The following is a 123,438-nucleotide window of genomic DNA, read 5'->3' as shown; positions in this document are numbered from 1 at the left end:
GCGGCGATGTGCATGGCAGTGGGGAACGTGTCGTTGGAGCTCTGCAAAGAGCAGCCACACCAACACCACCAGCTCAGGAAACGCTCTCATTCGTTAGAAACGCTCTCTGTTCCGCATACAGGCACAAGCTCGCTGTGAGCCACCAAAACATCCGGGATATGACACCCATTAAAGTTGCGAAATCGTCACTCAAACAGAATCCAGAATTTAGAGGGAGAGACTGCAAAACTATTCAAATAAGCCATCCAAAGGCTCTCACATGAGGGCTGTGGTGCTCTGTGTTCAAGGGTTAAGAGAAGTGCAAACCTGGCTTTTATTGACGTGGTCATTGGGATGCACAGGGTCCTTGCTCCCCAGCTTCCCTCCCAGTATCTCGATCGCTCGGTTGCTGATGACTTCATTCACATTCATGTTGGTCTGGGTCCCAGAGCCTGTCTGCCACACCACCAGAGGAAAGTGCTCATCCAGCTTCCCAGCAGTGACCTTCGAAACATTCGTTCAAACAGAGTACTGTAGGTACAGCAGGGCCTCAACATTCACAAGGGTTCGGTGCAGAGAACCGAAGCAATCAGCCAAACTTTCATTTTAACCAAGTCTCTCCCTTGTGAGTGAGAGGCTCACTCACTCGCTAGACGCGTCTCACTGTCCCGGTCTGTTGCAGCCAACTGGAAAGCTGCGCTTGACAACTCTCTGCTCAGTTCCACCCCGCTATGATTTTCTTTCATCCGAGATGCCATCGGCCAAAACAAATTGCGAATAAGCAAATTCGTAAATGTTTAAATTTGCAGATGTCAAAATTCTATTTTATTTCAAGAACATGAAAAAAAACAACAACAAAAGGGATATTCATTGCCCCGCAACAACAGCCAAAAGCATACATCTATAAAACAACACTGGATGTAACCATGCAACGAGTTGCACCAATGGCGAAGGAATGACTCTTAAAAGTGAGTTAAGAGAAACAGTCAATGAGATTTCTGTCAGGTACCTCATCGGCCGCCTTGACGATTGCACCGGCAATCTTGGGGTCCAAGCCATAGTCCTTGTTCACTTCTGCAGCAGCTCTCTTCAGGATGCCGAAGGCCTTGATGACCTGAATCTGAAACGCAACGGTTTAATCAATTTCTGTACTACGCTTGTTCAGAAAGGCTGCTGCGGATGAGACTATATATACATAATAAGAGCTGAGATACACACTGAAGCTTTTCAAAGAGACACCTTTTCTCATCTTCCTTCCTGTATATCCATTTTATGAAGAAATATAACCTACTGCAACCTTACCATAGTGTTTGTTTTAACTTTGCTAAAGTTCTAGATGTTCAGATATATTCATGTTGAGCAACTAACACAAAAAGTGACATAATGACCTGGAAGATTTAAGTTTTTAATACATAAACTACACACAAACTTCAACACACATAAGATGCATACTGCGATAATCACAATCATATCACATTTAAAAGATTACTGGTTTTGTAAATAAAACATTTTTCTCATTAAAAGGGATACATTGTGTGTCAGAAAGTACCATGCATTACTGAGAAAAATATAAAATGAAGATTTTCATCATTATGCCAGCCAGTCTGCTCAAAAACTAAAATGTTAAATTGTAATAGAGCATTCCACTGTCCAAAGACATACTGATAGGTTAACTGGCTTCTGGGAAAATTGGCCATGGTGTGAGTGTGTGTGTGACTGAGTCTGTGTCTTTGTGTGCCCTGCAATGGACTGCCATCCCATCCAGTGTGTACCCTGCCTTGTGCTCATTGCTCGTCACAACTCTGAATTGGAAGACAATGGGTTGAAATCTCCAGGAGAGCAGAAACTTCTGAAAGGATCTGTCAGTGGAATCATTTTATACTGCGTTTATACTTACTGGCATTCGCTCTGTCACTCCGCCAATCTTGAAGTTCATAGTAGACCTGACAGTCTGAGCTCCATAGTATTTGTCACTTGGCACTTTCAGCTCTCCAAAAGTGTCTCGCTCAATTCGGTAGGACTCAGAACTTGCCTAGGAAAAATAAAATAATCTTATTCACTTAAATACCATGTTTCATCATTTTACTGACCCAGCTGTGAAGTTTATAGAAGTTTCCTTCATCTTTGAACGTCTGAGAACTGTTTCAAATGGAGCCATCCAAATCGAATTTAATTGGGGGCACCTTACCTTAATTGTGTTACATATGTATGCAATATAACAAATGTATACAGACCTTAAATTAACGGCACAGTGTACAGTATATACAGTACTAAGGTGTGGTCCTGATCTACTTTTTGGCATTGCAGTAACTAGATACTACAAAGAATCGAAGCTGTAAATTGAAAATGGTAACATCTGTATAAACCAAATCTTTTTTGTTTATAACAAAGATTTACAAATGATAAAGGTACAGTAATTGTGTGCACATTTTTCAAATCATATATTAGATGGATCTAATATATCATTTGAAAAATGTGCATCTAATATATGATGACTGCATATAATTAACTATATGACGTTTAAACAGTTTAGTTTAGATTGACATGCGACACTTCAACGTTTTCCTGATTAATCTATAAATTTACAGTACTGTACATACTGTAGTATTTCATTTGACAGTGTACTGCTATTATTCATCTTAATAATTGATATCTCAGAAAAACACCTGCATATTTCCGTGCAACAGCTATAATTAGGTCGGTGGGAACGTACTGTAATTGATCATTGCAGAGTCTGTTTTACATTTAAGACGAATGTTGCATTCAACTCGACTTTGACCTTGCTGTTCAGCTAATACATACTGTGGAACCCCGAAAGTGTAACTACAACAATCTCCTCGCATTTTGTAACACGCAAACCAAAGTCTGTTTGACCATTAAACACAACTTCCTTCTGCATTTCACCATAGAAAGTGTAGATTCGATAAAACCAGCAATCCTCGCCAGCGATAAGTCTTACCGAATTTATTAATACACAGAAAAGGTCATTCCCAGGCCTGCAATGCGACTATAATGGTACAAGAGTAAATCTCCTCGACGTTAAAGGAAGAAAGCTTACCATTCTTGACGAAGCGAGGATTGTGCGGGCAGTAGGACAGTAAGATTTGTTAAATACGTTCCTGTGCAATGCTGAGAGGTTGCTACTTAATCGCTGAACGTTTCTCAGAGAGCGATACATGGCGCTGTTCAGGCTGTCACAGACTAAATAGAAGGGGAGGAGGTCGAAGGCGGAACCTTAGAAAATCCAACCACGGGCCCCCTTGAGTGGGAGGAAATATACAGCCGGAACACCAGGAAGAGAGCGGCAATAATGGGTTGTTCTGAGTTATGGGTTAGATTTTTTTTAATCACGGTCTTCCTAATAAAAAGTATTTTTAACTTTCGTTAAAATACAATATGCTTTTGTTATTTTAAATCTACCACCTTACCTGTGAAATCGCCATCGCATCTCATTCCCTTCTCATGTTTAGAAATATAATTATATAAATATATCGCTAGAAACTAAAGAAAACTGGAGGGGTATCCGTTTACTGTTGCTAACATCTTGTGTACAGTATATATTGTTTAATGGATTTAACCGTGTCTTGTGTGCGACCAGATCTTTCTCCGAAAGCAATCGGAATACAATGTTTGTGTTGATCTGCAGTTGATTCCAAGGAATTGCAATGAAGAATCTGTGTGCAGTATACTGTAGTGGGTCTAAATACTAATACAGTACTGACATTATCCTACGACGTGATTTTATTGTTTCTAATGTAGTTTTGTTATTAGTTATATGATGGTGGTCAGAATCTCCGCTATATAGTTTCCATTGATCAGCTGTTTGTTCAGATTCTAGCTTCAGCAATAAGACCTGCATTGTGCAGTGCTATAGATTACTTGCCTATGGTTTTGTTTTCTTAGACTTTATTTATCCAATATAAATATATTACTGTGTTGTCATATGTCACGAATCCGTTACTGGTGGTTCAGGTTGATCGTGGTGTACACACAGCTAATGTAAATGAATGGAGAAATAAAATAAATGTTCTCTGTTTTTTAATAGAGCAGTTTGTCTTTTTGCATCTCGACAGCAAAAATAGTGGCACCTTGGTTTGCACAGGAACCCCTTTTTAACATATTTTGATCGTGTTGGCACTGCTACTGCATCCATCAAGTCTGGAGTAAGACGCCTGCATCCATGGATCGTCAACAACATCTACAGGTGTGGTGGAGAGCATACTGACCAGCTGCATCACTGTCTGGTACGGCAACTGCACCGCATCCGACCGTAAAGCACTGCAGCAGGTGGTCAAAAGTGCACAACACATCATCGGCAGCGCCTTACCATCCATCCAGGAAATCTACAACACCAGGTGTGACCCCACTCACAACTTGTTTGTCCGCCTACAATCTGGTAGAAGGTTCCAGACGTTCGAGTCGCACATAACAAGACTCTGAAATAGCTTCTTCCCCAGAGCTGTCAAGCTGGTGACCTCCCCACTCCCACCCACCGTCACAAGGAGCACAGTTTAGAGACAACATGTAATCTAGTCACTGTGTCATTAGATGGTAGAGGGAAACCAATGTACCCAGCAAGAATCCAGATACTAACCCGTCAATCTGGAATTGGCAATAGGGCCCAGGTGAGAGGCAGCAGTGATAATAACCTCGTCTCAAGCACAACGGTCCATCCATTTTCAAACCACTTTACCCAATACAAGGTCGCAGTGGAGCTGGAGTCCTGGCAAGCAAGCAACGGGCTCAAAGCAGGATACACCTTAGACCAGATGCCAGTTCATCACAAGGTACACATAGGCCCAGGCACGAACACACTACCCACCAGTACATCTTCGGGTGGAGCACCCAGAGGAAAGAACATACAGACTCCACATAGATAATTGAACCAGAGTTGAACCCAGAGCCCCAGGGCTGTGAAGCAGCAATGCTAGCCACGCCAACACCATCTCAGACATGTACTGTATCATTTTAAAAGAGGTTCGGCCTCCTGCAACATTGCCATGGTGAGGACACTAGAGGTCAGTACAAACTAAAATACAGTAATATTGCTAGTTAATTAAGTCAGTCAGTAGAGAATATTGATAATTAAAATACAGTACACAATATTTTACAAATTTGGTCTGAACTGTTACTCTCCTTTTTCCGTACAATTATTAGTTAAATGTCAATAGTACCTAATGTTGAAAGGAGTACTTTGTTCTTTTTTGGTAATGATGTGTACGTCGACATGGGTGAAACGATATTATAAATGCCCACATTTTCATTACTTCATTCTGAATTATTACACAGACAAACTTTTTTTGTATTGGTGGCCAGTGTGACATGGTATACTTTATGTGAATTACTGAGATATTTTTAGAAAAGCTCCAGAGCAGAAATAAATCTTAAAAGTATTATACAATGAGCTCAGACTCTTGCCAACTTTATCTCATATTCATCTTGAATTTAAACTATATGGCACTAAAATGTTATGTACTCACTGTACAGCATTTTAACATTTGCCAGCTGGTGTAATAAGCATTGAATGTAACTAAGGGCAACTTCAAGCTATTCTTAAGCAGTCGAGCTCCCTATAACTCCCTATAACTCCACCTCGCAACCTCCGCTCTTCAAATTCTGCCCTCCTTACTGTCCCCCAAGCCCGTCTACATTGTATGGGCGACAGGGCCTTCTCCTGCTATGCCCCCAAGCTCTGGAACTCTTTGCCCAAGGATATTAGAGAGTCACCTTCTCTAAACTCCTTCAAATCCAGACTCAAAACCTTCTTCTTCAGAAAAGCCTTTACTTAACTGGTTCCATTCTTCACCCCTCTGCTCTTCTTAATACCATCTTCCACGGTCTCCTCTATTTTTATTGTTGTATTGTTGTAATTATAATTGTGTCCTGTCTTGTGAAATTTTCTTATTTATTGTTGTAGTCTTCTTATTTATTGTTATTGTCATCCTGTAAAGCGCTTTGAGAAGCCACCTTTAAAGGCGCTATATAAAATAAAGTTTATTATTATTATTATTATTATAACTACTGTATATGTTGTTGATACTCCTCAAAGATACGTCATAAAATACAGATCTTTTTTAGACACAGGATAAGAATAATCTGTTTATGCTCAGCTAAAGCACAATTTTACTCTTTCCCTCTCACCAGATATTTCGACTTTAAGCTACTGTCAGTCACCAGTAAATTCTGCAAACTGACAGCGTCCACTTGTCTGTCATCTTTGAAAATCCCAGTCAGGTTTAAATAAAAAAGTAGTCTGAATATATTGCGTCTCTGAAGAAATGCAGAAATAAAGTATTAATCAGAATATTATTTCCATTGTATTAAAAAGTTTGGCCTCCTTTTAATATCAATGCTTGCAATACAGAAGGCAACATTCATTTTTTTTTCTAGTGACAATAAATTTCCACATGAGCAGTTAAATTAATGAACAATGACTGAAGTATCCAGAAAATAATCTAAACGAACCACATATATTGTTTTAACCTTCTTTTATATTGTATTTATTTGATTTGATACACAATATTAAATCTGATTATAATTCCACAGCACCCATACTTAATTTCATTCATACTTTTCTGATCATCCTGCTGAGGGCAGGTTCATTTAATTCAGGAACATGAGGAGCAGAGCTGTGAAAAGGATATAAGCATACGTTTCCTTGCAGAAGTATTCACTCCCAAGGATACTCCATTTTGTTGAATTACCAGTGATGTACAGTACAGTACATACATTTTTGAAGTGAGTGTTTTTAATCAAAACTTGGATGCTCAAGCTGAACATTTTAATGGATGAAAGAAGTTAAATGGCAGTGAAAACTCCAAAGAAAAATAAAACTAAAACACAAACTGAAATATGTGCAGTAATTTTACACATTGGTGGAAATCCATTTATATGAAGCTCCAATGGTACAATCAAAGTGGAGCTTTAGCTGGTACAGGGCATGGTAGTAGCAGTACTGCCTCAGATCCCAGTTATCCTGGGTTCAATTACAGCTCGGAGTGCTTGTCTGTGGAGTTTGCATCTCCCTATATTTGCATGCATTTTTGCTTGTTTGCTTCAGTTCATTTTCATTTTCCTAAAATATGAAAATCAAGATAGACTGGCTACACTAAAACACCCAGTTTTGTGGGGGGTCTGGAAGGCCTCCTCTCTTTCATGACTCATAATGCTCATGTTAAAATTGCTCTTTCTTAAGTTCTCAACCTCTTTACATCATATAGTCAAGTTATTATAGATCATATTTAAAGCATGCACTATTCTTAAATATAAAGACTGCAAGAAGGAGGGAGACAAACAATCCAGGCAGAGATCATAACAGGCAAGAAGACCCAGACTTTGCACAGCTGCTCTAATGTAAGTGGCACTTCTACTGTATATACAGTAGGTTTACCTCATATTAATCACACAAATCACATAATGTTCCCACAAAATACAAAAACCCTCAGGTTTGATCAGTTCCAGGTGCCATGGCAGAAATAAAACATGCATGTATGCAAATAAAGGCTCTGGGATGTTGTGAAACTTTAAACAGATAAAGGATAAAGTAGCTTTCTAATACTGTATTGAAATAAATATGTAAAATTACTTAGATAGAGACAGTAGCATCTTTGAAACTGGAGAGGGAGCCAGCTACCTAAAAACAGCAATAATAAAAAATACATCCAGACATAATATGCAGTACTACATAAATGAGACTTTTACACTTATAACTCTAGGTTAATTAACCTGAAGGCATTCTTATAGATTAGGCATTTCAAGATTAGCACTGCTCTGCGACCGTGAAACTACTGATCTTTTCCTACTAAGATTAGCATTTATCTCACAGATATTTAAAAAAACATGTACCTAGCAGGAATTTAACCCGAAGTTTTGTCCTCAAGTAATTGTTTAGCTAAGACCTATTGACTGGAAGAACAGCAAAACCACGGTGTGTGGGACAATGTTTACAAGTGACTTTCAAAATAGTTCATACTGAAGTTCCTATATTTCATTTGTATGAACTGTGGGAAAACAAGAACTGATTCCAGGTCAGATAACGAAGCCACCCTACACGGTTTACTCCTCCCCCAGATGATCTGTAACTTTCAACCGTGCCTCTGGGGAAGCACTGGTGCAATAATTGGGAAATCATCAGCACAAGCAAGCTGCGGAGCTCTTCCTGACCTCATAAACTAAAGGCCTAACCAAGTACAAGTGTTGCACACCCTGCAATGGATCACTCAGATGGCAAGAACAAAGTTAAAGTTGCAGTGGTGGGAGGAGGTTTGGTAAGAAATAAATTAAAACTCTATACTGTATCGTGCTGTACTGAATATGCTAGGGGCAGAGTCAGTTATAAATTGTGACATCTAAAGTACATTCATAAGACACTCAATTGGAAATATAAGACTTGGAAGTGTGAATCTTATTGTATCAAGTCACCATTCTGCTTTGTGCCTTATTTGTGGTGACTTCTTTTCATTGCATCATGCCTGGTTATTATTGAAATGCAGCAATGGTCTATAGTATATCAATATGTCACTATTCATTGACAAATGCAGCCACTATTATGTTAAATCAAAATTTTTGTCTCCTATGATATGAAATGGTATATGTATGGTTTTTGAAAATGAAACCCCTGGAACCCTTTCTATTTGGTTTTTGTGTGAGACTCCTACTGCATTTAATCAGATGTGATGGGGGATATCCTAACAGGGGATATATGACTTTCAGAATTATCAGTTTTCTGTAGCAGCTCCAAAGAATGTCATCAAGGAGATAATATTGGGGCTTAAAAATAATTTGTCAGGGATGTGGAGCCTATTATCCATCATGCAGGTGGATGCTACACACTGGTGGTGGTGGAGGGGAGTTCTCATTACCTGTAAAGCGCTTTGAGTGGAGTGTCCATAAAAGCGCTATATAAGTGTAAGCAATTATTAATTATTCTTATCAGAAAAATACCAATCTGATATGTAACCCAGTGGGTTATGATGGAGGGCTAATGTCACAATCAGGCTTTGAGCTTTCCAGATTGTTTGAATGTACCCATAAAATATAAGTAAATCTATGGATGGAGTCAAGTCATGATGAGAGATAGATGAACTGCTTACATGTATTTTTAAATATTTGGAATAATGTTTCCAGTGGGTGGCTTGGTGGTTTGATGGTTAGCACAGTTTCCTCACAGCTCTTGGGTAATGAGTTCCATTTCAGCCTCTGTCTGCAGTTTGCTTGTTGTCTGTCCTGCAATGGACTGGTGTCCTGTCCACGGCGTACCTTGACATGCGCCTATTGCTTGCTGGGATAGTCTCCCGCACCCATGAATCCGTTGAAGTGGTTAAGAAAATGGATGGATGGATTTGCTAATGTGTAATGTGCATGAAAATGTATTTCAAAATTTGTACTTGTTTAATTTTGTAGTTGACATCACTTACTTGTTGTTTTGCTCTACCTTGTTTTATGAAGCTGATGGATTTAAAAATTATGTTTGTGAAAGATGTGAGTCCCATCTATGTTTGGAATTTTCTTATAAATTCCTGAGAAAAAAGCACAGTATTACAAATGTCCTACTTGCTTCCTCTAAAACAAATCTCTTGGGGTGGCATAAAGTTGTAGTCACGTTATGTATTTGGAAAATGAATTAACACAATAACAGACAAAGGTGTGATGTAAAGTAAATGTGACTTTTTTCAACATACATGGATATATTCTTGAAAAAAACAGTAAATTAGGTCATTTAGAAATTAGTAATCCCTATTTATCATTTGCAGGAAAACTAATATTTCCCTTTAAAACAACATCTTACCTGACAGACTTTGCTTTTTGAAACCCAGGAAACCCATCTGTAGTATCCTAACAGGCTTTGATTTTTCCAGTGGGTATGAATTCTGATGTTATGTTGATAGCCTGATGTGCCTGGAAAAATATGGAAGTGATTCCAAATCAGTATTCCAGTTCCTCATGTTACATCTACCTCTTGTACAGTAGATAATATAAACATGCTATTCTAATTGTTCTGTAAAAGAGTCAAGAAGGACTTCATAGAATTGGCAGACATTCTTTAGTACAGTATGTGATGCCTCATGTGTTTGTAAAACAGAGCATCACACCCACTTCACACAAAACCATGAGTCTGGGAGTTAAGAAACCCTTCAAGATCATTACTTAAATATTACTTGCAGGTGGGACCCACAGACTGGCTTTAAAAGTCGTGCTGTATTGATTTGGCCAGCTATCTTTTCATTTGCTGTAATTAAATTATACAAGTCTGTGAAGCCGTTAAAGAGACACATTGGATATTATTCTTTTTTCTTAGGTTGGCGCTTTAAATGCCTGCTTCTTTGCCAAAAGAGGTTTTCAAGTTGAGCTTTATGAATCTAGAGAAGGTAAGTCTTTTATAGCTGTTTTTTTTTAGCTGTTGCTGGCAAATTATTTCCTGCTATTTCATTCACAAAAGCCAAATAATGAACATTACGGATTGCCTTAATGTCTCTCAGAGTACAGAGATTTCTCTCTATGACATGTCACTCTCCGTGACAAAGTGAGAAATGTGGCTATTCAGAAGATCTTTGGAGTAGAATCACTACTGCTCCAGATCAAGAGGAGACAGTTGAGCTAGTCCAGCTACTGTACCTGGTAATGATGCCCCACAGGAGGCCTCTGCTTAAGGTCTTCCAGGCCTTATTTCCCTGGCCCAGTGTATGCTGGAGGGTTTGTATATTTTGTCTTGTCTGGAAATACTCCTAAATCACCTAGGAGGTCTTGAATCTGTTGAGGTGGAAAAAGAGGTGTGGTCTTCCCTGCTTGCTTTCTCCCTGGTTTTCTCTGGAATAAGAGGACAGAAAATGGGTGCATGACTTTTCTTGTTTGATTTAATGAGCTAATTTCAAGTTTCATACAAAAGCACATACATATCCTGCCTTCAAATATTGCCTGTGCATTTACCAGGCTGGGACTGTACAATTGATCATGTCCCCACATATCATTTGTTTCATATGATTTCCCCTAGATATTCGAAGAGCCAAAGTGGTCAAAGGGAGAAGTATTAACCTGGCTCTTTCTCACAGAGGTCGAGAAGCTTTGGAAGCTGTCGGAATGGAAGATAAGGTAGAGTTCTAAACCCCATGTGGCGTTCTTACTGTAGAAGTTAATGTTAGATTTTAATCATTTTAATTTTAATTACTGACCCGTGGACAGACCCACGGGTATCAACAGCGTAGCAGCGAAAATGAGGGTATGTCAAATACAATTTTAATGAGAAACAAGTGCCCCAGGGCAGGTGATTGCCATTTAGATCATCATGGTAAATCTTTTACTGATTGCTCCAGGTTCAATTCTGGAGGTCAGATTTCTGTCCTCACCATGGGCCCTTATTAAATCCAGTCAGTTTTTATACAGTCACAGCTGTTTTACAGTGAGCATTTAGGGTGACTCATTCTCACTTCTTCTCTGAGAGGTCTTTGAAGGACACTGACAGGAAAACGTCCATCTTAAATCTTTGCAAAGAGTCATCTGAAAGTATGCTCATAAGATTGAGTTTTTTTGTAATCATTTAACTTTATATTATGATAAAAAGTGGCACGTTAAAATGCCTGCTGCTTGAACTTTTGGTTTTAGGTGGTGTCAAAAGGGATCCCCATGCATGGAAGAATGATACACTCTCCGAGTGGGAAAAGATCACCAATCTTCTACGGCAAGAAAGGACAGGTATTTCAGTCTTTGAAATGCTATGTGGATAACATTTGTAACCTCTTCAAAATCAACATGCTCATTAAACATGTCTGTTAATGATTGCTGCTGTCTCATCAGGCTGAAATAATTGCATAATGTGGGAATACATTGGAACAGGATACAGTGTAAACTAATTGTTTTCAGCACATTTTATACTGTAAAATGTTTTCATCCCTGCTAACCTGTTGTAGAAAGTTTTTATGCTGTCGCCCCCCCCCCCCGCCAGAAATAGAGAACAAACCTAAAAAGTTTTTTAACACCAGCTGAATGTTTGAACAAGATTAGAATGACTTCTTATTCTCTTACATGTTCAGCTTGGAAGTTACTCATATTAAAATAATATCAGTATATTTCAGTTTTACACTGCAGGATTATATTCTGGATTTGAGTTTGACTCCTACATTAATCACAGCTAAAGATAGAGCAGTGTTCAGATAAGAAATGTCTTACTGAAGCTTATGATAAAAAATAAAATGTATTATTCTGCTATTTGTGCAACACAGATCTAGGAAAAATGTATCCATATACATTTCTGTGATTATTATGATTAATTGAGCAGTGGATTGAACAGCAGGGTCTTTGACTCTCAGAGTAGAAAAGCTACATACAGTGGTAATGACGTCACAGGAGATTAGTGAAGCAAGGAAATCACTGCACAGAGCAAGTGAATAATCACTATACAGAGAAAGATGGGATTTTGGCAGCGTTCCACAGGGTAACAAACAATTAACTTCTGTAGACCCTAAGGTATAAGATAAAAACAGCTGTTTTGATGGATGTGCGAAAATTGAAGTGAAGGCAGTTGCCTCAGGTAATGTCATGAGGTCTTAGCAGAAGTTATTTGGGAAGAATATAAATGTGATCAGCATTGGCAATACCAATTAGAAAGGCAATTGCCTGATCCAGGCATCATGGATTACATCCCTAGTCATTTCACTGGTTGACTGTGACGAGGGATCTCATAGAGTTGGCTGAGGGCTGGGAGGGGTAGCCAGGGCTCTTCTGTGTGCACGTGACAATGTGACCCTTGTAGCCTCTCAGGCACTTGCAGGTATGCGGTGCTGTGGGTGACAATGGGACATGCCTCTCTTCCATTGGATAAGAAACTACAGTGTTCCGGAGTGTTTGGTGGACCGGTTGCTTCTAATTTGTAATATTTCTGTTGAGCTTTTCAGTCAAGGGAATTGATAGGCAACGAGAGGCATTTGCTTTTAAAGAGCAGGCAAGTTCTCTCAGATGCTCAGAAAGATTGGACTAACTTAAATCACACTTGACTGCATTAATTTGCAGGAATTGTACAGTACATTTCAAAATGAAGTACAGCTAGATTACAATTTGCTGGTAAAAAACATGTGACATTGTGGTCAGACACTTTTTCTCATCCTCTGAATTGATTTATTCCCCTATATTGCAGTACATCCTGTCTGTGGACAGAGCCAACCTCAATAAGGAACTCTTGTCTGGTAAGTAATAAATCACATTTGTTGTGATTTATTCTATAATATACTGGCTAACCAGTTTGTAAAAATGAATAACATCATACTATATCAGTGGCTAATGTGCAATAGCTCCATTCACAGTGTAGGTAAAAAAAACATTTAGCTTGGAGGTACAATTCACCCCAAACCAATCAAATTCTTAGACTCTTAGTATCTACATGTTAGTGTTTATTATTTCTCATTGATGGTACTGGGGGAGTACAATTGATAAATGAAATCCTTTATCTAACCACAGAGCCTGTGAAGCACACACTTGATATAGTTGTGGATTAAATCACATTTAACCAATACAAACTATGTGAGAACAGGTGAGAAGGAACAACCCCTTCCTTTTAGTGGCAACACTTGTATCAAAGGACAATTTGGCCTTTATGCTAATGTCATTCTCGGTCTTTTAACGAGAGGTAATTCAATTAATTTTCTACCTGTGCCTCTGGAGGTGCGATTCTCGAAAAGGTTGTTAAATTAATTAGCTAGATCGCTTAGTCTCTATTTGGTAAAGGTGGAAAAGGGAATACATCCATTTGCAGCTGTTTTCAAAACACAACTTTCTTCACATTCAATACCCAGGCTTAGCTTTATCTCAGTCATCAGGGCTTTTCATAGCAAGTATCAGGAATATAATTTGGTTCTAAGATGTAATGTGATCTACAGTACTTAGAAAATATTTTCTACTCTGCAATAACGCAACTTTACAGGAACAGTATACAGTGTGTAAAAAATGATTTTCAGATTTTTTTAAAACAAAAAATGTCATTTTGTGAATTCCATATGCTTTAAACTGCTCATTCAGGTGCTTTAAAGGAAGATAACATTAACATTTTCTCTACTTTTTTTTTTTAAGCGGCTGAGGGTTATCCTAACACTAAGATGAACTTTGGACACAAGCTACTGGATTGGAATTTGGAATCTGGGGCAATGACATTTCTTAGGTAAACAATAAGAACACACACTTTTATACTTGTGCCTCCTGCTGAGAAAAAAAAATAGTACTAGAAATTAGAATTAGAAATAATAGAATAATAGAAGAATTTTTTTCTTCAGTATCTGGTAATAAAAGCTTGTCCCCTTGTAGGTGGCTACTGTATTCTTGACCATTAAGGGTTATTTTTTACTGAATAATGATGAATTGATCTGAAGTGAAAAGACAAGGATATTGATGTGCAATAATTCTTTATTCATTCTTTCCACATATACTGTAGACTCAGATTTATGGTTTGTGCTTTTGCAAACAGTTTACAAGGAGAAAATAAAGCTTCTTTAATGATGTCTACTTATTGAAAATCAGGAGGTTTCTTGGGTCAGCTTGACAAATACAGCTGCTGAGAAAGAACGAATTGCTGCTTTGACATTTTCACCTTTTGTGACATCCCAGCAATTTTCTTTTCTTCTGAACAATAATGTCAACTTCATACCTGTTTTTTTATTATTATTTCTGTGACTTTGATGCTTAAGAGAACATAATGCTGTGCCTGTACTGTGTCTTTGTGTGGATGCAGGTCAGATGGCTCAAAAGAAGAAATGGTGTGTGACCTCATTGTGGGTTGTGATGGGGCCTTTTCAGCCATCAGAAAGCAGTTCATGCGTCAAAGCCGGTTTAATTACAGCCAGACGTACATTCCACATGGTTATATGGAACTCACAATACCTCCAAAAAATGGCGATGTAAGAAACTCTTTAGTGTGCATGTGTTTAAAATAATCAGGGTAGATGAAAGTACAGCGATGGGTACAGCTTTAAAATAAAAGTTTTTCTTAAAATTCAGAAAACAGGAAGCCTGAAAGGTCTTTTCCGTGAAATATTTGTATCTATCTGCTCTTATATTTAAAAGAACGCTATAAAAGACAACTCTTGACAGGGTTTTCAAAATAAAACTGTCTAAAATCTTAAGGACACAGGCCACATTTCTTTGAGGTTTTCTTGGAGAGAGGTTGTTAATTTGTGGGCTCGTGATCCAAAACTTAAGTATTGTTTGTTTTTCCAGGGCGGGGTTTGGATTGTTTATGCAACGATCAATTGATGGATCCATTTCATGACAATCAATGCAAGCTTTCTGCTGCCCTGGCTGTTGTTTAAGCCTCCACTTACTTCCTTTGTTGATGTTTCTTACAGTTTGCCATGGAACCAAACTACCTCCACATCTGGCCAAGGAACACCTTCATGATGATAGCTCTACCAAACTTAGTAAGTGCTGTTTGAGTAACAGAAAGAAAATGTTGTTACTCAATGCAGAATCTGCTTCATTTTCTCATATTCAAATAAAATTAGTGAAGACACAAAAATAATGTTTAAGTGATAAAATATTATATTCCTGGGATTCTCTTTGTCTTGATTCTTATTGCATCTTATTACAGAGTTACACCTTTAAACATTTCTTTTATTAAATTGGAACAAAATGTATGCTACTGTATATAAGTTCACCGCTGTACCATGAAATACTGTACTGTATAATAGGTTTCATTGGAGTGACCAATTCTGTCCCAAGAATGTAGTGGGTAAATGATCCCCAAGGAGTTTACAGTAGTAGATTATTTATGAGACAGTGACAGGATTAGAGGAGTGTTTGGTGAGAATAGATTTGGAAATGTAATTTTGAGCTAGACTGTTCAGAGCCTTGAATATTAGGACCATGATATTTAATTTGACTTTGAATTCAGCTCAATGCTAAAACTGTTATACTGTATGTTCATGAGATTTCATTCATCTTAACTTCAGGCTGCTGAATTATAAACATACTGTATTACAGCCTTTTTAAGGAGTCAGTGGGAAGTACATCAGTTTAGTCAGTATAAGAAAATACATTAAGCATGAACGTTTCTGCATCTATTTCAGAACATTTCAAGCTACAGTGAATGTTTAGCACCTGTAAAAAGAAATCATATTAAAAGTGATATTAGAAGTCTGCTCCTCAAAGGACAGGATTGGATTAAAGATAACACCAAGATTTTATACATTTGCGCAAGGTTGAATCTCATCTCTGTCGATGAATGAGTTGAATTTTTCATATTTTCAGAGCTGATCTTATTAGAATTTTGCTGCAAGGGATTCTGGGACCTAAACACTTACAGCCTTTCCAATCATTTCACCAAGGCTGTATGATCAATAGTCAGAAACAACACAAAGATCTAATAAGAGTAGAGACAAAACCAGAATCAGCATTTATCAATAACGTATTGACAATCCAGCTCATAGATCTGAAACCAGACTAAAAGAGTTCAGTGGGACTGCTAACAGATAAACTAGAAACACAATAGTCAGTGGACATCTATCTTAGTAGATATACATCTACAAACTAGATGACACTGTGGTTGATATACAATAGTACACTCAGAGACCTTTACCAAAAATAGTAGATGAGAAGCAGGGTTTCAATGATAAAGGCAATCTAGGATGTTAACAATGGTTTAATTTCAACCAAAAGCTAAATCCTCATGACTGCATAGCTCAGAACCATTTTCTTTTCTGACTGTGTTGTGCAATGGAAAATGGAAAGTGTAACTGACCTCATGATTGCAAGTTCACGTGACTCCAGTGCTGCAAATTAAAATCACCCCATTTCTGTGGAATCATTGTTGATTCCTTTCTTCACAGGACATGACTTTTACCTGCACCCTTTTCATGCCTTTCGAAGAGTTCGAGAAAATCACTACTCCAGAACAAGCCATGGAATTTTTTGAGAGATACTTCCCAGATGCTATTCCTCTCATTGGAATGTAAGGGGCATTTGTGTGTACAGCAGCCTCATGGCTAAATGTGGTCAACCATTTACATGAATGGATAAAAGGTGACCTGTTTTTGAAACCAAGAGCTTGTAAGTGGTAACTAATCATGGAGACTTTCAAGAAGGAAATACACATGCCAGAATACAACAGAAAAACATTGTAGAAGTATTTTAAGACTTCTGTATGGTGTGGTTACAGAACTTGTGTCACATGAAAGGTTGAAATTTTGTCATTTAAATGACACATTTGTAAATGTAGAATCCACACTGGAAGAACAGAAATCTTTGTCAGCCTAGCCTTATCACGTACAGTATCACTTCTAAAACCAATATTTCACCCTGTTCTTTTTCTCTGAACACAAGCTGGCCCTTGTGATCTCTCTTCATGACAGTTTAGCGCTCGCGGTAAGCTTGGATGTCTATTCCTCCCCATCAGGGCGGCCCTGAGAAAGGATTTTTTCCGCCTGCCACCGCAGGCCATGGTGTCAGTGAAGTGCTCCTCGTATCACATTGGAACCAAGTGTGTGCTAATGGGAGATGCAGCCCATGCTGTGGTGCCCTTTTATGGGCAGGGCATGAATGCGGTAAATTATAAAAGAGATCGGCCTTGCCATTTTTATATTGTAATCTGTCCATTTTTTTAATTTAACCATCAGATCAAGTCTTTTATTATGTATATTTTAAAAATATTGTTATTTTACACATTACATGACTAAAGTACTAAAAATGAGCTTGTCCTAGTTACTGTCCTGAATTTTAAATGGCTGATTAGCTGAGTTATGCAATATGAATTACATTTTCCTATTCTTAACAGTTGTGAATGGGTAATCTCATTAAACGTAAATCAAAGGCTTATTAAAATAAGCACTGGGAAATGTTGAATTCATTGTGACTGTATTGTCAAAGGTTGGTGGAATTCAGTTATCAAATTTCTTTTGCAGACTATCATTGCAACTGTGTTTTCCCCTCCTTTATAGGGCTTTGAAGATTGTCTTGTTTTCAATGATTTAATGGATCAATATAACAACGATTTCAGTGAGTACATTTTGGAAACTTCTTGTCACAAAAATTGTTTTCATTTCAGTATGAAAAGGAAGTAAACATATAAACCTATGAAGAAAATAAATACCAAATACAGTGCATTTTTTAACAAATTTACCCTTACTTTCTTTTAGGTAGAGTTCTTCCAGAATTTTCGAGACTTCGAGTGCCTGACGACCATGCTATAGCAGACCTCGCTATGTACAACTATATTGAGGTAATAAAATAACTTTCGGTGCAACACATACATTAAAGTGGATAAATAGTAACACAATAACAGAGACTTTTTCCTCTGTTATTTTTTAAACTGTTTTGAGTGACAAATTGTTACATGTTAACACAGTCTGAGAGAGACAACAGTGTAGTTCATTCTTCATTCTAACTCCAAGGTTCTCTAATATGCATTAATAATATTCACTAATTGCTTTTCTGAAAACAAAACTCCTTCACCTTTTTATAATGCACATTTAATGAGAGGGCTGTTCTCTGTCTGAAACACATCAGTATCAAGCACGTTTCTTATTGTATCTAAGATTTATTCTTTCTAGAACGCTACTATGAAATATACTGTGGTAGGCTCATTTACAAAGATAAAAGAAATATATTTGCAATTTTAAAAGCAAACCTGTTTTTTTCAGATGCGTGCACATGTTAATTCCAAGTGGTTCCTGTTCCGAAAATATCTTGATATGGTTCTTCATTTCCTTATGCCTAATACCATAATCCCTCTATACACTATGGTGAGTCAAAACTACTCCAAAAAGGTTTTCATTCTGTGCAAGTTTTAGCCAGAACAGGGATTAAGATTCTATATTGGTATACAAAAGAATATATATGAATATACTGTATGCTGTTCCTTCTTTTTTCAATATTATAGTAGAATGTCACAAATCTGATCACAGTGGGACCAGAGTGTTAGTAGATTTGTAACATGTATATGGTACATGTAGATAATCACATACACGGTCACTACTGTATTTTAAAAACAGCAAAGGAGGAGAGGAGATGCTATTGACATTAAAGTGTCTTCATTAATGTAGTGCAGTGAAAAAAAATAATTCACATCTGTTAAAAACTCTTTTATTACTACTATTTTCACCCAAGGCCTTCTACTGTACATCAGTCCTACACACAGCCTCTTGTCTTGATTGAGGCACATAATCATTGGCAAACTATTACAATAATGATCACATTATTTCTATCATTGACCATTATTAGGCAGGCAATGGTCAGAGAAAATACACAAGGGATGGATAAGAGGCAGAACTGTGCAAGTAAATGAAAAATGACAGAATAGAAGATCCCATCTGCAGGTTTTGAATTGCTGGATACTGTAAGCGGATTGCTTTTCAAACAACCAGCCAACAGAATGGATTCAAAAGAGGTTTTATAGACTCTGTTATTCTTAATTTTTCAAAGCCTTGACAGGAAACGATTAATCTTTAATTGTAATGTTTTGCACAGTAGCCTTCATACTGCAAACAGAGCGTCTTTGCACTTGGGTCACCCCATCTTTGACTTGCCTTGTACCCACAGGTTACATTCACCAGAATCAGGTACCATGAAGCAGTAAATCGATGGCAATGGCAGAACAAGGTAAGGGGGCTTTTTGCTGACCTGTCATTCACTGAACTGTACAATGGCGACGGGGGTTTCTTAAAAGCATTACATTACTGTACGTGCTCACGTCAAAGTGGAAAACTGCCTTTCAGTTTTTTGGTTCGATCCCAGTAGGCATGAAACAGAGAGACACCAGAGTGTATTTGGTGTAGCTAGCCTGGCTGCCCAGACCCCCCACACACCCTCTGCATCATGAGGGCAGAGCCGGGGGGTTGCTGCAGGAGTGTATATGGACAGAAAGTCCCGGGTTCAAGGCTTATAATACATCAACCGGCAGCAGTGTGAGAGATTAGGATCTTCCAAATCTTCCTTTGAGTCTTCCTTTGAAGATCTTTGGATCTTCATTCCAAATCTCTGTTATATCTTTGTTCCATAATTCCATAAAGTACCGCGCCTATTCAACATCATATTAATCAAATCGCTTTTTTGATATTTTAAGATCCTTTTTTCTAACTGAGCTTTGAGTTTTAAATCAATTTTAATTTTACATTTTCATTTACAGAGATCATTTAGCAATAAGAAACTTTCATGTAAAGAGACCATGTTGATGCTTTTCTTTAAAAAAAACACTGCTCTGTTTCCATTCAGGTGATCAACCGAGGCCTCGTATTGTGTGCTGTGGCATCAGTAACAGGTGGAGCATACATGCTTGTCAAGTACTGTCCCCGTGTTCCTAGTGTTCAGCTGCATCAGCTGTGGAGCAGGGCTCAGAGCCTGAAGCTTTTCTAGCATCGCCACCAAGGTGATCCTCAGATATCAGTGCCTCAGGGCAGATGAATTTAAATCACTGTAACCATGAAGGGCATCGAAACAAGTATGCCAAACAATTTCACAGGCTGTTTGGGTGAGATACAGAACTATTGCCATTGGTTTTCTAATTTAAGAATGTAGTGCTTTGAATAATTTAAAATGTCACAATTTGCTGTTTTATAAAAAGAAAATATAATGTGGCCCTGGGTGCAGTGATTTTTGTCATATAGTGTACAGTCACTTATACACAGTTACTGTAAATTGCGCACACAAACAGTAGGGCAAGGAGATGCCTGGTTGTGTAGTAGAATTTCAGAATTCTCTGAAAGAGATCAGATATGAAATACTGTACTTGATAAACCTTGACAATATTGTCCTCATTGCTTTGTTATTCTCACAGCAAATTTGATTTAAAGTGAAATTAGGACCTTTGTTTGTAAACAAAACACTAATAAAACCGTCAGAATGCAGAAATTTAAATCTGTATTAATCTAATAAACACCAGAAAAAGCGCAATAAAAGGGTTAAATACTGTAGTCTGCATCGATTTCACCCCTTTCACTTTTGACATCTTGTTAGATGAGCAGAACAGGACATGCACTATGGATTTTACAACATAATTGCAAGGCAAAAAAAGCTCACTGTGTTAGTCAAAACACAATGGAAAATAATGGTCACACCTGGACCAATCAAACGTACTTCTGTTCCATATACTGTATGTGGTGAACACACGAAAACCTTTAAATCCTTTCAAATGGACAGAGTTTAATATTTATGAATGCTGCCCCTTTTCCAACAATAATTAAGTATATGAGTGTGAAGGAAAATAGATTATTTTATATTAAATAGATAGTTTAATGGCTATTGTAATATTTCTGTAATAAATTATTGAATACCTGTTTGTTTGAGAATTATGTTGAAAAAAGGTAGACTGGGAGTAAAAATAAAAAGCAGCACTAATCTAGAAAAGGCTTTATGGAAAAATAATTTACCAGGTAATCCTTACAGATTATCACTATATACAGAACGAAAGAGTGGAGTATGCAGAAGATGGATGTTTGATGGGAACCTTCACTCATTTATCAAAAGGTCAATGCACAGGGCAGATAACCTGTTAATGAATGAGTTCCATTAATTTATACAGAGGATAACACCACCTTCTGTCACCTGATCTACAAGCTACTGTAAAACACTTTTTTTATTAACATACAGCAAGACAAAGCCACACGTACAGTATATACACAGGAGTTGCCAGTTCCACTCCTCGGGGTTGTGAATCCAGAAGGTTTTTTAGGTCTCCTTAAGTTATTTGCAGCACTTCGCCTGGAAGAAGTGTTATTTTATCAAAGTTACTTCGATCACTATCATTCCTTCACAATGTCTAGTTGAAGGGACAAGTGTGTTAGGCTCCAGGCCAGAAGACCAGAGATGGAGATTGTCATTATATCCAAAGCCACCTCATGTAAGTATTCAGATACACAGTATACCATGTGACATGCCAGTATGCTGAGCAAGATAATCGCATCCCTGCCAGTGCATCACCTTGATTTTGTGTATTTTGAGTGCCTGTTCATTCAATCTCACAGACAGAACCACTGCAGGGTCCTATGTCTTTCACTGCCCCCCCCTGGGAAAGTATGCACATTCCTCTTTTGGTCTTCTCTCTTGGTTTCACTCACTGAAACTATTAAATGAACAATATGGGCTAAATGAGTTCCTGTCATTTGTACCCTTAACTTTAAAATCCAGGAAATCTATGTGGGGTATTTGTGCACCATGCTCATCAATGACCTGTTTGTGGCAAAATGTTTACTATGCTATAATTTTCATTTGGTCAAACTTCACGTTTTATGTGTAGATTGTGTAGGCTTCCAGTACATACAAATATTTTTTGAACTCGGAACACATTTTGGTTTATTTTAATATTCATTGACTCTGAATGTAATAAACTACGATACTTAATCATACATCATACAGTATGTTGTACAGAATGTGTATAGGAAAATTAACATAGAAAAAAGTTTATTCAAAATAGACTTTATTTATTTTGCTATACAGTACAAGGACAATTATTTTCAGAGCTATTGTACAGGGTAGGCAATCCTTAGGTTTCTTAAAGGTTTTCTGCCCATTTCAGGAGAGGCTGCAAATTCTTTCACACTATTTCTAGACGAAAGGATATAACGCAACAAATGACTATTGATTTAGTATTAAAAATATGTTCTTTTAATTCAATTGGATCTTGTGACTCCATTTCTCATTACAGGAATGGTGATCTGACAAAGCAACCATTTGTTGCTTTCAATTAGGCATCCAGTTCCTTTGCAGAAAGCAAGAAACTGCTGTATCTTTGTTCCTGATCATGGCAAACAGAAGCCTTTCTGGAGACACCTGGATGGGACACCAGTCCATCACAGGGCACACACCCTCAAGCACACAGGGAAAATTAAGAGATGTCAGTCAACCTAGCAAGCATAACTTCAATCATCTCAGCAAACATAACTTTTAAAGGGAGGAAGAAACCAAAGTACCCTGGCAAAAACCCCCTTAAACATGGGGAGAACATACAGTATGAACTCCATGTAGAAGGCATCCGAGCGAGGAACTACTGTAATCCAAGACCTGGTTGCACCTTCACAGACAGCTGTGTTTCTTTGTTCTGCATTTGTCAGCTGCCCAGCTTCTATGCTGCCCTATTAAACGTTATAAATACAAATAGAAATAATCTATTTGTCTGCACATAGTTATCAAAAACTGCTAGTTTATTTAACCATCATTAATGGATTATCTTCTGCAGAAGAGCTGTCCATGAGAACCTCACAGTAGAAACGTCTTTGAAACTAAGAATCCATTCATCTCACATTGTGCCCTTATAGAGGCCGGACTTTAATGACATTCACCTCCGACAAAGAGTTTTTAGAGGGAATGTCCAGGTAGTTGGTGTCATTACTTGTTATTATGAAGACTATTGATGAAGAGTTGAAAGTCACTTTCTTCTTCGGCCTTTCCCCTACTTTCTGGGACACGACGATAGGCCTGATCGGCTTCTCCACTCGGGCAATTGGCCTGTCCTTGATTGACCTCCGGATACTCACCAGACGAGCACACAGGAGCCGTAAAAGGCACCGTCGGAACTACAGGACAAAGCAGGATAATGAGAGTTTGCAAAGTTTCTGTTGCAGAGTTGCATTTCACCCCCCTTCTAGCATGTCGGCTGATGGAATCGGTGACAAGTAAGGAAACTGATAACATGGAAAAGGTATCCCTGGTAGTCTTTACTCAACTCAGACATACCCAGCAATGTTTTTTAGTCAGACAACTAGTTTGCTAATTGTATTGGTTTTGTTTACACAATACCTGATTTACATACAGTATCAGGCTCTGGATTCTTATTTTGTGTTATGTACTACAGATTGTATGTATTCTTCTTTGTATAGGATATCAATGACCACATTTCTAATCAGCCACAGACTTTTCATACTTAAGTACTTGTTCTGCTGCAACAATTTACAAACAGGTAACAGATAAAGTATTAGAGCAACACTTGCAATGCATCTAATTTATCCCTTAATGAATGACACACTACAGTACAGTATGATTGCTAACAAAGAAATGTGAATGTAATGTTGTTTTAACTGATACATTTGCTATTTGTCGCAAACACATCCAATTATCTAGCATATGCTGAGTTGCAAAAAACAACTTACCTTCCTGCTCATGAAAATATAGATTACTGGGTTGTACGCTGTACTAGATTTGGCAAAAAAGGAAGGGATGATAGCTACTGTTGGTGTGACAATGTCTTTTTTACCAAAGGCTACTAACATAGACACCACAGCATAAGGGGTCCAGCAGATGAGAAAGGTAGAGATCATTAGCAGGAACATCTTTGCCACTTTTTTCTCATAGCGGAGGATTTTGATGATCTGAACTGTTTGAAGGTCTTGGATGGATCGGAGCTGCAAAAGAAAACATCTCCATTTTTAAAAGATGGACTGACATTTGAATAAAGGCATCTTCTTCCATATTTTTAGAAAGGAAAATAAAACATCATAGAAAGAAACTAACAAGATTGAATACCAAAAATAATCATAATGTATGAAAATCAATGTCAATATGCCACTTCAACAATGTAAATTCAGTTTATATTTTAATCCCTCACTGACAAGGATTATTATTATAGAAAAAATGATTATTCTCTATAATTCTAACTATAGAATAAATTGTATTCTCAATTATTATAGAGAACATACTATTTTCATTATTATTATTGAAAGCTATGATGGTACTATGTATATTTTGAATATCAAAATGCTGTGGAACACAATCTTATTTTATTTATAATTACTGTATATGTAATTAATGTTATATGAGAACTTAAATTAGTTGTATTTTTAAGATGTTGCCTGCGACTAGCATTAACCATTTCATTCAGAGCCATGGATGAAGTGGGACTGGACTTTGATTTATGAAAGGAAAACGTTTTTTTTTGCTCAAGATTATACTGTACGTAACAAATTCATAGAAGTTGAATCACTCCTAAAATCAATGTGACAAAGATAACACTAATGAGGATTAAGGATAGAGGATATTGTTATTTTTCAGGGATTACTGCTTTGCCTGGTGACTAAACCTCAAGCAAATAAAAGAATTTCTGATACTAAATCAATCTATGCATTAAGGAATCGATTTGATTCCAAATTAATAAAATACTTCACTAGACTCACTGTTCACTTCAGTATCAATAACTATCTTTAGAAAGCAACTCTAGTGTACTGTAAGTCAAAATCATTGCGAGTCTGTTTCCGTTTCCTATGAAGAAATCATATCTTGCACAAAATCACTGTTAAAGTATATGACACTATGCAGTACAATATATACTTTTGTTCATTGACAACTGAATTGTTTAGAATAAAAGTGAAAGTGTTTTGAGTGGAAGTTATGTATTTACGAGCACAAATATGATCTCTCTAAAATAATGTACAACTTTAAATGACTTATTTTAACTTATATTTAAAGAAAATGAATGTATAAGTTTAACTGTGAGTCAATTTTTCAACACTGTGTTAAATGGACAAGCCAGGCTCCTTACCATTCGCACTGTGTATAAAATGTGTCCATAACAATATGCCATAATCCCAACAGGCACGAAGAGACAGCTCAGGAAGAAAAAGAGAATGAAGGAGGCGTCGTTGGGGTCCTTGGAACCCCAGTCCACAGAGCAGCCCAGTCTGTGCCTCTCCAGAGTGTACCTGTTCCATCCTATCAGAGGCGCCCCCGTCCAGGCCAGCGAGTAGAGCCAGATGTAAGCGATGGCTTTCCAGGACCATGTGAAGTCAATGACCTTGGCGTGGACAACTCTGATGTAGCGCTCATACGCAAGAACAGTCAGTGTCATAATGGATACGATTCCTGTGAGGAAAAACAAAGCTTAGCAAGAAGCCGTACACAAGGATCGCCAAGATATGTTTATATTTGGTTAAACAGCACTGAAACAGAAAAGCACTGCTTCATTATATTGGCGCTGAAGAAAGTCGATCTGACAGTATCCGCAATCTGAATCTTTAATCTTCACAGCAAACCTACAGAGTAAAACCCCTTTTGAAGTATAAATATTTCATGTGCTGAAGAAGAAAAAACCCAAATCGAGACTTGGGCATTTTTATTCTTTCATTTTACCCAAATAAGATTGCAAACATGGAATATAAAATGGATCATAATTTGCACTGTAGTATTAGGTATTAAAAATAAATTGTGCCTGCAACTTGCCTTGACTTTCTAAATAGGATATAATTGTTACTTTTGAAACCAAAAGCAGACATTGCAGATATTGGTTTTCCTCTCCTTTGATTAAAAGCATAAAAGCATGAGAAATATGTGGTTTGTTATCAGCCCCATGAATCAGACCTACAGATGTATCTATTCATTATCACCAAACTTATACCTTGTAAGGGATGTGGCAACCTGACATCTATCCCAGAAGCATATGACTACACCTTGAAGGGGATGTCACACACAAAGGAACAACTTAACAGCTCCCTTTGAGTGGTATCCCATACAGTATGTAAGAAAAGCCATACATACAGTACGTAAGCCATAGCTGTACAGTATGTGTACATGCCACATGTAAGAAGAGCCAACAGCAATTGTTCTTCCTATGAAAATTCTGTTCTTCTAATGTGTGTACTACAACCAAGCCATAATTCAGTAGAACTTTCACTGAATCTGACCTAACATCCACTAAGCTCACTGAGTTAGGTAACCATAATAGACACAATAAAAACAGACTGAGCAGGACTGTCAAGGTAACCAGCAAAATTATTGGTGCACAACAGGATAATCATTCACTGTCATGAACACCCCTTCCACAGTGAATTTGACCTCCTTCAATCTGGTTGTCGATTTCGACTGCCTGGATTCAAGTGCAATAGAACAAAGCCATCTTTTATTCCCAGAGCTATTAACATGCCTTTTTTGCAATTGGCTGTATATTTTGCTTTATTTATATATGTGAACAATATTGTGAACAAGGTAAATGTGTTTCAAGGTTTTATGCTGTGGTATGTCACAGTGATAGAGCAATTATTGTTTTTTCACAATCTAACGTAGAAGATTGTACAGATGATGAATAAAGGAATTAAATTACCTTTACAGTTTTGGTCAATATAAAAGATCTCAACCAAAAGCAATAGTATAGACAGAATACACATTCAAATTATATGTGTTCTGGACATAGACAATGTACAATATGTTCAAAATATATACGGTACAAGGAACATCTTAGAGTTTTGAATTTCAATAACGTTTCCTTTTACTAATAAAATGTTACATGATGTAACACAGATCAATGATATGTATTCACACCAGGAAAATATGACCTTTTTTAGGCCTCAGTAAAAAGGAGTAATGAAGAATTCCAGTTGCATTAAGCACAATACGTGTTAAGCATCACCAGTGAACTCTTCACGGTACACCTTTGCACATAACACTAACGAGTGTTGAGCATTTTACTATATTAACAGAAAATCTTTATACTGTATGTTTAATATTGGTCCTCCCATCACTAAAATATCTTGTTCCTTCTTGTAAAACTTGTGTTTTATTGTCCCATTGTTGCAAAAGACTATTTCATATGCATGAGTGAATGTACTGTATCAAGTGTCATCACCTTTCATAGCTTTCAGTGCAGAAACACTTGTAGTTTGTCAGCTTAACACAATGAAGAAAACGAAATGCATTCTATGATTTCAGTTTTATTGTTAAGTGATAGGACAGTTTTTGTCAGAATGCAAAGTAAATTCATGGATATACAGTCCCTGTGCAGGATGATCCTCAGACATTACTCAGACCTTATTTGGTGCCAGACATTAGAAACAATCTCTACCACAGAAAGCATGTTAATGTCTAATTGCCAGACTTGCAGAATTATTTCTTTCTTGGAAATGTAAGAGCCTTTATCCTTCGCCACTTCCAGAGGAGTTTAAATGTGCCTGACAACTGGGATCTTGGAATTTCATCTATTAAGGTCACCATCAGACAGTGGTGTCTACAGAAAGCTTACTGAGCTCCTAAACAGTGATCTAAACAACAGAACCTTTACTCTCATCTGGTTATCCATGACGAATCGAGGGTTCACAGGTGAGAAACATGCACTAAGACCACATTAATGCACTTGACAAAACTTCACCTTTCATTGAAGGAACATCAGCCAGTATCATGACTGGCATGCTTATGGAATTCAGATAGAGTAATGGTACTCAGTTAGACACTGGTCTATATCATGCATACTTACTGGCCTCATTAACAGCATTAAATGCTGATACATGATGTTCTAATCCTGCATGACAACCTACCAGTTCACAAGGTCAGGGCTACATGCACTACTGTTCACCAACGGTTTGGACAGTTGAATCGTCTGCCTGCAATCATGACTCAGCCTTGAGCCATTAATGCCTTAATATTTGAAGCCTACACTCCATGGTGCAGCAATATGGTTTCAAGATGATAATTACTTGGAAGTGTGCCATTGAGCAGTGGCTAAAAGGAGCACACAGAAGAGTTCTATTACTGTAAAATTATGAGCTTGAAGGACAAAAAGAGCTAAGTGTTTTGAGATGAAAGGTGATTACATGAAGCTGAGAAATTATCTTGTTTCTATACCCTGCGAAGCAACACTTCTTGAAAACCCCTTGTAAATCCATCATCTGAACACTGCACACAATGATCTGAATCCCCATGACCAACACATGGAAGAACATCTTGATAAAAAATCAAGTTCTGGAAGACCGGGAAATCTGACTTTCTTTAATGAAAGCATTCCTCTTACTGTTTTTCAGTCAGGATTGGTCACAAAGGTACACATCTTTGGGGGTGGCAATGCTAATTACAATACTACATTTTCTTCCTGCCATAATCAGAGATCGGCTGATTGCAGGTGAAGAACATGGTGACCTGGGGGCTTCACTGGAAACATAGGGAACAAGCCTATGGGATTAAACTCTGAACACGAAGCAAACCCATTGCACAAACAGGGATAAATTATTCAAGGTCAAATCTGGTACTGTTTTGGTAAAATAATTAATTGTAGCACCTGGAGTGCTTTAAAATGAAAGGCAGATTATATATACCGTATACAGTATTGGTACACGTGGAAAAGATTAATATAAAATGCGGCATGTAATGCATACAAAGAGGAAATATTTATGAAATCTGCCTACATACAGTAGTACAGGTCCTTCTAAGTGTAAGGTTATTCACTATGCATATCAATTCAGATAGTGTTGCTTAAATTTAGTAATAATTGGACGTTTTAAACAACGTAGCTAAACAAGCAGTGATTAATTCCACTGTGAAGAGTAAAAAGAAGCTTAGCTATTACTCCTTGTCGCTTTAATTGATAATATATACACAGTACAGTATGATTTGACTGCGAATTGCGCGTCGTTTTGCAAATGCGATGTATTACGTTTGCTCCAGTAATACAGTTTGACATACTGTACTGTAGTTACAGCCAGTATTTACTGAAAAAGAATACTAAAAGATTATACTTTGTAGTAGATATAGTCATAAGATTCGTTTTAATACCTTATTTTTTCTTTTGCACGGTGTAATGCACATAATTCTTTGCCATTGCAGATATCTGTCGTGTTTTATCTTCTTTAGCGCTGCTATTCAAATTGTCTTAAATATTTTTGTTCACCATACTCAATTGTTTAAGCAGCCGTTTACCAATAGTATTTTTTAGGTGTTTGCTACCTGTGGTGATTATTAAATGAACTTTAAGAAGACATTATCACAGCCGTATACTTTATTTTCCCCGCGTTAGGTTGCTGAACCTCTGCCCTCTTCTTTGTTGAAACATCATAATCTGCTAATCTGTTACATCAGTTTTCATAAACCTGCTGTAAAACTGCTTAGCTATGAGGTCAACCATCAATTTAGCCAGTAGCGGTGATTAATTGTCACCGGTTAAATCAATTAACCGCAAAGGCTCAATTGTTTTTAGAACGACGTCAACGTGAAACATAACATTAGCGAATTGTAATAAAGTCTACTGACCGAATAAACTGTTGCTGAACCCGTCCCACACGCACGTTGCCGAATCCCATATCCAGTGTCCCTTAACGCAGGACACAAATGTAAAGTTCACTCCGAAAAGTGAAACCAGTAAGTCGCTTACGCTTATATTAAGCAAGAACAGGTTGGTAGGCGTTCGTAGTCTCTTAAATCTGTAGTAGAGCACTAAAACAATTATATTGTTGCAGAATCCCAGAACAGCAATAGTTCCAACCGTGAATGCGAGAAGTTTGTAGGTACCATTGCTAAACAGGTATTCTTCCACCGTGCCTGTATCGGTCACGGTTTCATTTGCAGGATTCATTGCTTGAAAAACTCCAGGTTTAACGTCTTTTTGTTAAAGTAAAACATCTCTCCTCTTGCGGGTAAGCGTGGCCGTGATTTTCGGACCGGTCCTTCAATACCTTCTCTCCTTAATCCGATTAAACCTTGCGTCTTCTGCATGAAGAAATTAGCACAGTTTTACAGAGAAGGGGTGAGGGGTTTAGTATGTCATCCCTTTCAAATTCTTCACGTAGCTGTCACGTGTCACATGAAGTAAATGACAGTCTCAGGGGTAGCGGGTTACTGATGTACAGGATTTTCACTCACAGTAGCCTAGAATTAACGCATATTAATAGGCTAACATTTAAAATGTTGTCTGGTTTCGGTTATGCCTTGAACGATTTTGCTATTTGTCTAGCAAAGTAGTATGAAAACATGAATAAATGTGATATCTATACTTTGGTATTTTTACAACACCCTAACGAAATAGTAAAGAATGATCATTCTTATTAAAATTTCTGTAAAGAAACTAGACTTCCCACAAAATTCTTGGTGAACTTTTCTTAATGGCATACAGTAGGTTAAACTAACTGCCGACAGTCACAGACTAGGTCTTAGACTGAAAATAACGCACTTTTTCAAATACAGTTCTTTATGAAGCGCTACGTACAGTAAATTTTTTCTTTGCACTGACACGTTGCTTTGCGAATCCGGTTTAGTCAAGACCCTTCTCTATATTTTTAGAAGGGAACTGATTGTTTTGAAAAGTATATGTACCAATACATACAGTACACGATATATTTAATTTTAAATTACTGAAGGCACAAGACTTTTCTAAAGACTTTTTACATCCCAGGAAATAGTAGTTTTACACTAAAAGAAGACATATTTCCTGGAGTCACATTTTATATCAGTCTTCAAAGGAAAGTACTCAGTACCTTCAGGTACTTGTTCTGTTTCGGTCTCTCTTTTTGTAACTACTTCTAAGCTACTTAAGACGTTTACTAGCTGTATAGATTTCAAAAAATACTGAAAAATGACAATGCTGAGAATGCTTAGCTGCAGTATCTATGGTGTTTCTAAAATCAATCACATTTGTTTTGTTTGTTTTTTTGTCAATCTGTGATTGCCAACAATCCAGTATAGTTTCAAAAATCAGGGCTAATACTCAATTTACAAAGTAATTTCAATACACTGACTCTTAAGTGAATAATTGTCTTTGTTATTGATGAATGCTGAAAATAAGTTTATGGTTCTCAGATGTTTGGTTTTGTATGCAATCTGAAAAGCCCTATCAATAACCTTTCGATTATTATTGTTATTGAGGATATTTACTGATCACAGTGAACTCACACTTTGTATAGAACATATTAAAGTGTTTCTGCTCACATATGGCCGTGATAGCTCCAATTTTTCATATGGTGAGATTCTTCCAGATCCAGGCTGTACAGTCTACATACTCCACATAGCAGAAACAAAACCTCATCCATTTTAATGTTCAGCTCATGGCGCCTTCAGTGTGCGTATATATATGACAGGAGTGATTCACTGTAAATGGAGAAAGGTCACTTTCATTACAATGTGCAAATAACTGTCAATTTGCAAATGCTGTCAGTCCTGAAACTCACGAAGGTTTCTGATTAGGCATTTAGAAGGTTTCTTGTTTTGCAGGGCTAGTGTATGGTAAAAAAAAAAATATCACCATTGATTCTTATATTCGTGCTATGTAAAAAGAAAGGAATGAAGAATTATGTCCTTGTTCTGTACCACACACAGCTCTTCAGAGCTCATTGTGACTAAACCAATGAGATTCAAAACAGTAAGGATGGGCCCAAAAACCTTTAGTTCCACTTCCATTGTTTGCCTTCAGACAGTGTTGTTTATTCACATATTCTGAGCAAAAACGTGACGCTTGACCTAAATTTGCAATGACTCCCCTGGCAAGTTGAAAACTGCCACACGCTGAAATTACGCCTACCTTTAAAACAGGAAATAATATTTTATTACTGTACTTAATGCTGTAATTCACACATGTCATTAATTACATATCTCCCTGAAAACTGTTGATCCTTCAAATTAGATATCTAAGATAGGGAATTAAATTAGATGATGAAAATAAAATGGTAGTCTCTCAGTTGTTTACACTTTCATGAAAAACCATGGTGAAGTCAATGCCATCATAATCAGACAATTACTTTCATTTTCTCTACAATATAATTTAAAAAGACTAGAGCAAATAACGATTAGATTAATTTTTATTAATGTCAACATTACATTATCAGTTAAATAATGTAGTTATACTGTCTAGTAGTGTTATAAAGCCTAGGGATTAAATTACTGAATGTTTCAGGGATTCACATGATTTAGAATGTAGTTCAGGTGGGCAGCTGCGTCAGCATGCGTAGGCTGCAAAGGAACAAGTAAAGGTTTATTCCCTGCTGAGAAGAGAAGAAAGGAAACACAATGTTTCGGGTGACAACACACCTGAAGAAGGCTCCACAGCCGAAACGTTGTGTTTCCATTCCTGATTTAGACTGTACCTATTTCTACTGCTGTGTCACTGGATTGAAACTGTGATCAACAGCCATTAGTTCTAATAGGCTGTAACAGGAGCCAGTCCTGGCTCCCGCGAAGCATAGTTCAGCACCCTGTGCAGACGGTATAATCCGGAAGGAAGTGGAGAAGGACTTCAGGGGAAGGTACAGCACGATTGGACGGGTAGACTGACAGGGGGGCGTGATGACTGTGCTCTGGGGCCTGGCAAGGGCAAACAGTTTCAGACAGTCCATCTCCCAATGCTGAGCCAGTAATAGTGGGAGCGCCAGCCTTAAATAAAGACGGACAAACAGGGGGCAGGTGCACGTAATCAACTTAAATGCGAAAGGGTCAGAGCACCCATAAGAGGATGGATTACAATCGTGACACCTCCTGGATGTGAAGGCTCTCGAAGGAGTTTCTCTTCTTCCATCTTGGCCATGGCATTTGCACAACAGGAGGACAGAAGAAGTTTTTCAATATATCAGTACAGGTAAACATGAAGAAATGCAATATTGATATCCGCTCCTTGGAAATTGCGACCCTTGACAGAAACAAGAAGAGGAAGAAACCTGGAAAGGAGCCCAGCACATGTCAGAACGAGGAAAGAGGAAGCGAAACTAAAGGGCCTTCTTAAAAGCAAGGAATGTCTGAAAAACATGTTTCAAGCTGCCTCTGCAACATTTCCCTTTTATGTCTATGAATAACAAGGATCAGGGGCACAGAGCATGTTACAGAACTGGTTATTACCCAAACCCCCGAATCCTAGACAATGTTTCCTGATGTAGCGGAGTTTCCTGCTGTCTAGGAAGTGGAGCAATATGTACTCAGAGCCCATGAGGGATCCTGACTGAATCAACACACAGTATATCACTGGATAAGTTTGTAGGTAAAGCCGGATGAGACCAAAAAGGGCAAGTTAAGGATCTGGTTTCGATTTTTTCTTCTTGCTCTTTATTCTCTTAATAGTTCTAATGTCCTTTGTTCATCGAAGACACTGTTTTCTCTTCGCCATTGCTTTTGGCCTGTGATAGGAATGACTAATGATCCTATTTTGCTATCTGTTTAGATGTGTTGCATCTTATTGTGACGGTCTAAAAGAAGGAACATTCAAACTTGAACAGACAAGACTTCATAATACCATCATGGGAAGGAAACATTGTGTAATGGGTAAAACAGAGCTTGACAGGCAAAAATATATACTGAATTCTAATAATATGTATATGATTTATATTTGGTAGAAAAAAGGAAGTTCTGTGGTTGAGAGATTAAACACACATCCAATATCTACTACATCAGATTAAGAAATAAAATGTTTAAGCACTGTAGATACCAGAAACTGGATGTTCTTTTTTTATTTCGATCTGTTGAGTGCAGTATAAGTTTAATAACAACATTCATATCTGTAAACAAACATTTTTACCTGAAATATACATTTTCAAATATTACATACTGTGATTGATTTCGCTTGATTTGCAGTGTGAGTTTCATATGATATCCATGCTTCTACATCTTCAAACCTACATAAGACATTTAAACAGAATATATTCTGAATAATTAAATCCTTTCCTCCTTATAATGAAAATTCAGATAGTCACAGAAAGTGGGCTTGTGCTTATGGATGTTGCAGTCATTGCCTAAAGAAGTAGGTCAATACAAATAAATAAGATTTTTTTAGATTTAGTCTTTAACATTCTGCTCATATTTACATGGGTTGAATCAAATAAATAATTTCTTCTCCTGCATTAAAGCTTTTATAAAACTATACAGTGAAAACTAACTAGAACTGTCTTATATGTAAAGGTAATTTGGAACAAAGTATCAATACTTTAAAAACTAATTATAATCCAGTTTTAGGTTTCTATTCAACAGGCTGTGTTGTGCTCTCTTCAAATCTTCCTTTCACTTGCATACAGCTACAATGAAATCCTGTATGACACCAGTGCTAAGTAACTAAATCTATTTCTTAATCAAGTGAGTAATTGATCAAGGTACTGTAATTGCCTGAAATAATGAAGGTTGAGGTTTGTCTTCATTACAGCACTTTGCTCTGCAAAGTGAAAGAACTCTACATTCTGTAATGCTTGTCAAAGATGAATCCAAATAATACAGTACATGCTTATTTTAAATCAATAAGATACATTAATGTTTAGTTACTGAATATTAGTAAACAGCAAAAGATGTGACTATATTCACATACAGTGTTTGAAACATCCAGTTTATATTATCTGTGGGTCATCCATCCATTTTCTAACTCCTTTATCTAATACAGTGTCGTGGGGGAGATAGTGTCTTCACTGGTGAGCTATGGGCGCAAGGCAGGGTACACCCAGGACAGGAAGACAGTCCATCACAGGGCATACAAAGACACAGACACACACTCACATCAGAGACAATTTTTCCAAAAACCAAATCAGTATGTCTTGTTTATGACTATGGGAGAAGCCAGAGAAAATCTCTGGGTCGTGGAATAAGTGAAAATTTATCATTGCCAAAGGAATCCCAATTATAAATTATTTACATTTATAGTTACAACTGTTGTTTAGTTTAATCTTGTGTGAAAGTTTATGTTATAGAACCTTGATTTGGCTTTGGACTCCAATCCATTCATTCTAATTTTCAGATAAAATGAAAACCTTAACTTCTACATACTAAACCCTGTTAAAACCAGGGCTATAAATTATGCATAGGTAGCCTTATCTTGGTACAGCAGTTTGTTCTGTCAAAGACACAACTAATTCACACAGTGGGTAGACCTCATGATGAGTAAAATGGAAAACATTCCCTTTCATCTTTTTTAACTCTTCTTGCTTTTTAATGTGCTTACTGTATGTTATGATTTCAAAAAGAGAAAACATATCAGTCTTGTTTTCTGCATACCTATCTACCTACAGTATAGTATCAATAGTATCCCAAACAGGGGAGTTTGATTGAAGACAGCTATTGTGAAGCATTCAATTGTGTTGTTAATTGATGGCTTGGCTATATTCCTTTCATTCAAATGCGTAGAAGAAAAATTACATTAGTAGTGAAAAATTATACTCCACTGGTTTTTCATCTAAGAATACCTGTATATTCCATACTCAAACCAACAGGGTTATCACCCCATGTCCCTCAGTCTTAAGATGGCTGAAAGTAAGTGACTTCCCCCTAGAATTTTTTGTGATGACAATCACAGGTTTACCCCTGCAATGCTTGCGCCCATATATACAGCTTGGTACATTGGGGCACTTGGGATGAAGCACCTTACTCTAGGGTTCAATAGCTGCATCTACAATCAACTCACATTCCCGTGAGGATTTAGAGCCCTAGCCATTACTTTATGATCTGTGAAGGTATATAAAAGTTATATAAAACTCCCAGTTAGTGGGAATATGTAACAAGCTAGTCAACTATATTGTTAAAGGTTATACCCTGAATTGTTCAAGAAGCAGCTGGATATGATTATTTTACTGCTATCTACCATCTTAGCTGAATATTATAATAATATTAGCTGAATGGCCTCTCTAACTGTTTCAGTATTTTTTATTGTCCTACAGACAAGCCACAGTTTTCTCATTCACTGTGTTCTCATTTTTAGAGAATGCCAAACACATGCATGTATTTGAAAACGAAAACCTCCTCATTTTTATGAGGGATTATTCACTTTAACACCTATCATGCTTATTTAACGTTTTCCTGTTGTTTTCCTGGCACTGTACTGACCCACTTTCCTATATTCTAAATCTCCGCAATGCCTTGATCTGCCTCTGAAATGCTCATTAAATTCTGAGTGAATCATTCTTCAAAGACTATGTCTCAGTCCCAGCCAGAATACTTTTCAAGTAATTCTGAGTTGACTGGCATCGTAGTCTTGCAGTTTCCAAAGCTGCAATTCCTTTAAGGCACAATCTCCAGAGGGTAGCACTTCCTATCCTAATGCCTGGAGTTGTAGCATCTTACATAAAGCAGTATTGTATTGTATGGCAGCTAGGTTTATCAATGAAACCAACACATTTACCACATCAAAGAGCTTGAATGGACTCCTATGGTTCACTTGTTATTTTCTTATTTTTTATTTTTTGCTACATTTGTTCCTGTTTTAAATAATTATACCCTTTGTCTCTCACAAGCAGTGAAAAACAAATGAATAACTGGGGACCGAAATGCCAAGTATGTCTAAAGTGTTTCCTATTATTTAATGTTGCCTTCCCATGCAGTCTCCTGTAGTAATGCATGAATTCAGACTTTTATTTTCTCACACACTTTGCAAAGTTTAAAGTCACCTGTGGTGTGGGCACATGGTGCATTCAGACCTCTGAAAGGAAACAATAACTGGTGTGTCTTTTATGATTCTGTCATGAATCATAGAGTCATACTCCCTGGTATCTAGAGTATTGAGAAATTGTATTTATGATTTTAGGGTAGTAGATGTATGAATAGCGTCTTCAGCCAAAGAATGGTCTTTTTTTCAGTCAGATATAAATTATTCTTCAGAATTACCTAGGACTTCAGGATGGAGCGATGAATCAATAGTGGGGCAATGAGAGAAGCACTAGCAGACAAAGACTGGGCTCCCAGCTGAAGAGGTTGTGGCAGTGGCTGGGAAAGAGCACTCTGGCTGTAACAGGAGAAACAGCTGCAGCTGAAAGTGGAGATCATGAGCCCAGCAGGAGTTTGTTGAGAAGCTCCAAAGCATTGCTGATATGGCACACCATGCCACCTCCAGTACTTTACTGCATAGCTCAATACTGCAGCAGTTCCAGTAGGCAGAGCACCAGCTAGAAGATGCTGCCCAGGTCGAGTGCTGAATTGTCTTCGCTGAAATCTGGTGTGAGGCTGCCTGGAACCACTGCCTAGGTGTAAAAACCGAGGACTTGGTAAAAAAGAAGATTGTAAAACAGACTCAGCTGCACGGTCAGGAGTGAATATGACAGAGCTTGTGCCAGCAGGTACCCTGGCACCCCAGCCTAAGACAATGCATGAAAAACGTGGGCAATGCAGGGGCCAGGGTGGAGCAGGACGGGTGGTTGTAGTGAAGAACCTAGACAGAAGTTAGATTATAAATCTGTCTACCTGATTAATAAAAAAAAAGTTATGGTTGCTGTAATGTACCGGGGCCCTGCTACACAGCTTGAAAATTAGTCAATCTTTAATTACCACTGTAAATTTAACCTCCCAGTGATTAATTATACATTTTGTTTATCAGAAGATTGTTGTCCAAATTAAATTCAAGTAATCCATTCTTTGGTAAATCTTCCAAAAAAGGTAATTATTTTAGTTATCGCAGCTGCTGTTTTCTTTGTAGGTTTTCTATGGTGGCAAGCTGGTATTTTTCTAGGCATTTTGTCGCACATAGCACATTTCATGTTTTTGCAAAAAAGCTCAGGAGCATTCTGCTGAATAATTTATGATGCTAATGATACAAAACTAATTGGAAAGTCAAGACAGAGTAAGGTAGGTCCCTATTGTCATCTGTGACCTAAATGGGACTATACAATACAGACCGTAGTGTGTGAGCATGGTCCTGCAGTCGGGCAGGACAAGAGGGATGTGTTTTAATTCTCTAGGGGAGTGTGCAGCAGACCAAAAAACAAATCAATAGGAGAGAAGAAAGTGTTTGCTGAGGTTAAGAGGGATTTCACCATACTGTCAGAAAGATCAGGCTTAGCGAGAGTGGAAGACTGCTAGCATACATGTTGATGCAGATTAGAGCTGCGGCACACAGATTTCATTTAGATTAGATGTTTCAGTAACACCAGTGACATCTGTGCAATTGACACAATCATTTAAAATCCGAAGGACATCCAATGGGTTTGGCATTACTGACTTTCATCATATTTAAATTTGAACTTAAATTTAATATTTCATTTTCTATTGGAGGCTTCTGTGTGAAAGGTACTATATAATAAGGTATATATAATACCCTATCTTATTTAATTAGATGGTGAGGGTTATGATTATTTCAGCTGCTACATATTTTTGAAATATTCAGTCTGATGTCTGAGTGTAATAGTAACACAAATTCTCGGATGTGTTGATTTTGACAGAGGTTTTGTGTGCACAGAAAATCTCAAATTACTGAACAAAGCTCTACTGTGACACTGTGAGGGGCTCTTGGGCTATGCGAACTGTTTAAACAGGCAGGGTCAAGGGGAAACAGTGCTCACAGAAGTACAACTTATTTTCCATGCCTGGCACAACTCTGTATTTCATGTATAAAAGTCTTTATCATAGAAATCAGACCCTCAATCTATCTTCTCTGACAGCATACGTACCAAATCCACAAGCTGTTTTATTTTGTTATAATTTGTTTCTGGTTCCCATCAGCTGTTAATAATAACAGTCTATAGAACCATCAATCATCAGGCTCTTGCTCCAGTTTTAGGTTTGCTGTCATTCATGGGCCATCAGGGGATTAGCCTTTAAAAAAGGCATGCACGTAAATGACCAACATTCTCTATTAGAATCAGGTATTATTAAATTTCTCCACTACTGCAAATGGTCCAAGGCCTATTACTCACATTTACACATTCTGTATCCCCCACATTAATATTTTGATTACACAAACCTTAAATTTGAGAAGCACAAGTGTTGCTGTTAAATGTGTTTCTACTGTGATGTGAGATACTGTACATACCCAGATTTTACAAGTTAATTCATATCAATTATTAATAATTAATTTAAAAAATAAAAATATATTAATAATTTATTGTCGTAAGTATATTATATACTGTACATATTCTAAAACAAATAATCACAGATTGTTCTGGAATGAGGCAAACGTCCAACAAGACTATGGCTCAAGTTGTTCTGAATTTTCTTATAATATAATTGACAAAACTGCAATTAAACTGATGCATGTGTGTTGGCTGACAAAGCAAGATGCGAACATTACCTCTGACTTCTGAAGCTCTGACACATTTTCTCCATTCATCCCCCTTTGAGGTATTGAACTTAAAATAAATACATTTAAGGGCCTGTGTTATATGATCAAGAGCAGTCAAGATTTTAAGCTCTGTTTCAAACACAGGCAGTGGATTTAGATCATGTGTGCCCCAAGCCCTGTGTCCTGCAGTCAAGCAGGATTCCATTACTGACAACGGAAGGCCAGGGAATAGACCTTAACTGGACCAAAAAGGCAAATATTTGCTCCAATTAAATAATTGAGAATTAAGAACATCAAGTGAAAAATGAGACGGAAACCTCAAAGTTTTACACATTCGATTTACAGACTACAATAAAAAGAGAAACTGAGGACTGGATTTGTGTAAGTCTCGTCCTGACCAATAAACATACAATCTTCCTCATTCCTGGTTAGATGAAGCTTCTGGGAGTTGGTACATATCATGATGTCCAGAAATCCGTATTTACTTTCTGAGCAATAAGGAACACAGAGGGAAAGCCTGACTTTGTCTAACGACACCATAATATGTCTTATTAATACTGTATATCTTATTAATACTGTATGTCTTAAAGCTTTCGGTTACAAAGTACCCCTTTCGGACTCGCATGTGTTGAATGCTGTGCTCTACATTTGACTTCAAAGTCACTTACATAACTACATAACAGTACCTTTGGGTTTCCTGTTTATGGTTTCATTAACCCTATTATTATTTCTGACTGCAGTCCTGCTGATTCGAAAATGAAACGAGGACAGTGGAATGCAGAAAACTAATGTTTAATTCATAAGCAGCATCAGTAGCTGAAATCTAAGATTTTGAATTCTACTAACCTCATTAGGTGCCAGTAAGATAATTAGAGGGAGGTTATAGGATTCTGATCCACTGATCCATATATTGAAGTACAAAAACTATTCTGACTTTGATGTGGACCTGCTTCCTTGCCAGTTTCATGACTGACTATTTTTTTTTCTTCTCTGGAAAAGATTTCCTGAAGGATGTGTCTATTACTAAACCCTATCTCAGAGAATCATTCTACTTGCTTTTAAACATACAGGATCTATTGTTTGCATCACGATGTATTAGAGTGTTTGGGGGTGATTTATGATTTTACTTATTAGATGTCACAGTGCCCCACAATGATGCAGTAATGCTGCCAACATTACATCCCACATAGTTCATTAAACTTCCATTTGTTGGAAGTCCATAATTCAAGGACCATAGTAATATAAACCATTTTTATTGATGACCTTGATTTATAGATAACAGTGACAGTATATACCAGCTAATAAGTCAAAACATAAATCACATTCTCCAACCAAAGATATTTCCAACAATACCAAACTGAAATGACAGAAAAACGCATATGTGGCTAAGTGTATATACTGTCCTGAAAACTTTCCTGCTTGGAATGCAAAGTGCTATATTGTTGAGGTATACAGTAAGATGTGAAGCAAAACCATTCAATCTATACTGGCTGAATCAATCCTTAAACAATGCATGCACCTCAATAATCCAAACAATCAATTTCTGCATCTTAATCCTGGTACTGTATAAATGCTTGATAATTGTCATTGCAAGTGGATGTTGCGTGCATTCCCTCTCACTGATGTTATAATTGACAATGAAACATCTCAAAAGAGCTCAAATGGTGTTTCTGTTACATCTGATCTACAAAGCTTGTTGGCACATTTCAGCTGAAAGCATGTCAAACACTTGATTATGCTTAATATTGGAAAGTCAGGGACACAGACTTTATTGTTTTGAATTTATAGTTGCTTGATATGGTATCTTATATAATGAACAGGTATTGCACATGTACAGTGAATAAATTCAGTCAACACTCTGGACATGCAATTCAAGAAATCTGTGGCAGGTTATGCTTGGATGCTTAGTTTTGGAACTAGTTTTATATAAACATATATATTGAATTGAATTACATTGTCAAAACAATTAAAATGGCAATATCATGTATTATTTCATTTTTGTAAGGTATAGTTAGGACAATATTTACTGTAATCAGGTTTTATATATCATGAAGCTTCACAAGTTTAATAAAACTGAGACATGCCATCAGAATGAAAACAATGGATTAAAGATAGGAGATCTAATGTTTTCTAGTATTTATTGAGTTACCACATGATTATATTTCCACCACTCCAGTGTCTGGCTTTGGTTGGGACAATGGCGATAGCCAGCATAACATAATCTGTTAAGACCCATGTTGTTTTTCATCAGTTCTGTCAAGGGCAAAACAATATTGATCGGTGAATAAAACATTAGAGCATTCTCTTTGTCACTTACAAAAGACTACGATTTTAACCAGCATGAGGTTTCTGCTGAATGTGAATGAGCACACAAACTGTCTTCATGCAGGTCTCCAGCTGTGGTCATTCTGCTTCCACGGCAGCAGACAGATTTATTATATATCAAAGTGAGCCTTTCACTTGGTACTGTATCTCTGAACCAACCTACTGTCTATTAAAGCCGACCATCTCATTCTGTAAGCGCACAGAAGGACCACCCTCATTCGTTATAACAATAACTAATCCCATCTCTACTGTTCCAACAAGGCATTATTGTATCGTCCCATCCTCTTTTCAGTGAGAAAACACAATTTTATGGGTTTTAATTAATTAATTGATGAATTGCTTACACTTATATAGCGCTTTTCTGGACGCTCCACTCAAAGCGCTTTACAGGTAATGGGGACTCCCCCCCACCACCACCAATGTGCAGCCCCACCTGGATGATGCCACGGCAGCCATAGTGCAATCAGCAATATATACAGTACACACATCAACAATCATGCTGCTAACCACAATATTTGCAATGCGTGTGAGTTCATCATAAACAAAAAAGATAATAATGCACAATACTTAACCAAAGCACTCATTATCACTGGCATTAAACTTCTTCAAACTTCTTTATACACTGTAAGCAATTTCCATGGCTGTCTATGAGTTTACCCCATCAGGCTCCGGACATGGGCAGCTTACTGGGTACAGGCGCTGTTCCAACACACAGCAGTCACATAAGGTCCTTTAATAACCACTTTTAATGATGCCCAATTATCAAACCCATTTTGTGGTATGTTAACATTGTAACAAGTAAAAAGAGAAATGTACTAAACAGTGCAACCTTAGAAAGGAAGACCTGTGGCTGAATGTTTGTTATACAGTATGTGCATCATCACAGTGAGCTGTATAACCTTGATGCTATTTTTTCATTTCACTGGAGCACTTAAAACAAGACTGAAGGAAGGCCAAGACATTCTCAATTCTGCAATGAATTCAACACCATTCATGCTTCTAGGACATCTTTATAACGATACTTCAATACCCTCTAGAGATTATGCCCTTCGCAGCAAAGATAAAGGCTGGCCCTAAGAAAAGGCTGTAGAGTGGGTCAGAGATGTATTTGAAAACTGGATTGTTGTGGAACAGGAATCTTTTAATTCTTCCTTGATGTAGAGTAAACAAAAAGGAAATTGGTTTATTTCAAAAGCCCGAATCTTTCAAAAAGAGTTAACTTATAGTACTTCGTAGTCTTTGGAATAGCAGAGGAAGGCAGAAAACTGCTGATGTTCATACACTGCAATTGCATTGTTCATGAACAAATCTAACAAAGTAAACTAATAACTGAATGCATCATAGAGAGATTACATTTTCAATTTTATTTTTTCAATTAGTTTTATTAGCTTGGGTGATGTTGTTTCCTTTCTTTAAACAACCAAGACACTCCTAATCATCAGTTGTTCCAGCCTAGGGGTAGCACCTTTAGTTGTATTTCCATGAGTGTGGTGGTCTAAAGCACAGTAGTATCCAGAGGCTAATCAGGTATATGTATATTATTAACTGCAATACAAATGTGTTTAATGTTTTGCGGTAAACTTGCGAAGTCTGCTATAGCAAACAAATTAATGCATTTCAAACAAGCAAATAAGCAATTAAATGATACTACAGTTGCATTAATGCTCAGGGAGTCAATCTGGCAGTGCATCACATATCATATTGGATACTGGGGTTTTCTCCATATTTTCTGTTAGTTTTGTTTGTAATAGTTTATAATCCATATTTAAAATAAGTGAATACATCTGTTAGACCTGAGTATTGCATTATTTTTTGTAGCTCACTTTTTTCCTTTAATAATAAAGTGGATAAAAATAGAACAGATTAAATACAGTATACAGTATAGAACAATATATATCTTCAAAGGAACAAGTAATAGGTTTATTCCATGCTGAAAAAAAGAAGAAAGAAAACACAATGTTTCACCTGAACATGAAACCATGTTTAAAAATTACTTCACATATAGTTAAAAGTACAGAATTCAAAGGGGTGTAAAATGTAAAATGCACTAGTAAGACTTCAGTTTGAATTTTATCTAGTTTTGGATAAACTAATTAATCATAATATATTTGACCATATATTATATATATTATGTTTATTTGTGTATAATAATATACAGTAAATAATGTAATTGTATATATAATATATACAGTAATATGCTGTAGAAGTATACAACAATATCTAAATAAAACTTTAGGTTGTTAAATAATGTCATTTTAATTTTCACTTGATGTGTTTGTTTTTTTAAATCTATTGTTGTTATCTGAGACTGTATTTTGATAACTAATATTTTACATCCTTGTATGTATTTGTTAGCATGACCTGCTGGGACTTTCCATATCCCTGGGTCTTTATGAAAATACTTCTAAGCTGTTCTAATACCAGGTATCTGTGGGCAAATCACTACCCCGGATTAGCTACAATATTTAAATTATGTTTCTCACTTTTAGATAGTCAGTTGGCTTGCTTTTATCTTTCTTCTCATTAAAAACTGGTTTTGTTTCATTTGGGATTTACAGCCAAGGAAGAATGATTAGGGATTTAAAGTCCATCCCGGAACATCCACAGCTAGAGACATCATGAAAATCTTTGTTTAGAGTTAATGAAAGGACTTCCAGGGGTGTCATGTGAATCTTGAAAAAAATAAACATTTCACTGGTTTTCTTCTCTGTAATTTTGAAGATAATAGATATTCTATTACTACTTTCATTCAGTTAAAAGGAGAAAAAGAATGCATGCAAAAAATACTATGTACAGTAGGTGCTTTCCTGTAAAGCATTGATGAAAATACTCAAATCAGCCTCTTTGAAGAAAATAGGGGCTTCATTTCATATGGAATAGCAGTGATTACAGAACTTGTTGATATATGATCTCTGTCAACCCAAATATTTTTGTCCTGGAGGTTTGTTTTTACAGAAACATTGACAAATGTCAATACATAAATCATTTTGTAATAAATAGCACATGCACCTGGTTGATGTTACAAAATCAGTTGGGCCCAATATTCAATACTTTTTTTTATTTCATACCTATATCTGTATCTAATATCTATTCGGGTACATCATATTGATAATATACACTGTGAATTCAAAACCCTGACGCCGAAGACAGGTTTGTTACAGAAGCATTTTAAATGTCTTGCCTCCTAAGTGATAATATCCCACTGCCTGGGTTGTCATGTGCATGAATAAAGGCAGAGAAGTGTTAAAGTTTATCTCACAAGTTCCTGCTATCAAAATCAAGCCTTGCTTCCAGCTTTCACAAATGTGCAATCATGGTGCTCTAAAAGCAATCTCTGGGTTAGAGAAAATTTTCAGGTTTTCAGACACACAAATCCAGAAAACTATTTGCATATGTAACATCTGTTAATGACTTTAGGATTAGGATTTTTGATGAAGGTGCACATAAATTATGGATTTTGATAACAGACCCCCCAAAAAGTACATTATGGCTTAATAAAGGATGTGAATCTAAATAAAGATTAATGGTAATGAAAGATAGCCATGGAAACATCAGTGCCATTACTGCGCTTGCTCAATAAATCCAGACAAGCAAACTCATTTATACCTATGAAAATAAGAATGAAGTACAGTAATACATAGAACAAGTAAATAGTGAAAAAATGCTGTAATTATCCTAGTCGGCGTGCATGAATATAAAAATTAAATAGAAGTGCAAAGTGTACTGCTGAGGAATTCTGGTGTGACTATGAAATGAATCTGATTCTCAAGACTGTGTTTTCTTTCCCCTAGTTTGAGTGTGCTGTCCAGTTATTTAATCAATCATGCTACTAGATCTAGTGTTTCCACTGGTACAACAACGTGTTCTATTCCAGTAAGCAATGGGCGCGAGGCAGGCTACCCTTTGGATGGGACAACAGTCCATTGCAAGACAGACATAAACACTCACCCCACACTTTGGGTGAGTTTACCTAGAAGACAATTGACCTACAGTACCATTATGTTTTTGCACTGTAGAAGGAAACCAAAGCACCCAGAGGAAACTCATGAAAACACAGGCTGTACATACTGTACAGAGGGAGAACTCCACACAGATAGGACCCCAGGGCCCCAACACTGTGAGGCAGCAATGCCAACCACTGTGCCACAGTGCCAGCCCTGCAGCTACATTTCCATTTTAAATCAACCTGAATTTCAACATAATCCAATAAGAACAGAACATGCTGAGAGCAACTCAGATGGTGTGTACATGTAATCAGCTACAGTACCATAAAGAGAGGGGCATTGCCATTCATGTTTTAAGTGCTTGACGCTGTGGCATTGCACTTAGCTTCAAGGTTTATCATCATTTAAAAGCCTTACGAAAGTGTGGCTTTAGGGGTGCGGTGTTTTCCGTCCAAAGGTTACCGTAATGCAATAACATCTTCTGAGACTGTTTTATCACACAGCCATGCTCTGAAAATGGCACGTGTGATCTACAGGGATTCTCTGATGCAATTATGGAAGCAGAGCAAAAGTGTGAATTAAGCTGTGCTACATTTCAGAACCATTATGATCTGAGTTCATACTTACAGAGTTGCTTAAGCCAGCTGGGTTTCCTCAAAGCACAAAATACTATTTATTTTCCTCTTTTGGATGATTAAAGAACTCACATATAGTTATTAAAAGCACAAAAACCAAATGCTGTGTAAAAGCAAATGAGTTAAAGCACCCTTTTCGTTCATACATTTTTCAAGAGCTACTGTATATTAAAAATTCTCTTTACAGGGGTTTGAAAGAATCTTCATAATATTTTCACAGCTTCAGCTTGGTGCTCTCCATGAAGTAAAGTTTGCTAGATGAGCTACTGTAGATGGGTTGAACGGCCTTCTCTTGTTTGTGATTCTTATCAATAATAACTCACTCCTGACTCAAAGATCTAAGATGCTGATTCTTTAGGTGAAACTTTCTTATTTTGTTGATGAGGTAGAGTCAAGGCAGGAGCCAATCTCAGTACAACCAATATAGCGTCTCTCTCTACATTCTGCAAAAAAATGAGTAATGTTAAACGTATGTTAGGCCGTAATTCACTTCATACTTTCTCACCACAATATCAGTACTCTTATCCAACAGATCTTTACTTTCCCGAGCTGTTTTCTCCCTTAGCTACTTTCCGCTCCAGTAAATGAAAAAAAAAACACACATAAAGAATAGGAAAGCTGAAGAATTACAGAGAAGTTCCATTATAGAATGCCAGAGAAATTGAAGTAATTAATCTTTTGAACTTGTGTTAGCTTTTCATTTTAATAAGAGTTCCTTTGGTCTGCGTTACAAAGACCTAAAGACTCCTTGCTCACAGTTGACTTGAGAAATTGCATTGCCATGTAGACAGAAAAAGATAGGTTTATCTGTAGCTGTCTCTCCAGCCTCTCCCTGCCTGCTATGTACTTTTTTGTGTTGTGTTGATATTGCAATTGTAATCTAATTATCTAAAGCACTTCCTAAGGGACTACAGTATCTATGTAAAAATCACAAGTGCTTGTGCAATTTTTCCTTTCTTTTGCTTCTATAAAATCACTTATCTTTTTTATTGTGAGAAAATGAAACAATTTGCTTTCATTTTTAGGATTTATAAAGATAAGCACATTATAGATTTTGCAGATGCTCAGTTCTTGCATTAAAATCTACTTTTTGAAGAACAAAGATGTGCAAACAACATTTTTAAATGTTATCCAACATCAGCGGATTAACACTATCTGAGGATTCCAGGTGTTACATTTACCAAATTGTACATTGAGACAAATGTATTAAAATGATGTGCACTATTTGTGTACATCCTCAAGTTCATCTACTTTATATTCTTTGTTGGTCATCAATGGGACCTATTAATGCACTTATCCCCTTTGTAGTAAAGTTTTATAGAGGCTTTGTCATTACCTTATCCAGTACCTCTGTTTTGGCAGCATGGTTAATGTCTTTGGATTATTTATATCATGCAAAACCAATTCAATGTAATAAAGAAAGCTATAGAATTGAGCAATTGTTTTTTTTTTTTGCAACAGACTTGTAATTAGTAAAACTCTCTCAACTCCTGATCTGTGTGTTTTGATACAGTAATTAAAATTCCAACAAAGATATAATTTGCATGCAAAGTAGCATACTGTATCCAAGACAAATCTACATCATGTCAGGTTAGATTTTAAAATTAGGTACCTTCCATGATATATGTTGGGTTTATTCTCTGTAATTAGCCATAATTTACCTTTAATTATATGAGACATACAGTATATCAGCTGTTTATTATCTCTATCACTGCTCTCCAGGAGTTTGCCAGGGTGAGATTCAAGCTGCATTATGTAATCAAAGATGGATCTTTACCTCCATTGTCTTGTACATTGATATGACTTACTGTGTCCACACTTTGTTTTGCATTGAGCCTATCTATAGCTGGTGGTTTATCATTTATGACTTTAAACTTTCTATCACACAAAATTCAATGATCAATGATGACATAAGAAGGTCAGTGCCAACATGTGGATACATATCTCTTCCCAAGAAGAACAAAAAAGAAAAGAAAATTTAGACACTGTCACATTTCTGAAAAAGGATAATTCCTTTTATGACATAAAGTGTGTTTCTTGGTTCTCTAAACACCTTTACAGATAATAGTTATTGATATGTTGTGTTGTAAGGTCTGAACTGCAGAATGCAATTCTGAATTGTATTTGTAAAGAAGCTTTGCTTTTCATTCTTTTTGGAAAAAGTCAAATGAAAGTTGTTAAAATAATCCAGTCACGTCACTTCTCAATTAAATGCTGCAATGTTTAAAGGGATAATGCAGATCTGCTCAAATATTGTTTTTAAATAATTATTGTATCCTTTTGTACTCTAAAAAGGCCAACAAAAGTACTGTTATTTTCATTATGACTGTGTTCTGTACAACTGAACTATTCTTCCTAAATAAAAAGAATTATTCCAATGTTGCAAGTCCAAATTGCAGTATATTTCTCTCTTTTAATTACCTGTGACAGCAACATTAACCATGTAAATTAGATTCTTTTTTTGCCAAATCATGTGGCTTGCCAGAGGACACACCAAGGGCAAATAAATGAACACAGCTGAACTGAAGCTACTCTTTCAGTGGTGAAGGATTATTGAGTCAGGCATGTTGTCACAGTGGTTACTCGACAGACAGACACAGCTCCACAGTGAGAAATGATTTTAACATTAAAAAGCCAGAGCCCCCTAAGAATTTAATGCATTTCAAGCCGTTTGAGCTAAAAGGGGGAAGCCAGCATGTGTCAGGTTGTCTATCTGTCTGATTGGGTTGCTTGGCCCACTGAGCTCCGTGTTGGCTTCAAGGACAGCCTGTCTCCAGAAAGATAACACAAAAAACAAGGAAATGAAGAGGAAAAGCCTGAGGGCTCACACCTGAAGAAGATAGGTATATTGGCTGGGGTAGTATGGTGATGCAGTGGTTGGCTCTGCTGTCTCATTGCTTGCATGTTCTCCCTTGTTTAACCCCAACCCCATCCCCTGCTGGGCTTCCTCTGGGTGCTCAGTTTCTTCATACTGTTTGTATCCTCTTCAGTCTCAGTGTTTCCTCCTTTGTTTTCTTAGTAACATTATTACTACCTGCAACAGTATCCTTGGTGTTTGCCTAGTCTTGAGTGTGTGATGATTTGCTGTCATCTACACACCTCACTAGTTTACTAAATACACCAAAATCAAGATCACTGATATAAATTAAGAAGAGCAGCTGTCCTAGCCCAGATCCCTGTAGTACTCTACTAATTATATAATCCCTTATTTGTATCCTCTGTTTTCTATTTGATAAACAATTTTTCAAACACTCACATTTCCCTGAATGCCTATCACCTGCAATTTAAGAACTAATCTTTATGGGGCACTTTATCAAAAGCCTTATGAAAATTTAGACACTACTGTTACCATTAACAGACCATTACTGTGGTTGTTTGTTAAAAAAAAAACTCTATCACATTGGTTCGGCAAGACCTACTGTACTTTTTCTAAATAAATGCTAACCAATTCATAGGATATTATTTCTACAGTACAATAGGAATGGGCTTGGTTATGAAGCTAAATAAACATTTATCCAAAATCTTTTAAGGTATAAATAAATCTGGAGTGAAAAGTAAAAGCCTTAGCCAAAAGTAAGTCATACCATTTTTATATTGCTTACATTTCCTTAACTACTGTGTCTGTTATGCATAATGACAAATTATTCTGACATTGATACAGAGCACTTTGAATTGGATCCTATGACAGACAGAAATCTTCTATACCTGTAAGCAGGGCCATTTCTATTGTCATGTCAGTCCATCATAGATTCTTGTCAAAATATGCCTCCTTTCATAATATAGTTAAGAAGAATTTTTATGAGGGCATTTTCAGTATCAAAAATGACATATCATTTTCCAAAGATGCTGAATTTTCGTTTTTTTTTTTCAAACTACAGTAGTACATTTTATTTTAATACAAACCTGGGGCTATATTTCAGCAAGTTTTTTTTCTCTTGACCCTATAACTCTATCTCATAGAAAATGACAGTAGAGATGAAAATGAAGAACAAATTTCAGTAGCTGAGACTGCAGAGAACAAGAATCTGTCAACATAACGTTCTTTCTCTTTAATTACTCCCACTGGCAAAGGCAAAAGCTTACACTGATCAGACACCAAATGCTGCATCTCTATGAATACCACCATAATAACTTCAAAGTTTATTCTTTCTGTAATCCCAGAACTTGACTCATGTAATCATACAGTATTTCCCTTTAGGTTAAGGAAACATTGGGAAAACCTTATTGAAAAGAAAAATAATTCTGAATTAATACAATGTGTTCAAAAGTGTTTACACAACTCATGAAATATCCAGTCTTGAATAATAATGTTTTGACAAGTATTTTATAATTTTATGGGGAATGGATGAGATAAAGAAACACTTAAATTATAGAACAGCATCCTCGTCGCTGAAAACAGTGGGGTCAGACAATGCTTCATGTCTTCAGCTGCAGGAGTGAATGAGCTCTCAGTTTAACTATCAGTATGGTCACATCACTTGACTTGATACATTACAACCAGTAATTTGCTTTTCAATAAAATTGGACATATGTTAATTTAATTAATTTAGAAATGAAAGTTTTGTTTTGTCCTATAAATATTAAATGCAATCAAGAGCACATACACAGTACCTCTTACCTTTTGAGACGTGTCATGATCGGGATGCCTCCTCTTAAGGGCGCTCCGACCCTTTCGTATTTTAGTTGATTACGTGCACCTGCCCCCTGTTTTGTTTCTCATTATTTAAGCCTGGCGCTCTCACTATTCCTGGCTCAGCATTGGGAGATGGATGCCTGGAAGCCTGCCTACCAGCGGGTCCAGGAGAGACCCGATGTCATAGGCTTCATCACAGCGTCCTGACCATCATCAGCGAGCGCCTGGCCTCGTTACCTTCGTTTTATTCCCTGTCCCTGTTCAGGATCACATTCTTGATTTTAACTGTTTGTCACGTCTTGGATAGATCCCCCAGTTTTGGACTTTGGACTGCACCCCGGATTCCCCCTTTTGGACTGTCTGGATCTGTTTGCCCTTGTCACGCCCCCCTGTCTGTCTAACCGTCCAATCCTGCTATCCTTCCCCGGATGTTCTTCACCGCTGACTTCCGATTATACCGTCTGCAATGGGTCCTGAACTACGCTTACAAGACCAGGCTGAAATAACAGTTATTAAGAATTTAAAAATGCAGAAGGGCTGGGAGTTTCAGTCCTCCCCTTGGTTGATCACTGTGTCTTCTGGTGTTTGGTGCAGTTAGTTGTTTTGATAACATTAAGATGCTTATAAACGATTGGTTCCCTCGAAATGGTTGAGCAGCTCTAACATGTTGCTGTATGCACTGTATCTGTGCCAAATAATGATTCATAGGTACAGGGCCACTGCCAAAATAAGCATTCTTAATTGTATGTGGAATTAATTAATATTCCTAACACATAATAAACAATTAAAACAGTGTTCATGAGGGGTGCTCTGTAACCCAGAACCTGCTGCATAATTTATGATCATTTTAAACTCACAAATTACCTCTTGAAAAACTGTTTTGTTTGAAAGGGTCTTTTCAAATAAATCCTTCAGCTAAGGGGTTTGATCACATTTGCGTCCAGGACTTGGGAGAACTGTGCTAGGATAAAAGTTCTTCTTGCATCCCAGATCATGTGCAGACATGTTAAATGCAATGCACCAGTGGTGGGCAGTTTCTAAAATTCTGACTATTATGAATCATAGTGAACATGATTCCTTAAATTTGCTATTAACTCTTGGTAATACATTTGTACCTCGCCTATTATTGAAAACGTCTGTCCTCACATATCTGAAATTGTCACTTAATCGAAAATGTTTTACAAATGAGAAGAATGCCTGATGAAGTGCATTCTCCAAAATGGAAGCTTAAACATTTAACCACAACGTGGATATCGGTGCTCTCTAAAGTTAGACCTTTTATTCATCTGCCTTCTTCTGTCCTTCTTCTTACCCCTCCTTATCTCTGTAATTGACTCTCTTCTTATTTTGCAATATGCCTCCGAGCCAAACAGCCCTTGTGGATATAATACAGTGCATGCATTAAATTGCCTCTAAATTACATAGGTTTAGTATAAAATCCATTATTCATACAGGAGCTCTCATTTCCTTAGAATTAGCATGGAATCCATTTCATTCATATTCTGTGCTGTTTCTTACTCCCTACTAAAACACATAATGGAAGCATAATTGTTACAATTTTTGTCCACAGGGGAAGGATGATATTTAGACATTACAGTGAATTGGTATATTTCATAACTAATTTTAGTGGAAGGCACCAGATGTCAACTGACATTTTCCTTCCTGAAAAAAAAATAGTTTTAAGCGATACTTAAAACATTTTGTACTACATTTCCATGTACTGTAATTTGACAGTGTCACCACAGATTTAGAAAGGTTTTCACTAGTATCTCCCATTGTCCATTGTAGGTCTGTTTCAAACATACAAACATAAAAAAAAAACATTTTCGTCTCATATCCAGGTGTCTCAAAACTAAATTATTGTTATTTTAATAATAAATTATATAATGAATTATAATACTTAAATAATAATGAATATGTACGTTTTCTCAGTATTCGTGTGGAACTCCTCCAGGTGCTCTGGTTTTCTCCTACAATCCTACAGACATGCTGGTAGGTCAATTGGCTTCTGGGAAAATTGTGTGAGGGTGTGCGTGTTTGTTTGTGTGTGTGTGTCCGTCCTGTGATGGACTGGAATTCTGTATCCTGCCTTGCGCTGGGTACTTGCTGGAATAGGCTCCAGCTCCCCTGCAGTTAGAAAAGAGATGGATGGGATTTCTTACAGTACTTACACATACTCTATGTAGGGTTTTTGTAATGATTTTTCACAGTTCATTGCTCAAAACATTCACTTTCATTCACTTCATTAATGGTATGTTTACCTATAAAACACCATGAAACCTTACAGTTTTCTATAAAAAATAGTTTGACCAACTACGTAACTTAGAGGTTGGTTGTGATGAAACTACTTGGTCTTCCAAGAATTGAGAATGTGACCCCTAATTTATGGATTATAACAACTTTTGAATATTCATGTGGAGCTTTTTCATGCCTTTGCATTGAAAAAGAAACTATTGAAAACTATTGAAAAATGAAAAAATAGAATTATGTCAGCTTTCAGGTAATTCTCATGAGGTGTAAAAAATACTACCCCATACATATTACATATGCAAATGTGTAGAAAATTTATAATTTCCATATGCACATAAGGCTCAATCTGATTGCAGCTTAAGAGAGGAAGGAATAGCAGCCAAGCTAAGGCCACATTAACTAAAGCTGCTGGAGGAATCACAATCCTATCAAATTGTATTTTCAAGTGTTCACATCTGAAGCAATTAATTAAACCCCTGACCCTGCCTTTTTGTCAAAGAAAACAAATGTGAAGACAGTGAAATACGTGTGAGAATACGAATTTAGGGTGATTACACAAGAGACACGTATTCTGCAGATTTCATTTTTCAGTGATCCATATTCTTTGCTTACGTGTCCTGAGTTTTAATGAAAGCAATCTATAAAGTAACAGAATAATCAATAGATCCTTTGCCGTAAGCATACATAATTAAGTGTTTTGTGTTTTACAAGTTCGAGTTGGAAGAAATGTACAGTACAACATGAACACAATAATCTCATCACACTGTCACCTTGTCAGACAGATTAAACTGTGAAAAAGATTTTGTACTGAAAAGAAAGAAATAACGGCAGACATGGGTACAGTATGTAATTGCCACGGAGAATTACTGAGGTGCATTTATCCGAATCAGACAATTCTGAAATCATAATGAATACTGAAACCCCTTCTGCCACTGTCATTTGCACTTCTTATGGTAACTCTTATGGTTTACCTCCATCCTTCCCAATCGTTGGTCATCATTTCCTGTTTCAATTGGTTTCAATTCTGGCTTAACCCCCAGGTAGTAAACTGAACCTGTAAGAGAACTAATAACAAGCTTAAATCGACATGTTTCGCTATTTTCTTCACTTAACATGGTGCAGATTTCAAGTGGCATATAAAATTGTATAGGTTATTATAGAATCGCCCCAGAAGGAATCAAATTATTACTTCTATTAAGCCTTCATGTAAGTAACTGAGCCACATGTGTCACAAGACCGAATTTGACTGTTCTGTCTGCTTGCAATCTATCCTCGTATATTACTGTGCAGCAGAAGATTCACTTTTACTGTTCAGGAATAAGAAATAATAACACAATATTTTAGTTTGCACTACAAAATATTAATATTAGATAGATACTTTATTGATCCCATGAGGGAAATTGCAGAAACACAATAGGTGGATGAAAACAAAACTCTTCTTATGGGGAATCTTTCATGTTTATTAACACTTGTGTTAGACTACAAAGACACTTCATTTTGGTATAAGACAGAATATCACATTGGCAGGAGCTAACCAAAAAGTGAATTTTATATTTGAATGACGCTGTTTGAATTCCAACACAATAGGTGCATGAAAACAAAACTCTTCTTATGGGGAATCTTTCATCTTTATACAGTACCAACTGCAGTAAGACCTCATATGTACTGTATATGATCTACTTTTTTTTCTGATTTTCACACTGGCACTAAAGCTGTCTCTTTCCTCATATCTTTTCAGGCACTTTAAGTGCTTTGAAAGTTATAACTTTTTCAGCTGTTTGATTTTTCCTTGTATTTTTCCCTGTTGTCAAATTGCAGTAGTTTTCTTTTTTATACATGGGGGCGTTATTTCACTAACATGGAGAGCTCCTGATACTTTTTGTTTGCCTGTAGAGAGAAAGAAAGTAGTACAGCCTGTTGATATACTAGTTCTGTTCCTGTGTGATGATGGAAAATGGGAATTCAATTTAAACTGCTAAGGAACAGGAATATACTTAAAGGCGGACAAGGTGGTGTGATTTGCACTACAAAGGTAAAAAGAATCACTTACCACTTCACCTTGTCATGCATGACATTGAGTCAGATTTCAGTAGAGCCTGAAGCAATTTAAAATGTACAGTTCCACATAATTTTTCAAGTTGGTTGATTATTTAAAAATCACTACTTTTTAAAGTACTTAGTGCAGTGTTTTATTACAAAGTTAAATGCCTTCTCTGTGTTTTTCATTGTTGCCAGAATAATGGGCCTTGAAAAAGCTTGAACTGCTCAATCTACTGTACTGTATCTCTGCCACCTCTGTCGCTACTGATTTAATATCACATTAAGTCTTTGATATTTATTCAACTTGATCTTGGTGTAGGTCTGTGAATTTGTTTAATGTAAAAACAACAGAAGCAGAGGAAACGTCAATAGGTTAACACCTAACACTTGATTTTTTTAGTTTAAATAAAATGCATGACATTGTGGTAGGGAAGCTCTTCTCTTACTTGGCTGCCTGGAAGTTAAAACAACTCGGTTCAACTATCCTAATTGATTGTTCATTATCTTGAATATATAAAACTGGAAATTCAGTATAAATATAAATATAAAAAAGGTAATGTTCTAAATACCAGAATATTTCATTAGTGGACAGTGCTGATGGGATGATAAGTATGCTGTAAACTTAAAAAAGGAGATCTACAGTAGATGCAATAAAACCTACATAACAATTGGCAGTCCTTGTGAAAATCAGCAGAGAGTAAGTGCTCCTATGAACATTTGAGCACAATGATAAAGATGAATAAGTTATCGACCAGTTAACAGATAGTACGAATTCATTAGTACTGCCTGAACCACTGACTGGTGGGAGAACAAAAGTGGGGACTCACTAATGGAAAAACACTTTTCTCTTTAACCAATTTATCCTAACTGTGGGATATGAGGCTGTTGCAGCCTGAAACTAACGCATTTTATTAACTTCTGACTTCCTGCTCTTGAATGGAGTACTTTGACAACTCCTTGCAGCCAAGGATAGTTGAAATCCCATGAGTGTGTTATTTGTGCGTCTGAAGGTGATTGATGAGGCTGATCCAAAATCAACAGACTCCTACAGTATATTATTTTATGAAATTCTTCTTGATAATAGGCACACCATACTCAAAATCCAATAATCATGTATTGTATTCTAATTTGTTATGTTTTGTAAATACAGACCTTATTTTCAATAGTTAATGACAAACTTTTTATGTACTGTACATGGTTACTGTACATTGAGGACACAGGTAAGGAGTTCGCCTCATTTCATACAGTACGCTTCATATGCTTCACAGGAAAAAGTATTGTACTATAAAGAAATCCATTACTTTAAATTTCCAGTAACATTAATTGAAGAATTGCTTTATGAGAACTGTCCCAGTTTTATAGCATTGAAGGAGAGGATCTACAAACCCAGATCAGATAATTATTCACAATCCATGGTTTATTTGTCCTACAGGTTCTGCCCCTGGGTGTGCAAATCGTTTTAACATTCCTGCTGCATTTTCTTTCATGGCTTTACACTCCAAAGAGGATTATGGCCCATGGCTTGAATTCATTATGATAGTGCTGTCATAATTGGAAATTAAGTGGGTTGAAGGGAATAAAGAAAAGGTGTTCAAATAGCTGGGAAAAATCTCATCTTGACATAGATGTCAATTCAGTCTGTAAGCCTTTGTTAGTCTCTAAGCTAGTGTAGTGTATTTTTAAAATTATTGCATAGCAGTTAAAGACTGAATGGTATGTGAAATATGTTTGACAAAGGCAATGATATAAAGGCAAAAGAAAAATATCAGAATTTCAGTTTTCATCAGATACAGTAAATAGTTTATTAAAAAAATCTTAATTTTCTTATTATGACACATTTGGAATGAAAATATTTCCCACGATGTTTTGTCTGCTTCTCTGTGCAGTGTGTATTCAGCAATGTGTTGTTAATTATGTCATATACTGAAGATATTGTCTGTAGCATTTGGAAACAATTACTAAAACCTATAATTTGCTAGTAAAGAGTGTGTGCAAAAAATGTGACTGATTATGAAGCATAGTTCAACAATTAACTTGGAGTGAACTAAATAAAGATAACTGAAAACATTCAAATTATTGCTGCCAGCACTTGTCTGTGGCTATAATTTAAATCTAACTAGAGAACTATTATTTAGGAATTCAGGATGAGAATGTGTTTGCTGGTGTTTGATGCATTTCAGTGAGAGATACAGCACATAACACACAGAAGCTGCAGACTGCCAGCAGGGATTCATGATAAATAAGCTTAGTTTCTCACTTGATTTAAAAATAATAAATATGAAGGGTTCTGAAGATTAAAGTACAGTTCTGAAGTACATTTTATGAAGATTATTTTTAATATTTTATTAATTTTAAGTTCAGAACAGCATTCATTGAAACACAATGACTGGTACTACCTGATTGTATTGTTGTTAGGTTTAATAGGAACTGGTACATAATAAAGGAGCAGGTGCAATCATATATTTGACCTTCCAAAGAGTCCAAATGGAAAACTTGGTTTCTATGAGTAATGAATAAAAATACAAAAGTTATCTTTACAATTAACATCTATGATACTATAATTACTCATCAGTATGCACGTTCTTTGGTTCATTAATATTAAATTCAGTGGTTTGGTCAATTTCTGTCTAAATGAACTGACAAATATTAAGGGATAGTGTATTTAACCTGCCTGGCTGAGGAAATGACAACCCTGATCAGCACTGTAATATTCTCCCAGGGGCCAGGGGAAAATGTTGCCATGGTGATGTTGGGGTGGAGGAGGGAGGGGAGTGTTAGAAAAGATGCACATAGTGTCGCGTTTAGCAAGGGAGCATTTATATGTAGGGGATCGAATGTGAGATATTAGAATTCGACTTATTGAACTTCTGTTTAAATAAACACCGTTTTACTAGTAATAAGGACAAAAGTGATACAAAATACGAAAAGGATAGTGTGTTTAATACTTTGGCCTTAATTCTCTTGAGCTGAGGAAATGACAATGCTGGTCAGAGATTTGCGTTGTCATGTCCCCACAAAAAATATCTCCAAAACACAGATGCAGATTTTGAACACTTTCGAGTTAAGAGTGAATTGATTTGACAGCAGTGTTGCAGGAACCAAGCAGAATGTGTGAGTAGCTTTGAATTAATGAGAAGTGCATATAATACATGCTTGAGCTTGTTTTAGTGAGTAGATTTGTATATGCAGTGCTTTAGAGTAACACTGGCAGTGAATGAAATGAATAAGAAGCACATGTGATGTGGGTGATGGAACACAATTCAGCAAACAGGTGGCAGCACTAGCAGGACCTTGAGATTGGCATTGGTGAGCAGCATAAGAGGCTGCAGCATTTCAGAAGAGTAAACTGAAGTGGAAATAGGAAGAGAGGTACAGTACCATTTGCAGTAATTTTCTAAATGGTATAGAGGAGAATGGAACCCCCAAAGAAAGAAGAAATATCAGCTACAATCAATGAAAGCTCTGGGAGGGGGAAGAGTCGAGGGCCAATACTGCAACAGCTGGACACCAACTGAGGGAGTGGGTAAAGGAGAAGGGAGGGGAGAAACCTCGCATATATATGCAGATGTATATATATGCAGAAAGAATGTGTTAACATTATACATTTATATATTTTCTTTCTCTTTGATGATGGTAGCTAGCAGAGATTTATCATTTTATAAATTATAATTGCATTTGGATTAAGTGTGCCTATATACCCAGAAGCAAAATGAATAGAATGAATCTAGACTAAGAAATCATATGCTGGAATTTCTTTGATCCTACTTGAAATAACCATGGAGACTAAGAAACCTTAAATAACTGTCAAAAAGGATGAGTCTGAAATGCTTTCAGGTATTGTTTCCCCAACCATGACAGTAAATGGTTTAAAAAAACAGTGCGTAAATACAGTCCTATTTTCAAATTGAAATTACACATATTGAAACTCCCAGATTTTTTTCTAACAATAAGTACACCAATCTCTGTTTCAACACTGCTAGCTGAATATCAAAGATGTACATCCAAATTATTCATCCATATCCTGCACTGTCTCCCAGATTTTTAGAAAAGATCTCTGACTGAGCAGTTTTCTCCTTATCTGGATTGGCCTGTAATGAATTCAGAAGGTGAAGAGCATTGCTGAAGGCCTCCTCTGAAAAATAAATCTTTGGTCTTTTCTGTTAGCAGCACCAGTATCATGAATTTTGAGTACATCTGCTTCTGATTGCTGCCATGGAAAAAGAACGAGAATGTACGGTTACCTGGAAAAATAATTGACTTTCCAAAAATGAAATTAAAATACAGTTACAGGACATTCTAAGCCACAAAAAGCAAAAAATATAAACCATATATTTTGCTTCTGTTGTATTATGATCAAATGATGTGAATTTTATCAATATCAAAGTGCTTTTATCTAGATTCTTATATAGTCTGCAAACTTGTCAAGTTCACAGATGATAATAAAAGAGAAGACCCAGGAAATACTGCAGCTAAATAATTTAGAAAATGTAATCAGCAATCATATTAAATCTTTTTTACTGGCCCAGGTCTGGTTATACCATGCTGGTGAAACTGCAGACTATGATTGTTTAATTTGACAAAACTATAGGAATATCATAATTAGAGAGGTTTTTTTACAAGGGTCTTCTTTTAATCGTTGTGACAGTGAGCTATTTATATATAAGAATAGTGTTGTTTATACTTGAATATTCCACCTTTCTGTTATAATGTAATGTATTAATAAAGGAATTTAATCTTACTGTAGGTCAGTGCAATCAGCTTATATTAAACAACAGCACTGGTCTGTGAAAATCAACAAGATAAAATCAACTAAAATTATAATGCACAAAGATGCATTATTTAAATCGTAAAGCCATGAAATGTGCAAGGTAATAAAAAAAAACGGGAAATGCGGTACACGCAAACAATTTTTATTATCCAGCATTACTTCATGCTAAAATTCGAATGAGTGCTGTACAGTGTCTGCATTTACAATTTGGAATTAAAAAATGTATTCTGCATCGCTTAAACTGCAAGCAAAGAGCAGTAAGTTCACGTGTATTATTACATTGCATCAAGCTGTCTTTTCGTTCATACACGTCGAACGTTGAGAACTGCTTCGCCCGGTCTTAGAGGTCTTAAAAACATACTATATAATAATGTAACGCCGCAGTAAACGTATTAGACTGTACATACTGTAGTGAAAATATCTTAAATAGGGTGAAAGTCGGTTAAATTTGTAGGGTGACGACTCCAAGCAAAGGAATGCGTAGTAATAGTAAAATCTTATTTTCAAAGCTCAGTACATGTAGAAATGGTCATATTTAAAGAGGCTTGATAAACCAATACCATTAAATACTACAGCTTAGAGCTGCAATACTACATAGTGTTACTGCCAAGATTTCTTCAGGGTGCTGTTGTAACAGGGATTTCCGGGTTAAACCTTATACTATAAGTTATAGTATTGTGAAAGAGCATTAGGTTTTCCCGTACTGACAAGGAGGAGTGTCCGGTCATTTGAGTCATGAAAAGTATCAACTACTTACTGTAAAGCAATGTATCCAAAACCGGAAGACGTTGCATAAAACCTTTACAGTATTAATGTTTAAAACGGTATCAGTCTTCAGCATCGAAGATGTTAACAAAGCAGTAAACTGCTCATGGCAAGTAAGTTATTTTTAGAAAACCTAAATGAAAATGTTCTCTGTTAATTTCTTTTTTTGCATTTCCGGGTCTAGGGTTTGTTAACACTTGGACACAGGGATTAAACAAGTCTAGTGTCTGTTTGTAGATTTTGCGTTGCTGCTAGTACTCATGCTTTACGTACTGTACGGTAGAAAGGTTTGTAGCAGTACCTCTCTACAAAATGGACAAAAAAAGTTATAGAATCAAAACTATGATTGAAAGACATTTGTTTTGCTTTTGAAAGAGATGGGTAGAAAAGAGAAGTAGTGCTTTTGGGTTTATATATAACGTTTCACAAACTAAAAATAGTAGAAACTGAAATTTTACCACGAATTAAATTTATATCTATTTTACCATTTAACTTAATTTATGTTTTACGCCGTGATTTATGAAAACCTCATAGTTTGGTTTAGTGGGTTATCGTGAATGGATGCTGTGACTGTTTTAAAGATTCGGATGGGGGGTAAACCTCTCCCTAGTGATACTGTAGCCTTTTAAAAGGGCTGGTGTACTGTACTGTAGGTCCATAGGATACTTTATACTGAGATACGAAATAGGTTATTATGGTATTTCTACAATACATTATAGCCCCACCTTGTGGTAGATGATTTTTTATTTTTTTAATTTAACATTTGTTAAGTTAAAAATATTTATATTTTTTATATCATTTTCTCGGGTGTTCATTTAACAGTGAAATCTTATATACTCATCAATTTCCCTACGGGATTAATAAAGTATTATCTATCTATCTCTCTATCTATCTATATACTTTGACTTCGGCCGAACAGGCAGTTCAATGATCTCGATTAGCCTGATTGAAGCCAGTTTTATTTCGTCTTTTCTGGAAGGGGGGGTAAGATCGATAATATCGCCCCCACTTCAAAGGAGGATTGTTTTATTTAGATACAGTCCATGTGCAATATTCAATTTTGTGTCTTTAAACCTGACTGATTAAAAAGGTAGTTCAGTGGGTAGCTGCGTCAGCATGCGTAGGCTGCAAAGGAACAAGTAATAGGTTTATTCCATGCTGAAAAGAGAAGAAAGGAAACACAGCGTTCCAGCTCCTGATTAAAAAGATATCTATTCTAAAGTAAGAATCTCTCAGAGTTGGCAGCATTCTTCCGTCACAGCTACTGCTACAATCTTGCAATGCTACACTTATCATGCAACCTTTCAATATTAGACCTTTGCTTAGATCTATACTTAATTAGGAATCTCTGGATTTTTCTGATTCTTGTCTCCAATTCTCTGTTCACTGTATTGACAATGTAACACTTCTGCTGTGAGACCCTCCAAACCTGTCATCAGCATACAGTATGTCTCTTTATGTGTTCATGGTAATCGTTCAAACCAATCCTGAGAGCAATTTCTATCCCATTTCTTCAGTCTCTGCCGTCACAAAACAGGTGATACAGGGAATGTGTTTAGCATACAAATGATCCAATATAAATTGCAAAGTTGGAAAAGTTAATGAAGTGTCTGGACAGACATGCTGACCCAGGATGTAAAAAATTACAGTAAGGGAAAGGTCTGGAGTAGATGTAGCTGTTTTAGAATTTCAAGTCTGCCTTGGAATTCCTAAGGAATAGCAATTATAAGGTCTTTTATGCAGAGGTTCAGGGCAGAAAGAGGCTACAACTAGACTCAAAGCCACTGTCTTTACACAGAGAACAAAGCAAAATGTTTGTTTTGGGCCTCTTAACACTACATGCTAGTAAATGATATTTTCTTGCTATTGCTGCTCTTTGTAATACATTTGCTCTTCATCTCTGTGTGTGTTTCAGATCTGATCCACCTCCTTAAATAGCGGAAGAACAGGGGTACAGTCAATGACATGTTTAAAGGTTAACAATTACAAATCATGCATTTTATAACTTGGCAAGTAACTGCGTTGGAATTATAACTTGTTTTTCATTTTATAGATTTAAGAAAAACTTCCTGACAGGTTAAGCAAGATACATATACACAAGTAAGTAAAAGATATTGCATAAAAGTATTTAACGAACTGCCGAATGGATGGTCTTTCTTCTTGTGACTTTTACATTATGTTTTATTGTGGTGTGCCATGCCATGACCTAGGTTATGATTTTGTGCTTTATTTATGCCTATAGCCTTGGTGGCTGTGAATATTGTGTGTTCAGCTGTAGGCTTTGTCAACCCATATTGGCAGTTCTCTGCCCTACTCTGTCTTTGTTTAATGAGCAGAATTGTAGGGGTCAGTGCATGAGTTTTAAATTTTAGCCTTTCCTTCTTTATGCATTAATTTAATGAAAAATATTATATAAGCTAATACAATAGACATTTCACTGATATTTTGATCATTAAGAACTTTATAGTGCAATTTAAAATGTACTGTAATTACATTTTGACATTAATAAAAAAAATCAAATTAATGTTCACCTACACATAGCCCCATCTAAGCAATTTATACATTTTTCTCACTCAAACCCACTCAATCTTGAACCTCATTATTAGTGTTGTCCCTCCTATTTCTATGGAGACTAACAGGTTACTCCAGTCTAGCTTTTATTAAATCTGGAATACCTCAAGGCAGCTCTTAAAAGGACAGAACAATTTCACCTTGGCACCAAAGAGATGCAATAATTCACCACACAGTTCTGCATAGTTTTAAAATAGGTTAATAATGAAAAGTCATGGAGAGAAATTGTCTTATCAAACATATCCCTGAAGCACACACATTTCTCAGCCCCTTTTTAGACATTAACTACAGCCAGTGTCCAACTGTTTGTGTAATTATACTGTATAAAGAATTTAATTGCTGTTTAGCCCCTGTTTTAACCTCATTTTGCTTACACAGTCACCAAGACTGTGCTTACAATTTTGCAATCAGAATTTCTTACCTGAGTTTGTATGTTCTCCTTGGGGGTGGTGGGTTCCATACAGGTGCTCTGATTTTACACGAATAGGTGTGCTATTGCATAACACTTGCTTTCCACCTCTTGCTTTCGTTGGTCATGTTCTTTTCATTACAGGCTAATTAAATTTTCTAAATTGGTAGAGGCACTTTTTCAAGCTTTTGTTACTAAGGAAGCTCTAAAAAGAGACATCTTCGGTTTCATACAGAGTCACATATTCTATATTGTCTATACAGAGTCACAGAGTCTATATTGATTATTGTTCTCGTGTGCAGGTACATCCCAGGAACATATTCTATGTTTAGACATTGAGATATAATTAAGCTTGATCCTAACTATAATGTTTGCCCTTTTTCAGTGGATTTCATCAGGAAAAACTATGTGGAACTTATCGAGAGGATGGGAATAACGATAACCCATCAGATTGCAGATCATATCTATAGCAAAAGTGTCATTGATCTGGAGGAGAAAGATGAGATTTACTGTGAGAAAACTGGTCCCAAAGCGGCTCGCAAAATCATTGATTTGATTCAGCAGAAAGGGGAAAAGGCTTGCAGACTTTTTGTTGACTGCCTCAGAGTTAAAGATGTCTTCTTGTTTGAAGACTTGCTTGGGAGATGTAAGTCATACTTACAGATATTTAATTAAAACACTTCATTCAAATGTGTTTTTTGCAGTAATTGATTAATCCTTTTTTGTACCATACTGTAGCTTTGCCTGAAGTACCAACGAAACAGAACATAGACATGATGGCAGAAGATTTAAAACACTTGTATAAATCAGCATATTTCCAAAAGTTTCACCCTTTGGGGGAGGACATAGACATTATTTTTGATTTGGAAACAACATTCACTGATGCACAGTTTTGGAAAAAGGACATATGGAATCAGAGAAAAGGCACTATGACTCTTTCGCATTTTTTGGGTGAGTTCAAGAACCCAACTGTCATTGAAGGAGGAGCTGGCAAAGGCAAGACCACTCTCCTGAAGAGAATTGCAGCACTTTGGGCTTCGGGAGAAACCTCAGTGCTGAATAAGTACAGGCTGGTCTTTTTCATAAGCTTGAGTGCTGCAGAAAGAGAAATATATGAAACAGTTTGTGAGCAGCTGCTCAGAGTGCCCTATGAAATTGACAAGGAGACCTTTCAGAATTCTTTACGGTTCTTGAAAGAAGAGGTTCTGTTCCTTTTGGATGGATATGATGAATTTAAACCAGCAAACTGCCCGGAGATAGAGGACATGATCAAACATAACTTTCGGTTCAAGAATACGGTAATTGTGACAACACGCACTGAATCAGTCAGTAACGTGAGGCCCATTGCTGAAATCATTGCAGAGATTGGGGATCTCAGTGAGGAGAACAGTAAGGTCATTATTAGAAATATCTTGGGTCCTGAACTCTCTAAAGGCCTTCTGCAGCAACTCGAAAACTCAAGCACCATGCAAGAATTGATGAAGACACCGCTATTTGTGGTCATAGCTTGTGCCATCCGGTTGGGTGACACCAGCATCATTCCTAAAACACAGACTGTACTTTTCCGTACCCTTTATGATCTGATGATCTCAAAGAACCAGTACAAAATTTCATTTATGACTTCGGAAACAGTTCAGGAGAGCATCAACGTATGTGGGGATCTAGCACTTCGGGGAATTTTCGAGCACTGCTTTGAGTTCTATTTAAGAAAAGAGCTGCACAGTGAACAAGAGGATGTGCTACTGAAATCTGGACTTCTGAACAAGTACACCGCTCAAAGGATGGAGCCTGTCTATCGTTTTTTTCATAAGTCATTTCAGGAGTACATAGCAGGAAGAAGACTGCATGGACTATTAACTTCAGCCAAAGAGTCAGAGATGAAGATGGGGTACCAGTACCTGAATCAGATTGATAATATTTCAGATATTTCTAATAAATACTACAATTTACTGATGTACACGTGTGGGTCTTCCACACAAGCTGCTAGCATTGTCATTCAGCACATGACAAATGTTAAAAAACATGGAAGACTGTTGGGCACCCCATTAGAAACTGACAGGCCGCATGTTCCTTCAGACAATAACCAGGAACAGATCTCACAGAATATGGAAGAACTTCACAAGCTGCAGGAAGTTAGCATGGAGAGTTTTGTAAACTGCGCTCTTAACTTCTTTGCAGAAAGTCTTTCAAAAAATGAGCTAAGTGCAGAGTTTGAATTTTTCTTTCAGAAAAAAAAGCTGCACATCAGCAGCCAGAGCATTCCAACCTGTTTGAGTGACTTCTTTCAATATTTGCCAAAATGTTTGGCTGCTCTAGAACTCATCGAGTTGGAACTGTTTGGCAATTTGCACTGTAGTGAAATCCCGAATCAGAGCAAAAAGACATACATTCCAGAGAAGGCAGTGTCCTTGTTTTTCGATTGGAGTCACAGCCTTAATAGTATTGAAGTATCTTTGAATGATTTTCAGAGGTTATCTAAAAAAGATATAACATATCTAGGAAAGATATGCTGTTCAGCCAAAAGCCTTAGGCTTCTCCTAACAAGAAGCAAAGGTATAAGTGGAAAACTTCCTGATGTCCTCAAAATGTGTGAATACAACCTGAAGGATCTAGTTATTGAAGAAACTCCTTTGACATTAACAGATGAACAGCACATTGTTCTTATGAAACAGCTTAAGACTTTGTATATAAGTGATCTGCAGACTGAAAGACTGCCAGGTTAGTATGTGTTATCTTTTATTTAAATGTTAAAGACATTTTAATAGGTGTGTATAAAAGTTTCTTACATGGAGAACATGTTTATTATATTTTTGTGAATTCATTTAAATTAAATTTGTTTCATTTATCTGAGATTTTCTGCTTATTACAGGGGGATTATTGGAGGGAATCCAAAACCTTCAGAACCTTGAGAAATTAAATTTAATTAATATAAAGATGGCTGAAGATGATGCAAAACAGCTAGGTAAATTTTAATCATTTTGTAGGAATTCAATTAAATCAAGGAATTTGAAAGACTAGGAATATGAATAGGTAAAGTACAGTAGGACATTTGACACTGACGTTTTGTAAGCAAAGAGCTGGAATGGCAGCGATGACTAATAATTAGTAATTAGGTGGATGATACACTCTGCAATACAGATCACGACCATAAAATGTAGGTGTCTACTGTCCTATTAAATTAGAAGGTTTCATTAATCCAATCTTGTTTATCTAGTTGGTGTTATTTAATCAATACTGCATCCTCAGTTCAATGGGTACAATAAAAGTAGCATATAACTGATGAATCCATTATACTGGATTTCTTACTTTTTCCTTATCTGAGGCAAGAATCAACCGAAATGACCTTTGTTTTTTAACAGCTGAAGGAGTGAAGCATTTGCAACGTCTCCAGGAGCTGCACTTGGCCAAGCTGGAAGGCATAGGAAATGGGCTCAGGTTTATAATTGACGCAGCCACCAGTAGAGACTGCTGTCTGAAAAAAATGGTGCTTGTCAACTGTTGCTTGACAAAGGAGGCAGTCATAATTCTTGGTCTGTAGTTTTCTTTTTAATAAATATTTCTCAGGTTTCAGCAGTCAGTTTTGGCTACTGTATATATTAGTAGGAATGAAATATGTGTCTATTTCTATTATAAATGAATATATACACAATATATACTGCAGTAATGAAGGAAGCATTGACATCTGGTTTCAAGCAGATTTCCTCATACAAGTAATGGAGTTAAAAGGAAGTGTGTGGTACAGATCTATTTCACACTTCACATTATGTACTGTACATCTACAGTACAGTACTTGTCTCCGATACTCCTCATATTGGATTTCCAACTTTGCACTAAAAGATTAAATGGTTACACTACATTAGGCACCAGGAGTAAAAGTAGTTTTAAAAGGGAGCAGTAAGAGAAGTGGGGAGTCTAGACCTTATGCTAATATAATTATATAAAACTTATATATAAAAGATACTGCACAATGTGTGTTCTCAGACGGTAGGAGTAATGGTTTATAGACTTATCAGAAAGTTTATTTTTTCTTTTAGCTGAAAATTTGAGGAATGCCAATAAGCTTGAGTCACTTGATCTGTTTGAAAACCAGCTGGAGGAAGACGCAAGTGGCTGTGTGGAAAAATTGAGTAGGTGATAAAGCAAAGTTGTAATGCACAGAAACAGCTACTAATGAAGTGAAGAATGCAGCAATGATCTTTTCTTTTATTGTACATCTTTAGTTGACAAGTTGAGGGCCCTGCCTAGCCTACAGACTCTCATGCTTCCATGGGGACAGAATGTGAAAGACAGCCTGTCCAAGCTTCTGGACTTCCTGAAGAACCTGCCTGGACTGCAGAAACTGGGACTGCAGAGCTGGCACCTCACTGATAAAGACCTAGAGCTCCTGAGTAAGTATAATTCACACTGCTTGGGTTTGGCGTGAAAACTATAAACTCAACAGTGGATCTTCTCTTTTAATTGGGAACACAATTTGTATTCAGTTTAGTCTCATTAAAAGCTTATACAGTATGTTGTAATTAATATTATGCATTTGAGAACATCTAAAGGAGTCTTCACAGTGTGCAGACAGTTAATATATGTTTATACAGTATGTGTATCACTGCTATTACTAAGCTTAAAGCTCTTGATCACTCTTCAATCCAATTTTAAATCATTGCAAACAGCTTAATAGCCTGCAGAAAGTTCAGGGAAAAAATAAGCTAAATACAAATAAAAAAACAAATTTGAAAAAAAAATATTAAACTCTTTCTATTTTTTATGCAGATGCTTTGAAAATACTTCAATTAGTGAATTAATTATCAAAATCTGATGCTACTGTTCACTTGCATCTGTTGTAAACAGCTGTTGTATGAACATGAATTCAGTTCATTCAATGGGCTGAATAAGAAATTAATGTTCTGGTTATATATGACCTGCTGATAGTCTTTAGTTTCAATGAAAACCTGGTAAACAACAAAAGCCTGGTTGTTGAATGTAAAACCGGAGTGGTAATTGGAAAAAAGATGGGAAATGGGAAGAATATTGATCTTCATGACATCTTGTTTTTTACCACGTTGTCTATTTTGGTCACAATGTAGCATAACAATTGAAAAATAAACTATGATTGAGAATTACCTGAGAGAGTCATGTTACTATTCAGTCGTACACAAAAGAGGAATGAAACTAAACTGTTAACAAGCTTTAATTGGCTTGGTATTCATTCAGTTTGCAATTTTAATTATACACATGAGATTTGTCATCTAATTGTTTCTTTATGCTAAGAGAATATAAATGCTAAACAAAATTCTTTCCATCTCACGCTCATGCTTAGACATGTAGTTTTGGGGAAACTGCAATGAAGATATACATAGCAGCTGCCCTTAGAAAAATACCAGGAGTGTACTATTTACGTTCATTTAGACGAATGGCCATTGTTGCCATACCATTATTAGAGGAACATATGAAACTCCTTAAGTAGGAAGATCGTTCCTATTATTACTCTTATTGCTCTATTATTGTTTATTTTAATGCCTTTTCTAATGCTTTTTATGGTAATATGGGAGTATTAGGCAAAGTGTAAGGCACATTGTAACATGTTGTGGAATAACAACTATGTATGTTCCTGAAACTTTTAATATTTGCCCTTAGGCTCATCAATCCAGAATGGTCATTTAAGGGACCTTCAGCATTTGGACCTGTCTGAGAACTGTGTGAGCAGCCAGGGTTGGCACAGGTTCCTCGGGGCACTGGGCATGTTGAAGAAACTGAGGGTTATGGACCTGAGCTCCAAAGAGGGCATGCAGCCCGAACCAAGACTGATCAATGACCTTGGCAAGCTCATATTCGAGCTCTCAGCACTGCGGAGAGTGGGACTGCAGAGGTGGCACCTGGATAAGGAGTACCTGAAATGCCTTAACAAAGGAAATGTAGTCTTTGGTCGTGAGTTTCAACTCCTAGTCAGCTCAGACTACATAGAGGAAGATGAGACAGATGAGGAAAGCCATATGTAGACGTCAGTAAATATTTGGATCATAGCGTGAGTTGTTTGCCACTGCCTGTTGGCATGCTGATTTTAAATGTTTGTTTATTCCCAGTACCAATTTGCACACACTCTAATTTGGTTTTGGATTATACAGTTGTATGAATCTGGCTTCAAATACAATATGGGCATTTTAGAATGTACTGTACTTTTAGATACAGTAGGTGATGAATACCAAAGACTAGAAAAGGGCTTGGAAAAGTTCTAGGCTCACAATCCGAGATCTAGAATTAGACTTTTTATCATCAGTGTTTCCGTTTTGTTAATGAACTGATATCTGTGATGTTGTTCTGCAAGGTAAAGTATTCTCATGCAACATTTCTTGTATGTTTCATACATTTACAGTACATTGAATGTTATATGCAGTTTATACCAGATATATAATTCTGCATTACTTCAAATTTGTATTTATTCTTAAATGTGTAACAACATTTTATTATTGTTATATAAAATCTGAAGATGGCAGCTAAAAGTCTAAAATTTAACAAGGAAGCCTCTTATTGCCGTTTTGAACTTCACAAGTCTGAGTCTCTGTGTTCGACCTCACTGAACCCGAATTCATTACAATACACAATGTGGTAATTACTGTAGAGTACAGTAGGTGGTATCGTCCCCATTCCAGCTGTGTGGTACAATAGAATTATCTGTTTAGTTAATAAAAAACAAAATCGGTGACGTGCTGTTGTTTGTAAAAATTCTCAGCAATATACTGTACTGTAACTTTTTAACAAATCACAGCTTCATTCTTTGATATAGTTCAAGCTTGATAAAAATCAAAGCCTGTTTTGTGCTTGTACCGACATTACTTGGATATCGTACTTCAGGTGGGGAGCTGCGTCAGCATGCGTAGGCTGCAAAGGAACAAGTAAAGGTTTATTCCATGCTGAAAAAAAGAAGAAAGAGAACACAACATTTCGGCTGTGGAGCCTTCTTGAAGAAGTGACTTGGATATGCCTGGTATTGATTTTCTCTGATGGTTTTCTCTCTGCATCCAAAGTGCTCCCTTACCATCACCACCATCACACACTCTTTTAGATTAAAAAAAAACATACCTTAAAGGTTTTCTCTCCCTCAACAACGGAAGATTTAAGACTGATTATGAAGAGCTGAACCTTGTCTAATGTCTGACTAACAGGTTGGTCAGTAGATCTCGGTGTGCTACAGGGAACTCCCGTTTGTGTCCCCTACAGTACAGATGACAAAAGTGAAGGCAGTGTTGTCATCCAGTCCTACTAATAGCATAGTAAGTGATGTGGAAGAAATAATCATTTCCCCCATTGCTTCATCCGTCTTTTGAACCATTCAACTGTGTTGTTATACACCAGAATATCTACTGTATAGATTCGTTCATTTTTTTCTTTGGACTCTGGTTTGAATGTTTAATGAAGTGCTTAGGTAGTTTCCTAACCTAGTTGGGAATCTGTGTTTTATGATAACAGTTGCATCCACCTTCATTTTGTGCACTTGGACGGACTGTGAACATTCATACAATTTAAACCTGGTGGACTGTTGGACTAAAACAAGATACTTTAGTGATTGAAAAATATAAGTATATTTCAATAGGATCATTTTTATTCACAAAGCACTAATTATTGAAAATCCCTTTTAAATCTTTTAGGAACCGTGATGTGACACATATCACTACAATACACGGGATTTTTTAAGATGATCCTCAACTTGTTTTTTTTTTTGCATTGGTACCATTAGGTGGCACTGTAAGACTGTGTAGGAGTGTCCACCTATTTTCAGTCAGTTTGCTAATTTCCCCCAAGAGGAAATTTCCCCTTTATTTTTATTTCCTCTAAGGGAATTTGTCTTGCATGTCAAGAGCTCATAAGCATACTGTATAGCATTATAAACAATGATACGATACAACAACAGCACAATGCCATGATACAAAACAACGTTTAACACCATCTCTCAATCAGTACTCAATCCAGTACCATAGGATTATAGACAATTAACTGGTAAAGTCTCTGAAACAAGAACAATAATTAGATCCCTACTTGCAAACAATCATATTATTGTTAAAAAATTGAATGCTTTTAGGTATAACTGAAGTAAATGCTCCGATAGTCTTTTACGGGTATGTGGTACCTCTTCCCAGAGAGTAGGAGAGTATATTATAAAGGGTCACATTTGAATATTTAGACTAGATAAGAGTCACTTAATAAGAACAGAGAAATTAAAATACAGTTCTGGACTGAGATGAGATTGTTCACTCACATAACCTCAACATGACATTGAACAATCAAATACAACTATAAAGTAAACAAGTGATGAATTGAAAGTTAACAAAAGAAAATAATAGCACCATCCTGTTCTATAAGTTACTACATAAGGCTTTCTGAACTCTTTCTTGTATCAGTGTTAGTGCTGCAGCAATGCAATTTGGCTCTGTGGTTAAGGATCTGCACCTGTGGCTGGAAAGTCGCTAGTTCAAATCCTGTGGCTTGTAGAGGAATCCTGAGCAAGACCCTTAACCCCAGCTGCTCCAGGGGTGCTGTACAATGGCTGACCCTGTGCTCTGACCCCCAGCTTCTCTCCCTGTCTGTGTGTCTGATGGAGAGCAAGTTGGGGTATGTGAAAAGACAACATTCCTAATGCAATAAATTGTATAGGGCCAATAAAGTGCTCTTAAATTTAAATGAGAAAATCACTCAAGTGAGTCTAGCTGTGATATTTGCATAAAGGCCATAGAAAGCCCTTTATTGCCAGTAAGCCACTCAAACTAGTGTAAGAAATGTATTTCAACCTGCTTAAGAATGTTCTACCTAGCTGTTGTAGTATTAGTTACTTTCCAAAGACACTGAACTCAGACTCAAGAAACGGCCTACAGAATAAAAAGATAGGGTGTGCCCAAGCTGCTTTGGTATGCGCAAAAGTGAAATGTTCTCTTTTGCTTAGGAGTCTTGCCAACTCATAATAAAACTTTCAGTGCACATTAGAAATAGCAGGTTCTTTCTAATTAGTAGGAATGCCTGTTTATAATAGGTATACATGTTCCTTGGAATTATTGTATGTAGCTACTTATATAAAAATTGCCAGAACCTACCTGGCACAGATATATCATTTCAATCTTATGAGTCAATTGCACATAACAGAGATTTAAAAATATTGGAACATTATGTACGATTTCTCTTGTAATCCTGCAAATGTCATTATAGTTTATCCTGCTCATAAAACAGACGTTTGGTCTTATTTCAGAGGATGAAAAGAATGGCTTGAAAACATTTTGACTGTAATGTTTGAAAGTAAATTCCCACAATGTTAGGACACATATAATACAATCTATTGTCTCTGTACTATTCATGCTAACCAGATACTAACAGAGGCATACAATACTACTGTATTTAGCCAGGTTGAATAGTAAGAACACAGTACTAATGTTGCTGGAGCAGAAGACTGTGATATACAGATTTTTTCATAGTTTCATGAAACAAAGTGCAGATAGTTACAGCACAGAAAGTTAGGAAATTAAGATGAGGAAGGGGAAATTTACACAGGGCTGGCAACATTGCAATGGGTTAATGAACAGAAAGGTTACTCAGTACATCAAAGGAAGCAATTTGACTTTTCTAGATTGTTAGGTTACTTGTAACTAACTGATCCAAAGATTTCATCCAGCCGTTCATAAAAGAAGCCTCGTTATCAGACAACGTGTCTGAGCAGCCTATTCCAGACTCCTAGTCTTATGAAGAAAGCACTCTCTTTAGATGAATTAAATCAGAAAAGGAAAAAAATGTTCCTGAAGTTGTAACAGAATGAAACTTGAAGGAGAATATGACTCATAAAGATCTTCAGCAATCATTTGGAACAACCGTATACTATACTGTATATAAGTTCTTAAAAAGCAATCCAAGGGTTGTATTATAATTGTTATTTATGTCATTATAGAGTAATAAAAGTCATAAGATTGTCTGAAGAATGGCTCGTACCCAGCAGCCATTATTGTGACTGTCTTTCTTTGCTGGTCTTAAACTGGTTTAAGGAGGTTTATAAGTCTTAGGTAGGCTGTATTAAATGGGATCAGTCTGGCTTAGGGGGATCAGTTAGCATGCAAGGAATAAGCTGTTCTTATTCTTTCCCATATAATACAATATTATATCATGTAGACCTGCCATTAAAAAGAAGTATTTAGCAACATTGAAATTCCTATTGCATGGGAACTAAACATATATTACTGAATGATATGGTGAGCGAAGTACTACTGTAAGTACTGAACTATTTCTTAATTTGAAATAACATGCTTTGTTAAAAGTGGGTTACAAAAACTAAGCAGTGTTATGAGAACGTATCTAAAAAGCCACATTATAGTAGATTTATTGATATTCTTACAAAATTTGCACAATGTTTTGGAAAGTTTGATTTTTGCAGGGATTATTCACAAAATTAGTTAATAAGCTACATATAACTATTCTGTGACTTTACTGTGTGCATCTTATGCTTTGCTGAAAGCTACATATACACTTACTGTGCATAACACATTTCAAACATTCCTGCAAGATAGATATCTCCTTCAGCTTTGTAAGTTCACCTTAAGGGAGTGTGACTCAAGGAGTTGCTGGAGCTCTTAAACACTGATTCATTGCAGTTCGCATACTGTCCAGCTTTTGGTTTCTGATGATCAGACCAGGGTTCACCAATCAGACCCCAGGACAAAGTTTTAGACCATGACCTCAGCTGCCATTACATGCTCCACAAAAGACTGAAATCACTGGTAAGTATTAAGTTACTGTAGCTTTTGAAGCCATGCTGTGGAAAGCCATCAGGAATAAACTGCAGGGGATGCTAGCACATGGTGTCCTGCTACTGTATAACAATAATCCAGTCCACCAGGTATGGGTTACATAGGGGTTTATACAGTACATACAGGTATGGCTTTGAGTAGTTACTATCTGTTTCCTTGACTACAGTGCACAAACCACAGGTGATGGTACTTCAGATTCTGGGCATGATTATCTTGCATAGCAGAGAATCTCTGAATTATATGTACTGCATGTTAATTGTAAGGCTGGGTTTTAAAAATCAAACAAATATAATCAAACACAAAAGAATTCACCCTCTTGACAAAATGAAGTGGAGGAAGTGAATGATTCAATTTATTGCAGGCAACTACCAGCTCGAAAGGGCTGGTGTAAATGGACCACTCACCTTGTCCATTGCATTTTGGCTCAATGATTTGCTGTTAAGTGTTTGAATTGAGTCCACAAGTGATACTGGCAGTTGTATAGAACAGAGGGGTAAACTGGTATGTCAGGCCTAATCAACTGGAGATTGCACAATATACAAATTAAAAGATTTTCAGTATTAAAAAACTATTGTTGGCATCGGAATTACAATTGTGCAAAGCAATGCTTCATACAGCAGATACTGACTTTTTTACATGAAACACAAATGTTCTTCCCAACAGGTTCCCCGATTTCCAAGGCAAGGGATAGGTTTGGCACCCCACATTATCTGGATTGTTATGTTAGAGTTTGTACTGTATATGATTATCCCTGAATTATTGTACTGAATTTCATATAATTTCACAAAGTAATAATTTATTTTTACTGTCACAATAAATCAGATGCCTTTTTTGTAGTTTCTTCAAGAGAGTGGATTTTTTTTCTACTGACTATGGTATTTTCACAATAAAAATATTATCTTAGGATCTTACACCATTTGTTTAAGACCCTTTATTCTGTAGGACACATAAGCGGCTTTCATGCATTTCATTTGACTTGGACTACTTCCCATAGGTGGCATAAATGTGTTTGTAATTCCTCCTTAAATCTACATAATCAGATTACAAGAGAATGACTGTTACATATACAAATATCCACTCCTCTATGCTCTCTTTTCTTTGAATAGCAGCTGTGCACCAGTAATCCCAAACAGTAGCACTTGTGAACTTTCAGCTGCTTAGGTTTATCTTGTTTGCTCATTGCTAATTAAAATTCTTCTACAAGGAGCTTGGCTCAAAGAGAGGTTAGACTGGACTCATTTGATGAACTGCAGTGGCAATCTCCTTGAATTAGGGTAACCCAAGCATGTGACAGATATATGACCAGCTGGCACGCAATAGGACTGTGAACCTGCTCTCTGCATTAGCTGTGTTGCATGCAAAGGCCCTGGGCCTAGGCCAAATAAGCAAGTGATAAGGGCATTTTCCCTTTCTCAGCATTTGTTCGTTTCAGTCCACAGAACACAGCTTCGATGTTCACTTTGGTAAAACGATAACTTTTGAGAGATTGGCAGAGCTATAGTATAAGTCATGACCGAATGGTACAGTATAGCAACAAACCATTGTCATTTCTGCAAGGGAACCATTTACTATTATGGCAACATGCCCTATACAAGAAGCTTAGAAGATAACATTAAGATAGCTTTGAATGAATTGGATTTGTAGGCCAACTTTAGTTTTGATGTTTTAATTCTGAGCATGTACAGTATTGGAGTATGTTGTCAGTAAGTAGAAGAAAGTATCACATCACAAATTTAGCACATCTAACACTGGAGCTATTACAGAAACCACAGTCTGAAACTTGATGTACTGTATAAATGATAAATTTTGCATTTACAGTACGTTTTGTTACAAGTGATCTTTATGAATGCAATAGATTTTGTTATTTTGTTTCAATATTAATATTTTAAATACAGGTATGTCAATTTTGAAAACTAAATGTCCTTAGTCACCTTCCTCAATTGCCACAAAAAGGATTTAATTTACTAAATTAATAAAATTACATAATCCTAGATTCTGTGACCCAGCATCACTTCTAAAAAATATTTAGAAGAAGTGCCTGGGGACATCCTTAGAATATTTCAAGAGTTTTTCACCAGCTGTCTTCTTGAAGTTGTAAGGCTGCAATAAAAGTTCGTACTTGTCAGAAAATGTGCTGTTGTTCCTTCAAAATATTATTTTTGCCTGATGGCTACCTTTTTGTCTCCTGATTCAGCATCGGCCTTTGATTCATAATTGCAGAGCTTAATAGTCATCACTTAAGATTTGCTGGAAGGTCTTCCAAGTGACTCACAGCAAGTCTCGAGGAAGATCAATTTAAACAGATCTGTGTAGAGGAGTGTGAAATACAAATCTTATTTTCCTAAAGGCATAATTCAGATTTAAAAAGTGAACCAAGGTGTATAACAATAAGAGATACTGTAAATCATTTGCTCCTGTTTTGATTTTGACTTGCTTTAAATTCCCATTGCTCAGAAATGCGGGAGTAATTCTCTTGCCTTGTTGATACCATTTGCCAGTGTATTACAATTTTTTATGCACATAAGCTTTGAGAAAGCATAAAGCACACAAAATTTAGGATATTGATTAAATATGTTTGGATACATTGATTGATTATTTGCATTTCTGACCATGATACATACTGTATACACTCAAGTGACATTGGCTGTTACATCAGCACTAAACCACCTCATTAGAGAGTGGGTTGATCGACAATATGCGATGAGGTGATTTAAGCGGCTGAGTATCAGGGCTAATAGGAATCAAGAAAGAAAAACCCGAAAAAGAACGAATCTGCTCATTAAGAGAACACATTTGTGTATTGGTGCGTACTGTGACATTTGCAGTTTCTAACTTGACAAGGCAATGTTCTGTCAGGGATTGAGAAAGATATGAGAGCCCACAGGTCACAACATCTTGCTAGGGTTGATGGGGGGGTTAGAGTGTGATGGTCTGGACGGGAGTGTCTAATCGCTACAGAACTCCACTTACAGTGATTGATGGCAACCTGACTGCACAGTGCTGCTTTGATCAGGAGCTGGGACCTCCCTTGCTGCCTTTCCTGAGGGCTTATCCTGACATGACAACATTACAGCAGGGCAAAACATATCCCCAAGCTGCTCATATACAGTACAAATGGCTCTCTTTTAAGATGAGAGTGTAACAGTTTTGCTGTGGCTCTCTTGCTGTGAATGTGCAGCATATGGGACTCGGTGACCAATGTCCAGGTACGTTTGTCCATATGCTCTGTGAAAGCAATGTAAAAGCGTCCCACGAGACAACATCTGGAACCACCCCAACAGTGGTCACACATATTGCTGTCCTGCAAAATAATTACATTGAGTTTACCTATGCTCTAATTAAATTATTATATGATACACTGTTTCATGAATGACAAAGAATAATGCTAAAACTAAAATAATTTTGTTTCTTTGGCCTTTATGAATAATTGTGTATGTGTTAGTATACACAAACTCTTAACATTAATGTTACTGCTTTCCATTTATATGCACTGAAGTCCTCCACATCAGCAATTAATCTTTTCTCAGTGGCAGCATATAAACACTTTTTCATGTAACTGTTAATCTTGCTTAATTTAATTTATAAATAAATGCTAGGAGCTTAATTTGATTATATCAATTGGTCCTTTGTGTGTTCTGCTGCATTGGTAAAACATGTTTGCTGTAGGGTATCATAAAATTGGCAGGGAGTTTGGTTTGCATTTATTATTTATCTTAACTGCAGTATATGTGCCAGATAATTCCCAAAGTCTGGGCTTCATGCATACTTAAGGCATTGTGGTTTACAAATAATGAAATGATTGTAAATGAAATTTTAGCTAGTAGAAACAGACTTTATCTGAATGTATAGCCTATTAAACTTCAGACTAGAGGCAATATGATTCAAAGTTATATTTATGAGTAAGGAGAGAAATTGATTTTATTTATTACTTAAGGAAACCGAATACTGAAATCTCCATGCCCTATGAACAAAATGCCCTTTTTTAGCCAATAGATGGTGCAATGCTATCAGAAAGTCTTTATGAACATTGCCCTGTTGGTATTCTAAGTTTAAAAATATGTTTTTTCTTAGAAGTTTGTTTCCATAGTATCGTGGGTTATCCACCCAAGTTGTTACCACAGCAACCAAATAATGTTGTCCTGTCCGTCCTCTAGGGATCTATTGAATCCTACTCCACATCATTCATTTTCTGTTACCTGTAGGCACTCCTGAGTCACTTTCGGGTGATGAGTGAAATCTCATGAACAGCATTTACATGTATTTCTCCATGTTATGTTTAGGAACATGAATGTCCTGTAGGCTTCTGGATCATTTCCATGTCTGAGCAAGTGGTGGATTTGAAATGTGCCACAGGCCAGAGGCCATATTTCCTCTGTGCTTCAATGATTTAACAATCAGAATGAAATAAAGAATATACCAAAAGAATCAGACTTGGAGAAACATTCTATAACCAGAACAATGTCACATCCCAATGAGGATATTGCACTACTGCTACTGACTGCTGTTCTCTGAGGAATCTCAATTTAAGATGTACAGGACTCAAAGTTTTATCCATTGTCCATAATGATTACCCACCTTCTTCTTTGGGAATGTGTTTGGTTCATCCCAACTCAACGATAAACTTTTCCATGAAGGGAATGTGACTCCCAGACGACACATGAAAAGGCAGTGATTACACTGTTCTCTGTGGTTCATCTCTTGTGATGTAATTCAGTGGAAATTCACTACAGAACTTTACTGTATATCAACGTTTCATTTTGATGGAACATTGGGAGGAAATTTGAAACACATTTTTAAGGTTTCTTTATCTGGTGGTCAGTGGATAGAATCATTAAAATTCACAAATACGTATCCAAACAACTGTTTATTCTTTAAGTATGCATGCGTTACCTGTATGTTTTTGGCAAAGCCCTTCAGAATGTCCAGCAAGAACTGATTTCCTATGTAAAGAATGAGGAGTTCTGGAAATTTATGTTCACTGAAAATGTTTGGAATGTTCCTTGTCTGACCAGTCCAAAATCCTGAAATCCACATTAAACCAATTTGCTGGGTAGTACACTTTTTCAGAGGCACATTTGGCTTCCAGATGGTTCAGAAGAGGAAAGTATATTTTTGTATTTTATGTATATTTTTAAATTTAATCCTTAATTTATCCTGATAAATTCAACTGAGAAAAAAAAGTATAATTTACAATGATAACCGGAATAGGTTTCTTATGTGCAGCAGAGAATTTACAGTACTGCAGGAGTTTGAACAATATACCTTTCTGGTAAAACAGTATCAACTGTTGAGCAAATGCAAAATTCACAAAGTAGTGCTTCAGGATAAAGCCTTACTTTTTGCTTTCTGGACCTTTCTAAATTATTTTTAGAAAAATTTTAACGAAAGCCCCAAAAGTGGAAAGAGTCACAAAAAGCTAAGCGTATGGTCACTTGAAAAGAAAACAAATTGTTGTAGGTTGGAAAAACATGTGTCCTAAATGTTAACTTCATTGTTTTCTTTCTTGAATTAATAGATATAACCACTCTTGACTTATTGAAGGGCTTAGCTCTAGAAAATTTGTGTATATTTTCAAGAAACACCAAGCGAATATAATTAAAATGGATAGCTCACTGTTTGAATACACATACAGTAACTCAAATACTGATTCATAATCGTGATACACAGCTGGAGAAATAAGAATATACTAAATTGTCTTATTTTCCGGTTATGTTAAGCAAAACACCCTATCAAACATTTTCTTTAATTTTCAATTGATGCATAGGCATTAGCTAGCTTTTAAATTTTCTGTGAGTCATGTAGTTCTTGCAATGCAAGTCTGACTTTGTAAGTGAACATGCCGGGCTATAAAAAAAAGGTTTTGTTGTCAGTGTCTTAAGAGTATACTGTGAATTACAAGAAGCTGGGTGATACTGTACCAGCACAGCTCCGTTTAGTTACAAAACAATTATGAATACCATTTGTACAGAGTCCAGTCAAAAGAGGGCGCTGTTTCTATAGTCTTCTCCAGTGAGCTGCATGTTTGTTGAATGTAACTCGGTGTATAAGAGAAAAGGGAACAAGAAAGGTTTCAATTTCAGAGACACTTGTCTTGGGGAAATTGGCACAGCACCTTCAAAGCAAAATGTCAAAATATCATGAGAAAAACTAAGTAAAAAATATAATATGCCTACTGTCCACAATACTGAAATATTCTGAAATAGTTGCAATGCATTCTTGTCCCATTCTTCAAGTGCGATTGCTTTCAGTTGAAGTTGTGATAGAGTTAATGTTGTCTTAAAATTAAATTATACAGTACCTTTCACTACTTCTGTCATTTTCTAAACAATAGAGATCTGGGAATTTTCTGGTGAAGGAATGTGTTTGTTTCATGCTGCCTCATGTTGTTTCATGTGTTCATGTGACTGGGAAGTTACTAATGTTTTAGCCAGCTAATGGAGAATCTAGATAACTAACTTCTTGAAAACACATGGTACAGTGAATGCAGAATTAAATACATGTGGTATGCAGTACATTACAATTTGAAAGAACATTAGCTTCACATGTATTCATGTTGACATAATTAGTCTGTAGTGGCTGTTCATGTAAACATTTATTAAAGGTACAAAAAATATTCTGTAAAGTGCCATGGAACAATATTTTAAAAAATCGACTCAGTATTGATGGGTTAACCCATTATGTGTAAGCTGAGAGGATGTGTTACTAAAATACCAATAAAGGTTTGAAATAATGGACCTGTTTCCCAAAGCATTGATATAATTAACTTTTCTAAAGCACTATTGTGTCATGAATACCACATCAGTCTTAATAATTTGGAAAATTAAGATAATCAGGAGTTATCAACATCAAGAACTGACTTATATACAAATATGTGGCTACATAACCTGATTTATGTCTTATTTTTTCCGATATCCACTGTCTGTTGCAATTGCCACAGCTTTTGACTATTTGACAACGCAGTAATGAACCTTTACCTTAGTCACTACAGTTTTTAATACTTTCTGTCAGAGCCCTACCGTGACAGGAATGTTCTGGAGTAGAAACTATAGATTCCGAAGGGGAATGGGTATGTGCTTTTCACAGCAGTTCTCCTCTGCTCATCAGGTAATCCCTTAAAGGAGGCACAACAATACCCCGATCACTGCTCTTTGCTCTAACATGGAGCTCATTTTTAGCATTCCTTCCTTCCTAATTGTGCTCTTGGAATGACCAGCCCTCCCTGTGAAGTTCATCACTTCTAACAGGGTGTATCAGTGATTAGCAGCTTACCCACAGGACAGCGAGACATTAACACACTCCAGACACTGCTACAGTCCCCATTTGCTAAACCAGCGTGAATTCGATTTCTCAGTTCATCAGGATGACTACAAATGGGTTCTGCATTTGAGTATTTTTAATAAGAGTGAATGGAATGCTCAGATCTATTATTAGTATTTAGTGTTTAATTGCTATTTTCATCCCACCCCTATTGAGTGGAAGTTCTAGTTAAAAGTATTCAAAAAAATGTTTTTGTTCCAAGTGATAAGTGCAGTACTTTGTTCTTTTCTTTACCATAAATGGCAGCAACAGTTAAGAGCGATTCTTAGCTGTGTTTACTAATAGCTGTCTAAATAGTTTTCTGCAGTTGAGCCCATTATAAAATACACATTTCATACACATACAATATCTTATTTTACAGAGGATTGTGCTTTCAGAGCATCTTCAATAGTATGAAATTGCCAGTTCAAAGCTGAATTTCTTTTTTAAAGATCCTAGATGTATTACAGTATGCACATCAAATCATGGAGTACAGTATAACATAGAAGGTGTCCATAAAAGTTAAATATCCTATGGATATACCATGTTGATATAGCACTATTTGTACGTGTACCAGATTCTGTCTCCACAGTGTAGTTTACACTGTATTCACATTAGTATATTTCTGAATAGGTTAATTTCCTAAACAGTGAGTAAATTATATAATATACTGTAAATAATACATAATATATTTCACTATATATGTACTTATCACAAACTATTTTTCTTTATTGATATTTTTTCTTTATTGATACTCAATAGGACTGGGAATGGATCACACAAGGGATGCATTTCTTGCAAAAATCAAAGATGGACTATTTAATCTGTCATTATTATTCCCTCTATAGCACAATCACACAGCTGATGACTCCTATGCCCAGTGTGATATTTTTTCATGCTGTTTCATGGAGAGGCATTGTTAATTATGAGGATTAATTATGTTTAGAATGGAGCAGACACTTTTTGAAAATCTTTTCCAGTTTTACTAGTGTAGAAATTCAAACGTTGCTCTCCAAGTATTGTTGATTTATGTGTTTCCAACAAACATAAAAGTATTGCAGTAAAGTAAAGCTGCCTTCAACCACAGTGTAACGTTAATTGATTTACACAAATGAAAATGCCACCTTCTGAGTTGGTCTTTCCCAGGGTTATCTCTATGGAATTTCCCAACTTTGTTGTATTTTATATTTGTTTACTTTTAAGCACGCCAGATTGATTTAATTACAAATGTGTATTTGCACTTGCAAGACTGAGTCACATTTCCCCTCGCAGAAAGAATTTGCGTCAAGTCATGGTTCTCTATATTGTTTGACTTTATCTGTTACAAAGAGCACCTAACATTTATTAAAGCATACATTTTCCTTTGCCCAAAGTGTTAAACAAATGGCCAACAGCTGTTACATCCTATGATTCAGTTAACAGTCAAAAGAAATTTGTTTGAAATTTCTTGCAGATGTGATTGTGCAACACGATGACAGCTTATAAAAGAAGTGAGGGACATGAAGAGCCTTGTGGAGTTTGGGAAGAGGAAGGCCTACAGTACCTTAAAAGGCTGGAACAAAAGACAGTTTTACCATAATTGCAAAAATGCACTTGGCTCAATTGTGCACCGACTACAGAGGTAGAAATAAGAAAGGGACAAGTCAGAAATGATTTACTGTTCTCAGGAAAAGTCTGTCAGCAGACAAAATCATTAAAGGAGGCAGAAGACAGCGAGACTGAAAGTAATGCTTGTTTTACAGAAGGGAGCAGGAGAGGCAGAGCCCTGCAGACTGCTCAGCTGAAAAGCACTCCCAGAGCTCCCAGAGCTTCACAGCATTTATACGGCTGCCGAAATGATCCTGGAGCACATCGGAAACCCCAGTAAAAGCTTTTAAAGGTTTATTTTTAGGCTTCTTTTTTCTCATTTGAAAACTGGTGTTAATTTTAAGGTCCATGTGGTTGTGAACAGTATGGTCTCCATTAGTTTCGAGTTTTTTATGTTTTTTACATCGAATGTTTTTTATCGAATACTTTATCTAAATTATCTCCCATTACACATGCATTAGGAATGAGCAAGTAAGTAGCAAGTATTTACTGAATCCTGGATAGCTTCTATATAAAACTTTGCTTCTCCACAATTTTGGAACACACTTTTTACCTATTCTAAGTAAAAAACATACAAGTCTAGATGTAGATATAGATAAGATAAATGAGGGGATGCTGTTCAGCACATCTAGAGTTTTTGGTGGTTAGTTGGTAATTGATCCAAAAATGTCACCTGGCTGTTTTAAGCTAGGGTACTGACTTCAACAACCGCTGAATGGGCAGCCTAAGATATAGACATAGAGAAAATATTTGTACTTTCTTCTTTACTGCAGTCTTTACTCCATCTCTTTAGGTAATGCACCTGTAAGACTCCCCCTCTGCAGGAGAGATTCATACACGTTTCTAACAGGAGCATCAGCCATTCAAACAACAGCTCAGCTTATCCTGGTTGTCTTTAATCCTCTTTCCGTTGTACTTTCCCTGCTTCAGGAAGTATCCGAATCCACATTCCACAACACCCCCTCCACACACATACTGTACACACACAACAGAACCAAGTGATACACAGTTTGGACCTCAAGCTTACATACAACGTCCTTGCCTATGTGTGTGAATGTTCAGAAGATAATGTATTTTTAATTTCTAAATTCATAATTCATTAAATGACCTCTTTGCTATATAAGAGCATGGTTAAACATCAGAAATATGTCGGTTTTTAACGATAGCACAGTTCTTGCGAGGAGTTACAAAAAGTTTCTAAAACAGGAAAGTGAACTATGTATTTAAAAAATTGTCAATTCCCTGGTTATGGCAATATACTATTTGATTTATGACAGATCAGTAACACAAGGCTCAGAAACAAGTGTTGCAATAGCTATTCACGAAACGTTCAAATACATTTCATCCCTTTTTCTTACTGAAATAAGTAAGCTTGTGTTGACTTCTTATATTTTTCCTCATCCATCTTTGCTTATGGCAGCTATGGAATTTGAGGAAGGACACATCTAGGTCAGAAATGTCACCCATACTTTGTTTGGCTCATGTATTTCTGTAGATATGTATTCTATTGTGTGGTCAGTGAACCTCAACTCATTTTTCCATAGTTAGAATTCAATCTCGGGCTTTGCCAGAGGGCAGGACATTAATAAATCATTGACCAATATCATCACACAAAAAGAATACCTTAGAAAAGGATCACAATACTAAAAGTAAAGTGGCAAATATTATTTACACCTGAAGAAGGCTCCACGGCCGAAACGTTGTGTTCTCTTTCTTCTTTTTTTCAGCATGGAATAAACCTATTACTTGTTCACTTTCCTGCATTATTTATTTATCTCCTTCTATTTTAAGCTTTTTAAATTACAGGCAGAAAAGCCCACTTGACATATTTTAAATTTGAGAACACTACTTTTAGTTTATATTTTAAAGTGACCTTTAGTTTATATTTGAGATGCCCTGTGTTTATAATATTTCTGTACCCTCAGTAAAAATAAGAATGTTTAGCTACAAAGGTAAGGTTTTTGATTCATAATAATTACATTGTTCCAGAAACGTTTTTTGAATGATTGATTACCACTAGGGCTTGATATGATAAGAAATTCATTCTTTCTAAAATGGAAAAATGAAGCCTTTCATCACAAGAACATTACATTAAAACATTTTAATAATTGGGGCCCAAAACCTGCAGCCAATCATCATTTATTTTTTAAACTTTACATGGTTCACGAAGCAGACCCACAGCCAGATTTGTAATCAAATAATTACATGGTGCACTGTTGCTTTCCAGATATAGTTGTAGTCTCTATGGCAACAAAAGTCAATAGCAATCAACAGATCTGTCTCAGGTATGCGCTGTAGCCAGCCAACCCACCACTCTGCTTATTGTCTTACACTGTCCTCCCAGTGATAAAGTCAGAAGCTTGCTATTAATAAATGTTTCCTTATGACACCAAATTGTACAAATACTTAGTCAGCATGTATATCAACACTGGACATGGAGACGCTTACACTATACATTAAAATAGCACTAATAATAGCATACATTTACACTTCTAATCAGTGAGACAATTTTAAACATCCGTATTGTAGAGTCTAAGATTTGGCAGTGCATCGAAGCTACAGTATGTTAGTTTAAAGGTAACACAAGCTATTTCTCCAAAGGTTCTGTATTTTATACAGTCAGTTGATTTATTTTAGTACTTTCAACAGAAATCATAAACAACAGCTCTTTAAAAAAAGTGGCCAAAGTGCATATCTTACATGAAGGGTCAAATGTACTGTAGCAGTTGGTAGTACGCAGCCAAACAAAACAAGAAAAATGGGAAATTAGTTGATTAACAAAAGCCTATATTCATCTAATCATTTTTGTTTGAATATATAATTTGTAGTCAACATACAGATACAGAATTCATGTTATGTGCAAAACTATTTACAGTATATGTCAATACTGGTAGTGTCTGATGAATGCAAGAACTGAACATTTTTGTACTGTATCCTACCAAATTAAACCCTCTTGGTTTACTGTGTGTATTTAATATATATCAGTATGTGAATTAGGCACGCTTAATCTCATTAGTCTTCTTTCATTTTGGGAATAATACTATTCATGTAACAAAAGCTATCCGTTCCATATGATTTCCTTCTCACATACAGAAGAATGTTTTCACTCAGCCCTGTAAAGGACAGCGAATGGTTTGAGTTGCACCTTCAGGAGGTACACAACAAAAGAAACTTTTATCTTCTGAAAGATGTTTGCATGCCTTTTCGTCGGCCAGCCACAAAGTAGAAACAGAGGTACATGAAAATATTTGATTAATTTTACTGGTTCTAACATAACCTTATACAAACTATGAACTGCGAGTTTAGTATGTTATACCTTAAGCGCAAGACACAGTTTTTATTATTCTTCACCTTTTTTGAGCCCTGGTGGAAAAATTCCACAGTGTGAGTTGTGCTTTCTTTGGCACTAAAGACCTTTTAGGCTGTGCTTATTCATCAAAAACCTGACAGTTTTGCGTTATCCCAGGAAACAGAATCATAGTTCCTTTTACTTTACTGTCCCCATTAGAAACTTTGGGATCCTACGTACTGTAGCAGACACCAGATACAAAGCACACATGACAAGAACTAATTTTTGTACTTTAACAAATCCTTCATAAAATCAATACAGTAAATAGTCTTAGAAGAGATCAAAATAGAGCTGTCACCCTCTGATGCCCACAGTCTTTTCGGTAGTCCAAGAAAATCTAGGATATCTTTATAATGTTAAAAATATTACATATATAAAATAATTCTGTTTTCAAATTATCATCATAGAAGAACAGTGTGTTTCATGTCTGACTCATTATATGATTTCAGATGTACAGTATGCGTGTATTTTAATGGTCATTTTCTTCTTGTAGATCTGATTTGAACAAGGACAATATGTCTGCATTCAGTGGGAGACAATAGTACTGTATTTTTTCTTTCCTGATCCTTAATCATTAGAACCCTGGTTTCTTGCATGAAAAGGAAATACCAGCAATGTTTTACTTTGCCATCTGTTGGTTACATATGTTACACAGATGACAGACACTGCAATTACACATCAGTCTAAATTGAAAAGTTATACATTAAGTTATCATTTTTAGCAAATGAAATGTTAATAGAAAATAAAATAAAATCATAGCCAAAGAGCAACCAATTGATATTTTTCATGGGGGGCAAAGTGACCTTTAAGATGTTTTTTTAAAAATAATATGATAATATGTGATATGTGATATCTCACAGCACATTTCACCAGTATAATTGTGTCTTTTGAGTCGCAGTAAGAGTGCTGCACTGGTTGGCATGGCTGCCCAGCAGTGCCGGGACCCTGGGTTCAGTTCTGGACCCAGAGCACTGTCTGCATGGAGTTTGTATGTTCTCCCATGTTCCTATGGGTCTCCTCCGGCAGTTCTGGTTCTGGCCCCAGTGTGAGTGTGGATGTGTGGCGGTGTCTGGGAGCGCCCAGTGATGGACTGGCTTGCCGGCCGGGATGTACAGTAGCCTGCCTTGCGCCTGTTGGTTGCTAGGATAAGGCTCCAGCTCCCCCTCGACCCAGACCTGGAGACAGTGGTTGGGATACGGATGGATGAAATAATAGAGTGATTTGTGTTTACATTGTGAAGTCCTTCAATTCTTCTAACTATTAAATAGTGGAAAATGTTCATCCACTAAAAAAGCTCCAGTAGACTGAACATTAGCACTGTCCCTGTTCTGTCAACTGAAAGAAATTATGATAATTGATGTTACAGCTATTTAGTGAGTCTGGAAAATTGCAGAACCCATGGCAGTAACTGACGCCAATTGCAATGCTGAACATGTATTATTTATCAGGCTTAATCTCACAGGACCTTTTCACTCTAATTTTGACATATAACTGCTTTCTTAACCAGCTAAGAAATATGTTGAAAGGAGAGAGTAGCCCAGTCTTCTGTTACATTAGAAAAAGCATTTAGAATATAGGCTTTAAAAATCTTTATTTCTGTTATTATTTTTATTGTTATTACTACCATTACTACTAATATTATATGTTTTTGGCAAAGACATTGCAGATATTGAATAATACGCTGACCCCAAAATTTGTCCTTGACAAATATGGTGAATTCATAAAATGTTTAATCAATTAAACTGTGATTCATTGACTTCATGTAATACAACTAAATGTCTCCTTCTCACAAAAAACTGGTAACAAAGGAAAGCATTCGAGACATATCAGCTCCTTCAATTGCATTTTTTTTCTTTTTACAACATGTGAAATCTGCAGAATTTAACAAGAAATGGTGACCATTAATTAAGAAAGTTTATGTCCCATACAGAGAAATACCTAACAAGTTGTTGCAAACAGCTGTGACAGAAATATCTACAGCATCTGAGATCATAGATTGTCAAATGTAGTGTAAAAGGCTGAGCCTGTACAGGACATCCGTTGGCAGTAACACATGCACGACACAATCAGGTCCACACACCTCTGTGCCTTCAGAAGACAACTGCAGGAACATAGGCTACCATTTAAAATCTCTCCAAGACAGATTTATGTAGAACCTGAAGCCAAAGATTATTTTGTATACAACGGTTTAGAAATGTTTTATATCATTCATCATACATTAAGTTATTTTGGTGTACATCTTATACCTCAACACACTACTTTGCCATTCCATGCAATTTTGTGTGTTATAGGAATAGACCCTAACTTTATGAATAAAAGATTTATCTTTCTGCTCCATCTATAGATATTTTACAAGGTGTAGCCTTCAGGGTTACAGTGGCTTTTAAGACTCATGTGCTCACTGTATACATACGGTACTGTACTGTATATGGTATTTTAGTATTACACATAAACACATAAAATATACACAAACTCTACACATAAAGACATAGGTATATATGTGTCTGGTTAATAAGTGGCTATATCATGCTGAGCCATAATAAGGGAGAAACAGCTGTCTGTGGCTGCTGACAGTATATAAGCAATGGGTGGAATTAGCAACGGTAAGATTGTAATGACAATGAAACACTGTGATATGGCAAGAGTTGATTAAGATCCGTAGCTGTAAATGACAGAGAGAGCAATATGGAAGTACACTGTTTTAAACGTGGGTACATTTGTTTGTTTTTTCCCAATGAGGTGCTATAGATAAGATCACTTTATTAACCATACACAGTTTCTTGCATTAGGAATTCATCTTTTCACATACCCCAGCTTGCTCTCCATGAGACACAGACACACAGACAGGGAGAGAAGCCTGGGCTCAGAGCACAGTGTCAGCCATTGTACAGCACCCCTGGAGCAGTGGGGGTTAAGGGCCTTACTCAAGGGCCCAACGAAGTAGGATTCCTCTGCCAGCTGCAGAATTTGAACTGGCAACCTTCCAGCCACAACTGCAGATCCTGAGCCACAGAGCCACCGCTCCGCCCCATATCAAATAGATATTATACGATATGATAGCTGAAATTGTAGTGTCAGTTGACCTTATTGTTTATGCACAAATGCGTTGCTTGATGTGTTTTATGCTCAAAGTATAATTGTGCTATTTTAAGTGTTCTCATCTGGGTATGGGGCATGGAAGCCGAAACATCTTGAGCTGAGGTTGCTCCAGGTCGAAAGGCCAGCCTGTTCCCTGCAAGGATCGTAAAATAAAAGTGTTATTTTCTACAGAGCTATTAAAAGAACTGCTAAAGAAGTTCTTTTTCTTCCTCCAGGCATCTGGGATGAGTCTGTTAGTTTAAACAACATCAACAAAACCTGTAATTATCGGCATTGCAGTCAGAAATGACCATCTCAAATATTTTTTTTAAGCTTTCGATGCTGGAAATATGGCTAAATAACTGAAAAGGGGTCTGGTTGAATTTTTTTTCATGATTTGTTTATCTTAAGAATTTAAAGTTAATTTAACAAAACTGGGAAGAATCTAATTCCCCTGTTCTGTGTCTTATAGTTTGTTTTTATATCCCCATGTACAGTGTTGTATGTGTTGTGAAACATTCCTTCTTATTAACTAAATATGGTATGAATGTTTTCTAAACACTATAATTGATTTATTGTTTTAGTTTAAAAAGTCAGTTCTAATGCATTCCATCAGCAGTTTAATCCTATTTACATAAACTATTAAATCATGAGGCAATTAGATTCCCATATGGCAGCATTTTGCCTCTGATGCTCTTACCAACTGTGAAATAGTTTATTTATTGCTTCATTGACTGCTGAATTTAGAAATCCATCCCATCTGTTCATTATCAATGTTTCAGACATCTTCCTTTTTTGCACTGACAATTGATTTTAACAGAATCGGTCAGAGAAAATATTTCAATGTGTTTTTACTACAAAAAACTTTCCGTTCTTTTTCTTAACATAAGGCAGCCTTTTGTTAAACTTTCAGTTAATTATCGAACAGGAAAGTTAAGGCTTTGACATTCTTGTTTCAGAAGAGAAAAATAATTCTTGAAAATGAGACTTGAGTTGATAACATTTATTGCACTTACACAGACTTCCACATACAGTATTTGGCTAAGTCCACTGTTGAGTCTTTCACCGTGCTGTTGAAACCTGCATTTGTCTGTTTTTGAAAGCCTACAACAAAAGCACAGACCTTCAAATCCACCAGATACACAAGTTCTTGTTTTCTTCAATACTTTCGTTGCTTTTCAAAAAGGAGTCATATAAAATGCTGTCGCCTCTCTCTCACAAAAACTTTCATAAAAGAAATTTTCTTTTTAATGAATATCACTTCTAGTGAAGTTTGAAATTTTAAACCAGCAAATGGAAGGTTTACATCTTGATTAACAATGTTTTGTGTTCTCAAAGTTGAGAAAGTGACTGTTAACTGTATACTGCTATTTTTAGGTGTTATTTTTCAATAACACCCAAAGTTAACATCTAAGGTGGCTTGCATGTATAACATTCATCACTGTCACCATCACCCACGACTTTAATTCAAGGTAAAGGATCCAAAGAAAGCAAAGCAAGTGCATCCAGTGAAAGTGACTTGTGGAATGTAACTTTCAGGCTACCTGCCAAAAAACATACTGAGTTCCACAGTAAACACTAAGGGAAATAAAAAGAAGATACATACTGTACATGTACCTATCCAAGAAACCAAACATGGGCAGAAGGTAAATTATGTGCTTTGTCGTTTTCATCTGTTATGCCAACAAGCATAATCTAGAAAAAGCTGGTTAACCAGACAGTTAACGTCCGCTTCAATAAAATTGAAAAGATAATCCTGAGGAACTATCCTTAAATGCTCCAGGCGAAGGAGATTATAGGGCAGTATCTGACGAAAGTCCACTTGGATCCAATGAACCACAAAACTTGAGTCCACACCCTAATTGTAACACCCTGCTCCCACACTGCATGTTCACATTTTTTTAACCCTTAAAAAAGCCCGTTTCTGTGTTCAGCCACTTCATTCTCATCCTGAGGCTTCTCAGGCTGATAGGCACTGCTGCTGGAAATACATCATGCTATACATCAATCAAAACATTTAGGAATATAGAACATTTAGATCTACGAACAGCTGTACAGTACTATTAACAATGAAAAAATCCATATTCTTAACTGAAATCAGGGTGAAATCCACTTTTTCATGCCAGCTTTCTTAATACTGTACATCTGTATTGTATAAATAGAATGCGATCTTTTGACAAACAATAATTTATTAATTATAAAATAATAAAATATGAATAAATATTAAAAATCTATAATTTTGCAAAAATAGAATATAAGCAGCCAAAACTGTCTGAAAAAAAATTGAAGATAGGAGCAAATTACCACTTGTCCTAAAGTCACATGGGCCCCACAATCCAAGAGGATTTTTCCACCTCTATATAGATAAAACTGCATACTGTTAACTATTGTTAACTACAGTATTAGTCGGCATTAATCGTAGATTTCCTGATTTCAGCTGGAAGACAGACATATATAGTATATGGGCATATATATAAGACATACATGATGTCTTAAAATTGAGTGGTGGCTCTGTGGCTAAGGATCTGTGCCTGTGGTCGGAAGGTTGCTGGTTCAAATCCCACAGCTGCTAGAGGAATCCTACTCTGCTGGGCTCCTGAGCAAGGCCCTTAACCCCAACTGCTCCAGGGGTGTTGTACAATGGCTGACCTTGTGCTCTGACCCCAGGCTTCTCTCTCTCCCTGTCTGTGTATCTCATGGAGAGCAAGCTGGGGTATGTAAAAAAATGAATTCCTAATGCAAGAAATTGTAGAGGGTTAATAAAGTGGTTGTTATGTGGAATGCATATGCACATACTGTACAAAACCATTATTAATTGGATTATTATATTATAATAATTATACATACATATTGAACACATAACTAGTATATGAGCAATGAGATGGGAACTTCTTCAACCTCCTGCCCTACCTACAACATGCCCCAGCCCTTCAGCTGATTTATGACCTTACCACTTGAATTTCAAACCCGTCATGTGGGGAAATTGAAGGGCTTCTCCAGTAGGTCTCATGTCAGTGCTACAGGCAAACAAACAGTGACCTGCCTGTTTGAAATAGAAGCTGCATCCCAAACAAGTTCCTGCTGTTGACAGCTGCAGACGGGAATGCAAAGAATGCTGAAGGAGGGAAAAACAGTCTCTGAAAGCAAAGGAATTTGCCCTGTCTTCAGAATCCTTACAGAGAGCAAGGATGCCTTGGTCTTTTTTGTTCATTACTTAGCCATTCTCCAGCTTTTGAAACAGAATCTGGTATTTAATTTTTCTTTGTAGTTATAATTTTCTCAGTGTTACTAGAAGATGACTATAAACTATATAAAAACATCAGATATAATAATATTCAATATCTATATTATAATATATACACAGTATGTCAATATTTTTTCTGCTCAGGATGATGTTTTGTTTATTAATAGATTAAATACAATTTTGAAATGTTGTGTAAAAACCTAAAAAAAATTAAGAATGTAGTAGGCAGGACAGTCAACACCCCAGGCCCGCAATGTATTTGACCAATACTTTGGAAAGAAAAAGTTTCTACCTGTCCTCACCTGTTTCTGTGGTACAGTACAGTAGATCACAGTACAGTAGATCACTAAATGAGAACACATTTAGTAAGCATACATTTATACGGTATACACTGTACGGCAATATTATACATGTACAGTATATGCAGTAGATTAACATTTGTTTGGTTTTGCTGATGTATCTGCAATACTGTGTACCTTAAATATCTCTGGATATGAACATTATTTCATTGATTCATACTTGCTTGAGGTTTATTGTTTCACTTTTACATCCTCTTAAACCATTTTGCAAATGAAACAACATTCTGAAAGGGTCAACACTTAACAATCAAACTTAAAGCAGTTAATCAAAGCTGACGGCATACCTCTTGTGCTGTTGATATATGGCTATTGTCAGAAATAGCCCACACCAAATACATGACTTTTTCACCAATAATGTCTCAGATATAGCACATATTTTGAATTTCCAGTGGTAATGACACTGTCCTGATAAATAGAAACATGTGTGAGAGTGCTTATTGTAACACATTTTATTTTAAGGGAGAGACAAAAGTAAATAGTCCCTTATTAAAACAATTATTGAGGAGAAAAGTGAATGAGGCTGAAGAACAATCATTACAAAACAACAGTACAACAACAGAGTGGAAGCTAACAGTATGCCCAACTTCAGCACAAAGTGTAGTACAATAGTACAGCAATAGTACAGCATTAGATATACATCTATCACTGGCATAGGCATTGGCACAGGCAATTACACAGAAAACGGAAATGGATAATTTCACCTGCTGAAAATAAAAGGCACTTGTCAAACTGAAAGAAAAAAGTCCACATTATAGTTTTTTTGTAAAACGTTTTTGTCAGTTTTTTCAGAATTGGGTGAGGGTGTTGAAAAGCATTTTTTTTTTGCAAGCTACGCAAAAAAAGGTACAAAAGACAGACAATAAGGTAAATGTAAAAAAATGTAAATAAATAGTCTTGCCACTCCTGTATTTTTCCAGTCCACATCTCAAGCATGTGGTGATATGCCTAAGTCTTTGTGCCCATTGCTTTGTTTGTTTTCCTATACTGCAATTAAATCACTGATTGCCTGTCGTCTTTGTTTTATCCATAACATTAAGAACTTCATCCAAAATTGAAGGTCCCAAATCCAGTTCAAGTGACAGGAGGGAGCCAGTGATCTTTGAAATGGAGTCTCCTGAACCACTTTTCCCTTTTGTTAGTTTAAACTCAGAGTCGCACAGGCGACTGTCCTCTGCAGTACTGTCTTTCAACCAATCGGCGTAATATCCAGAAATATCTGAAGAATGAAGAATTGCGCCATTGCCATTAGTGTAACTGCGTGCAGTGTTTTTAAATCCATTATCTCTCAGATGTAATTTATCATTTTCAAGTGGATTTGTTTTTTCCTTTGGCATGTAGGATGAAAGGTTTGGTTTCGGTGCCTTTTCCATCAAGAGAGTTTGGGTTGAATTAAGAACTTCCATGGAAAGGCGGAGCTCGTTCTCTTCTAATTTCCCCAGTTCTGTTTTGGCTTCGGCCGTGACTGGGAGTCTCTGTACTGGGTCTAAGTGTTCGGGGGTTGAGGTGAATGCCACTGTGGAGAGCAAGGGCAGAGTAAGAGCTTGTGAACCACCAATCGCGGGAAGGGAAATGGCATTTTTTAATACAGGAGAAGGAGTCTCTGCCAATGTGGCATCAGAGGTGCTGTTTGCTCTGAAGAACTCACTGCATGCAACATGCTGTTGAGCAACCGGCTCTTCTTTACCTGGGAGAAGGTCATATTTCCCTTGAAGAAAAGACATGTCTCCAAAGGCGTCCTGCTCCCCTCCTTTCCCAATGTGAATGGTGTGTCGGAAGTCTCCGAGTGGAGGACTAATCATATCAGGAGACAAGATATCCCTCAACCTGTATTTCTTTCCCTTCTTGCTGTTGGCTGCCTTGAGATAAATGGGCGTCTTGGCCGGCATCCTTAATATGAAGACGTTTTTAATAAGAAACAAGTTTGAAATCTTCCCGTGACAGTGCCCTGTGGGTAGATCCTCACATGAAGGTCCTAACTGGCAGCCGTGTTGTCACATTCTTATCACACAAGGCCTCTAAAGTCTTGTCAAACCTTTTTATTCTAGCCAGTTAATCACTCGCTTAAGGGAATTCAGTGCTACGAATAGCCACTCCTTCCTGGTTCAGTCCCATCTGGCATGGAGCTCAAACACATAGGGCAGGCTGCTAGGAAAAGATAGAAATGTTTCATTAATCACCTTTTGTGATTTTTGTAATCATGCTCAAAAAGAAATGAAACAAAGGGGGCATGGTATTGACAGCTCTATGTTTAGGTTTGAGAAGTTCGTCATTTGTCTACACCATTATACCCTCCAGGCTCTAGAAAACTTTCCAACGCATTAAACCTTAAGCAAAACCTAAACTTTCCTTTTACATCAATACTTTCAATGGGGTGTAGCAAGAGCCATAAATCATAAGCAGCCTAGTGTCTTTTATGTGTTTGCATGTCATGACTTTCATTACAAGACTTTTGTCAAAAAAAGAGTACTGGTGGTTAGTAAGGAAAGTTAGCAAAAAGTTAAACACTAAGCTCTTCAATGTATCCTAACGTAGAAAAAGCCGCTCTACAGACTGAACTACATTTTTTCAAAGGCTGGGCAAGAATCCTGTAAATGTCCTGTTTGAGCAAGAGCATGACCACGAGTTGGAGCAAGACTCCCTCTATTCCTCTATACTACACATTCAGAATAATATTGCATTAACTTAATAAACACGAAGGACCCAACGTTACCAAGTCTTGACTTTCAGCTCCCATTATGGTAAAGGTAAACGTGTTACAGAATTGTTTATTACTGATTTATAACAACCAATTAGAAACTCAAATTTAGTCAATTAAGTTGGTATTGGTTTTCAACATTAATGCACTGTCTTTATGATATGATACTTCTATATACAGTATATAATGAAAATTGCATATATGCTTTTTGGGTTCACATCTAAAAGATAGCAGATTGTGACCTGTTTTATCACTATGGTGCTTCTAATCTCTTTTCGTATATTGCATCAGCTGTGTTATGAAAACTGCACTTCAGTAAACATACAGGGCTAAAACATCCCCATGCTGTTCTCTGATTGCCATGTTTGTGCTCACTTATAGTTGTGTAAAAATGGCTTCTGATTTAAAACTAAATGTTTTATAATTTCTCATCAAACTTGTTCAATATATTGGTGTGAGTTTTAAAGACCGCTATCATGTTTATGACATAAAATAGAACTATGTTTACAGCACTAGCATCTAGAAACCTCAGCTGCTCTTCAGGGCTTTATTGGAGAAAGTCTATAAATTGTCTATGAAGCTCAAACTGCTGTTTTATAAGTTATAATACAAAACAGCTGAATTTAAGATTGGTTAGACCTGGGTGTGTGGCTTATTTGGATAAGTACAATTTCCATGAAATAGGCTGCTGCTCACATCCCAGACACAGAGAAAAGTGGAAGGAGTGCATTGCCCTTATATAGGCATATTTACTTTCAAAGGTCTGTAACCAGTGACCCACAGAGATGAAGCATTGCGCTTTCTGAGGTGACCTGGTGCGGAAATGTATGTGAGGCTAACTCTACCAAATATGTATGACTGTGAAAACATTAACATTCTTTTATTGCTAGGCGAAGAAAATCTGAGGTCTCTGTGTTCACCGTGACAGTCTGAAGTAGTTCAAACTCCACAGCTCTCCCTGAAGAATTCAGCTGGGTTTTGAATGTGCTGGATCATGTTGTAAGGATTATATGTTTCTGGGTTTCATTAACAAGGTTGAACTGGACCTTACAATGAGTAGAAAGTTTCATACTTAGGACACAATGTATTGTAGAAAACAAATGTCTCAAGAAAATGTATTTAGTTTTGAAATGTATATAAAAAGTGTAATTACAATGTTGTGGTCAATGTGGTCAAGAATATGGATTGCAACACTCCTACTAGACTGGGTGTTTTCAGGTCAAATGGAGGCAACTGAGATTAAATACTGAGGTTTGAAGACATTTTTTTTTAAGAAAAGCACCAATGAATAAAATGCAAACATGGATCAGAAACCACTTTTCCCAGTGGAAAAAAGCTATGGAATTCATAAACATCTGACCTTACTTTCACTGTATCCAGTTTATGCAAATGAAAATAGGTGCATATGTGCTGAATTAAATTTGCCTTGAGAAATCATATATATTTATAACAGAGTACATACTTGCAGCTGTAAAAATCTTTCAAAATGCACTAATTTAATTGCCTTGATAAGCCCTTTATAAGCCCTAGGGAAAGTGCAACTACAAGTGAAATAATAGTCTTGACTGGAATGCTGTCAGAGTTATACCCTAGATCAGAACACACTCTAAAAACAATGCCAGAAAGCACATATGAACATGCGAATGTCCTGAGCTGCTGCTTATAAGAGGTAAATGCAATGTGTTCTTTTAATTTCTTTTTTACCAGTGCTGCAAATATTAATGTGCTTCTTGTCTCATTAATATAAATGGTACAATAAATATAAAAAATCGCAGAACTACAGTATATTTCACATTATCCATGATACATTTGCAATCCATTTGTGTAATTCAGTAAACCCCTATGCTCTGTGTTGTTAGAAAGCAAACTGTGGAACAAAGAGAAAATGCTTTTTACAACATCTTTTGTTTTGTGTTTCAAAATATATATTTTTTTACTTTTTAATCTGCGGAGTAAAGTTCAGCACTGAAAAGGGCTTCATTTTAGACTCCCTGTTCAAATATAACAGCACTCCCACACAATTTGTCTGGGTACCAAGCAACTTGTTTCATCACAATTGTAAAATATTGAGGTCTAGCCATGCAGTTTTCAAGGCTCCAGGGAAGGTTTATTATCTGAACAGACATCAGTGAACTAAAGGCTACAAGGCATCAAAAACTCCCTCAACCAAGAAAGAGGGAGAAACAGCATTTGCTGAGAGATACACTCTAGTAAGTTCAGAGACTTTCTTAGACCTTTTTATTGAATTGGACATCTATTTTTGAAGAGGTTAAAAGAAAAAGAAAGCAGCCTATTTAAAAAAATATCCTTACACCTAGAACATCCTTTTATTTATTTAAATTTTATTTTTCACAGATGATGCACATTATTATTATCTTTTTTAAATGTGGTTGAGCTACACTCACTATAATAAAGCTGAGAAGTGATGAACCACTTCTGTGTAACATTTTAATTTCTTTTCTCTCCTTTTCTTTGATATTATGGCAGCACATTTCAGACAATGGGTGGTAGGTGGTGTTCAAACAGAACACACTCAAAATAAAACATTTTCTCAATTTTGTATGTTTGCCTTTAAAATTATATTTCATTGCAATAGTGCTGTATTAATAAAATACAGTATTTATATTCCTGCAGGACATACTATATGAGTGCAATACATTCTATGTTAAATTTTCTATTAGTTCTATCCTTGTGTGCTCCTTGATTTCAAGGGTGTGGTATCTAGCATCTTAGCATATTTAAGTCAGCACCTCAGTGTTGAATACACATATTAAATACTTAATTTGTTTAATCCTTAAACAGATTTAAACAATTGGCCACAAAAGGGTCCTTTTGTTTTGAATGATGATATGGAAAACAGAACAGAAAACAGGCTCTGGAGATGTAAAACGAGCACCCTGAGACGTCAGTTATAAATAATCATCATCATCTCCATCATAGAAACTCGGGTTTGAATCTGAGCATTGGGTAGAGAGACCTTAGAGCCACTGTTAAAGAGGATGATTAACGAGCTGGGCTGCCCCGAGGTTATGCCAGGTAGCTGTGCTTTTGCAGATCATAGGTCCCCCTTTCTGCTTTTCATTTCCTTTCTCATTTATTTTTTAATGTGGCAGCTGTGATCACCTTGATGTTCCTCAAGCAGAGGAACCTTACTGGATGTGTATATATGACACCGAAGGTGCTGTTTGTCTGCCAGCAGAGACATGTGCTGTGGTTTCTGGTGACTGTGATTTTAAAACAGAAACACAATTCCATATCATCATGCCATCCATTCCATGCATTTTTGCTTTCTTTAATTTTAGCTCAAAAGACGATGCTTAGTGTAAAGAGACGATGCAGTGGAATATTCAGATATGATTACTTTTATGATTCTTTTCATGTTCAGTCCAGGGTAGTCTTTGAAGTACAGCTGCGATATGCAGATGCCAGATAAGCAGAATTGATCAGGCATTGAGCAGGGAAACAAGAGAAAAACATGATAGTTGCATACCTTGGAGGCTAAAGTCCAGAACTTAAGTTTTCCTCATCATTACTCACCATCAGAGACATTATCCTGCATGACTGCTACACAGCTTCACTTTCTGAGGGCTTTAGATTCAGTTTTCCCCAGGAACTTAGTGATATTGAAGACTTGTTTTTCTTAGGTGATGGTAGCACATAACAGTATAAATTGTGTATGTCTTTAATTTATGTACCTTAAGTTTTTGAATTACAGTCGTTGGAATGTTCTGGAATATGCACTCATTATATGGGGATACTTTAATACTTAATATGATTTTTAAACCAGTGCTGGATTCCTTCAACCTCAAACCTATTTCAAGCTTTTGCACAGTATTGAACTGTATATGGTTCTCTGCAATTCAGAAATAACGTTAAAGATCACACATTTTTTAGTGTGGACCCAAAATATGCGCCTGTCCACTCCTAGTAAACTATGAGACTTCTGAAGCTAGTACATGCTTGGCCAAGATTAAGGAATTCTGAAATTCACTGAAATGGAAACGTACTCCTGAAGAGGCTGAGCTTTCAGATACTCCCATAACTGTGCAGGAGTTAACAGCCTACAAACTCTATGGCACATCTAACATTTCTTTAGTTGATGTTAGCGTTGTGGGCTCAGTTTGACCCTTTAATACTAAATTCAGCAAATCCTTTGCTGCAGATTGGTTATAGTAAAAGGAACCAAAATTTATCTTAAATTGTATTATAAAGAGCAATACCCATTGAAGTGGTCTAACTATGGATATTATCAGTATTAAAAATAAGCAACTTATTTTCTATTGTCTGTCTCTCCATCTGCCTATGCCCATTGCTTGCTGGAATAGGCCCTAGATCCCCCTCAGCCCTGCGTCGGAAGAAGGGCTTAGAAATGGATAGTTAGCAAAGATTCTGTCTAAGCGGTAGGAACCATGCATATACCATTTAATACATTATAACTAAAGGGGCTTTTTGAAATACTGATTTGATCTTCCATATTCCAGAACAAGCCCCTCATCGGCTAGACTGCAGTGCAGTTTTATTTAGATGCTGTAAGGGCATTGGAATGCCTGGAATGAAACTAAGGTCTGTTCTAGAATGTTTTAGCATTTGGCTGTTCTATCAATATGAACTGCACCTTCTATAGCAATCCGACTGCTTCTGTTCATACTGGGCCAGTGATATCCCCGGGCAGAATTACTCAACAGGGCAGTGTGTTATCAGTGTTATTGGGTGTTCTTTTGCCAGAATCACTGGCACAATCTGTAGACAGAATATCAGCATCATTCATTGATCAAATGCCATTTTTATGTGATGAGAATCTTCTACTGTTTCTGTAAAAAAGGTTACCTTTAGTAAAGTCTCACAAAGTTTAAACTACTTTGATAGTTTTGGAAAACACCCCAGATGGAAAACAAATGGGTCAAAGGCATGCCTTCTGCCTTTGATTTACATTGCTGTGACAACTTCTTTTCCATAAAATATTCTTTTTCAAGTCACAGCTTCTAATTTTCAGGAGATTTGTAAAGAGGGTATGCTTGATGTCCTGGATTATGTTAAAAAAGAGAAATCTGTCTATCTGTCTGTTTTCTTTATTTACCCATGACAACTGTTCACAGAAGTGCTCCTGCTTTTGTGTTGAGCCTTGATGAGTCTCCCAACAGTGCCAGATCTTCTCATTTTAAAGGAAAGTGCATGCCTCTCACACACCACCAGGATGGTGCTCATTAATTGGATTACTCAGATGACTTTGAGCCTCTGTGTGTGCATTCTTCACAGTTAAACGCCAGATTGAGGGTAATTGCCCGTTACTCAATGTGATTTCTTTCCCCTGTGTCCTGTGATGGCCATTTCCATGCAGGTGCACCTCACCATTCAACCACAGTCATATTTGTCTGCTTCACTATGTACACGTAGCTTGGGTGTCCTGCAGTAGAGCTCTTTTTGGAACTCTGTGCTCAGTGCAGAGGTATTGACTTCTAAGTAAACCTTGTGTAACACATTGCGTTTATGTGGGCTGCACAGTTGTGTAGTGGTGAGCATTACTGCCTCACAGCACTGGGACCCTGGGTTCAGTTCCAGACCTGAGGTGCTGTCTGTATGGGGTTTGCATGCCCTCCTGTGTTCATGTTTCCTCAGGGTGCACTGGTTTCCTCCCACAGTCTAAAAAAACACATTGGTAGGTAATTTGGCTTCTGCAAAAGTTGGCCCTGGTGTTCGTCTGTGTGTGCCTTGTACTTACTGTTTGCTGGGATTGGCTCTGACTCCCCCACAACTTGTGTTCATCTTTTGAATTTCCTCCCATGCTCAATATATTTTGGAAGCGTGTCCTCCTGTTGTGGTTTAATTAAAATAGAGCTACAGTAGAATTTATTGTTGAAGTGTAATGTGAACATTTGAAGTGAACTTCAGCATGGTCACATTTCCAGGCTTACATATGTTTCTAAAATATATCATATATTAATCGATGCTATTAAGGTTTTGCTAGATTAATTTCTGATTCACAAATATGTTCATTTAAGAATCTTTCTACCACCATTAATGTCTATATTTGTAACAACATGCATTAAAATCATAATAATTTTTCCTAATTACCAACTATCTTAAGGGAGCTGAATACTATTTACCATATCTAGATATTTAACTCTACAACTAACTACAACAATGTAATCTAGGTAATAATACGTAAGCATAGGAGCTATAATGTAAAAGCAACATTTGGATCTTTTTTAATGAAAATCTTGTCATTGAAGGCTCAGATGTCAACTTTTAAAACTATTTTACCAAAATAATTTTTAATTATAGGATACGTATTATCTATACGTTCACATTTGCATGTGAACAAAAACACAGCCTCCATACCAGCAGATGACACAGTATTTCTTTTAAAAGGGATTTGCTTGACATTGATCTGCCCCTCCAATCATTCATCCTTGAGTTTTTTGTCATTACGAAACTTGTTTCAGTCTTATTTTTCAAATGCTATGAACTGGAGTTGAAAATACCATTCTACTGTGTCCTCATTAAAACCGTGCATTCGTACCACTGGGGCATTAGGAAACAGATACTGTTTGTCATTTTCTAACAGCCTTTAAGAAAGACATTAGCCAACCATCCAAGGTCTGGCATGACACAGGAAATACTTCCAGCAGTGAGGTCATTCTGGCTTCAGTAAAAGTCTCAACTGCTGCAACCATGCAACTGCTTCAAGTGGCCCATGACAAAGTGATTTTTAGCTTGGCTAAATGTGAGGCATAGTGATTAGCCAGCTTCCCTCTGATGGACAATAAACTGACCTGACATAAATCGTTTGGGTGTCCTGTGTATTTGAGTGGGGGTGACATGGGTGTGGTGTGTGGTGTGTAGTTGGTCAGCCCTTGCACTCCTGACTGACAGGTTGTGGCTGTTAGTTTGAGAGTCCCTACTGTAGACTATGCCATTGCACCTGTAAATGAGGTACTGTACTCCAGTTGCTCCACTTCACCAACTTGTACATTGCTAGGGAGTCATGTGCACTCTAGTCTGTTTAACACTACAAAACCCAAGGTGAGCTCTGGTCCTTGTACGAACTATTTATTGCATATGTCATTTTTCAATGGATTTAATGTTAGTCTCTCAAAATAATTTACCTGATCCAAAAGATGCAATGGTAGCTGCATAGATGATACAATATGATTAGCCTTGTAACAACAATATTGTGCATCTGAACAATTATCTACAAATCCTTTTATTACAGAGGAACCCTACAGGGAATACATTTATGTGCATATCCATGTACAATTCCAGCTCATGTACAGTATTGTAACAACTTTATTTTTGCAGATTCTGTGATCTTATTTTAGGTTTCAAAGTACAAGATAGTCATATCCTAATTGTTTTGTCTACTAGGATATATTAAATAGGATGATGTGCTACTTTATCTTTAAATTCATCAGGATACAGGATGCCTCAAAACCTAGAAACAAAATCTTTTAACAACATATCTCAGGCACATGCAGCCAAAATAATCTCAGCAGTATGCAGTATGTGTGGATAATTTCCAGACATGGCAGTTGTTAAGACAGTCATGACTCAACCTTTGCCAGTCTTTTGAAACCATTTGTTTCATGCCTGAAATGATTAAGGCGGAGAACACTCTTTGTATGGGGTGTCTGTCAGATAAGCATGCCTCACATATCAACAGAACCAGCTGCTTAAAAATTCAGAATTGAATCATGAGCAGAATATCTGGGTCACAGTATTAATAGGCCTGTTAAAAAAATATTCGTTCTCTGTTTCTTACTAACCACAGATATGCCATTTTTTGTATTGTATTTATGCAGAACAAAACAAAAACAAATAAACTTTTAAAATTACTTTGTTCTTAAGATTGTGATGTATTTTACAGTATGTCTTATTGTGCAGATAGACAGATCATTTCACTCCCCTGTATTAGCTGTTTATATACTAAATACTCCAGGCTCAAATGCACAGGTTATTTCACAGATGCACAGAAGTCTTTAAATAATTGCAGGACCTTACCGTTTCTCATTGCCTCTGATGCCTGCAGTCTTGTTAAAAAGCAGTATACAAGCCTAGTGGTTCTCCGTCAAGGATTTTGTACTTGTTTCTCCCTAGAGCACAGCATACCTTTTAGTCTGAACCCTTCTCAGGATGATTCAAATATGGTTACAAGACAGCTGGTTTAGGCGTTTTCAGACTCACCCATAAACAGAAGAATTCAACACCTGTGCAAGTCTGTCACCCACTTCCTTCCAAATTCAGCAGGCAGAACAGAGGATTTCAGATTGTCCCCCACTTCAACTTTTCTTCTACTTCATGAGATACTGATCCAGTTTGTTCAAGAGCTCTTCATTCTAATAGAGCAGGGAGGGTGAATTTGTACAGAACTGAAGAATACAGTAATATTTCTCTGTGCACCACAAAGCACTTCTCTACACCAATGGTGTGGTCCACAAACTGCTTGCATATGCTAGCTGGATTTGATAAAAATGAGCTCTGTAAAGCTAGAGGGCAGACAGCAAACACATCTCAGGCTGTGTGGGGCTGTGGGCTGGCCTCTCTCCCCTCCCCTCCCTCTCTGTCTTCCTCTCTCTCTGCTGTCTCTCTATTTCCCTCCAAGATGGAAAAGAAATAAAGCTGGAAAAAAAAACTCCCTGCAGACAGGAGCTGTATTAAACAAGACGTGTGTTCTAATGTGTCTTTTAGTAATTCATCAGGTTCTGTACTCCTTTGTCATATGCAAAAAAGGTAGATGTGAGAAAATAAAAGTCTTGAAAAAGCACCTACTGTGCATGCAGAAAGCTTTTCTGAGAGATTTATTTGAATGATGACAATGTTAATAATGACTATTTTCAAGGTGACAAAAATATCAAGGTTCTCTACCATATTTTCTTCTGGACTCACAAATGTGCAGATATATTACATGTTTGACACATATAAGAATAGTCCCCATGCATACTTCATACTGCTTTGAAAATGTCTGCCTATGACCTACAAGGTGCTGCAGTTTGAAAAAGAACCATATCCGCTCTTTAACTGTTCATCCTGCTCTGGAAGGGCAGACATACAGTATCAGATCTGAGAAGATTTATACATTACAGGTTCAACGGGGAGGAAAAGCATGGCATTTTCAAAGCAACATGTTTTATTCTATAGAACTTTTATTGAATATATTCTAGCACTCACTGCAGTAGCCTGGTTTGGTAGCCTTAATACATGCAATAAAAACAGACTGAGTAGGACAGTGAAGATAGATAGCAAAATCATTGGTGTACAAGAGGTACAGACATTTGTCAGAGATCAAATAAATAGTGCAGAAGGACAGTAATCATTGTCGGTCATGTTTCCCTCTTGCATAGCAAATACAAGCTCTTGCAGCATGGTGTCGATTTACACTAACCAGATTTAAGTGCAATAGGAATAAGTTATTCTTTATTCCATTATTAATACAGCTATTAATCTGCTTAATTTGAATAATTGATTGTATATTTTACCATTAGTTGTATATTGTACGTTATTTATACATTTATTTTTTCATCGTGCATGTTTCTCATTTGTTTACGGGTTCATGTTGTGATAAATGTATTGTATTATGTCTTTTACCTGCCTGTAAAGTAAATTTCCCCACTGGAACAATTAAGGAAGTAAGTGAGAGTTGTTACCTGACAGATGGCTGGTGATTTTCCTGATAAGGAATAAGTAGTGATTATTTCCTACTCAAAGGCAGAAATGCAAACACTTTTGGCCCGATGAGCCTTCTTGAGGTGTGAGGGAGAAAGAGGATGGTGGTAGGGATGTGAAGCACAGGAGAACAAAGAACAGAGCAGGTGAGAAAAGGGACGATGCAGGTGAGAAAGAGTAAAGATCTGAAGGGTGATTTGGGAAAGAGGTGTGAAACACTAAAATCTGTACATGAATTGAGTGATTTTACAAAAGAAATTAGTGTGTTAGTGAGGGAAGCAGGGAGGTGAGATCCAAGGTTATTTATTATTTTGATTTTTATGTTCTTCTGGAGTAGGAGACCCGAAATCCCTAAAAAAGCACAAAACCATAAATCTTGGCTGCGGGAGGGAACTTTCGGCTTGATGTTTTCTTGATGCTTCATTATAGTTTAGATTCTACACTACAATGCATATTTCTTCTTGATAACAAATTGCAATTTGTAAAGAATCAGTTAGATTTTTTTAAATTATAGTTTTTATATTTATCATGTTGTAATTTAAAAAAACTAATAAATAACACATGCTCAGCATCTGAAGAAAATAGAAGGATTGTCGAAAATAGATTAATAAAGATCTTTGGAAACTATAGGATGCAGAAGTTCTGCAGAAGAGGTTTAACTCATTGGTTATTGATTGCTGTATTTTATTTAATTGTACATCAAATAAATCCAGATGTTTGGAGGGGCTATAAGGATGTATAAATGTTTATTTTTGACGGATTTTAAACAAATAATAAAACCCCATTTTTAGAAAACCATTCTTTAAATAGCTTTTGGGTTACCATATATTTCTGCAAGAAAAGCTTAATTAGATCTGTTTTTTTAGAGTTTAAATATAAGCCCTTTCATGGAAAATTGACTTTCCTACAGAGGTTGTGAGCAAGAAAATGTGGGGGAAAAATACCATTCAGGAAAGAACTTTAGGGTGGAACTGTAGCTATAATTACATATCTGATTCAGGTATTGTTAATCCTTCCCTGTCAGTCAAGATTTACTTGGAAAGTACTCTAACTGGTGTAAAAAAGCTTCAGGGTAGGTGGGTATGCTCCCTCAGGGTGAATTTTTAAGACAAAATTAATTCATAGCTGAGACTATAATCCAAGCACTTTGGCTGGAAAGACACAATTTCAATATTTGGCTGCAATCAAACAAGCCTCTGCATATATTTCACCTCAATGAAAATAGCCCTTACAGGGCAGCAGGAAAATACCTCATCACGCAACTTTATCATAAAAGGTCTGTTGTGTATAAAGTAATATAAAGTCAGGCGTTTTGCTTTCATTTCAGTTTGTGGCTACGGGCGAATAATTCATGTCATAAATAAAAAAAAGAAAACTTCTGTACTGAATGGATTTTGCTCTGACAGTAAATCTTGATAGTAAATCTAGTTCTACTCCAGCATGATATTAAAATCTCTGTTTTTACAATTTATGATTGATTGTACCAGCTTTTTGTAGTACGCTCAAAAACGAAGAAATCACAAGGTTAATGCATCATTTAAATTAATATTTTTAAATACCTAAATATCTTCAAAATAACAATCCTTAGATTTTGACAAATCAAACACTGACTCACTTCATCAGTTTTCTTCACACAGACAAGCACATATACACTTATAAATCCATTCTTAGAACAGCAAGAATAACGTCATTGCACTGACTTACCACTTTAATTCCAGTGAGCTTTGCACATTGACACAGCAGTTAGTTTATATTAGCTTGTTAACATGTTGAGTCTGCTGGAGGAGAGGAGAACAAGAGAATAGTGCCGTTGTAAAAGATGCTTACTGTATATGGATTTCTCACGACAAACAAGCTCGCAGTTTCCACACAGAAACCATTTCTGGACTCTTTACAGTACATGAACCCCTAAAAATGGTAGAACAAATCTCACCTTCGTACACATCATTGTTCTTGAGACTAATAACAATTCAATGGATTCTATGGAATTTTATTTTGTATTCCGTATCCCTATATTAAGCATTGTTTTTAGAAGTTTGATCCTTTCTTTGTATTTACATCTCCTCTAATCATGTTTTTAAGAGAAATTTGTGGTTAGGAGGCAAGAGTGTTACAGTATGTTGATATTTTCTGTCTACAATCAACAGTCTTACAGTACTTTCCTGAAGTAAGTGAATGATAGAACCCAGAAAGTATTACAAGTGCATTGTCAAACTACATTTAAAGGTTTCTTCGGGATATGATTTTAACATAACATTTTTTTTTCAAATTGCTAAAATAGTATTATTTTTCAAAGTCTTTCTGTGGAAAAAGACCTGTATCTTCAACAAGATCAGTCTGTCCACGGTTCCAACATGCTGACTTTCTTCTAAATATTAATTTGTCAATATTACACCAGTTCATTTATGTTTTCAAATTAAAGAACAGTGTAGTGGAAAAAATTCCAGATGTCTTTATCTTAGATCCTCAGTGCCATACATACATATTGAACCCAATAGTTTCCTTATTAAAATTCTAAATTGGTGAGACAAAAGTCACTTGCATGCCAAATATAATTTAATAGCATCTAAAATCATTTCTGTGAACTACAGACTAGTTATTAAAAATTACAAGAGTGAGATTTCTCATTAATACTTTAACCTGTATTCCATTTGTCAGATACACATTGCACAATCTCTTAGAAAATGTTGGTATCAAAATCACATTTTGAATTTGGTATCAAAATCCTATTAGTATGAATTAACTTGTGTGTTTTTTCTGAATAAGTTTCTGTATCAGACAAAACCTGCAGACAAATATACAACTGTGCTGCATTATTTAAAAGGAAGTTAACTGGGCTCGGCATAATGTACCTGGATGGGAGACCTCCTGGGAAGGTTGCTCCTGGAAGAGGTGTTAGTGGGGCCAGTAGGAGGCTCTCCATGTGGGTCCTAATGCCCCAGTATAGTGACGGGGACACTATACTGTAAAAAGGGATTAAAAATCCCACGGTGTTTCTCGAAAAGAGTAGGGGTGTAACCCCAGCGTGCTGGCCAAACATGCCATTGGCTCCTACCAATCATGGCCTTCTAATAATCCCCATCTATGAATTGGTTTCATCACTCTGTTCTCCTCCTCCTGTGTGGAGAGCGTTCTGCTGGACTATGGCTGCTGTTGCATCATCCAGGTGGGGCTGCACATTGGTGGTGGTGGAGGGGATCCCCATTACCTGTAAAGTGCTTTGAGTGGAGTGTCCAGAAAAGTGCTATATAGGTGTAAGCAATTATTAATTATTATTATTATCACCTGTTAGTTGGCACTGTGCTTTTCTTAACTTGTGCCTGTAATATATTTTCAAGTGTCTCACCAGCTGAATTATGTTTTTCCGTTCCAGTGTTTACTGAGGAGGCAGAAACTGCAGTGATTAAGATATGTGTATGATGAAGAACTCAAACATCATATGCCAGTTTATGAATTGTGTTATGATTACAGAGAGAAGTGATTTAATATTAATTTATTTATTCTGAGATACACAAAATCTGTGATATAAGTGTGTTGCTAAGTCTTCTCATATCATTTAATGCGTATTCCTTCTTACAACATGCAAGAGAATAGTGGGAGATTTTAAAAGCTTTGTTTAATTTTTTGAGGTTGGACAATTTGCTAAAGATAATTCCCATGGAATTAAATCTAAACACTGAAATTCTGTATTTTCAAAGACCTTGAATATACAAACAAATGAAAACACATTGGAGATATTAAGAATTCACAAAGCAAATACTGTGTTTTAGGATCTTTTCTGTGCTCTCATGAAAGGTATGTGGTGCTCTTTGAGCACAACAGAAATCACAGAACCTTTGGAGATTGTTTGGATTGGTGAGGTATTACGTCAGGTAGTGAACATAAAAGAACTAGCCAGGTGGGTCATGAATTGTTTTCATAATTACAGGCAAGTTTGTAACCTCAAATAGCTGTGTATGCTATGCACCACATATGTTTCCCTTTCAGAAATAATGTTGTCTGCCTTTAGGGTGGACTAAACTCAAAGACAATAAGCACTATACTTGGTGAATGTGAACTCTTCTTACGCTATCCCAGGGGACAAAGCAGTGAAGTGGAAATACGGCACATGTACAGTACTCTAGATGGATATAGTTAACCACATCACAAAGGACAGTGTTATTGGTAATTGAAATTAACAACGTATTGTTGGAGTCCTGAAAATGAGTTCATTTTTGAGTTATATGAGTTATGAGTTATAATTGCTTATTATCATGACAGTTTCTAAAATCATATGTTCTCATTAAACGGGATAACACACCTTCTCCACCTCTTTTTAGAACCTGAGTTTCACTGCTACCAGATTTTCTCCTTTAATCAGAGCTCTGGCATCCTGGTAACCAGCCACAAAACTTCCTAAAAATAACAAACAAGTATGATGAACTGTTTTTCTCTTGGAAGCTGTTAGACTTTATATTACAGAGTGAAGATAAACAAGCGGTTGAATTGTTGCAGCTAGCAGTTTGTGAAGTCAGTGAGGATATCAATACTGAGGATATTATTGAACTTTTTATTTTTATTTTTTATCTCTGCTTAAAATATGGATGGCAGTCTGTGGAACTCTGAGTTTAGTAGTCCACAAACTAGCAAAGTGTTCCAATACTTAACTGAGGAATAATTTAGCATTTTAATTATTGTAACTCAGTGATCTGCCTTAAAATACTTTATATAAAAAACCTTATTTATTTGTTGATTAAAAACTGCCACTGCCCAGACAGCAGTGAATTCCACCAGACTAAAAGATCACGTTTTCTGCACTGGGTGACAACTGTTTATAGGTTCCAAGGAGGTGACATCATTTTCTGCAACCCTGTTACACTAAACCCTGGTACACTAGACTACACTAGAGTTGCAAAATTAAATAACTTGCACATTAATTTGAGGAGGCAGCAGAAGTTATGGATGCAGTAGATTATAATAGAAAATAGAATGAACACAATGACTTCCTTGAAGATGGTGCTGTGGCAGTAATTGTGTTGTTGTGTTCTTATGCCTGTTGATATTTCTCCCAATCTGCCTTCCAGAAGTCCAGTTCTGCTTTGCACAAATTGTTCACAGAAGGCTGAATGCATTGTGGATGAACAGTGGCCTGTGATGGCTATTAAGTATATGGCAATTGGACTTGGCAATTTGCTGATTGTGATTACATTATGCAGCCCTGACATAGATCCAGAGAGTAGTCAGTTAACCAGCTAGCAGTTGGAAGGTTCTTTGTTGTTTACGGTAGCAGATAAGGACAAGATCTTGTCTCAGAACCAAAAATAAAGAAAAATAATGCTAAAAGCTAAAAATTAAAAAAAAAATAATCTCCATGAAAAATTAATCATTTTTATGAAGGATAGTTAACTGATAATACAGCAAGCCTGTTGTGGATATTTTTTTAAGTGTTAATATTTTCCACACACTTTTTTTCCACACATTTTCCACACACTGAGTACCTATAACCCCTTTAGCCTAGTATGTTATTTTCTATAAAAACAACGTCTACATTTAGTGCTTCAAATTTGTTTATATGGCTTGAATTGGCACGGATAACAAACCAGTGTATTTGATTATTTTTGTATATTTTTAATTGTACAGTCTCTGTTATCTGACTTAAAACAACAAACTACAATTCCACTGGGACTTTATAAGTCAGCCCTGTCTGAAACTCCCCAGATCCAAGTTTATCAGTTCAAGGCCAGTAAATAACATTCCAGGGACAGAATAAAATTGTCACAAGGAAATGAAAATGGTCCCAGTGAAACATTTAACTTCAGTAAATACCTTATTTGTGATCTCTTACACAAAATAAATAGAATTTCTCTACTCTGGAACCAGTAGCATACAAAGATACTGTTCACTGCATTAAAAGGTACACCCAGAGGAGATATAAGTATACCGCTGGCAAACATCTACAAAAATCCACCATGGGTTCTGAGATTTTATTATATTTGTGTGGTTGCACAGCTTAAATAAAAATTGTGTTTTGTGTGGATTGTGTTTTTGTATACCGTTCCTTCATTGTGAAATGCAACATTTTTTTTTCTTGGCTATTTAAGATATCTTGTGAATTATTTAATAATCCGTATGAAATAACTAGAATAAAGATGAATGTTTTCCTCTGCTTCTTTGGTGCTTCTTCATTTATTAGCATGTGTTTTCAATATGTACTTTCATGCATAAAACATGTGTTTTTAATGTGACAGAGTGATGGCTTTAGAATTCAAAAGGCAATAATGCTTCAGCATAGGATTAATCAGTGACATTCAGAACTTCATAAAAACATCCTCACAAGAGATTTGGAGTCAACAACCCATCTGTTGCAACTTGCTAGGTGTGTGGGGAAAATAGCACATTTTAGGAACACCCGCTATGTGCTTGTGAGTCTGCAGTACCTCCTTGGCCTTCCGCACACTAAAAAAAAAATTACAGTCTTCTTCAGAAATCCCAGGTCAAGGCAAAACTAAACAGCACTTGGAACAGAGCACATGCCACAAATGTTTTAATACCGATCGAGTGCAGCAGCCTGTCAGAAGTCTTTTCATGAAAATTAAAACAATTCAGAATGAGAGTAACCAGACCCTTCTGTTCAATGGCTCTTCTGGTCACACACCACATTAAGACTGATTCAGATATTTCCTTTCTCACCACTATTGGACTGTAGCAGCCTATTAGTATGAACAAGACTTGAACAGGCCTTGGCAAAATTAAATATATCTGATTAATTGCTTTAGATGCAGTGTAATCCCTGTATTAGCAATAGATTTAGCCTGATCCTACCCAGATACAGTACAAAAGTAGAAAGACTTCAACGCTGAGGTTGCAAAAGACCTGTTTTTAATACACAGGGGTATATTATTCTAGAGGTATAATCTCTTCCACCCCCATGTAAAAGATTCTTCATTCTTCTTTAGTTTTAACCTGACTGTAAATTAATTAAAGTTCTGATCCAAATTCATATAAAATTGCTTAAAGCACAAGCAAAAAAAGTTAAATCTGATTAGAAACATGACTATATTGCCCAAAAGACTCAATTAAAAACATCTATAACAAACACCTACAAAAAACAAAAATAAGTCTATGATTTCATTCAGAAAGCCAGTTAGCAGGAAGGCAAAAATGCCTAGTATTATAAACCCATCTATTTCTACTCATTCTGAGGACATTATTGCTACAGTCATATAAATAAAACTATGTACTCAGGTACAGGGGAAAATATAGGCAACAGCTATATTTAAGGAGAGCAAAAAGTAACTGCTTAAAAATTACTACTTTGTCTAACTAACATAAAACACACTTTTCCATACAATAATTTTCCATGCAATGCTAGCTAAACTTTTTCTAACTATTTTCTAAACTATTTTTTCTAAAAGTCATACAGTATATATATATGATTAATATACTGTAGGTCAGCAATAAAAGCACCATATAAAATATGGTACCACCCAATGCGTAACATCTGCCATGAGGTTACTGCCATACACATCGAGTCTGAAAGCAGTGCACAAGTGAGCTACTGTTTCTGAATAGCTTAATTTTAATTTAGCCAGGCGTTGGAGAGTTTGATTTTGAGCAGTTTACCACTATGATGAGTAACCCTTTGAGCAGGACCATAACTAGAAAGCTGAAGTCTCCAGCAGCATTGCAGATGTACACATGGTATCAGATCAAAGAGCATTTATGCTTCTCTCATGTGGTTTAAATTTGTCCTTGTGGGAGAGGAGGCATTCGGTGGCCTACCCTTTGGGACAGGCACTCCTATCACATCAGCACAATAAATCCTGGCAGCAAACACAGTAACACAGGATGATCAGAGCCTCGTAGGTGTCACAAAACATAGCTTCCATAAGCATTAGTATATACATAAAAAAGGCGGTCAGAAAGTAACATTATTTTACAAAGGGGGTTATTTCAGTGGGGTGTTGTGGTGGCTATGTGGCTGGAAGGATCTGTGCCTGTGGCTGGAAGGTTGCCAGTTCGTATCCCATGGCTGGTAGAGGAATCCTACTCTGTCAGGCCCCTGAGCAAGACCCTTCACCCCAACTGTTTCAGGGGTGCTCTATAAATGGCTGACCCTGCACTCTGACCCCAGGCTGCTCTCCCTGTCTGTGTGTCTCATGGAGAGCAAGCTGGGGTATGTGAAAAGACAAATTCCTAATACAAGAAATTATATATGGCCAATAAAGTGATCTTATCTTATACATAAAAGGGATTGAAATACTGCATGTGTTATTCTAAATTTGTTTGGTTACACATCTAGATAGCAGGACCATGTTATACCAATAGAAACTATCATTAATTGCAACAAACTCTTTTATGCTCTCTCTGCATGTGCTGCAATTTCTCTATTTATGGATCCAAACGTCTTAATAAGCTCCTACCATATTTATGTTTTGAGTAATTAACCATTATATGTTAATACTTCACCTATGAGTTATTAATTAAAGCTAAATACGAGATAAATTACTGTGGTGTGTAAGATAATTAAAAACTTTTTACATGTCAGAGCACAAGGTAAGCAAAGGCCTTTCACAAATTAGTATTCAGTGCATTGTGTCATTGTGGTATTTTATTGTCAAATAAATTAACTGTTTTCTGGTTCCTGTATAGTCTTTTAAAGACTTTTTATTTTGGAAGAGAAGCATTCATGCTGAATCTTTTTTTTTTCCATTTTCCAAAAGCCCAGTCTCCCATACTCTCTGGGAGGATATGTCTTGGTCAGACATTTTCCACTTTCAAAGCCATTAAGAAGAAGAAACATAGCGTGCAACAAATATAATCAGACAAGATAAATATCTTGTCTCCAGCATTCCTCTTCCGATGATTCAGCCATGGGCAGAACCTTCTGCTTATTCCGTATCTCCAAACACAGAAAGGCAGTTTCACACAATGATACAGTGTGTGCAGCTGGAGTTTTAAGAAAACTAAAATAGCAGTGGGTGGGTAGGTTGCCGTTGACCACTGGTATGCAGAAGGCAACTCAGCGACCATTCCACTGGTGAGGATATGGTTTCTAAATACTAAAGAGCACAGTTAACATCCCACATATACAGTAAGTTTCCCATTCCCCACCCTCTGCTATTTCGAGCTGTGCAGGCTAATGTGGTGTTTATCTATGAAACCACAGTGAAGGATGGTTTAAAGGAAACTGCCAATTCATCCCTTAAATGGCACACAATTCCAGATCAATAGATAAACAGAAAAATCCTGGTGAACGAAAAAACAAAACAAGATAGTCATTGCAATTCCCTTTTTGAATAAGAATAATTACAGCAGCCTTATCAGCTAATGACGACAAAGGGATACATCAGTTTTTTTGCAATTTGTCTGGCATTCCATTTCTTTTCAAACGGACTGGCTGCACAGAGAGATGAAGCCCTCCAGGAAAAAAAATGAATTTCCATGCACAAGAGAAAAATATAAAATCTTCCCACTTACACCAGTGCTTGTATTTTGAGAGATTGGATTATAACGCATTTATTATTGTGTCTGTTAGTACAAAAAAAAAGACCATGAGCTGAAGTCTTATTACCAATTTAGAAATTTGAGTTAAGAAATATAGGTTACATTATAGGTTACGGTAAGAAATGAGTCCCAACAGAGACCTGGCTGGGGAATTTAAAATGTGTACAGGTTAATACATACGAAAAAGGTATCTCAGCAAACACTTATTAGTATTTGTTTCTCTAAATGTCTTGCATTGCATTCACAGTATATTACCTAGACTAAGTAAAACTGTGCCTCAGTCACTCATAGCCAATTACAAACCTGGTATTCACAATGGATTTCTTGTTTCCTGCAGAGGTCTGGTTACTATCTCGCCAATATCTACTATATACTGTACTTTTTTTGCAATTTGCGATTGCTGAATGGGTCAAAAACAATTTAATCCAGGCACGAGCTATTCCAGGTTTGCTACCATATAACTAACTGAGTTTGTTCTTGTTCTATGACAGAATTAAAGAAGGCGATGCAGTTGAACCAGTGGGAGGTAATCTCTCCTGTGAAACAGAAACTCATGAGTACTCACAACAGTGGTATAGTGCTGTAATAGAGAAAAGGCTTTCTGATGAGATGTGAGAACAGTCCTTTTTTGAATATGGAGCTTATTTTTGATTGCGGGGCTGGATGGTGAATTAATACTTAGGAACAGAAAGTGCTTGGTCCTAAAATTTGATACTACTTAGAAACATAAGCCCAGTTCTTGCCCAGATGTGGAATTCTACTTGTATTTTGCACATGCGGTTTTCTTTGATCACACATTGTTATGCAGCTAGATAAATCACTGCTCAAAGCCTACTCTGAGTACACAACACATCTGTGGGTGGAGGTGATTTGAAACATGAGAAATGTAAAAATGCCATTTACTTTCTCAGCCATCGGAAATTCCCAATATGGCTAATTTTCTTTTTAACAATTTCCTTTGGAAGGTAGGATTTATATCTGACAGATAAATGAGAGGTAGTATAGAACTTTTCTATAGTCTACAGAACTTACAGCTATAGAAAATAATACAAGTACTGTATGTACAGTAGGGGTGGAAGATACTCTTAAAAAGACATACCATGGTATTTTATATGTTACAGACAATGTACTGTGCAATATATTACAGAATTTTGTATAGCATTGTAACTCAGTAAAGGTATGGTGGATAGGCAGATCGTTAAGGTTTTCTCTTAGGGAAATATATATGAAAATATTAATTAGGAATTGTGGCCAAATATAACAATGTAATACTGTAACAAGCTATGGATCTCTTTCATCAGACCAGGTCTGGTAGTAACCTGCAGTAACATTATAAAGACAGCTGTATGCAGAAGGACATTTACACACAAAACCAGACCAAGGTGGCACTACATGAGGACAGAATTAGAAAGGTGAGGAATATGTTGGCTTTTGTTTGTTCCAGCGTTTTAGGTTTTATTCTGTCATTTTATTTCTTATTTTATAGAGGCTTTTTGCACAGTTTGATATTGATACAAAAAAGGAATTATATAGAAACAGAATTTAATGTAATTATAAATCAAAATCATATCATCGTTTTTTTTAAAGGATCGTAGACCAAATACAATTAAAAGCAGAGTATTTTTAAAAAATAGCAACTGCACCGAACAGAGCTTAGGTCATGACACAAGTTGCAATTGGAACATCCAAATAATAAGCTAAAAATTAGTAAAAATAGATTTTAATATTTTAAAATATACAATTCAAATTAGAAATGATCTGATGTAAAAAAAATATTTGTGTCACAATCGTTTCACAACAGTAATGATTTCCGCTAAAATGATATATATCATACTGCCCAACACTACCAGTATGAATGCAGAGCCATAAGATGTACATTTACCACAACTCAACCTTTTTTTAAAAAGGGAAAACTGTTAAATATCAAAAGAAGTACTTGGACATGGAAGTTTAGAAACTACTGAAGGTTTTATAGCAGGATCCGTGGAGCTCCATCTACTGTCGAAATACATTATTACAGGGACGTATATAAGGTGATTATGTGCACGTAGTTGAAGCGCAAACGCAGTTTTTGATAACTGGCTGTTGCGAAATATGATTACTGGACCGCTGTCTTACGTTTTCTGTGTACCTCTTTTTTCATAATTATTCGCCGTTTGTTCCCCATTCTTCCACTTTGGGGTGTTCTTGTATTTATATAGTGACTTCATTTGTTACTCAAAACATGAAAACATACTGTATAAACAGCAGATATACTGTACAGCTAGCAGAAATGTTGTTAAGAATTTAGCAGATGGTATTTTGGGTAAATTGTAAATTAAGTAACATTTTGGAACAAATTCTAATCATAACTGATAAATGGCTACATATAAATTAAATGAATGTTCGCTGTCCAGGAGAAAACGCAGGTTTCCTATTACTTCTGGGCTCTGTACCAAAACTGAGTCACAATCTCACACGGACTCTGGAAATATCTATAATGCCGAGGAGCTAAGAGATACAGCAAACAGGCCGTAATCATGAATGTATCCAGTCCTTCTGAACGCCCTCTCAGAATTTAAAGGATGTGCAACAGTGACATCTGTTGTCTGTTCCAGTTCACGTGCGCTTTTCCATCGTGGGCGCTTTTCCATCTTCTGTCGAGTCTTTCTATGAACGGACTCCAGTACACCCAAGTATAATTGTCAGAGGGGTAATTTGTGAGAGAAGTGTGTGTGAATGTATATACCGTATTTGTGTTTTTATCATGGTACAGTTCAATAACAGTGCATGCCTGTCCAGTGATGTTTAGGTGTATAACACATTCAATAAAGAGTGTTCTATTTTATATCAGTCAGTTGAACACTACATTTCAAGAATTTCTTTATTGAATGTAGTTTAGTAATATTCTAATTCATGTTATTTCTATCTGTTTTTCTTTCTAAATTAACCTGTATTGTGGTATTATTCAGAACAAAAGGGATTAACACACAAAACTCCCTGCATTTAACATGCTCAGCTTCAGAGGTTACTTTAAAAAGTCAAGTTGCTATTTTGTTAGTAAATCTTCATAAAGGACAATTATTTTTTTTAAATATAGATGTGTGCTATACGTTGCTATAAAAAGTTGTTATAGTACCAAGTACATTTTAGTTCAATTTTGAATATGACCATCAAGATCAGCAGCAATACACCTGTACGCCCATTATCTACCTGCTGCAATCAATTCAGGGTAACAGCAAGGCACGCACAGACAGAATCATACAGTACACACACTCACACCAGGGCCAGTTTTCCCAGAAGCCAATTCATCATTAGTATGTCTTTGGACTGGTGAAGGAAACCAGAACACCCAGAGGAAACTCACGCAAATTCAGGGAGAACGTGCGAACTCCACGCAGAGCGCACCCAAGGTACAGAATTGAGTGCAGGGCTGAAGAACCACAAGGCAGCAATGCTGACCACTACATCACTGTGCCATCCCTAATACAAGGAAACACAAACGGATATTATGCTTAGAATTACTAAGGAGAACAAGTGACACTTTTTTACTGAGGGAGTTGTGGGAATTTGGATAAAGCTCCCCTTGCTACTGTACATCACTGATGCTGAACCAGAGGATCCTTAAAGACATGAATGAAGATTGAGTGACCTCTTCTCATTCGTCATGTTCAGAACTCTGCAATAAGAACCATAACAGATAATTGCATCAGAATCTGAGAATTGTACTATTTTATAGTGAAACATGAGGTTTCCTTATAAAAATTAAATCAAGGAATAATTATGTTTATTTTACTCTGAAGTTCTTTTTAGCATCAATGAAGAATCAGTATGTGATAGAGCTTGCTGTGTGAGACAGAAGAGAGGAAAACTGGGCAAATACACATGAAACCTCATTATTATGTTACATTGAAAAGAAAACAGACTTCCTGTCACAAATGAGTACATTCGGTTGGTCTGGATATTGTATGACATCACTTGATAACAGATCGAGGCCAGTTTTTTATACAGCTCAAACACCCAGTTAGAAGTCTGTCACACTGTGTGTCATGAACAAGGTTTCCATTGTGCATTAATCTACTGTTGTCATCAGTCAACCTCTGTATCAGAACGAGCTCCTCCTTTCGTTATGGTTAATTGAGTGGTCAAGGTCAAGGGTCAACACCATTTTCAGTAATAACAGGCATAACAATAGCTCTGCCACAGACCAAGCCAAAGCATAGGTGGGGATGTCACCTTTTCAAGGGGAATGCTTTTGTTTTCTACAGGCAACTGGTAATTGATCAAAAAAATAATTGGACTTCCACGTTCGTATTCTCAATCATCAGCATTGGTTGACAAGCATGGTCCATGCACAGACAAGTTGCAGATCCCTGGTCAGAGTAGTTATACTTTCTTTGTCTGAAGCAGTAAATGATCTTTGTTTGGAATATGAGCCAAGTTTATAACACCAGAGTTTTTCTTTGGCTCTGAGTTTAACTTGTATGTAAACAGATAAAAGGATTATATAATCTTTTCCTCTGAATACCATCCTGTTTGCACGTTATACAATGTAGGCTGTATCATTTTACATGAACTTAGCTGAACTGCCTTACTGCCTGAAGCAATTCTTGTTCTGGCACACCTGCTTTAAAAAAAAGTATGATCCAGAAATCTCCTTCAACAGTAAAGGAAGGCTTCACTTTTAACCAACGAACCGGGATGAACTTCTCTGGGGTTAGGTGGTGTGAGTGATTTTTACCCACAGACATGCTGAAGGTATTATTTACAGAAACCACAGTCCTGGAGGCACACTGTGTCTGCTGGTTTTCATTCAAACTGAGCTCTACAGCTCCAGTACTAATTGATGACTTAACTGATCTGCTTGCTTGTTTAGACTTCTATGAAACTTGTTTCTTCCGTCAATCATGAGTTTGAAAAATACCCTTCTTAAAGAGTACTGCTTCCAACAACGTATATATAAGTTATATACTCATAACAACTTATAAGAATTATATGCATACTCTCCTCAGCTTGCTTGCTGTTTTTATCTGACTAAACAACTCTTCCTAGTTATCAATCGATGGTGAACACACAGAGGTGGAAATGACACTGTATCGGACACTCACACTCGCAAAGTGTTTTTCCCTTCTTCAGATGCCCAGCTGGTTACATTACAGGCAACACACATGAGTGAGAGCTGCTCTGAAACGGAATAATTGGTACAGGGTTAATACCAATTACAAATCCATTTGACCTTTTAAGAGCCGAAACCAAATGTATAACTATGCCCCAAAATAGAAAACTAAAATAATCTCTGTGATTAAGATTTCAGATGGAGAAAGCCCAGAAGACACAGTGTTCCTCCAGGACCAGGGTTGGGAACCACTAATTTACAGTAGGTTTTCAAAGTAGATTCAAAGGTTTTCAGAAAAGTGGTAATAGCAAAATGGGGAGGAGAATATTTAATGTGCTATTCATCAGAGCAGTCCATTACAGTGTCTGTGGTACATAACACAGCATTGATACATAATTGAGAGATTGTGTGAATTGATTTTTTCTTGCACTTTAAACAAAACCATACTTTGTTTTAAAAAGTGTAAGTTGAAAGGGCAGAGAGCCATTAAACATGGATGAAAAGAATGAAGAAAGTAAAAAGGAATATCATGGAACACCAAAATCTTAGAAATACCTTCTCTGGCCAGACCGGAAGACTAGCAATGTTTCCTGCTGATTTGGCTGCTATAAAAAAAACGTTTATTTAAACAGGTTTTTATCTACACTTAAATCAAATTCTTTCTCCTTTGCTTTCAAAAATTGCAGAGATGGAGAAGTACTGCGCAGTGGAGCTTGAGTTGTAGAGGTCTCTGTAAAACCAAAATTATACCATGCAATGCTGTAAGTGTGACTCACTGTTTTTCACTCTGTGAAATGGTGAAATGTCATTTTCTTTATTTTGTGGTCCTTTTGCCTTAATCCTAGGGGAGGGTTTTACCTCTGAGGAGAATAGATCCCTCCATAGAAACTAAATGACAAAAGGAATTGAAGGTATACAGTAAGTTATGATATTTAGTGAGTTTACAGCAGGGCATGGGTCTTTAACCTCATAGCTAAAAGAACATTATGAAAAGATTACTGTATATACACTGTAGACATTTACAGTAATTTATACTACTGCTGTTTCTCTGAGTTTATCAGCCTTTTTCGAAGTTCATTGTTCCTGTGTGTTTTGAAAACTTTGCTTCTTCTTTAATCAAGACTGTTCCCTGTGGTTTTGGCATGCCAGACATTACTTTGGTTTGGAAATGTGACCCTAGGCTGATAGACAACCCTACCCTTACATACCATATCAGCAAAGGCTGACGTTACAAGAAATCACCTGGAATGTCCCCTGGAGTACGGCCCAAAAACCTTCATTCAGCATGAGAAAACTGAAGCATAGGAACTGAATCTGTTTTCATTATTAATTGCCTTACTGTCTGTTTTTTTCAAATATAACCGTGTGGGATCCCTGTCCAGAAAAACAAGCAAAGAAGATTCAATCAGCTTTTACTGAGAAAATTATCCTCAATGTTTGGCTTCTATAAAGAGCTGTCCACAGTTCATGTCCACTGACATTTATCAGAGTCTCCTTGAGACACTCTGCTGTCTACATGAAACATCTTAACTGAATAAGACCAACAGTAGACCTGTTCTCATTACCTGGGGAGCCCATTTATTATTTCCAAGATGACTACATTTAATGCCAAACTTCTACCACAAACTTCCACAGATGGTTTAATGTAAAAAGATTTTTACCAATTTCTTTAAGGACATTGAAATATTGCATTGCTTTGACATAAAAATATTAGACTAATAGATAGTACGGATTATTTTGTATTCTTTGATCAGTATTATATTACTGTATTTTTGTCACCCTAGAAAATTTGAAGATTATCTAAAAATGATCAAAGTTCTAAGCACCGTTTAAAAAGCTGAATGATCCTAAATGTTTTAGTATGGTGATCCAAAATTGTGGGCAAAATTTATCTTTTGTTAAATATTTTTTAGTACTGTTAAACATTGAGGTGGATCAATAATGATCATAGAGAGGCTGGTTAAGATGCCAAGAATATTTGGATGATGGGTTATAGTGAAAATTGAGCTTTCTAAATACAGGAAATCAATTTAATTTAGTTACTTAATAAATTGAGACGAGCAAAATGTATTCTATTTTCTTTTTCTGTAAATCTATCTACATGTATATCTACATGTATGGGTACGTTATTCAATAGTTGCAAATGATAATAAGCCTGTGATGAAAATAATGAAAACCACACTTAAGGAAGTGAAGATCACTTTTAAATCTTTCCTTTCAGCAGTGTTATTGTCCCCCTACTCAAGGTCTTCATCACAGTTCTGATTTCTAATTTAGTTTGTAAGCTGTTTTTACACTTGAAGGAAGTGTATTGTTGGCAGCCAGTCATCCTCCTAGTTGTTGTAGTCTAACCACACAGGGCAATAACTGTCATAGTGTATATAATATTTCCTCTGTTCTTTGTTACAACACATATGGCACATGTGGTATAAAACATTTGTTTATATATTTATTTATGTTTTATAAAATTCTAACACAGCCCTTTTATGCAACATAACTGTGAGCTGTGTCTATCATTGGATGTCCTATTCTTGTTTTTTCCGAGATGCATAACAGACAACTGACTTTGTACTCTGTTTCTGTATCAGCAGATGAGTATTTTGTCAGAAGCAGCTGTACAGGCTGCTTAGAAGTTTAGCCAGTTCTTTTTCGATGCCTATTGAGCCATGATAAGCTGCCAGCACTGCAGGGTGTCTTGGTTGTTCAAAGGAAAAGGATTTTTAAAAGTCTTTGCAAATTAAGGAGAACAAAGCATATTGTTATGTAATCCTGTGTCTACAGTAAGTACAGGGTTTTCTCTTGCTCCTCGAAAGATAAAAAATAAATGTAGTTACCTTGTTTCTATATTGTTTACTTTAAAATTTAAATATAATTTTAAAAGAAAGAATAGGGTGATCAAAATGTGTTGCACTAGT

General features: G+C 36.5%; 5 protein-coding genes across 16 annotated transcripts in view; 2 read left to right on the top strand and 3 right to left on the bottom strand.

Moving 5' to 3' along the window:
• fh (fumarate hydratase) overlaps nucleotides 1–3,206 on the bottom strand; it is a 10,778-nt gene extending 7,572 nt beyond the window's left edge. Inside the window, exons 1-5 of the mRNA XM_015363304.2 lie at nucleotides 3,038–3,206; nucleotides 1,877–2,011; nucleotides 989–1,099; nucleotides 307–483; nucleotides 1–41 (exon numbers count right to left, since the gene is read on the bottom strand). The exon at nucleotides 1–41 is cut by the window's left edge and continues 142 nt beyond it. Of these exons, the coding sequence (XP_015218790.2) occupies nucleotides 1–41; nucleotides 307–483; nucleotides 989–1,099; nucleotides 1,877–2,011; nucleotides 3,038–3,157 (584 nt within the window). The 5' untranslated portion in view covers nucleotides 3,158–3,206. The remainder of the gene's footprint in view (nucleotides 42–306; nucleotides 484–988; nucleotides 1,100–1,876; nucleotides 2,012–3,037) is intronic.
• A 4,844-nt stretch (nucleotides 3,207–8,050) lies between these two features.
• On the top strand, nucleotides 8,051–20,858 carry kmo (kynurenine 3-monooxygenase). Its single transcript, XM_006638658.3, has 15 exons — nucleotides 8,051–8,246; nucleotides 10,277–10,346; nucleotides 10,970–11,067; nucleotides 11,578–11,667; nucleotides 13,106–13,154; nucleotides 14,035–14,122; nucleotides 14,690–14,855; nucleotides 15,303–15,374; nucleotides 16,782–16,903; nucleotides 17,348–17,495; nucleotides 17,889–17,946; nucleotides 18,087–18,169; nucleotides 18,591–18,692; nucleotides 19,489–19,548; nucleotides 20,161–20,858. Exons 1-15 carry the CDS (start codon nucleotides 8,190–8,192, stop codon nucleotides 20,299–20,301), a joined length of 1,404 nt encoding a protein of 467 aa, XP_006638721.2. The 5' UTR covers nucleotides 8,051–8,189; the 3' UTR covers nucleotides 20,302–20,858.
• A 1,485-nt stretch (nucleotides 20,859–22,343) lies between these two features.
• opn3 (opsin 3) lies at nucleotides 22,344–51,550 on the bottom strand. Of its 3 annotated transcripts, none has more exons than XM_069180005.1 (4): nucleotides 51,088–51,550; nucleotides 25,415–25,734; nucleotides 24,030–24,281; nucleotides 22,344–23,456 (listed from the first exon to the last, which is right to left on the bottom strand). In XM_069180005.1, exons 2-4 carry the CDS (start codon nucleotides 25,718–25,720, stop codon nucleotides 23,193–23,195), a joined length of 822 nt encoding a protein of 273 aa, XP_069036106.1. In that variant the 5' UTR covers nucleotides 25,721–25,734; nucleotides 51,088–51,550; the 3' UTR covers nucleotides 22,344–23,192. The 3 variants fall into 3 exon arrangements, with proteins under 3 accessions (XP_069036106.1, XP_006638720.1, XP_069036105.1); XM_006638657.3 differs by lacking the exon at nucleotides 51,088–51,550 and adding an exon at nucleotides 29,881–30,390; XM_069180004.1 differs by lacking the exon at nucleotides 51,088–51,550 and adding an exon at nucleotides 30,139–30,390.
• Nucleotides 51,551–60,868: 9,318 nt separating this feature from the next.
• Nucleotides 60,869–70,599, top strand: LOC102696211 (NLR family CARD domain-containing protein 4). 5 transcript variants are annotated; one of them, XM_015363315.2, is made up of 10 exons: nucleotides 60,869–61,038; nucleotides 62,841–62,876; nucleotides 62,979–63,025; nucleotides 64,291–64,551; nucleotides 64,644–66,623; nucleotides 66,775–66,867; nucleotides 67,265–67,435; nucleotides 67,940–68,032; nucleotides 68,126–68,293; nucleotides 69,534–70,599. In XM_015363315.2, coding segments are annotated over exons 3-10 (3,129 nt in total). In that variant the 5' UTR covers nucleotides 60,869–61,038; nucleotides 62,841–62,876; nucleotides 62,979–63,024; the 3' UTR covers nucleotides 69,896–70,599. The 5 variants fall into 5 exon arrangements, with proteins under 5 accessions (XP_015218801.1, XP_015218800.1, XP_015218802.1 ...); XM_015363314.2 differs by having other exon boundaries at nucleotides 62,841–62,900; XM_015363316.2 differs by lacking the exon at nucleotides 62,841–62,876.
• A 20,373-nt stretch (nucleotides 70,600–90,972) lies between these two features.
• Nucleotides 90,973–104,790, bottom strand: cdc42ep3 (CDC42 effector protein (Rho GTPase binding) 3). 6 transcript variants are annotated; one of them, XM_015362684.2, is made up of 4 exons: nucleotides 104,464–104,790; nucleotides 104,281–104,372; nucleotides 102,002–102,092; nucleotides 90,973–95,732 (listed from the first exon to the last, which is right to left on the bottom strand). In XM_015362684.2, the coding sequence occupies exon 4, from the start codon at nucleotides 95,471–95,473 to the stop codon at nucleotides 94,583–94,585; it is 891 nt and encodes a 296-aa protein (XP_015218170.2). In that variant the 5' UTR covers nucleotides 95,474–95,732; nucleotides 102,002–102,092; nucleotides 104,281–104,372; nucleotides 104,464–104,790; the 3' UTR covers nucleotides 90,973–94,582. The 6 variants fall into 6 exon arrangements, with proteins under 6 accessions (XP_015218170.2, XP_015218168.2, XP_015218169.2 ...); XM_015362682.2 differs by lacking the exon at nucleotides 102,002–102,092; XM_015362683.2 differs by lacking the exon at nucleotides 102,002–102,092 and having other exon boundaries at nucleotides 90,973–95,729.
• Nucleotides 104,791–123,438: the final 18,648 nt, after the last annotated feature.

The sequence above is a fragment of the Lepisosteus oculatus genome, chromosome 17 (genome assembly GCF_040954835.1).
Source record: "Lepisosteus oculatus isolate fLepOcu1 chromosome 17, fLepOcu1.hap2, whole genome shotgun sequence".
NCBI classification, from domain to species: Eukaryota; Metazoa; Chordata; class Actinopteri; order Semionotiformes; family Lepisosteidae; genus Lepisosteus; species Lepisosteus oculatus.
The sequence above is the reverse complement of the archived record's forward strand: the minus strand, read 5'-3'. Positions and strand labels throughout refer to the sequence as shown.

Excerpts from the sequence above, each read along its gene's own strand:
- cdc42ep3 (XM_015362684.2), bottom strand. The coding sequence starts at position 95,473 with ATGCCGGCCAAGACGCCCATTTATCTCAAGGCAGCCAACAGCAAGAAG.
- opn3 (XM_006638657.3), bottom strand. The coding sequence starts at position 30,202 with ATGAATCCTGCAAATGAAACCGTGACCGATACAGGCACGGTGGAAGAA. Across the intron at positions 24,282-25,414 it reads TTTTATACACAGTGCGAATG|CTCCGATCCATCCAAGACCT; the intron begins GTAAGGAGCCTG and ends TTTCTTTTGCAG. Across the intron at positions 23,457-24,029 it reads ATATTTTCATGAGCAGGAAG|TTCCGACGGTGCCTTTTACG; the intron begins GTAAGTTGTTTT and ends TTTGTCCTGTAG.
- LOC102696211 (XM_015363316.2), top strand. Across the intron at positions 66,624-66,774 it reads GCAGACTGAAAGACTGCCAG|GGGGATTATTGGAGGGAATC; the intron begins GTTAGTATGTGT and ends TGCTTATTACAG. Across the intron at positions 68,294-69,533 it reads TAAAGACCTAGAGCTCCTGA|GCTCATCAATCCAGAATGGT; the intron begins GTAAGTATAATT and ends ATTTGCCCTTAG.
- kmo (XM_006638658.3), top strand. The coding sequence starts at position 8,190 with ATGGATCACTCAGATGGCAAGAACAAAGTTAAAGTTGCAGTGGTGGGA. Across the intron at positions 14,123-14,689 it reads GGGGCAATGACATTTCTTAG|GTCAGATGGCTCAAAAGAAG; the intron begins GTAAACAATAAG and ends GTGTGGATGCAG. Across the intron at positions 15,375-16,781 it reads TGATAGCTCTACCAAACTTA|GACATGACTTTTACCTGCAC; the intron begins GTAAGTGCTGTT and ends CTTTCTTCACAG.